The 119,648-nt window shown below is 38.5% G+C and overlaps 13 protein-coding genes and 1 pseudogene across 13 annotated transcripts; 7 read left to right on the plus strand and 7 right to left on the minus strand.

Moving 5' to 3' along the window:
- The first annotated feature begins 6,782 nt into the window (after nt 1-6,782).
- On the plus strand, nt 6,783-7,748 carry LOC103122852 (olfactory receptor 52A1-like). The gene has a single exon (XM_007533472.1). The coding sequence runs from the start codon at nt 6,783-6,785 to the stop codon at nt 7,746-7,748; it is 966 nt and encodes a 321-aa protein (XP_007533534.1).
- Nucleotides 7,749-14,183: 6,435 nt separating this feature from the next.
- LOC103122795 (olfactory receptor 52B2-like) lies at nt 14,184-15,128 on the minus strand. The gene has a single exon (XM_007533415.1). It carries the CDS (start codon nt 15,126-15,128, stop codon nt 14,184-14,186), a length of 945 nt encoding a protein of 314 aa, XP_007533477.1.
- A 14,805-nt stretch (nt 15,129-29,933) lies between these two features.
- LOC103122853 (olfactory receptor 52D1-like) lies at nt 29,934-30,878 on the minus strand. Its single transcript, XM_016192702.1, has one exon. It carries the CDS (start codon nt 30,876-30,878, stop codon nt 29,934-29,936), a length of 945 nt encoding a protein of 314 aa, XP_016048188.1.
- Nucleotides 30,879-38,017: 7,139 nt separating this feature from the next.
- On the plus strand, nt 38,018-41,253 carry LOC107523078 (olfactory receptor 52A5-like; annotated as a pseudogene).
- A 726-nt stretch (nt 41,254-41,979) lies between these two features.
- LOC107523079 (olfactory receptor 51L1-like) lies at nt 41,980-42,924 on the plus strand. The gene has a single exon (XM_016192703.2). The coding sequence runs from the start codon at nt 41,980-41,982 to the stop codon at nt 42,922-42,924; it is 945 nt and encodes a 314-aa protein (XP_016048189.2).
- An 8,451-nt stretch (nt 42,925-51,375) lies between these two features.
- Nucleotides 51,376-52,434, plus strand: LOC107523080 (olfactory receptor 51I2-like). The gene has a single exon (XM_016192704.2). The coding sequence runs from the start codon at nt 51,376-51,378 to the stop codon at nt 52,363-52,365; it is 990 nt and encodes a 329-aa protein (XP_016048190.2). The 3' UTR covers nt 52,366-52,434.
- Nucleotides 52,435-56,100: 3,666 nt separating this feature from the next.
- LOC107523081 (olfactory receptor 51G2-like) lies at nt 56,101-57,060 on the plus strand. Its single transcript, XM_016192705.2, has one exon. It carries the CDS (start codon nt 56,101-56,103, stop codon nt 57,058-57,060), a length of 960 nt encoding a protein of 319 aa, XP_016048191.2.
- Nucleotides 57,061-61,499: 4,439 nt separating this feature from the next.
- LOC107523082 (olfactory receptor 51G2-like) lies at nt 61,500-67,639 on the plus strand. Its single transcript, XM_060175812.1, has 2 exons — nt 61,500-61,553; nt 66,653-67,639. The coding sequence occupies exons 1-2, from the start codon at nt 61,500-61,502 to the stop codon at nt 67,637-67,639; spliced, it is 1,041 nt and encodes a 346-aa protein (XP_060031795.1).
- Nucleotides 67,640-72,651: 5,012 nt separating this feature from the next.
- LOC107523083 (olfactory receptor 51G2-like) lies at nt 72,652-73,611 on the plus strand. The gene has a single exon (XM_016192707.2). It carries the CDS (start codon nt 72,652-72,654, stop codon nt 73,609-73,611), a length of 960 nt encoding a protein of 319 aa, XP_016048193.1.
- Nucleotides 73,612-81,285: 7,674 nt separating this feature from the next.
- Nucleotides 81,286-82,524, minus strand: LOC107523084 (olfactory receptor 52Z1P-like). The gene has a single exon (XM_016192708.2). The coding sequence runs from the start codon at nt 82,297-82,299 to the stop codon at nt 81,286-81,288; it is 1,014 nt and encodes a 337-aa protein (XP_016048194.2). The 5' UTR covers nt 82,300-82,524.
- Nucleotides 82,525-86,347: 3,823 nt separating this feature from the next.
- On the minus strand, nt 86,348-87,280 carry LOC103122855 (olfactory receptor 51L1-like). Its single transcript, XM_007533474.2, has one exon. It carries the CDS (start codon nt 87,278-87,280, stop codon nt 86,348-86,350), a length of 933 nt encoding a protein of 310 aa, XP_007533536.1.
- Nucleotides 87,281-99,967: 12,687 nt separating this feature from the next.
- LOC103122856 (olfactory receptor 51G2-like) lies at nt 99,968-100,936 on the minus strand. Its single transcript, XM_007533475.2, has one exon. It carries the CDS (start codon nt 100,925-100,927, stop codon nt 99,968-99,970), a length of 960 nt encoding a protein of 319 aa, XP_007533537.2. The 5' UTR covers nt 100,928-100,936.
- A 6,342-nt stretch (nt 100,937-107,278) lies between these two features.
- On the minus strand, nt 107,279-108,217 carry LOC103122796 (olfactory receptor 51G2-like). Its single transcript, XM_007533416.1, has one exon. The coding sequence runs from the start codon at nt 108,215-108,217 to the stop codon at nt 107,279-107,281; it is 939 nt and encodes a 312-aa protein (XP_007533478.1).
- A 7,289-nt stretch (nt 108,218-115,506) lies between these two features.
- On the minus strand, nt 115,507-116,460 carry LOC103122857 (olfactory receptor 51G2-like). Its single transcript, XM_007533476.1, has one exon. It carries the CDS (start codon nt 116,458-116,460, stop codon nt 115,507-115,509), a length of 954 nt encoding a protein of 317 aa, XP_007533538.1.
- Nucleotides 116,461-119,648: the final 3,188 nt, after the last annotated feature.

Consider the following 119,648-nt stretch of genomic DNA (forward strand, 5'->3'; position numbering starts at 1 on the left):
CACATGAGTTTTGGGGTCTCCATTTTAAGTAGGTCTGTTTACTTAGTTACATATCCCCCTCCCCATTTTTTTAATCATTGCTGGGGCTCCCCTACTCTGACTGATTTTTTTTTTTTTAGATAGAAAAAAGGAGGTGTGTAAAGAGAGTGAAAAGGAAAAACCTCACAGCACAGGCTAGACTCAAGCCTGGGTCAAATGAATGGCTCCCAGGTGAGCTATCTTTCAGGTAATGTATTTCACCTGTTGACACTGGATTTTCTATCTTCTTCAATTAAAATAAGATTAACATTTTCAGTGATTTCGTGCTGATAATGTGCACTGTCTTATTTTTAGATAATTAAATATTTGATAATGTTTTAATTACCATCCAGTAGACAATTTGAAGTCTTCTTTGGAAAAATAGTTTTTCAGACTTTTTTGTTCATTTTAATTGAATTCTTAGGTTGTTTTTTTTTTTTTTTTGCTCTTGAGAGACATGCATTTTTAAAAATGTATTTTATATCTCTTTCTATTTCTTTCTTTTCTATCAGAATTATCACAGGGGCTCAGTTACTGTATAGAAATCCACGTGTGCAACCATTTCTTTCCTTTTTTTTTTTTTAATTTGATAGGACAGGGAAGTTGAGAGAGGCGGGGGAGATAGAGAAGAAAAGAGAATGCTAGAATCTGCAGACCTGCCTCAGCTCCTGTGAACTGTGCGTCCTGCAGGTGGGGAGCTGGGCTCCTACCTGAGTCCTTGTGCATGGTAGCATGTTCACTTAACCAAGTGCACGAACCACTCATCCCCCCTCCCCAAAATAAATTTTATAATTTTACTGTATGAGATATACAGTACATAAGCTTTTTAGTTTAATGAAAAACTGTTTTTGTTCTTCTTCCTTTTTTTTGGTGTAAATTACAAGAAGACAAAAATCATTGCTCATAGATGACTATGTCAAGGCAGTTTCCCCTGTATTTTATTTTATGTATTTTATGGTTTAATGTATTTTATTAAATCTTTATATTTATGTGAAATATAAGATAATTTTCAAATCAATCATTTTGCATATGGACTTCAAGAATCTCCAATACCAGTTATAAAGAGACTAGAGTATCCTTTTTTTAATTATTTTTTTTCCTTCTGGGTTATCGCTGGGGCTCAGTGCCAGCACTACAAATCCATAGCTCATGGTGACCTTTTTTTCCTTTTTAAAATTCTGTTTTATTGGGTAGGGCAGAGAGAAATTGAGACGGAAGTGGAAGGGAGATAGAGAGAGAAAGATTGACACTTGCAGGCCTGCTTTACCAATTTTGAAGATATTTAAAATATTCCCTGATACAGGTGAGGAGCTGAGTTTTGAACACAGTTCCTTGTAAGGGTCCTTGTGCTTAGTGCTTACTACTAGGTGAGCATAACCAGATACACCACTGCTCAGTCCCCAAGACTATCCTTCTCTCTCTCTCCCTACACACACACACACACACACACACACACACACACACACACACACACACACAATCTTTACAAAAGTTAATTGACTGAGGGTGGGGGAGTTAGCATAACAGTTATGTTGCTGGATTCTCAGGCAGAGACAGGACACACTGAGGCTTTACTGTAGGAAGCCATGTTTATTATGCCAGCAGACCCAGAAAAACTTCTGACCATATAAGACAGGGCCTTGAGCACCAAGAGAACCAAGATCTCTTTACTAGAATTCAGTGGTTCTAAAGTTTGTTTTTTTTTAGTATTTTGCTTGTTTATTTATTTAGACTCAGAGAGAAATTTAGTTGTAAAGATAGAGAAAGAGAGAGAAAAAGAGAAAAATATAGATAGATAGATAGATGATAGATAGACAGATAGATAGATAGATAATAGATAAATAGAGAAAGAGACATAGCTGCTTCATTGCTTGAAAAGCTTCCCCCTCAAGGTGGGAACTGGGAGCTTGAGCCCGAATCCCTGATATAATACGTGGGCTCAGCCAGGTGCATCACCACACACCTGATACTACAGCCTTTTTTAAAAAAAAAAGAAAACAGGAAATAGTTCCACAACACATTAACCAATAAATTGCTTTCATTTTATTTACAGTTGATATTAAGTATGCCAGATGCATATTTTCCTGAAATATAGTCGTATCTTCCTTATATAACCCGAAATCGGGTTTACAGAGTCAGTGAATGAGATAATACCTGATGACTTGAGTTAGGAAATATTTTTAGGCCTAATTCAAAACCTTTCTTTTTTAACCTTATATTCATTCCCCTTTAGAGAAGTATAATTGACAAATAAAACTATAATATGTTTAATGTGTACAACATTATGATTTGATATATTTATAATCTGTGGCAGGTTTTTTTCTCATCAAATTATTGCTATTTAGCAGATTTATTTATATGTAGTCCCTTTTTTTGCCCTTGTTGTTTTTTTACTGTTGTTGTTATTGATGTTGTTCACAGGTGGTGAAGCAGGTCTGCGGATGTCTATCTTTTTCTCTTCTCCTCTGTCTTCCCCTCCTCTCTCCATTTCTCTCTGTCCTATTCAACAACAACGACAACAACAATAGCTACAACAATAAAAACAAGGGCAACAAAAAGGAAAAATAAATAGATAAACATTAAAAATAATTAAATAAATAAAACAAATAGAATACTTAAAAAAAGAATTTGTTTAAAAAATATTGAACTATTATGCAAGCTTCTTTGCAATTCATAACCTGGATATACTGAGTTAAGATACCGTTGTCCCTTTCTTATTGCCATCACTGGGGATTCACTAGTCCAGGCTGACATCTTCAGATAGAATGAGGGGAAAACATAGAAAGCATAGAACTGAAAGCTTCTCCAACATGGGGTTCCAGCCTGGGTGAGGTGCATGCCCAAACTACTGTGTACTCCCCAGGTGAGCTATCTTGCCTGCCCCAGTAAGCTATTCTCATATTTGAGTCACAGAAGTAGTTACTGAAATCTGCCATTAACATTGCTAATTAAGGGGGTGAAAAGCCATGTCAGATTGGAATAATGACAATAATGATAAATTCTCAAATTTGCCTAAGTAGAGGTATATTGGGGTGGGGGGGGGTTGACTGGCCAAGTTTGTTTCCTCAACATTTTAAAGTGTGTCATGCATAATCTCAACAAAGAATTGAGGAGAAAGTATGATGTTCAGGAATTTTAAACATTATTCAAGAAAAGTAAGATCATTCACATGTTAGGCTGAGAGAGAGAGAAAGAGAGAGAGAGAGAGGACAAGAAAGACACACAAAGAGAAGCTTCCTTACTTACGTCTCAATGGGCATGCTCACCTAACAGAAAGAAAAAGAAAAAAAGCCCCTCGGAAATTTTACTCACATAGTGACCTAGGCAGAGAGAGAGAGAGAGAGAGAGAGAGAGAGAGAGAGAGAGAGGGGAAGCTTTCCTATTCTTTATCCCTCTGGGAGTATGGACCCAAGGTCATTGTGGGATGCAGAAGGTGAAAGGTCTGACTTCTATAGTTGTACCTATGGTTTTGTTAATGTCTCCTTTTTTAAATAAATAAAAAACCACAGAAAGAAAGAAAGAAAGAAAGAAAGAAAGAAAGAAAGAAAGAAAGAAAGAAAGAAAGAAAGAAAAAGAAAGGCAAGAAAGAGAGCAAAAGAAGCCCCTTAGAGCTCTTATTTACATACTCACTTAGGCAGAGAGAGCAAGAAATGCCCACAGGTTTAGCATGTAACACCCAAGCCCAGCCTTCACCTTTCTAAGCCACACCTGTCACCACTCCCATTTCCTGGGTGGTAGTTTCTTTACCCCAGGCACTTACTTCTTGTGCCTCAACAGAGAAAAAAATCAGCATTATCTTTCCTGACAATAAGGGGATAAAATATGTTTATCATTTGCATTTGCTTGCTTTTAAAACCACAAAGTTTTATATGGTTTTAACCCATTTATTTTATTAATAGTAGTAGTAACAATAGTATTAGTGGTTGTTGTAGCTATAAATTTCAACTTTGGAAGCATTATATTTGTAAATAGAAAGATCTTTTGTCTTTTTATTTATGCCCAAATCTACCCAAATTACTGTAGGACAGGAAGTTTAATAATTACTGTTTTTCCATCTCTCCAGTTTATAATTGATTTATTTCTAGATTTTTTTTTCATTCCTCTTGTAATGCTCTCAGATTCACCATGTTCTGAAAGAACTTTCAGACTTCCTGGTTCTTATACCTTCTCAAGTCAGTGGGTGATTCACCTTTGGGCTTCCCTGAAGGGTGCATATTTCTTCTAAAACAGAACCTGCTTTCAACAGTTTCATAATCTCTCTAGGGTCAGGTCTGAAAATTGCCCTGTGATCTCAGCTCAGCAAGAGACTAAAGTCAGATTGTTAACAGATCTTCTGTTATTTATTCTTGCATAAATATGAAGCCTAGCAGGGAAGAGCAGTCTCTGAGCATTCTAATTAGTTGTCTGTTTCATAGGTGAGTTTCTTCCCCATAAAGTGGAACCTGTATGTTGCTCAGTCTTTCTATTCATAGCACATTGAAAGAGAATGTGTAACAGTAGTGAATTGCTTTGGACCCATATTGCTCTGGACTCAACTTTATGTAAAAAATAGATGAAAAACTGACTAGATTCATGCTATTTAAAGGTAACATGAAGGCAGTCTAGAAGCATTTTCTTAATTCCAAATGAAAAAATAATTAACTGATACAGTCTTGTGGTGAGATAAATTCAGTGCAGGATTTTGTTTCAATACAGACGTACAAAATAGTTCTTAACATTTTTCATTATTCTAAAAATGAAGAGGTAATTAATCTTTGGTTTGGAAATCTCTTTGTGTGTGTGTGTGTGTGTGTGTGTGTGTATTTTTGCAATTTGTTTAGGAGAGTTACAGTTGCTAATTGTAGAAAAAAGTTCAAAGACAAGAGAATCCTGTTGCCTTTAACAGCATTGACAACTGATTTCACAGCCACAACAGCACAATTCTTACCTTAGCTTTTCTGTGTCTGGAACTTTAAAACCTTGCATCTTTGTTTCTTGTTTATTACACTTTACACGTATCCTATTTATAATATCTTTTGGTACCTGCTAACAGACAAACAGCTTCATGGTTCTGCAGAAGGTGTTTATGCCTGAGGATCTGAAGGTTCACATTAAACCCTGGCTACTACAGTAACCAGCGCTGATCAGCACTTGGGAAACACAAAACAAACAAACAAAATTAACTTTGCTATCCCTTGCTTCTCTCATTTAGAAATCAGAAATGAACATTTTTCTCTTCTGATTATGAAAAAAAAGATAAATTGAATAAAATATATCTTTCTTGTTGTAGAAATCACTTAGACTACACTCTTAGAAAACTGTTTTCCAATTCATATTTTTCCATCTATCTGCTAAGACATTAACAGAAAATATAATGATTTCTCAGATAAAGTAGTTAAATCAATTCGATTAAATTAAATTAATGGCACAATACAATAAATATATCAGAGATGAATGTCACTGGCAATTGGTAACAGTAAAATGATAGAAAATATGCTAGGTGGTCAGGAAGTGGTATACTTGGCTGAGCATTCACATTAGAGTGCTCAAAGATCTGGGTTCGAGCACCTGGTCTCCACCTGCAGGGGGGAAGCTTCAGGAGTGGTGAAGCAGTGCTGAAGATCTCTCTCTTTCTTTCTTTCTTTCTTTTTTTCTTTCTTTCTTTCTTTCTTTCTTTCTTTCTTTCTTTCTTTCTTCCTATATTGATCTAGCATCTATCTATCATCTATCTACCAATCATCTTATCTATATATCTATCTCTACTTACCATCTATCTATCTCTACCTATCTACCACCTATCTATCTATCTATCTATCTGTCTGTCTGTCTGTCTGTCTATCTACCTACCTATATATTGATATATCATCTTCCCCTCTCTCAATTCCCCCAAAATAAATAAGTAAATAATAAGTAAATTTAAAAACAAAACCAGTTATTTTGGGTTCTGTTATAAGTGGTAAGTTGGTTCAGAGCCAAACCTGTCCTTTGGCATCTGAAACACAGTACTATCACTCAAATACATAATCTGGTGAGGTTATCCAATGGAAAACTTAGAAAACTTACTATCCTATCCTAATGTACCTGGTCTGTTTTGCAATTGACTTTCTAACGTCTTGAATATGCTTCCTCTAAGAACTGGACGTACTTATATCATCTTTAGCCAACCTTCAGCTTACACATCTACTTTTGAGAATTGCTGGTTCAGAATTATCTAAGTGTGTCTAAAATGCTCCATCACTGCTAATAAAAGAAAATCTCTTCTACTTCACTCCCAAGAACATGATGGTTTTGTTGCAAGAACAGATTTCCTCATTCCTTCATCTAACAAGCCATGACTTAGCTATGTGGAAGGTGTTTTAAAACAGAGAAAACGGAGAGATTGGTAAAGTCTTCTGCTATCTAGAAATTCCAAGCCTTGAACAAATTGGCTATAGCTTATTGATGGAGGAGTTCTACTATGTCATTGAAGAATTTTACCAATCTGAAAGATTTCTAGAGCTTTCAAGATCAATGTGTTTACATCATAATTTTCACCTCTACAATTTCTACATGATGATAACTCCTCATACACATCTTATCTCCCTCATCCACAAACCCTCTGTTTCTTCTCATTACTTACTGTTGCCATTTTGAAACTGACTCATTGATTACTAGGGATTCAAAGACACATAATCACATTCCTTTTGTCATTTTCCATATTCTAAAATTTCATTCTTTTTTTCCATCTATACTTTTTTTTTGAAAGAGTGATCAGAATCTCCTTTGAGGAAAGGCTTTAGCAGCCAATGGGATCCTCTAATATGACATATCTGAACCCAAGGACAGTAACCCTGATTGGGATTCCTGGACTTGAGCACATACAGTTTTGGATTGGGTTTCCCTTCTTTGTTGTCTGTATGGTGGCCTTACTGGGAAACATCTTCTTGATAATCATCATCCCTACAGAACGCAGCCTGCACCAGCCCATGTACATCTTCCTGGCTGTCCTGGCAGTCACAGACCTTGGTCTCTGTTTAGCGATTGCTCCTAAGATGTTGGCCATTTTCTGGTTTGGGTCCTATTCCATGGCCTTTGATGCTTGCTTGGCCCAGCTCTTCTTCATCCATGCACTGCAGGGCATGGAATCAGGCATTTTGTTGGCCATGGCCTTTGACCGTTATGTCGCTATCTGTGATCCTCTGAGGCACACCTCCATCCTTACGCCATTCTTTCTAGTTCGGTTAGTACTAATGGTGGCAATCCGTGCAATAGTGCTTGTTGGGATTCTACCCATTCTGCTCAAACGCCTGCATTTTTTCCGCTCTGTGGTTATCGTTCATTCATACTGTGAGCACATGGCGGTGGTGAAACTTGCTGCTGAAGATGTGCGTGTTAATAAGTCCTTTGGACTCTTTGTGGCTTTTGCTATCCTAGGTTTTGACATGATCTTCGTCTTCATCTCCTACATTCTGATTTTTCGGGCTGTCTTTCGACTTTCCCAGAAGGAGGCACGGCTCAAAGCATTTAACACTTGTACTGCTCACATTGTTGTCTTCCTGGAGTTTTATATCCTTGCCTTTTTTTCTTTCTTCAGTCACCGCTTTGGTCATGTATCCCCCTATACCCACATACTCTTATCTACCATCTATCTGCTTGTGCCCCCTGCCCTCAACCCTATTGTGTATGGTGTAAAAACCAAGGAGATTCGTCTACGCATTGCTCAGATCTGTATTCTGAAGCCTGACATTCATACAGCAGTGCGCCAAAGCTAAAATGACATAGAAAGAAAAAATTAAGTGATTTAGGGTGGGCGTTCCTGGTGCTGTGTCTAGCTTGGTGAGACTTTTTGACATTTGAATTATTTCCATAAATCATGTATAATTCCTTTAGTAAGAGCAACCAGGAGTTGAGATAAGCCTGATGAAAAGTACATATATATGCATACATGTATATATTATATATTACATTGTATTGTATGTTATACCACAAACTATTAAAATCTCTCTTTTTTCATGCTGAATTTTTATATATTTCCATTTTTCCTGATTTCAACATAATTTCAAGATTTTAAAAGCTCTACTGTCATAAGAATTTACAGTGATGTAGAAAAATACAAAGAGGACCTCTTAGGACACTTCACTGATAATTAAGTCATCTGTCTCACCTCTGCTTATCTAGATCATTATGAAGTATGAAATTCTAGGTTAATATCATAGTTATCTGACACTTTTTTCTAACTATACAAATACAATCATTTTATTTTTCATCACCAGGCTTCACAACCTCAGACTGACTTTTTCATATAGACAGAGAGATAAGAAATGGTGAAAAGACCACCTCATTGAAGCTTCCTCCAGTGTGTTGGGGGTCAGAAAGCACTATCCAGGTGAACTATTTTGCCAATCCTTAATATAATCTTTTTTATTAGCCAAGTAAACACTTGATATGTTGAGATTTGTCACTGATTAACATTTCCAGTAATGACCTTAAAAGGAATTCAATGTATTTATTTTTATTTTGTTGTTGTCGTTCTATTTATTGCCTCCAGGGTTATCATCGGGACTTGGTTCCTGCACTACAAATCCACTATGGCTATTTTTCCCCCTTTTGTGTTTATTTAACAGGACAGAGGGAAATTAGAGGGGGGGATTAGCGAGAGAAAGAGAGACACGCTGACATGCTATAGCACTCAGGAAGCATCCCTACAGAAGGTGGGAGGGGGCTTGAACCTGGGTGCTTGTGCATGGTAGTATGTGTGCTTAACCAGGTGCACTGCTACCAGCCCTCTCATTTTCTATGTACTGTTGTTGTTGACGATGGAGTAGCAGTTCCCCCTAGAAAGCCAGTATTATATTTGAGAGTCAACTTTTTCAGTTGAGCCAATTCTCTCATGAGAGGCATTATAAACATTCCTTTTTTCTTCCTTCTTCTATTCCTCCCTCCCTCCCTTCCTTCTTTCCTTCCTTCCTTCCTTCCTTCCTTCCTTCCTTCCTACCTTTCTTCTTTTCTTTACCAGAGCACAGATCAGCTCTGGTTTAAGGTGGTATGGGGAACTGAACCTGGGACCTTTGAGCCTCAGGAACAAGAGTCTCTTTGCATAACCATTATGTTATCTACCCCTACCTCACCCATTCCTTTTATTTTTTTATAGCTGAAAGAGACTTGCAAGCTAATGAAGAAAATGTAAAGACTGAAGTTTCGTACATTATCGTTTGCACGACAAATTTTCAGCCACAGGCCTTCTACTTCATGACTCGACATGAAACCATTCCCCACTTCTTCTAACAGAAAATGCTATTGTTTCTATAACTTGGTTGCCATTATAAATTTAAAATTCAGAATTCCTGACTTTGGTCCTATTGGCAGACAAGAGCCCCTGTCAACCTCACTCATGGTCTAGTATAGTACTCTGAGCTGTAACTCACCGGGGCCCAAGTGCTCTCAAATAGCTTGGAGTGATGTTTGGTTCTGCACTGGTCTGTCAGCTGGAACACTGCTATAATAGTATCTTTTCTTTCTGCTGGTAAATACAATGATTTCTTCAGTTACTTAGATTGTGAAATGAAGTCAGTTCCTAGGCAGACATTTTTGTGGTAAAAGGATTTCCATTTTGTTTGTAGATATGATTTTTTAAAATTGTCTTTGTTATCTTTATTTATTTATTGAATAGAGACAGACAGAAATTGAGAGGATGAGGGAGATAGAGAAGGAGAGAGACATAGAGACACTGCTTCACCACTCACAAAGCTTTCCCCCTACAGGTGGGGATCAGGGCCTCGAACCCGGGTGCTTGTGCATTGTAATATGTGCACTCAACCAGGTGCGCCACCACCGGGACCCTGTAGATATGATTCTTATCTTCACCAGGAATAATAAGTCAATTTATCATTCTAGACTAGAGTAACTTTTGCTCTTTTTATTTATTTTTTATTTTTTGCCTCCAGGGTTATTGCTGGGGCTCAGTGTCTGCACTGAAAATCCACTGCTCCTGGACGCTGTTTTTCCTAATTTTTTATTGCCCTTATTACTTTTATTATTGTTGTAATAACTGTTGGATAGGACAGAGAGAAATGGAGAAAGGAGGGGGGAAGACAGAGAGGGTGAGAGAAAGATAGACACCTGCAGACCTACTTCACAACTTGTGAAGTGATCCCCCTGCATATGGGGAGCTGGGGACTTACACTGGAATCCTTATGTGGGTCACACTTGCACCATATGCACTTAACCCTCTGTGCTACCGCCCAACCCCTTACAGTAACTTTTGTAAAAATATCATGCTATATCTTTTTGTGGGACTAGAGTTCTCTCCAAGCATTTTTTTCTGTCAATCTTGAGGTCTTACACATACATGATTTCACCACTCTAGGGCCTACTTTATTTTTATTTTTTTCTATCCATCTATCTATCATCTATCTATCTATCTATCTATCTATCTATCTATCTATCTATCTACCTATCTATCTATCTATCTATCTATCTATCTATCTATCTATCTATCATCTATCTATCTATCTATTCCCTTTTGTTGCTCTTGTTGTTTTATTGTTCTAGTTATTATTGTTGTTATTATTGATGTCGTCGTTGTTTGACAGGACAGAGAGAAATGGAGAGAGGAGGGGAAGACAGAGAGGGGGAGGGAAAGACAGATACCTGCAGACCTGCTTCACCACCTGTGAAGCGACTCCCCTGCAGGTGGGGAGCCAGGGGCTGTAACCAGGATCCTTAAGCTGGTCTTTGTGCTTTGTTCCACATGAGCTTAACCCACTGTGCTACCACCCGACTCCCCAGGGCCTACTTTATAATTCTTTTTATTTCAGATATATAGAAAGAGACAGGGAGAAAAAAGGTAAGGTATGTATTTGTATCTGCTTATGTAAAATAAAAGTTTTCTGTGTGGCATTGGTGCAGACAGAACTGGAGAAATCTAAACTATGAACATTATATATGGGAGGATGGGTATGATTTCCAAATCCAAGTTTCTTGGATTATGAGTTGATTTTTAATAACTTTATTTATTTTTGCCTCTAGGGTTATCACTGGGGCTTAATTCTGGCACTATGCAGCTGCTCCCAGCAGCCATATGTTTTCCGTTTTTCTTTCTTTTTTTTTTTTACATTTTATTTGATAAGACAGAGGGAAGAAATTGAGAGGGGAGGGGGAGATAGACACCTGCAGGGAGTTGGGTGGTAGTTAATTGCATGTGGCGCAAATCACAAGGACTGGCATAAGGATCCCGGTTCGAGCCCCAGCTCCCCACCTGCAGAGGAGTCGCTTCACAAGCGATGAAGCAGGTCTGCAGGTGTCTGTCTTTCTCTTCCCCTCTCTGTCTTCTCCTTCTCTCTTCATTTCTATCTGTCCTATCCAGCAATGACGACATCATGTTGAATAAAATTTTCTATAAAAAAAAAGAAAAAAAGACACCTGCAGACCTGTTTCTCCACTTGTGAAGCTACCACCCTGCAGGTGGGGATCTGGGGCTCAAACATGGATCCTTGTAGGGGTCCTTGTGCTTAGTACTATGTGCACTTAGCTGGGTTTGCCACCACCCTGCCTCCCTTTAGTATAATATTTATTTATTTATTTATTTATTTATTTATTTCCCTTTTGTTGTCCTTTTTGTTTTACTGTTGTTGTGATTATTATTGTTGTTCTTGATGTTGTAGTTGTTGGATAAGACAGAGAAATCAAGGGAGGAGGAGAAGACAGAGAGAGGGAGAGAAGGATAAACACCTGCAGACCTGCTTCACCACTTGTGAAGCAACTCCTCTGCAGGTGGGGAGCCGGGGGCTTGAACTGGGATCCTTAAGCTGGTCCTTGCACTTTGCACCATGTGCAATTAACACTTTGCACCACCACCCTTGAATATAATTTTTTTTAACCCGTTAAACATGGGTTTAGAGTCTGCTTGTCTCTAGTGCAAATTCAGTTTGTGGGCGTGTCTTCTGCCTTAAGGAAATGTCAGTGTGAGAGCAGTGACACAAAATGCAATATATATATATATGCAATATATATATTGCACAATATATCTGACTTATTAGGACAGAGCAGAAACACATGGATGTCAAAGAAATTTAAAATGTTTGCCAGCACACAGCACGAGTCATTGATTTTTCTGTGAGGACAAGCATTAGGAAGAGAAAACAAAAGTAATTTTTTCTTGGGGTGAGAGGGTATTGATGAAAAATCACTAAAAGGAAAATGCTTCTGGTGGTTGGAATTGTGTGGGGTTGTACCTCTCTTTCCTATTGTTGAGTCAATTTTTCCTTTTTCTAAATGACTAAATAAATAAATAAATAAGAATAGAGGAAACCAGAGCCTCCCTCTGGCACATGTAATACCAGGCATTGAACTCAGGACATCATGCAGTTGAAATCAACATTCTAGCCACTGTGCTACTTCTTAGACAGCAGCACAGAGTTTAAAAGTTATGAGCGTGCATGGTGAATCATGGAAACAAACATAGAAACTATAGTGGTTAGTTGAAATACAATTAGGGAGTCGGGCTATAGCGCTGCGGGTTAAGCGCAGGTGGCGCAAAGCACAAGGACCAGCATAAGGATCCCAGTTCGAACCCAGGCTCCCCACCTGCAGGGGAGTCGCTTCACAGGCGGTGAAGCAGGTCTTCAGGTGTCTATCTTTCTCTCCTCCTCTCTGTCTTCTCCTCCTCTCTCCATTTCTCTCTGTCCTATCCAACAACAACGACATCAATAACAACAACAATAAACAACAAGGGCAACAAAAGGGAATAAATAAATAAAATAAAATATTTTTTAAAAAAGAAATTCAATTAAATAATTTCATGGGTTTAAATATATGTATATACTTACAAGTCTAAATGAAAAGGACTTAAGTATTTAGGTTAGACTAGCTTGAATCTAAGTATCTATTGAAAAAAGCAAGATAGTGGGGCCAGAGGTGACACACCTGAATGAGTGCACATGTAACAATGTCCCAGTCCCCACCTGCAGGGGGAAAGCTTTGTGGTGGTGAAGCTTGCAGATGCCTCTCTGTCTCTCTCCCTCTCTGTTAGCCCTTCTCTCTTGATTTCTAGCCACTCTCTATCCAATAAATAAATAAAGATAACACACACAAAATTAAAAGAACAGATCAGAAAAATAAAAGATATCTCACATCTAAGGGGGCCTGCTTTGCCATTCTGAAGACGTAGGTTTGAGTCCAAGGCCTGCTTTCACTAGGGGGAACTTTGGTGCTGTGGTGTCTTGACCTCTCTGCGCCTCTATCTCTTTCTATCTGAAAAAGTTGACCCAGAGTGGTGAAACCCTGGTGGCAAGAACAACGACAACAACATAATTTAATCAACTAAATTAATGCAAACAAGTCTCACAATAGTGCTAAAATGAGCTTTTTGGAAACAGACATTATAGGGTTTAAGATATTCATTTGTTCATCTTGAATTTGTGAAATGCTTTGTGCCAGGAACATTGGAAGGAAAATGTTAAATTAGAGCAAAACCAGCTTCTTTACTTCCTTTAAATTTTCATCTGTAAAAGACTTTCCTTTTGTGTTCATATTTTGACATTAGTGTCGATTATCTAATGGCAAGTCTTTATTCATTAATACCCTTCAGAAAGAAGTTGATACGAACATGTATTTTTATTAAGATTATTTTTTCATTGGTTAGATTTGTGAGAATAAAATATCTGAAACGTAAATGTGGATGAAAGGAGTCCCTAAATCAGAATTCGGTATTGGACTTTTCCCCCAGAAAATACATACCTATGCTTATTTTTTCTTCATTTGAAAAAAAAAAAGCGGTGCTTCCAATTTATGTGATATGATTAGGTAAGCTATAAATTGTGTGAGGATGAGATGGTATAATGGTTATGCAAAAAAAGACGCTCAAGCCTGAGGCTCTGAGGTCCCAAATTCAATCGCTACACAACCATAAGCCAGAGTTGAGTTGAGAAGTCCTGGGTAAAATAAATAAAAATAAAGTAAGATAAGTAATAAAATGGCCTCCAGTTTAATTTCTTGCATTACGGCTGTGGGAAGGTTCTGGTTGTATCGACTTCAAAACAACTATATTGATGAAAAATACACATTACAGTTATGTTCTCTCACTAAGTTTTTTTTTTTCTTATCATGATAATTTTCTTTCCCTGAAAGCATCGGAGAGAAGGTCTACCTCCAACCTAACATAAATTCCAACGCCATGCGCTCAGGTGTGTTCACTTCAGTTAACAACTTCAGTCTCTGCGACAGTGGAGAATCTTTACCACCCACTCTCGCATCTGCTTGGTTCGAGCTGCATAAATCAAGGGGTTGGCCATGGGAGGTATCAGGAAGTAGAGATTGTCAACGATGATCTGTAGATGCGGAGCCATCTGGTAACCTAGAACCTGGGCCAGGACAGAGAAGACAACGGGAGAATAAAAGAGAGCAATAACACACAGATGAGAACTACATGTGCTGAGAGCTTTGCTCCGTGCTTCCCAAGAGGGAATCCCAAAGACAGCACGGAGAATCAATCCATATGAGAGTATGATAAAGAAAAGGTCAAATCCCACAGATGTTACAATAACCATGAGGCCATAGACAATGTGATCTGAGATGTCGCTGCAAGCTATCTTCACTACAGCCATGTAGGCACAATAGGAGTACGGAATGATGTGGGTTCGGAAGCTTTCCAGTCTTTTTGTCAGGATAGGTGCTGGGGTAAGTACTGCCACTGCCCTTGCCAGGACAGCCAGTGCCATCTTCACAAGCATGTTGTTATCCAGGATGGTTGTGTATCTCAGAGGGTACCAGATAGCTATGAATCTGTCAAAAGCCATGGCAAGGAGGATCCCAGATTCCATTACATAAAAGGAAGGGATGAAAAACATCTGTGTGAGGCAGGCATTGAAGCTTATTTCTTTGGCATTCGCCCAGAAGATACCCAACATGCGGGGCACAGTAACACCGACCAGGGACAGGTCTACCACGGATAACATGGCCAAGAGGAGAAACATAGGTTCATGAAGACTGTTCTCTATTCGAATGATGTATAAGACTGTGACATTGCCAATGACTGTAATGACAAACACCAAGAGAAAAGGCAGAGAAAACCAGCCATGGGAAGATTCCAGCCCAGGAATTCCAGCCAGGACAAATATCAAAGGCTGAGGAATAGAGTTGTTGCAAGAGGACATCATTAACCTGAACTCCTGAAGATATGGTTCCTAAGGAGAAGAAGAAGGAAGGAAGGAAGGAAGGAAGGAAGGAAGGAAGGAAGGAAGGAAGGAAGGAAGGAAGGGAGAAAGGAAGGGAAGGAGGAAGGAAGGAAAGAAAGAAATTAGAGAGAAAGAAAAGAAGAAAGAATGAAAAGGAAAAGAAGGAAGAGAGAGAAAGGAAGGAAGAAAAAGACAGAAAGGAAGGAAGGATGGAAGAAAGTTAGAGAAAGAAAGGAGAAAGGAAGGAAGAAAGAGAATGAAAGAAAATGAAAAGTTAAAATTGTTGATGAATTGGCACATAAAATGCATTATTATAATATAAAATAGTAGGTTATAGGACAATACAGTAGCTTATGGTGATAATCATGATTATATTATGTAAACTAAAGTCAAATTAATAGTTCAGCCATTTGTGACGAGGAGGGAGATATTAGGCTTTCTCTATAAGACGGAGGATTAGTATGAGGGACTTAAATCCTCAGTAAAGACAAACACACTTCATTGAAGTTTAGATTTTTTTCCTTTGACTCTGAATCTGTTTGATACTCGATCTGTGCAATTCCATAGAATTGTTTTCTTGTTAACAGGACCTGGAGGAGAACAATATGTTTAATGTTACATGCGGGGTGAGGTTGGTATAAACAAGTCAGAAAACATGGTTTTCACTCAGAAGAAGGTTGAATTTTGTCATCTAAGGACCCTCAGTTCCTGATGGCCTTACATGATTTGGGCATTCTCTTGGGACACTTGTTGATTTCATCAAAGAACCTAGGAAATTAACTGATTTCACATATGAAAAGCATTTTGATACTCTAGAGAAATAACATATTTTGGATGAGAAAAGTAAAATCCAAAATTGACTCAATAAAGAAAACTTTAGTGACAATATTTTAATAATAAGAAAGTATGATTGGGAAGTGACAAGACTAAATTAATGGTTTTTTGTATGTACTTTTGTATGAGGAGCATAGTTGAAAGGTTAACAGTAATATATTTCTACGGAAGTAAGACTGCCATACTTTTAAATATGTCAAACTTTATAACTATTTGTAATGAAATACATCTTGATAAATACACACACAGATTGTTAGCTAAAAGGCATTGGTTAAATATACTCATTCTGCATCTTAATTATTAATTTTTTGCTGTCTCAGAGGTATGGTTTCTAACTGCCCCAAAATATATTGACACACCTCGCCCACCACCAAAGTGCCATTTCTATCTTAGTTGCTGATGACCTTAGACTTTCAACCTTCCTTCCTTCCTTCCTTCCTCCCTCCCTCCCTTCCTTCCTTTCTTCCTTTTTTTCTTCCTTTCTCTCTTTTCTTTCTTTCTTTCTTTCTTTCTTTCTTTCTTTCTTTCTTTCTTTCTTTCTTTCTTTGTTTTTGCATTTTTATTTATTTATTTTGGGTAGAGAGGGAGATAAGTTGAGAAGGGAGAGGGAAACTAAGAAGGGGGGAGAAAAAGAGACACCTGCAGCACTGTTTCGCTGCTTGTGAAGCTTCCCTTATTCAAATCTAAGTATCTAATTTACATCAACTGTATTTTGTGTCTGGTTCACCCTAGCTGAATGATGTGTAAGTCTTATGAAAGGTGAGTTGATATCATGAAAATAACAAGGTCTGTGTGACAACACGGTCTAGGATAGTGTCTCAGACCTATCATTTATTTCATGTGAATTGATGTGAGTTGTTCAAAGTTAAAAACTCATTTCAAAAATGGGATGAATCTTATTTTCAATGCAAGAATTCTTATGGTCATTAAATTCTAATATTATTTAAAATGCACAGTATTCTTGGCATCACTCATTTAATACATTAGTGTCCTAGAAATGTAACTTTTCTTCTGTGAAGTTTGAGTGAGACATCTGTCAAAGATGTGATCTTTTTTGTTTGTTTTCTGGAAAGAACTATAGCCACAGAAATGAGCCTTGAAGTGATGTCGGAAGAAGGAATAGTTGATGGCAATGGTGATTGTATTCTCTAATAGTTTTATTTCATATGTTTTTTCTTTGTTTTTCTTTTCTTCAGATTGTTTTATAGTCATTACATACTAGAGAGAAACAAACTGTTAAGTGTCATCAGAGATAGACATCTTCATATACAGGATAAGAAAAAAATTAAATGTACATTTTATTCATCTAGATGAAAGAAACCTACCACAAACTCAAAAATAAGCGACAGTTTTATGAAACTAGAACCTCCTGATAACTGAAAGCTTTCAGGTGTAAATTGACTGATATGCAGTTATGAAAATTTTCCTTGGGGTAGAAACTTCAGAATATTAAGAAAAATTTCAACAATATGGTAAAGTTTTGTCTGAGATACCAGACAAGTTTATTTATTTTGTAAACTATTAGTTTGTTTACTAAAGTTGTTACTGGTAGTAGTGGCAATGTTAAGATGATAAGCAATGATACTATCAATGTAAGTATGAAAATTAGAAAAATACTTAATAGTTCTTAAAGAATGTCACTGGGCATGCTCAAGGTTTTGCATTCCAGTCGTGACCTTTCAAAGAATGGTGACTATGGCATTTGGGTGAAAAGACTTGAATTTTGTACATGACTTTTTGCATCCCAAGATTGCCAACTTTCTTCCCATTTCACTTTTTCTCCCATTTCCCAGAGGAATACCTGTAGATGATGCTGTGTCCAGTCACATGAGTCTGTGACCAGCAAAGCAGCTGGAGGTCTGAGGTGGATTTGTGTGTGTCCAGAGTAAGATGTGCTGTTTAGAGGCAGATTTATACTGGTGAATGTTGAGTCTCTAAAGACTTTTGTGCAAAGTGATTAGGTTTATGGTTTATGGCTTAAAAGCTCTAGAGAGACTAATAGAGACTGGGGAATTATTTAGGGTGAAATTAAAGAGTGCTTGGAGAAACAGAAGGTAGAGCAGCATGTAGTTGTGATTATATGCAAAGCATAATATTTTGGTCCCTTGGATAGTGTGCATGACTTTGTACTGTGCAGGACCCAAGTTGGATACCAGTCCCCAGTTCACTGGAGGAAACTTGGGTGCAGTGGTCTTTCCTTCTCTGTCCCTCTCTGAAAAGGTCTATTTAGAGCAGTGAAGCCCCCGGGACAACAACAACAAAAAGCAAAAATTTGTTCTAAAGATCAATAGTTGAAATCATTTTTAATTGCACAGAACTTGGGCCCTCCATACGCAAAATTAAAACTCATGTTTGGAATCTCTATTTCCTAAATGTAATTAGAATCTACCAAAAGCAAGACTTCTTTTTTAAAATTTTTAAATATTTATGTATTTTCCTTTGTGTTGCCCTTGTTGTTTTATTGTTGTCACTGATGTCATCATTGTTGGATAAGACAGAGAGAAATGGAGAGAGAAGGGGAAGACAAAGATGGGGAGAGAAAGATAGACACCTGCAGATCTGCCTCACCACTTGTGAAGCAACTCCCCTGCAGGTGGGGAGCCAGGGGCTTGAATTGGTATTCTTAAGCCTGTCCTTGTGCTTTGCGCCAAGTGCACTTAACCTGCCACGCTACTGCCCAATTCCCCAAAACAAGACTTCTTCACTCAAATTGATGTAATTTAATTAGTCAGTGGACACTTGAACGCTTGATTCACCAGGCCAGGTCAAGTCTCATTCTATGTGTGCATGTAGAAACCCATGTTTCTCCTTGGTGGTACATTCATGAAAGATTCTGCTTCCTCTGTCTTTCTCTCTCTTTCTTTCTTTTTTTTTTTTTTAGGTCATCTACCTTCATATCCTTGAATTTCTTTTTTTAAATTTTTTATTATCTTTATTTATTGGATAGAGACAGCTAGAAATTGAGAGGAGGAGGGAAGCTAGAGAGGGAGAGAGACAGAGAGATACCTGCAGACCTGCTTCACCACTTGCAAAGCGTTCCCCCTGCAGGTGGGGATAAGGGGCTCGAACCCGGGTCCTTGTGCACTGTAGCATGTGCACTCAACTAGGTGTGTCACCACCTGGCCCCTTTTTCTCTCTTTCTTTATTTTCTTTAGTTATCTTTTATTTACTTATTGGATAGAGACAGCCAGAAATTGAGAAGAGGAGGGAGATAGAGAGAAACAGAGAGACACCTGCAGCCCTACTTCATTACCTATGAAGCTTTCCCCCTGAATTTGGGGACTGGGGGCTTGAACCTAGATCCTTGTACATTGTAACATATGCCCTCAACCAGGTGTGCCACCACCCTTCCCCAAGGCTCTCTTTTCTCCATTGGGTGTTTTGGACCTCCTTGTTAAATATTAGTCTATATATGTGGGAACTGTAGACAAATAAATCTTATGATTTCCAGTTTACTGATTGTGAAAACAAAACTCATGAAAACAAGACTCAATAAGAAGGTGGGATAGAAAGGAGCAATGAAAACGAACTCACGACCACGTGAAGTGATTTATTGTTTAAACAAAGGTGTGTCGGTTGTACAATAATGGTAAAGAAAGACTGAGGAGATAGTTCAGTGATTATGAATCAATTTTTTCACAACCGACTCAGAGGCCCCAGGTTCAATCCCTGCCCCAGACATAAGCCAGAGTTTAGCACTGTTTTGTTCCCTCATTAAAGTAAATCATTAAAATCTGCCAAAGAGAATGGTAGAAGAAATGAATTAAAAGTTTTTTTTTCTTTTTTAAATTTCTTTATTGGGGAATTAATGGTTTACCGTTAACAGCAAAATACAATAGTTTACACATGTATAACATTTCCACATAATAATACAACCCCTATGTCCTCCTCTGCCATCATGTTCCAGGACCTGAGCCCTCCCTCCCCCACCCCAGAGTCTTTTACTTTGGTGCAATACACAAATTCAGTCCAAGTTCTGCTTAGTGTTTTCCCTTCTGATCTTGTTTTTCAACTTCTGTCTATGAGTGAGATCATCCCATATTCATCTTTCACTTTCTGGCTAATCTTAATATGATTCCTTCAAGCTCCATCCAAGATGAGGTGAAGAAGGTAGATTCACCATTTTTAATAGCTGAGTAGCATTCCATTGTATATATACCACAACCTTCTCAGCCACTCATCTGTTGTTGGACATCTGGGTTGCTTCCAAGTTTTGGCTATTACAAATTGTGCTACTATGAGCATCGTTATAAACAGATCTTTTTGGATAGGTGTTTTTTGGTTCCTTAGGACATATCCCAAGGAGAAGAATTGCAGGATCATAGGGTAGGTCCATTCTAGCCTTCTGAGAGTTCTCCAGACTGCTCTCCACAGGGATTGGATCAATTTACATTCCCACCAGCAGTGCAGAAGAGTTCTTTTGTTCCCAGAACCTCTCCAGCACTTGTTGCTGCTACCTTTTCTGATATATGACATTCTTTCTTTTAAAAATATGCATGTCTTTGTTAATGAGAGAACTAAAGAGAAAGAACCAAAGCATCACTGTGGCACATATGATGCCGGGAGTTGAGCTCAGAACCTGATGCCTATAAGTTGATGTCCTATCCATTACACCATCTCCCAAGTCACTTTGTTAGTTTTCAAGATAATATTTAAGACAATGGTGTATATACTGCACTGGGCAAAGTAATTTTTTAAATTAATGTTTCGAAAGTGTAGTAGTCATCTTGGAAAATGATAAAAACTTGAATGAGTGACAAAAAGTTGTGAAATTTGATTTTATTCAATAGTGTCAATGAAAGAGCAATGACCTAGATATTTATCTCTCAGTAACTGCTACATTTAAATAGAAAGAAAATCATGAATAAAAAATTAAAAAGCTATTAAGTACTTTAGAAGTACCAGAACAAAGAATTCACTTATTCAGCATTCATTTTTTTTTTTTTTTTAAATTTTTAATTTAAGAAAGGATTAGTGAACAAAAGCATAAGGTAGGAGGGGTACAACTCCACACAATTCCCACCACCCAATCCCCATAACCCACCCTCTCCCATGATAGCCTTCCCATTCTCTAGCCCTCTGGGAGCATGGACCCAGGGTCGTTGAGGGTTGCAGAAGGTAGAGGGTCTGGCTTCTGTAATTGCTTCCCCGCTGAACATGGGCGTTGACTGGTCGGTCCATACTCCCAGTCTGCCTCTCTCTTTCCCTAGTAAGGTGTGTCTCTGGGGAAGCTGAGCTCCAGGACACATTGGTGGGGTCTTCAATCCAGGGAAGCCTAGCCAGCATCCTGGTGGCATCTGGAACCTGGTGATTGAAAAGAGAGTTAACATACAAAGCCAAACAATTTGTTGAGCAAACATGGATCCCAAGATTGGAATAGTGGAGAGGAAGTGTTGGGGAGGTACTCACTGCAAACTCTAGTGTAATCCTGCTTTCAGGTATATATTTTGCAGTAGTTTATGGATACGTGTGCGCATACGCTCTCTCTCACAGAAACTGGTGTATGTCTAGGTTATGGGACTTTGTTAGAAAGTGAACTACCTGAGATGAAATTAGAGTGTACTATAAAAGGAAAGGTCTCACCCGAGTAATGAAGCTGAAGGGTTGTCATTCCACACGTGAAGTCTCTGGATACACTCTGAGGTGAAGCATGTTGAGATGGCAATCGTTGCTTTGGTTAGGTTGTGATCGGCGGATGCAATATTATTTGGTATGGATTGGGAGAAGCATACGGGAAAGTGAGCCCTATCCATGGGTGCCAGGACTGGGGGAAGTAGGGGCTCTATAGTGAAGATGTGAGGTTCCTGCTGTCTTAGGGTTCAAAAAGACAATCAATAGTTAATATTATCATCACATTATTTGTTAATTGGGTTAACTTTGAAAAGTCCCTTTGTTATGGTTTGCTGTACAGTACCCAGTATCTTGTATATAGCTGTGCTATTGGAAGCCTCCAATCTACTTGGTCTAGGCTTTTGAGAGAGTCCGCATATCAAATACGTAGCCTATCTATTAAAAAGATTCAGTTTGTCTCCTGAGAACCTTTGAGACATACAATTGATTTCCCCCTCTCATATTAATTAACTACTGATTTATATGTCTACATTTTGCTAGGAGTGTACATAAACACCATTCCCATCACCAAAGGACCGTGACCCATCCCTCCCGCCCATTCCCACCCCCCACTGGCCCAGAAAGCTACATGTCTACCCCTCACCACTGGGTTTTTTCTTTGGTGCCCTACTTACAATTTGATCAGGTCCTGCTTTTAGTTTCCCTTTCAGATCTTCTAAGTCAGCTTCTGTTGATGAGTGGGATCATCCCATACTCATCTTTAACTTTCTGACTCAGTTCACTTAACATAATTCCTTCTAGCTCTGTCCAAGATGGGTCAGAGAAGGTGGGTTCATTGTTCTTGATAGCTGCATAGTATTCCATTGTGTATATATACCACAGCTTTCTCAGCCATTCATCTGTTGTTGGGCACCTGGGTTGCTTCCAGGTTTTAGCTATTATGAATTGTGCTGCTATGAACATAGGAGTACACACCTCTTTTTGGTTGGGTGTTATGGAGTCCTTGGGGTATAACCCCAGGAGAGGAATTATTGGGTCATATGGAAGGTCCATGTCTAGCCTTCTGAGGGTTTTCCAGACTGCTCTCCACAGAGGCTGTACCAATTTACATTCCCACCAGCAATGTAAAAGGGTTCCTCTGTCCCCACATCCTCTCCAGCATTTGTTGCTGCTGTCCTTTTTGATGTATGCCATTCTTACAGGAGTGAGGTGGTATCTTAGTGTTGTCTTAATTTGCATTTCTCTGACAATCAGTGACCTAGAGCAGTTTTTCATATGTTTGTTAGCCTTTTGGATCTCCTCTGTGGTGAGTGTTTTGTTCATTTCCTCTGCCCATTTTTGGATGGGGTCATTTGCTTTTTTGCGGCTAAGTTTGCTGAGCTCTTTATATATTTTGGTGATTAGTTTCTTGTCTGATGTCTGGCATGTGAAGATCTTCTCCCATTCTGTGAGGGGTCTCTCTGTTTGTTTAATTGTTTCTTTGGATGTGCAGAAGCTTTTCAATTTGATGTAGTCCCATTGGTTTGTTTCTACTTTGGTCTTCCTTGCAATTGGGTTTGATTCATCAAAGATATCCTTGAGGTGTAGATGGGAAAGTGTTTTACCAATGTTTTCCTCTAAGTATTTGATTGTTTCTGGTCTGACATCTAGGTCTTTGATCCATTTGGAGTTGATTTTTGTTTCTGGTGAGATAAAGTGGTTCAATTTCATTCTTCTGCATGTTTCAACCCAGTTTTCCCAGCACCATTTATTGAAGAGAGCCTCCTTCTTCCATTTAATCCTTTGGGCCCCCTTATCAAAGATTAGATGCCCATAGGTGTTGGGATTTACTTCTGGGCTTTCAATTCTGTTCCACTGGTCTGTGTGCCTATTTTTGTTCCAGTACCATGCTGTTTTGATGATGATGGCTTTATAATATAGTTTAAGATCTGGGAGTGTGATGCCTCCATTTCTGTTTCTTTTCCTCAAGATGGTTTTGGCAATTCTAGGTGTTTTCAGGTTCCAGATAAATGATTGTAGTGTTTGTTCTATTCTCTTAAAGAAGCTTGGTGGAACTTTGATGGGTATTGCATTAAATTTGTATATGGCTCTGGGGAGAATGTTCATTTTGATGATATTTATTCTTCCAATCCATGAGCATGGGATATCTTTCCATTTCTTGGTATCAGTTTCTATCTCCTTGAGTAGCGACTCATAGTTTTCAGCATACAAGTCTTTCACTTCTTTGGTCAACTTTATTCCTAGGTATTTGATTGATTTTGCTGAAACAGTGAATGGGAGTGATTTCTGGATGTCTTCTTCTTCAGATTTAGTGTTTGCATAAAGAAATGCCACTGATTTTTGTACATTGATTTTGTAGCCTGATACCTTGCTATATTGCCTAACAACTTCCAGTAATTTTCTACTGGATTCTTTAGGTCTTTCTATGTATACTATCATATCATCTGCAAATAGTGAGAGCTTGACTTCTTCCCTTCCAATCTGTATCCCTTTGATTTCTTTCTCTTGCCTGATTGCTATGGCAAGAACTTCCAATACTATGTTGAAGAGTAACGGTGACAGTGGGCAGCCCTGTCTAGTCCCTGATCTGAGGGGGAATGCTTTCAGCTTCTCTCCATTGAGTATGATGTTGGCTGTAGGTTTGCTATATATAGACTCCACTATCTTGAGGAATTTCCCATCTATTCCCATTTTTTGTAGAGTTTTGAGCATGAATGGGTGTTGGATTTTGTCAAAGGCTTTCTCTGCATCTATTGAGATAATCATGTGGTTTTTGGCTTTGCTTTTATTGATGTGATGAATGACATTGATTGATTTACGGATGTTGAACCAGCCTTGCATTCCTGGGATGAATCCCACTTGGTCATGATGAACAATCTTTTTGATGTGTTGCTGTATCCGGTTGGCCAAGATCTTGTTTAATATTTTGGCATCTATGTTCATCAGAGATATTGGTCTGTAGTTTTCCTTTTTTGTTCTGTCCCTATCAGCTTTTGGTATCAGGGTGATGTTGGCTTCATAAAAGGTGGAAGGGAGTATTCCTGTTTCTTCAATCTTATGGAATAGCTTAAGAAGTATGGGTATTAACTGTTTCCTGAAAGTTTTGTAGAATTCGTTTGTGAAGCCATCTGGTCCAGGACTTTTGTTGTTGGGGAGATTCTTAATAACGGTTTCAATTTCTTTGTCTGTGATTGGTGCATTTAGATTTTGTAGTTCTTCTTGGTTCAGTTTTGGAAGTGCATAGGTTTCTAGGAATTGTTCCATTTCTTCCAGATTCTCTAGCTTGGTGGCATATAGTTCTTTATAGAAGTTTCGCAGAATTCTCTGGATTTCTGTGGTGTCAGTTGTGATATCTCCTGTATCGTTGACAATTCTATTAATTTGAGTCTTCTCTCTTTTTTGTTTGGTGAGTCTGGCTAGGGGTTTGTCAATTTTGTTTAATCTTTCAAAGAACCAACATTTGGCTTCATTGATCTTTTGTATGGTTCTTTTATTTTCGATGTTGTTTATTTCTGCTCTAACTTTAGTGATTTCTGTCCTTCTGGTTGCTTTAGGGTTCCTTTGTTCCTCTTCCTCTAAGTCCTTGAGGTGTGTAGTAAGTTCGTTCATTTGGGCTTCTTCTTGGTGTTTAATATGTGATTGTATAGCTATAAGTTTCCCTCTCAGTACTGCTTTCGCTGTGTCCCAAATATTTTGATAGGTTGTGTCTTCATTTTCATTAGTTTCCAGGAACATTTGAATTTCCTGTTTGAGTGAGTGTCTGACCCAGTGGTTCTTAAGGAGCATGTTGTTTAGTTTCCAAATTCTATGTCTTTTAATAATTTTCTGTTTGTTGTTAAAAGTTAGTTTTACTCCACTGTGGTCTGAGAAGACACTTGGGATGATTTCAATGCTCTTGAATTTATTGATGCTGTCTTTGTGACCTAACATGTGGTCTATCCTTGAGTATGTGTTGTGTGGATTTGAAAAGAAGGTGTATTCCAGTTTTTTGGGGTGGAAGAGTCTGAAAATGTCCAAGAGGTCTAGTCTGTCAATCTCTTCATTCAATTCTCTTATATCTTTATTGGTTCTCTTCTTTGTTGATCTGTCTAAGTGTGAGAGTGGGGTATTGAAGTCTCCCACTATTATTGTATTACTATTGATGTATTTTTGAAATTCTTTCAATAGGTGTTTAATGTATTTAGATGGTCCCTCGTTGGGTGCATAGATGTTAATAATTGTTAAGTCTTCTTGGCTGATTGATCCTCTTATCATTATGTAATGTCCTTGCCTATCTTTTATTACTTTATTTAATTTAAAATCTATCGTGTCTGAGATGAGAATGGCTGTTCCTGCCCTTTTTTGTGGACCGTTAGCCTGTATGATAGTTTTCCATCCTTTCACTTTAAGTCTGTGTTTATCTTGTTGTGACAGATGGGATTCTTGCAAGCAGCATATGGTTGGGTTATGTTTTCTGATCCATCCCCCCACCCTGTGCCTTTTGATGGGTGAGTTTAAGCCATTGACATTTATTGATATTATGGATTTAATGTATTGTAGTGCCATTGTTCTAAAAAACAATTTGTTTGCTCTGATATATTACAAGTATTATAGTGATGTTCTTGTTTATAAGAGGTCTTTTAATACCTCTTTCAGGGCTGGCTTGGTGATAGTTGCCTCCTTTAACTGTTGTTTGTCTAAGAAGGTTTTGATCCCTCCATCTAGCTTGAATGAAAGTCTAGCAGGATATATAATCCTTGGTTGAAACCCTTTTTCATTCAGGGCTCGATAGATATCTTGCCACTCCCTTCTGGCTTTTAGAGTTTGAGTTGAAAAATCTGCAGAAAGTCTTATGGGTTTTCCCCTGTATGTGACTTTTTGTTTCTCTCTTGCAGCCTTTAGGATCCTTTCTTTATCCTTACTTCTTCTCATTGTGACTATGATGTGTCTTGGTGTTTTCAGGTCTGGGTTGATTCTGTTTGGTACTCTCTGGGCCTCTTGCACCTTGATATCCTTTCTGTTATTCAGGTCTGGGAAATTTTCTTGTATTATTTCCTCTAGGATGTTTGCTTCCCCTTCCTCTCTTTCTTCCTCTGGCAGGCCAATTATACGAATGTTACTTCTTTTGAGATCATCCCATATGTCTCTGTTGTTGTTTTCAGTGTCTCTCAATCTCTTTTTAAGCTCTTTCACCTCTTTCTTAGTTTTCTCTAACTCATCCTCTGTCTGACTAATTCTGTTTTCTGCTTCTGTTAGTCTGCTTTCCCTTGCCTCAGCTTCTTTCTTCATTACAGCTATTTCAGCTTTCAGTTCTCTAATTGTCTCAAGATAATCAGTATTTTCCTTGGGGGTCTCAACTGTTGTTTCCCTAATACTGCCATTTCTTTCCTCCAATGTTGTTTTCATTTCTGTGATTAATAAGTTTATTATTGCTTGCATACTTTTCTTATCTATGGTTACTTCTGACTGATTTGTGGTTTCTTCTGGGCTCTTGTCTTCATTCATTGGGGTAGCAGTTTTATTTGTTTTTAATCTACCCATTTTTTTTTAATTTATGTGTTTCTCTTTTTTTTTTTTTTTTAAATGTTCTGTTGTTCCTCAGTTGTTGTGTTTTGAGCACAAGTAACACTGTACTAAATACCTTTATGACAATTGCACTCACCAACCTCCGGAATAACCGTAGCAACTGAAGTAAGTATTGAAGGAGTTTAATCGTTACCAGTTAGCCAAACAATTTCTCCAGTCCGTGAAAAAATAGTAACCAAATCCCAGTGAAGAAAGAGAAAAGGAAGAGAGGATAGCAAGAATAGACAGTTATGCAAATTTACTATCCAGTGTATATTCTAAGGGTAACAAGAGTGTAAAGGGAACTAGAGCAGAGATACACACATAGAGAGTCCACTCTGGGTCAGATTTCTTCCCCAAAGTAATTCACAAATTCAGAAAGTCAAAGAAGAAAGAAGTGTATGACAAGATTAAAAAAAAAAAAAAAAAAAAAAGAGAGAGAGATTGAGAGAGATAAGAGAGAGAAAAGGGAGAAGATAGGAAGAAGAGTTGTAATTAAAGAGCAGTGCGAGGAACTTCCCAAATGTGTATCAGTGAATTAACAAAAAAAAAAAAAAAAAAAAAAAAAAAAAAAAAAAAAAAAACCCTGTTTGGTGGTATGGGGTATCCTGCTAGTAGCTGGTCCCAGGCACTGCTTATGGGGGGAGGGGGGGCGGCGGGAAGGATGTATGCTTGAAAATTAAAAGGAAGAAAAAAGAATTTTTTCCCCCTACTCTAATTCTTAACCCAAATTAAATTATAGAAACATCCTTGGTATGACCGTTATGGCCCCTTATTGGATGGCCTGCTAAAGGCAGAAAATCCTATTGTTTACACGAGATGTGTCCGGAGCTCAAAGGCTGGCCGCTTCTGCTTCTCCGGGCGCCATTTTCCGGGAAACCCCGCCCTCCAGACTTTTTTAAAGGATTTCTCAAAAATGAAAACTAGCTCCAAGTCCTTTGATCCAATGAGAGCTATACTCAAGAAGTCTTTGGATCCACCCTCAGGGTCGCGGTGGACCCTGGCAACTCCCAAGAGGCAGCCCCCGAGCTAAAGTGCTCTCTCCGGGTCCTCTGCCTGCCGTGCTCTGCAACCGGCGGAGGAGCCGCCTTCCCGGGCGGGCGGAGGACAATGCCCGGCGCACTCGCCTTGCCTGGCGCCGCCTGGGAATTCTGGCGCCCCGCTAGTCCGTGTCACTTTTGCTCTAATTGTTAACCCAAATTAAACTGTAATAACTTCTTTGGTGCCCCCCCCCTTATTGACTGGCCTGCTAAAGGCAGAAAATCCTACCTTTGCCGACGATGCTATCAGAGCACTCGCTGTTAGCGACTTCTCAGGCCGTCGCTATATTACCTCCTCCCTCAGCATTCATTTTTAAGCATCGTCTGAATCATCTGCATATTGTATAAATCAGGAAGTGGAGTATGGAGTCATACAAATGTATGTATTGTATTGTATTACATTACATTATATATATTGCCTCTAGGGTTATCTCTGGGGCTTGGTACCTGCACTATGAATCCCCTGCTTCTGGTTGCCATTTTTTTCCATTTTATTGGATGGGACAGAGAGAAATTGAGAGAGAGAGGAGAGACAGAGATGGAGAGAGAAAGATAGACACCTGCAGACTTGCTTTACCACTGTAAAATGTCCACTCTGCAGGTGAGGAGCCAGGGGCTTGAACTTGCATCTTTGTGTGGATCCCTGCTCTTAGTACTATGCGTGCTTAACCATGAAATCGTATTTTAAAGGAGAAACAGCTCAGGTTTTATTGTATTACAATGTTTTTATTGTCAACAACTTCACTGCCAATATCACAACAGCATATTTACTCGCTGACTTATTTATAATGTTTGGTTCATTTCTTTAACACTTGACCATTGTATCTGAATATAACTCAGTGGAACTGCTTTTATCTGGACAGACTACCAAGCATGTAGCATCAAGCACAATAGTTCATTTGTTGTCAGGTGACTGATGAAAGTGTCAAGAGAACCCTGTTACTTCAAGTAATAAAGCATAGGACCGGACCAAGTTATTTGTAGAATGAGAATATCTTATGGCCAACACAGTATGTTTAAAGAACTGCACACTTGATTCTTACCATGCTGAACTTTTCCACATTTCTGCTTCACAACCTGTCTTATTTTTCAGCTTTGTGAATATCACACACAATCATTTTATGCTTCAGGTTGATATGTAACCATTCATACTGCCTCTCTTATAGAATATTGACAGTGATCAATTTTTTTTAATTCTTTTTTAAATTTTTTATTATCTTTATTTATTGGATAGAGACAGCCAGAAATCAAGAAGGAAGGGGGAGATAGCAAGGGAGAAACATAGAGAGACACCTATAGACCTGTTTCACCACTCGTGAAGCTTTCCCCGCAGGTGGGGGGCCAGGGGATCAAACCCAGGTCCTTGCACATTGTAATAAGTGCGCTCAACCAGGTGCACCACCACCTGGCCCCAATCATTTTTTTTTTAATTTGTAAGTACTCTGTGTGGAAATTTTGAAGCCTTTTTGTGTTTATTCCCCCCATTTTTAGCACTTTTTTTTTCACTTTCCCCAAGGATGCTCATTTGTGGCTGCAACATTTCCCATTCATGAACTTCTTAGTCGGCTACCCCAAATCCAGGCACACACAAGAAAACAGTATGCCTACCAGTTTCATCAGAACTGGAACACTTCTATGATGTGAGGGTCACACTTCCCCATGAAAATCCAACAGACTTTCTGATTTCAGTGGGAGAACCTTCCTCCCGATAAATTACTGTTATGAGAAAGGGGTCAGTCGTTTGCTTCTTTCCCTTCTTACTCTGCAACCGTGGCTGCAAATAATTTCAGAACCCTCAGGGAACCTTCACCTTTAAAAAACTAAGAACGTATTCTCGAATTTTCTTGGTCCTAATACCATAAACAATGGGGTTAAGGAATGGCGGTACCAGAAGGTACATATTGGCGATGAAGATGTGAATTCGGGGAGCAACATTGTGGCCAAAGCGGTGAGTGAGGAAGGTAAAGACAGCTGTGGAGTAGAAAACCAGGATGACACAGACATGGGAGCCACACGTGCCTAGAGCTTTGAGACTTGCTTCCCGTGAGGGAAGACGAAAGACCACACGCAGGATTAGGACATAGGAGACTGCAATGAGAAAGCCATCACAGGAACCAATGACAGAGGCCACGCTGAGACTGTATTGCTTGGTGGCTCCTGTGTCCACACACGCCAGCTTTACCACAGCCATGAACTCACAGTAGGTGTGGGCGATAACGCGGGTTCTACAGTAAGGCAGCTGCTTGAGCAAGACCGGGTGTGGGGAAAAGAAAGCCACACCCCGGAATACCACAGAGGCTCCCATTTTAGCAATTCGAGCATTGGTGAGAATGGTGGTGTGGCGCAGTGGATGACAAATGGCCACGTAACGGTCAATCGCCATGGCCAGGAAGAAGCCTGACTCCATGGCAGTAAAGCTGTGGATGAAGAACATCTGGGTCAGGCAGGCATCAAAGAGAATGTCCTGAGCATCGAACCAGAAGAGGCAGAGCATGCGGGGCAGCGTGGACGTGGAGAGGACCAGGTCAGTGACTGACAGCATGCACAGAAAGAGGAACATGGGCTCATGGAGGCTTCGCTCTGCCCTCACCACCGCCAGGATGGTCACGTTTCCCACCACGGCCACCACGTACATGGAGCAGAAGGGAATCCCTATCCAGCCATGCAGGTGCTCTAGTCCCGGGATTCCCATCAGCAGGAAGGTGTCTGGTGACGTTTGAGATTGATTGGTTACTTCCATTGTGCTACTGCATTCGGTCTCTTGTCAATGGAATATTTGTTTTTTTAAGGCAGATGAATATACCAAGGTCATCACAAACAAATCTGAATAAAAAATCCCAGAAAATAATGTTAGAAGACATTACAGTATTAAAGAGGTCAGTGGTGGTACACAAGCTAGACCACACAAGTAACCAAACATGAAGATCCAGGTTAAAGATCTTGATCCCTACCTATAAGAGGTGACGTTTCATGAGTAGTGGATTCATGCTACAGTCCTTTCCCTCTCTCTCTCTCTCCCTCTCTCTACTTATTTATTTATTTTCCTTTTGTTGCCCTTGTTTTTTATTGTTGTTGTAGTTATTATTGTTGTTCTTGATGTCGTTCATTGTTGGATAAGACAGAGAGAAATGGAGAGAGGAGGGGAAGACAGAGAGGGGGAGAGAAAGATAGACACCTGCAGACCTGCTTCACTGCTTGTGAAGCGACTCCCCTACAGGTGGGGAGCTGGGGGCTCAAACCGGAATCCTTATGTTGGCCCTTGCACTTCATGCCACGTGTGCAGTTGTCTCTTTTATGAAAAAGTTTTTAAAAATATTAATTTATTTATTTATTGGATAAGGACAACAGAAAAGTAGAAGTAAGGGGATGATAGAGAGGGAGGGAGAGAGAGGGGCCAGGTGGTGGCGTACCTGATTGAGCATGTATGTTACAATATAGAAGGACCCAGGTTTGAGGCCATGCTCCCCTCCTGCAGGTGAAAAGCTTTGCAAATGGTGATGTAGTGCTGCAGGTGTCTCTCTGCCTCCCCTTCTCTATCTCCCCCTTCCTTATCTCCCCCTTGCCTCTCAATTTCTGACTGTTTCTATCTGAAAAAAAAAATTGAAAAGAAAGAGAGGGAGAGAGACAGAGAGACACCTGAAACATTATTTTACCTGTTGCATAGCTTTTCCCTTCCAGGTGGGGACTGGGGACTTGACTCCGGGTACTTGCAGAATATCACATGTGCATTCAACCAGGTATGTCACCACCAACCCCCTCTTTCTCTTGTCTCATCCATATCTTGGAATTGTTTAGGTGCAAGACACTGGAGGCAAATAAACAAACACTGTCATGTGTTCCTTTTACCCATTTTTATGTATTTATAAGTACTCATAGCCTAACTTTAACAAACTATAAAAGGTGATCCCTGATAGTCTCCATACCCTACGTTTCATTTGCTGGTTTTAAGAGTATTATGCATCTACAGTGAAGCAATAACAAATCATTTTGTAATAGTTGCAGACCAAGAACAGAATGACCTTATCATCTTTGAAAATTGTTTTTACTCCTCTAACAAATGCTAATTCTCCATCCGACCTGGAATTTCATAAATAGTTCACTAGCTTGAGCAGATAAACAAATTGCCCGGCTGGTTTATGATCTGAGGTTCCTGGCTAGATTCCCCAATGCTACGTGTACTGGAGTTGTCCTCTGGCTTCACACTTCCATATGAAATAATTAAAGTAAATCTCTGAAAAAAAATAAATGAATAAATATACATAACACTATAACTTGGTTTACATGGTTTATTTCATACTGATTTTTACCTTTCTCTACCAGCGCTACATCTAAAAAGTAAATTAAACAGGGCTGGGGAGATGGCATAGTGTTTATGCAAAAATAATGATTATGCCATACTTAACAGGCTTCCAATAAGGTATAAGTCCAACATAACACTTGCGTTGTAGTTGGCAAAAACAAATCATTCTGCTATTCTTTTCAGCAGGTTCCTATACCCTTGAGGAGTAATAGCAACCTTTGGATACTTGTTCAAATATGCCAGACTTCTGTGAAGTTGTACCTTTTATCACATAATCAATTCTTTGATTGCAATGTTCCTTTCCTTATTCTTTCCTTTTGGTAACTACTGCTCTTCTTGTAGTGTACAGGTAAAAAACGCAATGCTATCCATAGGATTTGCTCCATAATTTCAGACATATATCTGCAGGTTATTTTCAGTGTTCTCACTGCATTTGACAATGCTTCATATGTATTTATTCCCGGTGTATTTTTATCAAATTGTTACATTTATCACTATGACACTGATTTCCTTATAGATTAGCTATCCTCAGTCTAGAGAGCTTGGCTGGAGGTTCTAGTAGAGAAGTGCAAAGACCGGAGACCTATTCAGACAAAGTTGTCCTCTTCGACCAAGTACATAGCTTCTGGGGGAACTCACATGGAGCGGTGAGGGAGGAAGGGGACACCCACCTAGCCAGCCAGATCAGCTGAATCAACTCTGGTGATCAATGGAGTGACAGATGTCGCAGCCAGATCGCCCTCACATTTCTTCCGTCTAGAAGTAGGATCTAGTTAAGCATCACCATGGCTCAACTCAAAGACTAACACTGGATAATGCTTGTTAATAAGAATGACACAAGTAATTACAACTAGACTCCAAAGCCATGTTTTAACTGCAACTCTGAGTCCTTCCTAATACTTGCTTAACTGCAGCTTTATTCCTAATGTTCACAAGAAATCTACACGAGCTGGCTAGATAGCAAAATTGAGAACAGGCAAGTGTCCCTTTCTCGTCCGCTTAAAGTGAAATAAAAGGATTTCTGGTCTCGTTTGGGGAATCAGCAGTAGTTCTGCCTGGAATACTTAAAAACCTTAGTTTTGACTCCCAGAAACACCTGAAAGCATAAACAGGCAAGCTGGATTTTCTGGGGGCTGGAGCAGTGTCAGGTGTCCTTTCTTATAAAAACAAAATGAATCAGGTCAGTGAGGTGACTTAAAGGTCAGACACAGGAGTGAGTCTCTGAGGTCAAGACACAGCAAAACAAAAGCAAAATTAAGTAAAAGAGTTTCCTCTGTTTTGTAGATATTTGTTACAGCTTTGCTCTGAGGTGATTAAAAGGCTGCCCTGCAGGCACAGGGTGACAAAGCAATTGTTGGGTGGTAAGGTTCAAGTCAATTACTGTTTTGCCTGAGGGCCTGAAGATGTCTGTTACCTGGCTCACTACTTGGAGAGAAACATAATCATTCTAATTTCCCAGTTGATGACCACAGTTAGAAATGAACATATTTGTTGAAAGAAGACCTAGATGATGTCTGTGCTCATATATATCTAAAGAATCAAAAACATCTGGAATTTTCTCATGTATTGTCATAATTACTGTTTTATATATCCGTAAGTACATGCACACAGAGATTCTTTAATTTTTTCAAACACTATGTAAACTTTCTGACAAGCAAGTCATAGTGATACTTAAATACATACTTTCAAATATGTGGGAATGATTGGAATGGTTTTACATAAGCTTTATATTGAGAAGAAAAATCACTGTGTTAAACTTATTAAAGCATTGAATTTGTTTGAATGCTATATATATATATATATATATATATATATATATACACATTAGGCAATCAACATTTATATCAGTTAGAAAAGAACAGGCTCATTTCCTTTTCTGTGTGTATTTTATGACTATACATTTTATCCTTAAGTTTACTAAGTACATCTGAAGAGGTAAACATTACCTTTCTGTGTATCATAATTCTCTAACTTCCTGTCTACTTTCCTGCTTTGTATCTACATTTTCACTTACCCAAACTGAAGGCTGAGAGTCTTTCAGAGACTCAGATTCTATACCAGGCAGGTGGTAGTAAGAACCATATTTAGCTTGAACTAGAATTAAACCCAGCTTGAAATCACGCTGGGTTTAATGGTACGGTGTAGGCATTAGGGGAATCAGTGGTCCACTGGGATAACAGGCTTTTTGCCAAACTATAAAATCTAAATTACATTAAGTTATAATATATACTGATTATCCCTTAAGATAATAAGTAAGGGCATTATTACTTCCCAAGTTTGGCTAAGAGCTTTGATATGGAAACTACTTTCTAAATATGCCAGGAAAAATTATTATGTCTAAATAGTAAAAGGTCATTAACTTAAAGTTCCCAAGCTTAGCACTTAAAATACTTTCACTCGGGAGTCAGGTGGGTAGCACAGCGGGTTAAGCGCATGTGGCGCAAAGCACAAGGACGGGTGTAAAGATCCTGGTTTGAGTCCCCAGCTCCCCACCTGCAGGGGAGTCGCTTCACAGGCGGTAAAGCAGGTCTGCAGGTGTCTATCTTTCTTTCCCCTCTCTGTCTTCCCCTCCTCTCTCAATTTCTCTCTGTCCTATCCAACAACGATGACATCAATAATTAACTACAACAATAAAACAACAAGGACAACAAAAAGGAATAAATAAATAAATAAATATAAAAAAATTTTAAAAATACTTTCACTCTTTGATGTTCAAAACAATCTTTAGAAACAGAAGAATCGCCATTAATAAATGAAGAAATAAAACACTATGGATTAGATTAACTTTTACAGGTAATAAAAGATGACACTAACATAATTATCTTTTGGAGTAAATATGTAAACAATGTTCATTTTGAAAACTGTGTATTCAAGGTTTAAAGCAAAGTCTTTTTTTTTTTGCTGTTGTTGTTGATATTGTCCTGATTTTAAATGCGGGATGCAATGAAAATGTGAATGTAAGGAGACAGCTATTCAGGTGAGATTATCTCATCAATAAGCAGTCCTGACTTGAGACACAGGGTCCATGGGCTCTGGCGTTGTTATGTTTGATCAAAGTTACGTATTTATCATCGGTAAGAAGAGTTACATTAGTTTATTTCATTAAAAAAAGCTTGTTTTATTGACTTAGTAATGATTTACAAGGTTATGAGATTACAGGAATATGATTCTTTTTTTTCTTTTTTTTAAATATTTATCCCCTTCTGTTGTCCTTGCTGTTTTATTGTTTCAGTTATTGTTGTTACTGATGTCGTCATTGTTGGATAATCCAGAGAGAAATGGAGAGAAGAGGGGAAATCCTTGGTTTACAAAAGAGTACAAAGAAGGACTAGAGATTAAATTTAGTAGCCATGGATGTGATCCAATGGGTAGAGCACAGTTGTGCTTGTGTGAGGTCCTGAGTTTTATCCCTGGCATTGTGTTCTGGATCCCTCTCTCTCTCCCTCTCTCTCTCTCTCTCTCTCTCTCTCTCTCACACACACACACACACACACAGACACAGTAAATATTTTTTTCTTTTTTATTTAATAAAGGATTAATTAACAAAACCATAGGGTAGGAGGGGTACAATTCCCGCCACCCAATCTCCATTTACCACCCCCTCCCCTGATAGCTTTCCCATTCTCTATCCCTCTGGGAGCATGGACCCTGGGTCATTGTGGGTTGCAGAAGGTAGAAGGTCTGGCTTCTGTAATTGCTTCCCCGCTGAACATGGGCGCTGACTGGTCTGTCCATACTCCCAGTCTGCCTCTCTCTTTCCCTAGTAGGGTGGGTATATGGGGAAGCGGAGCTCCAGGACACATTGGTGGGGTCTTCAGTCTAGGGAAGCCTGGCCGGCATCCTGATGGCATCTGGAACCTGGTGACTGAAAAGAGAGTTAACATACGAAGCCAAACAAATTGTTGAGCAATCATGGACCCAAAGCTTGGAATAGTGAAGAGGAAGTGTTGACAATAACCTTTAATACATGTTATCTGAGGGTTTTGAATGAATTGACCTGACCTGTTAAAGAAAATATCAGGGCATCATTTTACAAGCAGTGAGACAGGCTTAGAGCTCCCTCTCTCGCTCTCTCTCTCTCTCTCTCCCTCTTAATTTCTCTCTGGCCTTCCCAATAAAATAGGGAAAAAATGAAAAAGAAACAACAATAACAAAAAAAACCTTCTTGCTTGTGGCACTAAAAAGTCAATTTCAAATCCTGGTACCAGCAGAAGCCAGGCAGAGTTCTCATAATAAATAATAAACCAGGGATTGATACTTGGTTGAATTCACATATTATAATGCAGAAAGGCTTGGATTCAAGCCCCCCTACTTCTCAGCTTCAAGAGTGGTGAAGCAATGCTACAGGTGTCTCTTCCCTCTCTCTCTCTCTACTCCTTCCTTTTTGATCTCTCTTTCTCTCTCTCTCTCTCTCTCCCCCATCTCTATTCAATAAAAAATTTAAAAAATAGTCAATTCTGTTCAAAAGATAATGAAAAATCATCAAACGTCTCAACTACCAGGGAAAGTTTCGAGGATGCTGTCTTTGAAGCTAAAAAGTACAATGATAACACTAGTCAAAAGGACTAGCATTCATTGTAGTATGGGGAATAGGAGGAGAAGAAATACAGTATAAATATTAGTGGGAAAAAGAGGAGATTTCATAAGTTTATTCTGTTTTTTAAATTTTTTTAGCAGTCATATCTAATGTGCTGCCTCATTTCAATTTTTCCTGATAATTTAGCATGGAAAAATATTACTCTTCTCTACTTGCAGGGAGAAATTTTCTTTTTAAATATTGTATTCAATTGTTATTGGATAGAGACAGAGAAAAATTGAGAGGGTAGGAGGAGATAGATAAGGAGGGAGACAGAGAGACACCTACAGCCTTGCTTCACCACTCGTGAAGTGAAGCTTTCCCCCTGCAGGTGGGGCCAGGGCCTTGACACTGGGTCATTGTGCACTGTAATGTGAGCACTTAACCAAATGTGCCACAGTCTGGCCCCATAGGGAAAAGTCTTCATAGTGCTACATGTCTCTCTGTCTCTGTCTTTCTCTCTCCCTTCCCCACCCTTTCAGTTTCTCTGTGTATCTATCCAATAAATCATGCATACATAAAAATTAAAAGATGAATATTAAAATACTGAATCACTTCTCTGTTCATCTTTAGATCCAGTAAAGGTTTCTTTGGATAGTTTGTTATTGCTATTCCATTGTATAGTATAGAAATTCCACATAATCTGGCTAAATTGTCATCCATTCACTTACTTCTTAATGCTCAGTTGTATAAATGATAGTAAGGTATGTGTCCTTTTTTAATTCTTTATTATCTTTATTTATTGATTGGATAGAGACAGTCAGAAATCAAGAGGGAAGGGAGAGACAGAGAGGGTGAAAGACAGAGAGACCCCTGCAGCAATGTTTCACAATTTGTGAAGCTTTTCCCCTGCAGGTGGGGACTTGGGGCTCAGACCAGGTCCTTGCACATTGTAACATGTGGGCTCAACCAGGTGCGCCACCACCTGGCTTCCAGTATGTGTCCTTTTATCATTCAAATCACTTTCTGTATGTATGAGTACAAGCGCTGAAAAGAGGTAATAACTTCAATGGCTTCCAGTAAAATATCATATCTGGACTGGAAAATAGTCATTGTAATTGGCATCCCTGGATTAGAACATGTACACTTCTGGATTGAGTTTCCTTTCTTTGCGGTGTGCCTGGTGGCTCTTCTGGCAAACATCACTTTACTGATCATCACCCCTACAGAACGCAGCCTGGACCAGCCCATGTACATCTTCCTGGCTGTCCTGGCCACCACTGATGTAGGACTCTATGCAGCCATTGCTCCTAGAATGTTGGCCATTTTCTGGTTTGCTTGCTTGGCCCAGCCATTCTTCATCTATGCATTTCAGGGAATGGAATCAGCATTTTGTCAGACATGACCTTTGACCGTTACATTGCCATCTGTGACCCTTTGAGGCACACATCCATCCTCACACCTTCCATCCTAGGTCACATGATGGGGGGGTGGCCATCTGGGCTATAATGCTGGTTGGTCTGCTATCCATTCTAATCAAGAGATTGCACCATTTCCATTCCGTCATCATTGCCCACTCTTACTGCGAGCACATGGCTGTGGTCAAGCTAGCTGCAGAGGACATCAGAGTCCGTAAAGCCTGTGGACTTTTTGTAGGTTTTACAATTCTGGGCTCTGACATGGTCTTCATCCTCATATCCTACAGACTTATTTTGCAGGGCTGTTTTTCTTCTATTACAAAAAGAGGCACAGCTCAAAGCATTCCATGTGTGTACAGCACACATTTTTATTTTACTTGAGTTTTATATTCTTGTCTTCTTTTTCAGCTACTGTTTTGGGCATGTTGCCCCCTGTACCCACATTCTGCTGTCTACTATCTACCTCCTTGTGCCACCTGCGCTCAACCCCATTGTCTATGGGGTGAACAGCAAGGAAACTCATCAGCATGTGACACAGATGTTTTATCTTGAATCACTGATTTCAGTGGTAATCTACAAAACATATATAAATAAAAAGCTATTCAGAGAGGATAGTTTGACTTCCTAGAGTTGGAGGCAAATTGAACTGTCATTGTTGCAAACTTCAACATGCTCACATTTAATGATAATTATTTCACAAACTACAACTAGGATAAAATAAAATTTATTCACTTGGACTGATATTAATTCTATTTCCTTCTAATGTTATCTTTCTCACAGTAATTAGAGGTCTATTTCCACACTTATGTTTATAACAACAGTATTCATAATACCCAAAACATGGAATCAACTTACAAGTACATTAACAGATAACTGGATAAAGAAGTCATGAAATGTATACTCAATAGTTTCAGGTTCAGTCCCAAGAGCCACCTTGAGTCAGAGGTTTGGTCTTTCTTTGTGTTGTGACCCCAACAGGAGTTTGAGACTATTAGCACACGAATAACATCAGCCTGAGGCTGGACACACAGAGAAGGGAATGTATAAAAAGCATGGGGTTGGAGCAGGTCCCTCTCTTTGGCTGCTGCTTCTTCTCCTGGTCAGAAGCATCTCAACGGAGGTGTTCTAGGTATCCACCATGGCTACTTCTCCTGGGAACTGAACACATGTGACTCTGCTAGCCGGTAAACTCTTTAAGACTCCTCTATAGCCAGGAGCAATCTATACCTCAGCTGATAATTGTTTATCTTATGGGACTAAACTTTTGATAACTATACTCAGACTTTATGGACCTAGTGTACTCTTAACCCCTGATAATTGCTTATTTTGTTTATCTAAATATATGTCCCATGCTTTTGTAATGCCCTAGTAAATCTTGTATTGTTTAAACCCATTCCCAGCTCCCCACTGTGAATCCTTTTAAGTGCCTCAGCAGCAACTCCTACACACTTTTTAAGATAATAAAGCAATATCTTTGTATGTTTCTCTGTATCTTTCTCATTAAAACATAGATATAATAAGTATATATATATATATGGGAGGTTGAGCTGTGGTACACCTTGATTCAAGCCTCTGCTCCTCACTTGCAAGGGTGGGAAGCAGTGAGCTGAGAAGCAGTGCTGCAGGTATCTCTCCCCTTCTCTCCCCCTTCTCAATTTCTCTTCTATCAATATAGAAGCAAGAAAAAAAAACAGGAAATAATAGCCACCAGGAGTGGTGGATTTGTAATGCAGGTACCAAGTTTCAGTGATAACCCTGTGTGGAAAAAAATATCTCTGTGTATATGAGATAATATAGTAAATGTTCTAATCAGAAATTGAGTATCAGTCCTTCTAGAGCATAAACTTTCCACGTGGGAAATACATTTCAGATTGTTACTTGAAATGTAGGGTTGGGGACTTTAATGATATTAGTTGGTTAATTGCCTTGATTCCTTTGTGACATTCTGGTCTTAGGAGATTCTGCTAGAAGAGGTGACAGACTTCCTTGACTATATAATGCATAAAGCTTCCTCCCACACACACTACACATGCCTCATTAAGATATACTAACACATAAAGTTCTTGCCACTAATTTTAAAATAATTTAAAATTAAAAAAATGAATTATTTAGAAGTGAACCCACCATACTATCTTTAGCCCTTTTTTTTTTTTTGTCATACATCAAACACACATGGAATATTACACTGCTTAAGGTATTTTCGATTTTCTTTAAACTGTCCTCTTAAGGTAGATGAGGCCACAACCTTTAACAATTTTGTGTCAAATTACACAGAAGTACCTTTTGAATGTGAGTATATATACCTTTTGAATATATATATATATGTATGTTATTATCATGGTCAAAATGATAGTTAAAATGTTTATTATGAATAAACTACAGATTTCTTTATTGCTTCAGTTGTAATAAATTGTGATTTTTTTCTTTTAATATAGAATCAATAATTTGGCCAAAGATGATTGTGATATAACTGATTATCATATGACTTGGCATCTTACCTTTTTTTTTAAGACTTTATTTATTCATGAGAAAGATAGGAGGAGAGAAAGAAAGAACCAGACATCACTCTGGTACATGTGCTGCCGGGAACTGAACTAAGGACCTCATGTTTGATAATCCAATGCTTTATCCACTGCACCATCTCCTGGACCACTTGGCATCTTAGGAGCACCCAGCTCTAAAATTTCTTTCAGTAGATTGTTGATGTTCAAGTTAGCAACAAGGACAAAAATTTTATAGGTCTTTCACTTGTCATTAATTATATTCCAAAATGTATATTTTAATTTTTGCTTTTGATGTTTAATTTTTCTCTAAATCAAAAATTCACTTTACAGATGGTGTAAGCAGACTATTAGATTTGTCAAATGTTGTTGATAGATAATGTTTTACTATCATTTATTGTCTATATCACTTGGTTATTATGTTCCTTTTATCATGTATGAACTTATTATACAATTTTAAATTATAAATGAATTATCTGCCATATCTGATTACAGTTGGATATAAGAATAACTAATCTGTTGCACCTGTTCCGCTAATGTCTGGTTCAGGGTTTCATTATTTTACTTTTTTAAATTTCTTTATTGGGGAATTAATGTTTTGCATTCGACAGTAAATACAATAGTTTGTACATTCATAAGGAGTGAAGGAAGGAAAAGAAAGAAAAAGAAAAAGGAAAAAAGAAAGAAAAAGGCCTTTGTGAGAGAGTTGGATTCATAGTATAGGTACAAAAGCCACAGAGACAGCTCTAGTGTCAATAAGAAAGAAAAGAAGTGGGATATGTAGTACAGTGCATTTCAAATATGCAACATTATAACATGTGTTTAGTTAGAAGTCTGTCATATCTCAAACAAAATTGGGATGTGTGCTTTTATTTATTCAACATTTCTAAAACCAGTGCTTGTTTCTAAAGTCAAGTGAATGTTTGATAGATCATATAGGGTTAATTATAAATTAATTTTATATATATGCATGCATATGAAATTAAAGGAATTAGAACAAGTGGCATGGAGGTAAAGTTGTTTTATGATGATTATTTTAAATCAAAAGCCTATCATTTATCTTTGTCATTTTAAGGATGAAGATATAGGATTCAAACACATCTATTATGAGGCATGTCAACAGCAGTGATTTTCAGCCTTTGCTACTTTCTGGTTTTCCTGGCTTGGAACTTTATCATCCTCAGATTTCAATCCTCTTCTGTGTCTTGTATCTTATTGCGATGATGGGCAACAGCACCATCATCATAGTGATCTGGGCGGAAAAGTCACTCCATGAACCTATGTACTTCTTTCTTTCCATGTTGGCAGTCAGTGACCTGGGCCTCTGCGCTTCCACCTTGCCTACAATGCTTAGGCTATTTTGGTTTAATGTGCGTGAGATACACTTTGATGCATGTCTTGTTCAGATGTACTTTATCCACATCTTCTCCATGATGGAGTCAGGTATCCTATTGTCTATGGCTTTTGATCGCTATGTGGCCATATCCAATCCTCTCAGATACGCTGCCATCCTAAACAGTTCCACCATTGTGAAAATATCAGTAGGGCTTCTACTGCGGGCCATCCTTCTTCTTCTTCCAGCCCCCATCCTCATTAAGCAACTCAACTTTTGTGAGGCCAATGTGCTTTCCCACTCCTACTGTCTACATCCAGACATTATTAAGCTCTCCTGTTCTGATCACCATATTAACAGCTTCTTAGGACTTACTGTAGTTATCGTTACATTTGGTCTTGATTCTGTGCTCATCCTGTTCTCCTATGTGAAGATCTTGGCCACCGTTCTGGGTATTGCCTCCCAGGAAGAACGACTCAAAGCTCTTAATACCTGTGTTTCCCACATCTGTGCTGTTCTGTTGGTCTATGTCCCTATGTTGGGAGTGTCTGTCATTCACCGCTTTGGAAATCATCTCCCAGCAGTGGCTCATGTCATCATGGGCTATGTCTATTTGTTGGTTCCTCCTGTGCTCAACCCAGTTGTCTACTGCATCAAGACCCATGAGATACGGATTCACCTTCTGAATATTTTCAAGAAGTTATCAAAACATGGATAATAATTAGAATTTATATTTATCCATCATTAATTTTGAGATCTACCACAAATATACAGTATCTCTACTAAATAATAAGTAGAGAGGTGTTCAGGTTGATCAAATAAAACAATCAAATGATCTAGACAACTGAAGAGGGAAAATTTAATGGTTAAAAGAATAATGTCTAAGAGAATGTACTCAGTGCTATTTTTCTAATTTTTCTTTTAACTAGCATTTGATCCAAAGCCTATTTAGAATGATGTTATTGCTTTTCAAATATTAGAAGAGAATTTTCAAAGGCAATTGCTATTGCATATCATAACTTTAATTTAATATCCCCAATTTGTCCAGACCAATTGGCATTATCTATCTAATCAGAAATACACACATGTGCATATGCATGTACATATATATACAATGGCACTGTAATATGTAAAGAATGGAAGGATAGGGGCTGGGCAGTGGCACACAGGGTTAGTCACACATAATGCTGGCACAAGGATCCTGGTTCAAGCCTCTGTATCCCCACCTACAAGGGGGAAGGTCACTTCACAAGTGGCAAAGCAGGTCTGCAGGTATCTTTCTCCTTCTCTCTGTCCCCCCCTCCTCTCTCAATTTCTCTCTTTCCTATCCAACAACAGCAGCAGCAACAACAACAACAATGGAAAAAAGGTGGCCTCCAGGAGCAGTGGATTCATAGTTCAGGCACAGAGCCCCAGTGATAACTCTGGAGGCAAAAATAAGAAAAAAATGAATGGAAGGATAATTCTGAAATTGTATTTGAATATATATTGTGACAAATCTAGTCAGCAGTAAATAACTTTAGTTACACCTGCTCTAATTCTTTTTACAAGGGAAGAAATAAAGATTTCTGAGCAGAATATAGTGCCAAGTCCTTGGGATTATTCTCCTATTTCACACAGTGCTTTTCATTGGGAACATATTCGGTTAAAAAAAAGTGGTTGAGCTCAAACTTATGGATGGAAGCTGTGGTGTTATAGTTTTTCACCCTTTCTGATTCTGTCTGCATCTAAAACAAACAAAAATGAGTTTGCAGACATGCCTCTTAAAATAAATTATTTTCAATTTATAGCCATTTTAATGGTATATATATATATATATATATATATATATCCCCTTTTGTTGCCCTTGTTTTTTATTGTTGTAGTAGTTGTTATTGTTGTTGTTGCTGTCGTTGTTATTGGACAGGACAGAGAGAAATGGAGAGAGGAGGGGAAGACAGAGAGGGGGAGAGAAAGATAGATACCTGCAGACCTGCTTCACCGCTTGTGAAGCGACTCCCCTGCAGGTGGGGCCTCTGACCGGGATCCTTATGCAGGTCCTTGGGCTTCACACCATGTATGCTTAACCCACTGAGCTACCGCCTGATTTCTTGCATATATTTTTTAACTCGGCTGAGTAGAATTCCCATGATAAAGTATGCAGCAATAAAATATTATGATGTCACATTCTCATATTATGAGTATATCATTATTTATATATATATATATTTATTTATATTTAAGTATATCATTATTTATGTTCCACAACTGAGTTAATTATTTTAAATTCCTGGCTATACATGCTGTTTCTAATATTGCTCTAACTAAAGGCAAATCAATTCTTTTTTTTTAAATATTTATTTATTTCCTTTTGTTGCCTTTGTTGTTTTATTGTTGTAGTTATTATTATTGTTGTTATTGATGTTGTTGTATAGGACAGAGAGAAATGGAGAGAGGAGTGGAAGACAGAGAGGGGGAGAGAAAGACAAACACCTGCAGACCTGCTTCACCACCTGTGAAGTGACTCCCCTGCAGTTGTGGAGCCAGGGGCTCGAACTGGGATCCTTACTGGGCCATGTGCTTTGTGCCACGTGCGCTTAACCTGCTGCGCTACCTCCCAAGACAAATCAATTCTATATGTAAATATGACTCCTTTTTGTGCACCATAGACAACAAATTTTTATTTTTTTATTTTACTAGATTTATTTATTATCTTTATTTGTAAGGCATAGAAATCCAAAAAAAACCGAGAGAGCAAGGGGAGATAGAGAGGGAGAAATAGAGACACTTGCAGACCTGATTTCCCCTGCAGCTGGGACTGGGGGCTTGATAATGGACCTTTGTGCACTGTAACGTGTGCTCAAGCAGGTGCACCAACACTTGGCCCCTACAAAATTTTATTTTATTTTATTTTATTTTACATTCCAAATTCTTGCCTCTACTCAGTAAATCAGCAGATGCATTTCTCTTTTATTTGTACTAGATAGGTAATAAATAATCTAGGGAATGACTAGATTAAAACAGATCAAGTTCAGGAGTCGGGTGGTAGCGCAGTGGGTTAAGTGCATGTGGTGTAAAGCGCAAGGACTGCTTTAAGGATCCTGGTTCGAGTCCCGGGCTCCCCACTGCAGGGGAGTCACTTCACAAGTGGTGAAGCAGTTCTGCAGGTGTCTATCTCCCCCACTTCCCTTCCCCTCTCCATTTCTCTCTGTCCTATCCAAAAAGGACATCAATAATAACTACAACAATAAAACAACAAGGGCAACAAAAGGAAATGAATAAATATTTTTAAAAATAAATAAAACGGATGAGGTCCGTGTTGTAGAGGGAGTAGTCAACAATAACCAAATTAAAACAAAAACAGAAAATAAGTAAGCAAACTAAAACCAAAACTTATTCTTTATTGTTAACTTTATAGAGACCAACTCGATGGAGAAAGTTAGGGGAAGATGATTAGGAAGAACTTCATGAACAGTAACATTTAAAATGAGACCTGGGTTATAAAAATCAGCTAGTCCAGAGCATTACCTGACCAGGGAAACATAGAAACGGCCTGGTGGTATAGATAGATCTGCCAGTGTCCATGTCCAGTGGAGAAGCAGTTACAGAAGCCAGAACTTCCACCTTCTGCACCTCATGAAGAATTTTGGACCATACCCCCAGAGGGATAAAGATAGGGAAGCTTCCAGTGGAAGGGGTGGGACATGGAAGTCAGTGGTGGGAACTGTATGGAATTGTCCTCCTGTTATCTTACCACTTTGTAAATCATTATTAAATCACTAATATTTTTAAATCACACATAATAAATTATATTCACATGAAAAAAATTAACTAGTCATTCCAGAAGTGGAAGAAGATTGCAAGAAAAAGTATTAGGCCACTATATACAAAATCTATGGAAAGAATTCTTGCTAGGTATTGAGAAGGGGGGAAAATAAAAGAGGCATGTTTGAAGTAATGTGGGATATTTTATTGCCAGACAGTTGCATATATTTTAAGCCTGTTATCAGAAATGAAGTCCCAAAGAAGGGAAGTATATCTCTAATTTGGTACAATTGACAGTGATATAATGTGTGATTATAAGCAGTAAAATAATTTCTATAAACCCGCCAGACTTCAAACTCCCTTAAGCATCTTATGCCCCTTTGGAAATTTCTGATCTAATCAGAATCCCATGGGTAACTACTTCCTCTGATGTATTAATGGCTATGGTTCCCTCAGGCTTCCAGAAACTTGATATATGTAGAAAAAATACAGAAATATTATTGTTTTGCAGCCATATAGAAACCTTCAGTCTCCCTTATGAAATTCTATGTTGGTTTGAGCGTTACAGCTATGAGCAAAGAAGCAAAGCTATGAATTATTTTTTAAATTTATTTATTTAAAAAAGGAAACATTAACAAAACCATAGGATAAGAGGGGTACAACACCACACAATTCCCACCACCAGATCTCTGTATCCCATCCTCTCCCCTGATAGCTTTCCTATTCTTTAACCCTCTGGGAGTAAGGACCCATGGTCATTGTGGGATGCAGAAGGTGCAAGGTCTGGCTTCTGGAATTGCTTCCCCACTGTGAATTCTAATTAAGAGATGGTGAAACTGAAGGGGCAGACAAACTTCAGTAAGTATGTTTGGGGTTGGAGGGGATAATTGAGAGGGACAAGAGGCACCAATTTGTACATGAATTTGGGAGGAAACTGGGAGTCAAAAAGTTGGCTTTGCATTGACAGGGAAATTTGAGGGAAGTGCAAACAGTAAATTTTGTCAAGATAAATGTGAGATATGTTACAGAAACAGGACATGAGATGTGTTTGGATATTTTAGTAAGTGAGCTTACTTCTCTTGTGCCTCTCCCATGTAATGGTGGGTCTCCAACTTGGCTCATGTGTATGAATTATTTATTTAATATAGTTTGGATATTTAAGTAAGAATGTTTGAATAGAGGGGTGTGGATAAGACTGGCATCCTTATTCTACTAACACAAAGAAGGGAAGTATATCTCTAATTAGGTAAACAAGGGTGACAGTGATATGATTTGTAATTAGAAGTAGTAAATTTGTCTGAAAGAGTAATATAGAGGATTTGAGCATGAGAAATATATATATATATATATATAGAGAGAGAGAGAGAGAGAGAAATGGCAGTGAGGCCAAAGTAATCAAAACTACTTTTTTCCCCTAAACACTGAGAAAGGAGTATTTTATAAGTGTCGCTAATAATGTTCCTTTCATTCTGAGAGTAACAACACATTTTAAACACAGGAAGGACTTGGTATGCTTTTTTTGTTGAAGTATTTACTACCCTTTAAAAAGAAATCTGATTTAGGAGGCATGCTAATAGAAATGATGTTAAGAAGTTAATAAAATAGTTTAGAAATCATAATACTGGTAGAGAAAATGTAAGTAAACTACAGACTTTGGTCATCAAAATAAGAGGACTAGTGATTGAATGAGGGTAAAAATGTTTGGAAAGTCTAGGATGATGGTTAGTTTTCATACTTGATAAACTGTAACAGCAAGTGTCACATTTACTATAATGGATGTATCAAGACAATTATCAAGAATTATGTATTGACCATGTGTCTGTTAGGTACAAAAACACAAAAATTCAGGACACTGTTTTATATGATATACTGATCTCCAGATGAGTAGAGATCAATAATGGAGGGATATAGTGCAGTTACCAATGTGTAGTCATGAGTTCCAATGACAACAACTAGGAGGATACAGGATAAACAGGGTTTAATACAAGTCAAGAAACAATTATATCTGTGGAAAAATAATAACTATGTTCTTAAGTAAAGCTTAAGGAATTCATTGCAGTATAGACACACATAAGTGAACCTTGGTAGAGAAAATATTATTTCAGTTACCCGAGTAAATGAGGAAAGTGTTTTAAGAGCTCTTTATCTTGGCATTCTGTAAAAATTTCTGATTCTTGCTTTAAAGCAATTTGACCATTAATTATTTTCCTCAGATTTATAATCTTATCAATGCATACATAAAGTTTTTGAGGGCCCCATGTATCTCATACTACTATATTACTTAATCTTGTGGAAGAAAACTATCTTCATACATTTGTTGTCTTTGCTTTTTCTGATATTCATTTAAAAGTATTCCTATGGATTGTCCCTTTCAGAAGAAAATAAACACTTTTGCTTTTGTTTTTGTGGAGTCTGGGCCTAACACACACACACACACACACACACACACACACACACACACACACTTGATTTTATCCTATTGACCACTTTCCTATTCATAAAATAGGTATATGATAGATAGATGGTAGATAGATAGGTAGATAGATTGATTGATTGATAGATAAATAGGTGGTAGAGCTAGACCACAGCACTAGAGCAATAGAGCCTTCTCTTATGCATAGCCCCTTTCATGTAATTAATAGTGGGTCTTGAACTTATGTCATGTGTACTATTTATTTAATATAGTGTTGTTTTTGAGGTGAACTAGGTTTACAAGACTATGCTTTGGAAGTTTCTTTCTTTTCAAAATGTATTGTCACACCTCGTCCCTATCAAAGCACTAATACTCTACCACCAAAGCCCACTGGATCCATCCTACCCTTGTTAAGTATTCCCTTAGTCTCTTTAATAGCCTCAGGTCTGAAGTCCAAAATTAAAGTATTATCTTCATTTGCCTCACTTGTTGCTTTGTTTTGCTTCCTTGCTTACTCCGTATAAGATGGATTATTCAGTATTTTCATTTTATAAGTGTCCCTTTAACATTTCTTTTCAGGCTGGTTTCGTGTTTGTGATCTTTAACTGTTCTTTGTCTGAAAAACCCTTCAACTCCTCTTTAAGTCTGATTGATGTCATGCCTGGATAAGTTATTCTTTGCTGTAGGTCTTTGAGGAAGACATGCGGATGACTATATTCTGCCAGTGGTATCTACCCTTTAGATTTTATGTTTGAAAATCAGGGGATAGTCTTCAGGGATATAGATGACACTATCTTTAACTTATTTCTTTTCCTCTCATTTTTAATATTTGTGATTCCACTAAATCTACTGGACCTTTCCCTCCTCTTTTAATCAGAGATAGAACCAGAGCAGGAGAGAGAGGAGAGGAAGGAGAGGAGAGACACTATAGCCCTGGCCCACCTCTTGAGAAGCTTCCCTTGTGCATGATGTTTTCATGTAGTGACTGAGGCTGGAACTTGTTTCTTTATGTGTGGTGAAGTGTGTGCTCTGGTCAACAATCCCTTGCCCCCAAATGTGGTTGCTTTCAATAGACTCTCTTTATCTTTAATCTTAGTCATTTTAACTATAATTCACCTTGGTGGATATAGGTTTGAATTTATTGATTGACTGATTGGTGGTTTTAAAACTTCCTCAATCTGATATTTTATCTCTTTGTCCAATTTGAGAAAATTTTTAACTAATTTATTTAAATGAGCTTTCTGTTTTCTTCTGGCACCCTATGGTGTGAATGTTATTTTTGTTTGTTTTACCATAACTCTCTTATATTTATCTTCATTTAACATTGTTTTTGTCTCATCTATCTGTTCTGGAAGTTTCACATTATTAAGTGAATAATGATACATGATTTAATACACACACACACAAACACACAAACACACACACCACAACATCTGCTTATGTATTAGTTTTTATTTTAATTTCTCAGATAGTGCTAGGGTTAAAACCCAAGATCTCATGAATGTGAGAAATGAATTTTAACACATAACCACCTCCCCAGTTCAATATTTTTTTATTGTGGTGGAGTTAATGGTTTACAGTACAGTTATTCACATATTGGTGAAAAATTTCATCTCATTCATAATCAGTGTCTGCAAAATACTCTCATCCCCATCCTAGGTCGCTTTCCATTACCATGCACTAGACCCCCCCAATTCTTCCCCAATCCCTTATTTCATCTCCTTTTTCAAAGTCCTCTGCTTTGCTATTTTGGCTTGAGAGATGGCTTCATCTACTCTGTTCTCCAGCTCACTGCTTCAACCTATAGCTTCTGTCTTTCTGCAGGTGTTCTCCTTTATTGTGTTTTTAAAATTCAGTTCTGTATAAGACCTCTGCTTTTTATTATTATTTCTTCTCTTCTACTTTCTCTGGATTTCTTGAAATTTTCTCTCAATAAAAATTTCATTTTAGCGAGCAGTCTTGGGACTTTGAAATCTTCTTTAGGAAGTTTATATACAGTTGTATTGAATTGGGGTTTCCTTCAAGCTTCAATGTTTATCTATTACTATTGTCTTCCCATCATATTTAGTGCTCCATGATAACAGAGCCAGAAAATCTGTATTTGAGAGGGACTTGTCAGTATATAGGGATTTTCAGTACTGAAGTATTGTCAGGATAATGCCCAGAAGTTTGGTTGCAGGTGCACACAAATCTGACTGAGATCTGACTCCAGGAGATCACACACAGTAAATGGAGTATTTATCCCAGACTCTGTCCTAAAGGTAAGTGTTTATGTTCAATAGTGTTGCCTTCCAGCTTTTGTAGTTGTGGGAAAAGTGCCATTGCCATTACCATGCAGATTTCATCTTTTATTTTACAATTCCTTCCATTGTACTTTTTTCTTTAAATAAAGACAGAGAAGCAAGAGACACAGAACAATAGTGAAAGAGACCATAGAAATGAAGCTTCCTTCAATGCAGTGGGTCTTGAACCTGGGTTATGCACATGGTATAAGCAGTACACTCACTATCTGAGTGAGCCATTTTGGTATTGCAAACTAATGGACAATAAAATGTACCGGAATTAGACTACTTGCACCATGTGTGTCTGTATATCATGGGTCTCTTTCTAATTGTGTTATACATTGCAGGGTTTTTGTTCTTGTTGTTTTTTTTTTACCATTAATGGGGTTGTTTCTGTGGGTATTCACTACATAGACATGAATTTATGCACCTTCCTGTGGAAGCTTGTCTAAGATCTGGCCTGTCTTCCATGTGTTTTGTGATTTTATTGTTGTTGCTGAGGTGAAGGGAAACAGACATATCAATTGACCATCTTTGTCCTGCCTCCCCACAAATTATTTACAGAATTAAACAATCATATATTAAGAAGAGGGTGATATTGAGTATTCAAAACAATTTACCTACAATTCACATAAATAAAAAAGAACACTAGTAGAGAAACACAAGATACAATATATTTAATGCTGTATGTCTTTCTTCTTTCTAGGAGTCCACCTTCATTAGTTAGAAAATGGCTACCTGGGGCAGCCTCACTATGGGCTATAACTCCAATATTGGACATTCTGTTTCATTCTACCTAACTGGGATTCCTGGCCATGAAAGTGCTCACCAATTTATTTCAATCCCCTTCTGTGTATTATACTTCATTGGCATAGTAGGAAACAGCACAATTCTTTACATCATACACACGGACAGGAGTCTCCATGAACCCATGTACTACTTCCTGTCCATGCTGTCCCTCACTGACATGGGGATGTCTTTCTCCACCCTTCCCACAGTGCTGAAAGTCTTCTGGTTCGATGCAAGGGAGATTGAGTTGAATGCCTGTGTAGTTCAGATGTATTTTATTCATACATTTTCTCTGATAGAGTCATCTGTGCTGCTAGCCATGGCTTTTGACAGATATGTTGCTATATGTGATCCTCTAAGATATTCCAGCAAACTTACCCCACGACGCATTGTCTACATAGGGATATTGATTGTAATCAGATGCTCTATTGTCCTTCCTGTCATTTTTGTTCGTATCCCTACATTTTCTTTCTGCCACTCCCACGTTCTTTCCCACTCTTTCTGTTTACATCAGGATGTCATCCGTTTGGCCTGTGCTGACATTTCCTTCAATGTTCTGTATGGCTTGTTTGTTATTGCAGCTTATTGGGGTGTAGATTCCCTAGGAATCTTTATATCTTATGTTTTCATCCTCCACTCTGTTCTAGGCATTGCATCCCAGGGAGGGAAGCTCAAAGCCCTTAATACATGTGCCTCCCATATCTGTGCTATCCTCATTCTGTATGTACCAATGATAGGGATATCTATAGTACATCGCTATGCAAAACATTCTTCACCCATCCTACACATAGCCATGGCCAATATTTACTTGTTAGTCCCACCAGTACTCAACCCGATTATTTATAGCATCAAAACAAAGCAGATTTGTCAGGGTTTGTTAAGAATATTTTCATCCCACAGGGTCAGGCTTGCTCACACTTTGAAAGCATAAATTCTCAATTACTTTTACCTTATCATCCTCTTTGTTTTCCTAATGATAACGTGTCTAGTTTTTTTTTTTTTTTTTCATAGCACAGCTCAGCTCTGGGAATTCAAAGTCTCAGGCATAGAGGTATTTTGATAACCATTATGCTATTTCCCCAGCCTAATAGCAGGTTTAGAACTTGGATAGATTTAATACATAGTGTCCCATAGTAAATAGTAACCTTTGTGTGTACAATCAAGGAAAATACTCTAGTTGTTCCTATCTTACTTCCTAGATTTTTAAAACATTTCAGAATCTTGTCAAATAATTTAGAATATGATTTTTGATTTGAATTATTTATGGAAATATGTTTCCATAAGATGGAAAATAAATAAAGTTATTCAGATTATAGCTGAGTCTTGGATAAGTTACCCTTTGGAGGGTTACAGTGATCTACCAAGTAATAGTAGTTGACATTAATAAATGTATTTTCCTTTTAGGCAAAATTGACCTCATTCTTCAGATATTGAGCTAAATCAAAATCAAATGCATCTTGGACTCATAGGTGGCACAGACAAAAGAATGCATTTTTATTGTTTCCTTCAGTTTAACTGAAATAAGTATGAGAAACACCTTAGGAATAAATGTATAGAGAAAATCCACAAAACAAAGTGAAATTCCACCCCAGAAGAGTTTGACACTCAGCATGAAAATGTGATAAAATGCATATCAGGACTGCTTGCTTGTGTATACTACTATTAGGTGGAATGCCTCAGGTGAAAGACTTTAAAATGCAATAAAGAGATGCTGCGATAATACAATGTTTTTGTTTTTGTTTTTGTTTTCCTGGATGAATAGTCTGTCCTTTACATAGATCCATACGTTTATTGGTGCAAACTCAAGATACTTTAGTTGGCTGTGCTAGAAACACACTTTGACAAGCTGACTTAAACAACTTTCTTGTTTTCTCTGAGTATCATGTACATGACCTTCCTTAATCAGTTTGTTTATTCCTCGATTTGAGACTTCATGGTAAGTTTTACCCTCACATGAGGAATACTCCAGTGGTGCTGCTGTGTAGAGGAACTGGGATGCATTGAATCGACCTTCTCGTGGTGCATCCTGTGAGTACCCATTCATTGGGGAAACTGACGATCCTTCCTAGCCAACTGAATCCACATGGATCCCAGTCACTTTCAAAGCCAGCAACAAGCAGCTCCTGACAGCTTTCAACCTGATGCTGTTGACTGGCTACGGAAGAAGGGCAAATGCTAGAAGAAGAAGAAGAGGAACTGTGATAGGTTGCTATCTAGCCTTGGCTGTTGAACCCTCCATGACAGAAGTTCTAGATGTAGTATGGATACTTGGGGGCTGGCTGATAGCACCTAGAATGTGTACCTTACAGTGTGCAAGACCCTGGGATTCAGGTCATTCACTACATAGGAGTATCTTGAACAGCACTAAGAGAGCCCCATGAATGGCAGAACACTGCCGAGATGTCTCCCTACACAGACATACAGTTATGTCTATATACAATAAGTAGATAAATACTAGAGCTGTTTGTTAAGCGTTATAAGTAAACCAGCACTACCAAGATTAAACCCAGAGTTGGAAAAATTCACAATAGGGGTCGGGCGGTGGTGCACCTGGTTGAGTGCATGTAATACAATGGACAGGGTCCTGGGTTCAAGCCCACAGTCCCCACCTGCAGGGGGAAAGCTTTATGAGTGGTGAAGCAGGGCTACAAGTGTCTCTCTGTCTCTCTCCCTCTCTATCATCCCCTCCATCTTGATTTCTGGCTATCTCTATCCAATAAATAAAGATAATAATAAAAAAAGAAATAAACTGTTTTAAAAATAAGAAAGGTTCACAACAGATCAGTTTTTATTGAGTGTTAATGGTTTATAAAGTATTAATTGACACATGGGTACAGATTCGTTATGCACCAAGACCCCAAAGCTCTCTTCCACCTCATCCTTCCCCCTCCTTCTCCAGAGTTTTTTGCTTTGATGCAACCACGTTTGTTTTATGACATGCTTCCTAGAACTCTCCTGGGAGTACTGTGGCACTGAGGGATGTTTTGGTGCTATGGTATTTCTCTTTTTCTCCATTTCTCTTTCTATCTGAAAAAGAGTTGGCATAGTATAGTGCAGTTCCAGCAATGACCAAAAAATAGGTAAATAAAAAATAATAATAAAGCAATCACTGTACTAAATGTAGTCAACATTACAACTGAAAATTCCATCCCTCAAGGGAATTCTTAGGATTCACAACTTTACATGCTGATGTTTTGGCATGAATCAATCAGTCAAAATGTACTGAAGTCATTATTGTTAGCAAGCACAGAGAGAGTTCTACTCATTCAGCAGTAGTTCCTGTTTCTAAAGAGGCAAATTCATGGCACTGTAAAGAAAGCATCAAAATACAAACATGGGACATTGTTGGTATTGTGATAATATTGCAGGAATAAACTTAACCAATGGTGAAGCAGTATTATAGGTATCTCTCCTCTCCATTTCTCTCTTTCTCCCTCTTTCTCTCTCCATATTTCTCTTGGGCTCTATAAGAAAAACAAAGATATAACTATGAGGAATAGTGCATCATTGTGCACACACCTAGCTCCAGGAATAGCTCTATGGTAAAGAAGAAAAGAATATATATATCCCACTGTCAAGATTGAGTATTTTCCTCTTCTTCTGTACTATCAAGGAAGTAAACAATACAAGACAGTCTTGTTTTTATCCACTCTGCAAGTATGAAACTAAATTAGAATCACTGCTAACTCTTATGTTATAGATTCTATATCCACTCACAATTTAAGTTCCTCTCTTTGGTTATGCAGCAAATACAATTCAATATGTTTCTATATAACTGGATGCAAGTCTCATCTTATTCCACTACAAATTGTACTTATGGACTTGTAAAAAGTGAAAATACACACATTTAATAAGCCCCAATGATTCCCTTCCCTTATTCACAAACTATAGCAACTGGCTACAATATGAATGTTAGAGGGAAAATCTGGGACAGCACTATTAAGAGAACTAGTAGCATTAACAGGTATGGTACTGTTGTGCATGTGTCCTGGAGACTCATATCTCTAAGGACTGGAAGACTACATATTAACTCATCCTTGCTGCTCTGAGCATTAAAATGGTTCTTGATGAGAAAAGGAACTGCTCTACCAAGTGTGTGAGACCTGAGAAAAATAATGTGGGTGGAAACAGGAAAATACAGAGTGGAGCTGGAGACACAAAAGAGAAGGATAGAAATACAAAGTCTGGGGAGGAAGACAGAGAGACTGAATGAGAAGAGAGAGTTTCAGTCCATCAAGGGGAATCTTTTTCTCCACTGTCGTTTTATTGTTAATGACCCTGCAAATATTATGCAAGTCAAATCCAGACTTTTCAGAATGCATTTGGTTTGGGTGTTCGCGAATTTCATGGCATATGATTATTTCTATGCACAGGTGATATAGTTGAACATACTATTAGGATATACTCCATCTTAGAGAATGTTGAGAGTTCTGCATTTAGATATGGAAAGGTTGATGAAGTTATAGAATGGGTTTTGTAGTTAACTGACAAATTTCAATGAGATGGAGAAAGTCAAAGAAAATGTAGGTGGTAATTTGGGGATAATTATAAGAAACCACTGAAATCTTGTATCATTTTGTTTGTAGGTCTTGATGCAGATGCTGACCTTAATATTGCCTTCTTCACTGAAGACTGACTGTGAGATTGGATTGTAGTTTGTAGCCCCATGTCAGTCTCAAACTCCAGCAGCACTTTGTCCTCCACTTTCTATCTCACTGGCATCCCCGGATATGAGAAATATCACCACTGGATTTCCATCCCATTCTGTCTTCTCTACCTTGTGGGAATCACAGGGAACTGCACCATCCTGCATATAGTGAGAACAGACCGCAGGCTGCATGAGCCCATGTACTACTTCCTGGCCATGCTTTCCCTCACTGACATGGGTATGTCCCTGCCCACAATAATCACACTCTTCCGCGTGTTGTGGTCCATCTCCAGGGAGATCCAGTTCAATGTCTGTGTGATCCAAATGTTTTTCATTCACACTTTCTCCTTCACTGAATCTTCTGTGCTGCTGGCCATGGCCCTCGACAGGTATGTGGCCATCTGTCACCCTTTGAGATATGCTACCATCCTCACACCAAGACTTATCTCTAAAATTGGAATTGCATCCCTGCTCCGGAGTGCTTTTGCCATGATCCCACTTTTGGCTAGGCTGGCCTTCTTTTCTTTCTGCCATTCCCATGTCCTTTCTCACTCCTATTGTCTGCACCAGGACATGATTCGTCTTGCATGTGCTGACATCAAGTTTAATGTAATATATGGGTTAGTTCTAATCACTGTACTCTGGGGCATGGATTCTCTGGGTATTTTTGTGTCCTATGTGTTCATACTTCACTCAGTATTGAAAATTTCATCCCGTGAGGGGAGGCTTAAGGCTCTCAACACATGTGCATCCCACATCTGTGCTGTACTTATTCTATATGTCCCAATGATTGGACTCTCTATAGTCCATCGCTTTGCAAAACACTCCTCCCCACTTATCCACATCTTCATGGCTCATATCTACTTACTAGTTCCTCCTGTACTCAACCCAATCATCTACAGTGTGAAGACCAAGCAGATCCGCCAAGGAATGCTCCACCTCTTTCTCCCAAAAAATACTGGTTCTACTGTGGAATAGGTATTTCCTCAAGGAAATGGCAGTCATTTTAATGATGTGAATATAGTGATTTATTTTCTCTAGATGTGTCAACAATATTGTTGCCAACAAAACTGTAGAAACAGAGATTAGGACATCGTCTCATTTTCTAGAGGAGAGAGTAGGCTTTTACTGGAACTGTACAGTGTGAATGAGCCTGCAGTTCTTAAATCTACTCTAGCTGTGGAGATACAGGGGTAGAGTGTGAAAGAAGTAATGACATTTATTCTCTCCCACTGCTATCATGAATCCTTGTATAAACCCATTGATCTGTTCTCCCCCTTTCTTTGTTTCATGATAACCTATATTTTCCAAGCAGCTTTTTATTATCTCAATATTAAGTAAATATTACAGTTTTTCTTATTCTAGTTTCCTTAATGGTAGAACACAAATTTTATCTAGAGATAAGTTCTTAGCAAAGGAGAACTGCCAGTCTTTATTGGGTATCAACATTATATAAGATACTGTACCTAGCCTGCCCACTCTCACGTTCCATTTCAGAGTAAATAAAAAAAAATGACAGTCTTCATGTCTCTTTTCTTTTACTGAATTGTATATAGATATATATCTTGTGAAAGCTATAGATTGCATGTAGACTGCATTCATAGATTGGCATGTGAAATCAGTCAGTTTGACCTCTTGTTAAATGTGTTTTAATAATAATTTAGTTTAATCAGGGAAGATAGCATAATGGTTATTCAAAGAGGCTCTCATGTCTGAGGCTCCAAAATCCCAGGTTTTTTTTTGTTTTTTTTTAAACTTTTTTTTATATTTATTTACTCTCTTTCGTTGCCCTTGTTGTTTTATTGTTGTAGATGTCATTGCTGTTAGTGAGGTCATCATTGTTGGATAGGACAGAGAGAAATGGACAGAGGAGGGGAAGACAGAGAGGGGGAGAGAAAGATAGACACCTGCAGACCTGCTTCACCACCTGTGAAGCGACTCCCCTGCAGGTGGGAAGCCAGGGGCTCCAACCGGGATCCTTAAGCCAGTCCTTGTGCTTTGCGCCAACTGTGCTTTAACCCGCTGCATTACTGCCTGACTCCCCCAAATCCCAGGTTTAATCCCCTGCATCTCCATAAACCAGAGATGATAAGTGTTCTGGTAAGAAAATAATAAAAATAATAATAATACTTTAATTGAAGCTATTTTTAAATGAAAAAACAGTGTAATTTCTAGAGTTGCAGTTATTTATAACTTTGCGCTAGCAGAAGACAGAAACTATAGATTTTACCTGGTGGACTGTCTATCTAGTTGAAGGATTACTTCTTTCCTAATCTTACTCTGGTTTCTCTTCAGATCATATAAACCTTTCACCGTTGACTTCTTTCCTAGTCTTGTTTTTTCTTTTGGGAGCTATGAACACACATTTGATATTTAATGCTAAGGGTTTTACATATGCTCCCCATTCTTTCAGGCATTTTCCATCCATTTCCCTCCTGATTTTAATAGACTTTCTACAATTTTAAATTTATGCATACTGTCAATTTGTTCCCAAATCTGAATTATGATCCTATTGAATTATTAATTTTGTTTTTATATATTTACTTATAAAAATCCCATGTTATCATTTTCTGTGAAATTCTTCATTTTATTATATAGTTTAGTCATGATTAACAACATGTGTTTTAATTTTTATGCCCAACGAATTTAATATCTGAGTGAAAAAGAAGAAAGTATAGATTAATCCTTACATGAAATTCTTTTCAGAATACAGACTTTTTCTTTTGACTGAAATAATTTAATTTTCTCAGTTTGTGCAAACACATTTAAAAAGTATGAAGGGAAAAATAAAAGACATTAAGTATACTTTACAGCTCCTACCTTTTGTTCTTAATACTAAGATATCTACTTTTATATATATTATTTCATTTGATTACTTGTTATTGTTCCCTAGTGGGGTAGGGTTTTGGGGAGGTGGGACTCCAGGACACTTTGGTGGGGTCATCTGCCCAGGGAATTCAGGTTGGCATCATGATACTGTCTGGAACCTGGTGGCTGAAAAAGAGTTCAGATAAAAGGCAGAACAAATAGTCATGAACCTAAAGACAGGAATATTGAAGATGAAGATTTGGCATATCTGTTTTGGAAGAAGCTAGTAGATCTGTTTTAGGTATATTCTAAGGAGCCCATGATCCTACTAATTTCTGTCTGAGCTTGACATCCAACATGCAGGTGACCTAAGTTATTGATTGGAGAGATGGTGTCATAGTTGGAAAAAGGGGCTAGAAATCTGGATCAGGAAAGAGAGTAACTCCCAAATATTAGAAATGTATATAAATATTGTTAACTGTAAACCCCATAGGTTTAATCTGAGGCCCATATTCAGCACAGGAGTCAATGTAACCTCTGCATACCTGTAGGTCTGATCTGGTATTCTGTGGTCATGGCTAGGAACATTCAAGGCTTCACTAACATTTCAGGACCCATCATCCTCAGGTGATAGGCAGAGTGTATTGTCCAACCTCACTTTGGAGAATGGAACATTCCCTTCCCTTGTTTATCCACATTGAGGGCAAGGTCCTATAGGGGCCCACAAAGGGGTCCATTATGTTGTTCCTGATGGAGATGACCAGTGATGGTAGTAGGATGGATCCACTAGAGGTCTAGGCCCACCATGTCTGTGTGGGAATCCCAGGACTCCTTGACCAGGACCCCAGGTGATGGGATGGCCTGATAGTGACTAAAGAGTCATTATTAAAGTATGCCAGTTTCTTGCCCTTATTCAGCTTTTGTAGTCCTTATTTGGTATGATAAGTTTAGCTTTGGAGTGACTGAGGGACGTGGAATAGGAGGTAGGTAAGGAGGATACCTAGGTTTAAGTAGAAACTATTTCATTAGGTAATCTATGGTGTCTTTAGGTCTTTCTGCTTGCTTGCTACATTTATTGAATCACTGCACACTATTGTGCACCTCCACCCAGAGGTAGATGTTTCCCCCTAACTCATGGATACATGTACGTATGCCCTATCGCAAAGGCCCTGGTCTATATCTAGGTTTTGAGGCTTGTTATGGAGTGTGCCACCTTAAATGGAAATTAAGGAGTTCTACAAGCTAGGAAAGATCTCACCAGCATAGTGAAGCTAAAGAATTGAAATTCCACACCTGTTGTCTCTGGATGCAGTCGTAGTGAAACATGTTGATGTGGTACTGGTTACACTGATTGGGATCAGCAGGTGCAGTGTCAATTGGCATGTATTGGGAGAAGCATCCAAGAAGGTGAACCCTTCCCTAGAGGTTTCAGGACTGGGAGATGCATGGGCTTTCTAGAGAAAGGGGAAGGTTCCTGCTGTCTTGGGGTTTAAGAAGGCAATAGGTATCTATAGCTATAACCAGATTATTTGGCAATTGGGTTGATTTTTTCAAATCCCACTGTTAGGATTTACTATGGCATACAAGAATTCACCATAATTTATGTCCATTTATGCTATATACATATATTTGTATCTTACAAAGAAGCATCACCAACTGCTTCTGTTATCTCTGGTCTAAGCTTTTAGGAGATTTAATATTTTAAAAGAACCAGTCATTATTAGAAGTGCACTAGCAATTTGAACCCACTGTTAAAGTTCAACCTGATTGCCAATTTCAAGTCTTAAGTGCTTAGATTGAAGGGACATATATTCAAAGCTATGGTCTATGCATCAAAAAGTTTGATACATTTGATTCATTTTCCCCTATTATATTAATTTAATAGTAATTTGTGAGACTATAAGTTAGTAGGGGTGTATGTTAATACCATTCCTACCACCAAATGTCTGTGTCCCACTCCCCCATCCCAACCCCACCCCCTTGAAGTTGAACAATACACCTTCACCCTCCACCCAAAGATTCTTACTTTTACTTTGGTGCCATACTCCAAAGTCAGCCAGATTATTCTCTGAGCTGCAGTTGTCTATCTTTCTCTTCCCACTTTCTCTATAGTCCTTCAATTTCTCTCTGTCCTATCATAAATAAATAAATAAATAAATGAATAAATATTCTCAAGAGCAGTGGATTCATAGTTCAGGCACTGAGCCCCAGAAATAACCCAGGAGGTAAAAAAAAAAAAAAAAAGAAAAAAGAAAAAATACACAAATTTTAGGTAAATAATTGAAACCTATCTTGTTTGCACAGGGATTTATAAATTTGAGATATTCAACTCCCTACTTGCTTGAAAATGTCATAGGCATACACTCCAAACAGTGTCTCAAACTGTAACAATATTGTATTGATTCCAAACAGAGACGTTCAGACATTTGAAAATGTTTATAGCCTATGTCCTCCTGTATTCTTGCATTGAGATATCCCACTTCAAGGATATTGGTCAATGTAGAAGCTTAGGAATGGTTTCATACCCAGATGACCTCACCAATGTGTCCTAGAATCGAACCTCTCCAGAGCCATGCCCTACAAGGGATAGATAGAAACAGGGTGGAGGTATGGATCTACCTGCCAACACAGGTGGATGCATACCTGAGAGTGCCAGCAGAGAAGTAATTATAGAATCCAGAATTCCCACCTTCTGCATCCCATAAAGAATTTTGGTCCATATTCCCAGAGGGGTAAATGTTAGGTGAAGATAATGGAGGTCTCTGATCTACCAATCTATCAGGACTGGGAGAGAGAAGAGAAAAAAAAGGAAAGACACTCAGAAATAGTAGGTATCCCTTAGAAAGGAAAGAAAGGAAGGATCGTAAGGAAAAAAAGGCAAATATATGTAAATATAGATAAATAGTTATATAAATAATAATCAGTTCATATCTGTGATATTGGGAGAACTAGTGGCAGTTTCCAGTGGAAGAAATGAGGACACAGAAATCTGGTGGTGGGAAAGGTGTAGAATAATACTCCTGCTATCTTATAATTTTATAATTCAATATTAAATCACTAACAAAAATTAATGATATTTAAAAAAAGAATGCCCCTAAAAAGAATAGTGGCATTGACAGGGTTACAGATACTGCCCTGCCTGGAGCCCGGCGAGTATTGTCTCTAAGGATGCAAAGAACACATATTAACTCATTCTAGGTGCTCTGACACTTAGAATGGTCTTTCATGACAAGAGGAACAATTCTACCAAGTATATGTGCACTAGAGTGACAGGTGAGATGAAACTATTGAAGGAGACTTGACTGGGAATTGAGAAGAGGACTGAAATTCAACATGTGGGGAGGAAGATGGGGAGACTGAGTTTGAAGCAGGAGGTTCTCAGTCCATCACTGGACATAAATTTCCGAGTACTAACTATATTGTTTATGACTATGCTCCTATCATACATGTCATTTTTTTTCAGACAGGAGTGCTTAGGAGTAGTTTTTTTTTTTTTTTTATCACAGCATGTTTACACAGGGTGAAGAACTGTTTTCAGACAAAAAAGAAGAGAAATTCAGGAAAAAAGGTTAATATCAGGTCTCCTTCATCTTTCTTTCTTTCTCTCTGCCTTCCTTTTTTTCTCTCTTTCTTTCTTTCTGTCTGTCTTTCTTTCTTTCTTTCTTTCTTTCTTACTTCCTCCCTCCTTTCTTATCATAGCACTACTCAGCTCTGGTTTATGATAGTGCCAGGGATTGAACCTCGGTTTTAGGGCCTTGTACATAGCTATTGTGTTATCTTCTTGACCTTGAGTCCCTTCCAATATCAAGTATCGGTGATTTTTAATATGACATTAATTTTGCCTAACACACTTCACAAGTCCTTCTAATTATGAGTCTACAAATTGCCTCACCTTCCTGTGGAGGGAGGCATAAGAAAGGCATCATGAGATTGTGGGAATGGGTTTGAAATGATAATGTAAGAAATTGCAGAAATCTGGACTATCAGAATCATCCTACAATGTGTAGGTTTGTGGAATAATAGATGGATGAGATGTTACTAACTATATAACAATTATAGTAAATATATTTGCAAATATATTGACAATTTAGTAGGCTCATGTGACTCTTCAATCATCCCATTGAAATTCTTTCCTCCCTCCCTTCCTTCCTTTCTTCCCCATATCTCTCCCTCCATTTCTTTCTTTCTTTCTTTCCTTCTTTCTTTCTTTCTTTCTTTCTTTCTTTCTTTCTTTCTTTCTTTCTTTCTTTCTTTCTGTTTTTCTTCATTTCTTTCTGTTTTTCTTACTTTCTTTCTGTTTTTATTCCTTCCTTCCTTCCTTCCTTCCTTCCTTCCTTTATTTATTTATTTATTTATTTCTTCTCTTTTCAGTTTATTTCTCAGCTCTGACTTTAGGTAGTGTGGGGGACTGAACCTGGAACTTCTGAGCTTAAGGCATGAAAGCCTGCCGCGGACCACCACAGTGGATGAGCAGCAGGAGGGTCAGGGGTCTCAAAGGCAACCTCCCCGGTGGGTCAGGAGTCGGCGCGAGGGAGAACAGACAGACACCACACTCTATTGGAGGGTGAATCTGGACTCATTTTAATAGTGAAACTGCATTAGCTTTTATACTTTTTTTCAGGTTATATTCAGGGTGCCTAAGCAACTAGCTCATAAAGAAGTAGCAATAAACATCATAGTCTTGTGGCTTTGGCAGGCTACATGTTACGCCCCTATCTCTGTAAAGAGTGGTACAATACCTAGTATCGCCCTGTTCTCAGGGGAGGTCATACCCAGAATTGTTTTTGACTTTTGCTGAGGGCTATTTCTATCATTAATTTTCTATGGGGGGGGGTCTATGGATCTTTGCCTAGTCGTGGACCACTGCTCATCTAGGTCTGGTACAGTTTAACTATTACTCTTTCTTTGTTTCAATATGTCAATTTGTACCTGGGAGGCCTCAATCTCTGCATTCTTTCTTTGAGGGGCAGGTCATAACATGACTTGTTTTGTCCGTCTATGTTGACCCACCTTCCCCACTTTCATAATGTAACTTTCAAATATGCCCCTGTGTAAGGGAGAGGGGGTGCTTCTGACTCTCCATTCCCACCAGGCACTGCCAAAGCATTATTAATCAATTGTGACAGTATAATTATTTGTAGCAATAATGGGGGGAGAATGCGTCGACCCATTCTCGTCCTCCTGCCCAGCATTCACTGTCAGGCTCCCTGGCGTTCATGACGGGGCGCCGCAAGAGCCTCTTTGCATAAGCATTATGCTATCTACCCCCATTCAATTTCATTGAATCTCTTGTTTTTGAACATCAACCCTCCTATTTTATCCAGAATTTTGTATATTTTCCCCAAGTTAGAGTAAGTAGAAATGATGGTATATAGGTAGGGTAATTTATATTAGAAAAGTTTTGGATACAGAATAAGATTAAGAAAAAAATTCTACCTCCAGTTACAATAACTTTTCACTGAAAGAAAGGGATATTAAACTGATACCATCCTCTTCTCAGTCATCGGTGTACACAGGCTACTTATGTAGTGGGGTAACTTTTGGTAATTTCCTCTGTAGGAGAACACTGCATGGATACCATAGCTCTATAGGGTACTAAGGTAATATCTCTGTCCACATATGCTCCTCAAAGAATTATTGTTGTTAGTGCAACATCCTTGGCATCATCATCATCAATATTTTATAGTAACTATATTTAAGACTTTATGGTAAATGTGTTATTCTTTTTATCTTCCCTAAATTTCAGCATGTTCTATAAAATTATTATCAGAGATTATAAAGTAAGCAGTTGTGAAACAAATGACAAAATGTCATCAGTCCCAAAGTTACATAAAAGAGCATGCATTCAGCTAGAATATTACCGACTTTGATTTTATAGCAGAACCAGAGAACCAGAATGTGAACCAGAGAGGTGTTGCAACTGCAGTCTCATTGAAATTCAATAGTAGTCCAGAGGAGATGACACTGTCAGGCTCCCTGGCGTTCATGACGGGGCGCCGCAAGAGCCTCTTTGCATAAGCATTATGCTATCTACCCCCATTCAATTTCATTGAATCTCTTGTTTTTGAACATCAACCCTCCTATTTTATCCAGAATTTTGTATATTTTCCCCAAGTTAGAGTAAGTAGAAATGATGGTATATAAGGTAGGGTAATTTATATTAGAAAAGTTTTGGATACAGAATAAGATTAAGAAAAAAATTCTACCTCCAGTTACAATAACTTTTCACTGAAAGAAAGGGATATTAAACTGATACCATCCTCTTCTCAGTCATCGGTGTACACAGGCTACTTATGTAGTGGGGTAACTTTTGGTAATTTCCTCTGTAGGAGAACACTGCATGGATACCATAGCTCTATAGGGTACTAAGGTAATATCTCTGTCCACATATGCTCCTCAAAGAATTATTGTTGTTAGTGCAACATCCTTGGCATCATCATCATCAATATTTTATAGTAACTATATTTAAGACTTTATGGTAAATGTGTTATTCTTTTTATCTTCCCTAAATTTCAGCATGTTCTATAAAATTATTATCAGAGATTATAAAGTAAGCAGTTGTGAAACAAATGACAAAATGTCATCAGTCCCAAAGTTACATAAAAGAGCATGCATTCAGCTAGAATATTACCGACTTTGATTTTATAGCAGAACCAGAGAACCAGAATGTGAACCAGAGAGGTGTTGCAACTGCAGTCTCATTGAAATTCAATAGTAGTCTCTAATGTGACTTCAGACTAAGATATAGAGAAAGTATATTCTACTTTTTATAAAATAACTTAATTTTTCCTTTTTTCCTGATTGTGGAAAGAGAGGTTGTAAAATTAGGCAATGATCAGAAGTGACTAAGAAATTAAGTGAAAAGAAGACAGATTTCTTGTTTGAGTTATGGAAATATGTTGTAGAATAATTCATACAATGATGGGAGATAGAGAAAAAAATGTTTGAATTAAAGGGAAGATGAAATAGAAGAATAGAAATGAATGCTGGATCCTAGAGAAATAAAAATTAGTTGGTGGATGCCAGAGTGAAGAAAAGAATAGACACAAAATGTCATGTTTATAATATGTTGATAGAATTAGGTAATTAGTCATAAAGACTACACTTAACTTTGGGTTTGACTTGTATGATTTCTTAAGACTGTCATGTAGGAACAGTGTAGATAGATTATGCTATACAAGAAAAGGTACTTTAAAAAAAATTCCTTACTGGGGTATTAATGTTTTACAATCGACAGTAAATACAATGGTTTGTACATGCATAATATTTCTCAGTTTTCCACATAACAATACAACCCCCTACTTTTTTTGCCACTAAGTATTTATCTGTGACTATGTAACTGCACTATTCCATCACCTACAGAGGATTCTTTCTTTTTAGATAGAGGGTGTAGGAAAAGAAGAGAGAGTGAGAAACAGAAGTGAAATGATAGCATCATTCTACCGTTCATGAAGCTTTCCTCAAACAGGTACTCCCACATGGTGTGAATATTTTAATAAACTGACCACACTCAGAAATTAAAACAAAAAATAAAAAGGTAAAATAAAAAATGAAGAATGAAATGTCAGTGTGATCATGGATTGGAGGTGAACACAAATGTTCACAGCAATTTATTATTATCATTATTAATTATTCTCACTACTTTCTAACATAGATGCGGATATTCTCATTGCCTTTGCCACCATAGAGTTATAATCTGGGGTCAAGGAAGAAGACTATCAGAATTAAATAGCAAACTTCATTGAGAACACATGAGTCAAAGCAAATTGAAATGGTAAACTCCAGCAGTACTTTTTCCTCCACTTTCTATCTCACTGGCATCCCCGGATATGAGAAATATCACCACTGGATTTCCATCCCATTCTGTCTTCTCTACCTTGTGGGAATCACAGGGAACTGCACCATCCTGCATATAGTGAGAACAGACCGCAGGCTGCATGAGCCCATGTACTACTTCCTGGCCATGCTTTCCCTCACTGACATGGGTATGTCCCTGCCCACAATGATCACACTCTTCCGCGTGTTGTGGTCCATCTCCAGGGAGATCCAGTTCAGTGTCTGTGTGATCCAAATGTTTTTTATTCACACTTTCTCCCTCACTGAATCTTCTGTGCTGCTGGCCATGGCCCTAGACAGGTATGTGGCCATCTGTCACCCTTTGAGATATGCTACCATCCTCACACCAAGACTTATCTCTAAAATTGGAATTGCATCCCTGCTCCGGAGTGCTTTTGCCATGATCCCACTTTTGGCTAGGCTGGCCTTCTTTTCTTTCTGCCATTCCCATGTCCTTTCTCACTCCTATTGTCTGCACCAGGACATGATGCGACTTGCATGTGCTGATATCACCTTTAATGTAATGTATGGATTATTTCTGATCATTGTGCTGTGGGGCATGGACTCTCTGGGTATTTTTGTGTCCTATGTGTTCATACTTCACTCAGTATTGAAAATTTCATCCCGTGAGGGGAGGTTTAAGGCTCTCAACACATGTGCATCCCACATCTGTGCTGTACTCATCCTGTATGTTCCTATGGTTGGGCTATCCATTGTTCACCGTTTTGCAAGACATTCCTCTCCTCTCCTCCACATCTTCATGGCTCATATCTATTTACTAGTTCCTCCTGTACTCAACCCAGTCATCTACAGTGTGAAGACCAAGCAGATCCGCCAAGGAATACTCCACCTGTTTCTCCCCACCAAACATAATCAGTTCTCTGGTGATTTAGGCATGTCTTTAAGGCAATGATGGAATCAGTCTTTAATAATGTCAATAGTGATTTTTTTTCCATTAGTTATATATACTTGTGTCAATGTGGCCAACAATATACTAATGAAATATCAGATGCAGATTCAGGAGAGGATCATAGTAAGCTCTAGGAGAGTGTGTTAATGTCCACTAGAAGTGTATAGAATAACTTAAAATGTATCTCATAAGGTGAAAAAAAAACAAAGCAAGAAAACTGTTTCTAAGACTTGTGAGAACTATAGTGGTTGTCTTTGGGAGGTGGGAGTGTGGGATACAGAACTCTGGTGAAGGGTGTAGTTTGGACTGTCATCTTATAATCTTGGAACCTTCTATTAATTACAAATAAAAAATAAAATTAAAAAGCATGAGTCAAAAAACAAAGGTCTGTTTTGTTGCTGTTAATAAAACATATTTCATAAATGTTCTTTAGCTAAGGTTGTGTTTGATCAGAGTTTGTTGGAAGTGATTTCTGTCTCTTCTTACACATTTCTAATCACAACCCTTAATCGGGTTATCTATTCATGATATTCTCTTAATATATTGCCCCCATATTTCTTTGATTCTTTTTTTTTCACTTTTTTGTAATTGGAGGATTAGTGTTTTATACTTGACAGTAAATATAATAGCTTGTGCATGCATAGCATTTCCCAGTTTATCACATAACAATACAAGCCCCACTTGTTCCTTTGTCAGGACATGAACCCTAGCCTCTGCCCACCCCAGAGTCTTTTACTTTGGTGCAACACACCAACTCTAGTTCAGGTTCTACTTTTGTTTTCTCTTCTGATCTTGTTTTTCAACTTCTGCCTGAGAGTGAAATCATCCCATATTCATCCTTCTGTTTCTGACTTATTTCACTTAACATGATTTCTTCAAGCTCCATCCAAGATGGGATGAAAATGGTGACGTCACCATTTTTAATAGCTGAGTAGTATTCCACTGTATACATAGACCACAACTTTCTCAGCCACTCATGTGTTGTTGGACACCTGGGTAGCTTCCAGGTTTTGCCTATTACAAATTATGCTTCTATGGACATAAGTATATACAAATCTTTTTGGATGGTTGGATTTGTTTCTTAGGAATATCCCCAGGAGACAATTGCAGGGTCAAAGGGTAGGTCCATTTCTAGCCTTCTAAGAGTTTTCCAGACTATTCTCCACAGGTGTTGGACAAATTTATATTCCTACCAGCAGTTCAGGAGGGTTCCTTTGTCCCCACAGTCTCTCCAACATTTGTTGCTGCTACCTTTTCTGATGTATGACATTCTCACAGGAGTGAAATGGTATATGAAATTCTCTTAATATATTGCCACATTATTTCTTTGATTCTTGATATTGTGTATTTGTCAGGAAAAATTACATTACTGTCTTTCTATAATTATTTGTATATACTTTTATTATACTATTTTTTAATTTAATTAAATAATAATTATATAATTATTAATATAATTATATGTTATATATAACTATCATATGATTATATTATTATTAATTATAATTATTATTATTTGCTAGTATTAAAAAACCAAGAAGAATTATCACTATTACTTGTATCCTGGAATTAAAATTTACATACTTATAAAGCTATTTTGAATGGATACTGACATAAATGGCCCAATATTTGAGCTAGCAAATTATTAATTACTAGTATCATGATACTAAAAGTTATACTTATAGAGTATGTATGGTAGCAAACCTGGTTGAGAACATAACTTAATCATGATTCCATAAATCAAGAGAAATATCACCCTTATTTGCTAACAGAAATAGATCTAAACCACTGTATAATATGTTTAAATTTCATTCAATAAAAATATTATATGGGGTGGTCCAGGAGGTGGTTCAGTGGATAAACCATTGGACTCTCAAGCATGAGGTCCTGAGTTCAATTCCTGGCAATACATGTACCATAATGGTGTCTACTTCTTTCTCTCTCTTCTCCTTTCTCATTAATAAATAAAATATTTAAAATATATATATATATATTATATGGGATTTATTATATAGGATGACTTTTGAATTAACATTTTTTCTGCTATACTAGGTCCTGGGATTTATGATTAGAGTTTTTATATTTATAAATATATTTCATAAAATTTAGAAATCACAGGAGGGCTGGGCAGTAGTGCAGCAGGTTAAGCGCACATGGTGTGAAGGACCAGCATAAGGATCCTGGTTTGAGCCCCCGGCTCCCTACCTGCAGGGTGATTGCTTCACAGGTGGTGAAGCAGGTCTGCAGGTGTTTATCTTTCTCTCCCCCTCTCTGTCTCTCTGATACAGAGGTGTCTATCTTTCTCTTCCTCTCTCTGTCCCCTCCTCTCTTGATTTCTCTCCGTCCTATCCAAAAACAACAACAGCAATAACAATAATAACAATAACAAGGGCAACAAAAATGGAATGGAATGACCACTAGGAGCAGAGCATTCATAGTGCAGGCACCAAGCCCCCGCTATAACCCTGAAGGCAAAAAAAAAAAATTGGAAATCACATATTCTGAAAATTCACATAACTCTACCTACCCTAGAACATGCAACTAGAAATAATGAGTGACTGACTAAGAAACAATGAATAAGTGGGAGGTCAGTTACATTACAAGTTCCGAACTGAAGCATTATGTTCTTACTGAAATCTGATCAGTAAGTGTTACTGAAACAAGAACGCTCTCTTTTCCAAACTCAAATTATAATACCATGGTAACCTATAACTCATGTCCACATGGTCATATAAATAGAACTCTCTTACTCTACCTTGTTTGACAAAGCCATGTATGTGTATATACCCTAGTGTCATCTCATGCAACACCAGGTCATGTGTGCATTCATTGATGACACACATGTGATCATAAGTCTCTGTTCTTTCACTAGAGTATTTGGCCACAAAATAGATGGGGTAAGAGGTGGCTTAAAAGGGCCATAAGCAGGAATAGTGGCACTGAAAGGGTTACAGACACTTGACTGCATGTAACCAAAGGATTCATGTCCCTAAGGATGCAAAGAACACATATTAACTAGTTCTCTTGCTTTGGAGATTAGTACTGTCTCTCTTGACAAGAGGAGCCATCTATCAAGTATGTGAGAACTGGACAAAATACATGTGGGGAAATGGGAAAATACAGAGGGGAGGGGCTTGAAAGGGACATGAGAGGAGGCTTGACATTAAATATGGAAGGAAGAAAAAGAGATTGGCTGATAAGGGGGAGTTTCACTGTCCATCAAAGGACACTTTTCTCCCAATTAGGCTTATAGTCCTTACTCATGCTCATGCCATACAACTCAGTGTTTGAATTTTCAACATCATTTACCTAAAATGCCATAGAGTCATCTCTGTGTATGGTATGATGCTCTTACAGAAAGGAAAAACAGTTTTTAGACAAAGTAAAAACAGGATTCTAGCATAGAGTTGGAATTACAACACAAACTCCCAGATCCCTTTCTTTGTGAGATATCAGTGATATTTAGTTATTATTATTTTTTGACTCCAGGGTTCTTACTGGGGCTTGGTGCCTGTACACATCCACTGCTCCTGGAGGCTGTTTTTTTCCCCATTTTTGTTGCCCTTGTTGTTATTATTGTCATTGTTGTTATTGCTGCTGTTGTTGTTGGATAGGACAGAGAGAAATGGAAAGAGGAGGGGAAGACATAGAGGGGGAGAGAAAGATAGACACCTGCAGACCTGCTTCACTGCTTGTGAAGCAAACCCACCTGCAGGTGAGGAGTCAGGGACTCAAACCGGGATCCTTACTCCGGTCCTTGCACTTCGTGCCATGTGAGCTTAACCCGAGGAATTACCACTGGCCCCCAATAATATGTATTTTTAAGGTGACTCTGGGGACTCACCATTTCCTGGTCAAATATTTCACTCTTTTTTCTTATACAGAGATGATATCTATATCTACAGAGAGATTAGATAGATAGATAGATAGATAGATAGATAGATAGATAGATAGATAGAGAGAGAGATAAGATAGTTAAATAGATAGGGAACACTTCACCGGTAGTAGAGCTTTGGATCTGGTTGCGCCTTCATATTGTACAAATCCAAACCAGCACCTCTCACACTTACAAGGTACACAACCTATTTGATGAGCTATCTTCCAGCCTTTTCAGTTATTTTTAAGATAATATCTATTCTTTTAAAGATAAAGATAGACAACTGCAGACCGGGGGTGGGTGGAGAGAAAGGAATTGAAGTTGGTTCATTGCAGAAGTCCTGCACATAGTATTTTGTGTACTAAACTAGACCAAAAAAATTTTTTTAGGGAGCCAGGTACATAATATTATGCAAAAAAAGCATTTTATGGAAGACACTTTATAGTTAGTATTTTAAAAAGGGCTAATACAAATTTGGTTAGTAAATAGCCAAGGAAGTATCCAATGAAAATTATAAATAGAGGGGCCAAGTCGTGGTGCACCTGGTTGAGAACAAATGTTACAGCATCCGCCTCACCTGGGCTGACATCAGGTTTAATTTTACATATGGTTAATAGTGATTCAAGGCCTCTGCCCCAACCTATAGGGGGAAAGCTTTGATAGTAGTGAAGCAGAGCTGCAGGTGTCTCCCTTTCTCCCTTCCTATCACCTGCTACCCTCTCGATTTCTGGCTGTCTCTCAATTTCTGACTCTCTCGATTTCTGGCTGTCTCTATACAATAAGTAAAGATAATATTTAAAACAAGAAAAGGAATTTGTAAATAGACAAATGTTCTCTCGAAGATTCTGTGTGTAATTTACAATGCATTGTCTCCAAAAGATATCCTTGTATAGAGATTGTTATTATGTTTGACCACAAAAGTAGAAAAATAAAGGGTTCCTATTTATAATGGGACTATTTTTGAATTATGGCTAAAATTCACAATGGAACAAAAAGAAGAAAAGAACAACATGGGAATGAATTTAGGTAAGTTGAGTTGAGAACTGAAGTCTTCTTTTTGTTACACAGATGCTGATCGTATCTTGGCTTCCCTCCTTGGCATGTAGCTGTGAAGTTGAGCCCTGGTATATCACTAAGCCCCATGGCAGCCTTAAACTCCAGCAGTGCTTTGTCCTCCACTTTCTATCTCACTGGCATCCCCGGATATGAGAAATATCACCACTGGATTTCCATCCCATTCTGTCTTCTCTACTTTGTGGGAATCACAGGGAACTGCACCATCCTGCATATAGTGAGAACAGACCGCAGGCTGCATGAGCCCATGTACTACTTCCTGGCCATGCTTTCCCTCACTGACATGAGTATGTCCATGCCACCAATGATCACACTCTTCCGTGTGTTGTGGTCCATCTCCAGGGAGATCCAGTTCAATGTCTGTGTGGTCCAAATGTTTTTCATTCATGCTTTCTCCTTCACTGAATCTTCTGTGCTCTTGGCTATGGCCCTAGACAGGTATATAGCCATCTGTCACCCTCTGAGATATGCTACCATCCTCACCCCAAGACTTATCTCTAAAATTGGAATTGCTGGCCTGCTTAGGAGTTCCTTACCCCTAATTCCACTCATGATCCGGTTGTCCTTCTTTCCCTTCTGCCGTTCCCATGTTCTTTCTCACTCTTATTGTCTGCACCAAGACATCATCCGTCTAGCCTGTGCTGATATCCGGTTTAATTTTACCTACGGTCTAATGGTGGTCATTATGTTATGGGGTTTGGACTGCCTGGGTATTTTTGTGTCTTATGTCTTTATACTTCACTCAGTATTAAAAATGTCATCCCATGAGGGGAGGTTTAAGGCCCTCAACACATGTGCATCCCACATCTGTGCTGTACTCATTCTGTATGTGCCTATGATTGGCCTTTCTATGATCCATCGTTTTGCCAAACACTCCTCCCCACTCATCCACATTTTCATGGCACATATCTACTTACTAGTTCCTCCTGTACTCAACCCAATCATCTACAGTGTGAAGACCAAGCAGATCCGCCAAGGAATGCTCCTCCTTTTTCTCCCAAGAAACACTGGTTCTTCTGTGATGTAGGTATTTCTCTAAGATAATACTAATACTCCTAATGATGTGAATATATAGTGAAACCATTACTCAAGGTGCGTTGGCATCAGTGTTGCAACAAAAGCGTACTAAAGGAGCAGACATAGAATTATCAGAAGCTTGTGTTCTGGAGGAGATAATTGTTATTCAGTGGAGCTACACCCTCTCACTTTATATGTTCTTCATGAGCAAATACTATGAATGTAGTTAAGTAGAGTATGCTGGAAGTAACCCCACTTTCCCCATTTCTAATCCCAACTTTTAGTCAACATCACTTGTCCTTGAAAATTAACTTAGATATATTGAACCATTCTTCTTTGCTTCTTAACAAACTTAATTTGTCAAGGGGTTTTACATCATCTTTTTCATATAAAAAGGTGTTGGCATTGTGCTTGCTTCAAGTACCTATAATCAGAAAAACATTTTATCTCAATATGAAATTAGTTTAATGCTCAAGCAAAAGTTATTAATCTTCATGATGTGTCAACATCATGTAAAATGCTTGTTCACATTGACAATTCTGAAATTTAGTTTTCTCAGAACTAAACAGAATTTGCCTCCATTGATTTTTTTTTTCAATCTTAGAAATAACTTTAATGATAAAGAAGCCTAACCTGATAACTTTGGAATATTATTATATATAGACCACTATTGTGATATATCAGCTTAATAAGTAAGAAAGCAAGTATACTCCTTATTTAATGTATGAAATCTAACTTAATAAGTTATACCTACTTACAGTTTGTGTTAGAGGAGGTCATTTTATGTAGATATTTTGAAATAGCTAAAATATATTTTGTTATCACTCAGATTATTTTGAACCTGGCTGTGTACTATGTCATTAAAACAATGCATTTTAATAACAGTTTCTTATTGATACTTGTTCATTTGAATATTCATTACTTGAGTACAAATCTAAATATTTCAGGAAAACTTTAAGTATGATTTATAACTCTCAATATTTGTATAAGTTGTATGTTTTCACATATCTTAATCTACCCCTTATAGGAACTGTGCTTCAAACAGCTGCTATCTGTAAGATTATGTCCTGTTGTGGAATAAGAGTGACGCTTATTATTATTTAATGTATTACACTGCAATAGAGAACGATTCATTAAATAAATACTGTCTGACTTGGATACTAAAATATTAGCAGCGTCCTGTTGTGAGTTCAGATTTCATATAATAAAAACCAGCATAACCCTAGGTCTTAAATCAGTGGATTAAAATGTGATGCTAATAATCATTGTTATTAAAATGTTATGGCATAACATTTTACTAACATAAAATTAGAATTTCAGATTTCAACCGTATAAACTATCAAATTTATATAAAATAATTACTGTTCTTTGATTTTTTATCTCCACAATACCTGTTCTTTCTTCTCATTAATCTATTTATTATTATGCTACTAATTATCCTTCAGAACCTTCAACTTGAGCAAAGCATTATCAACTAAATAAATACATGGTCTACATAACATCAGGAACAGTGAAACAGGCTGCGTATGTCTTCTTTTTTTCTCTCACCCTCTTTCCCTTCTCTTATCTTATTTCTCTCTATCTCTATCATCATCATCATCATCATCATCATCAAGAAACTAAGCAAATATTACTGAATAGCTTTTCGACCAAGGAAGAAATCAAGGGTAACAGAAATAATTCTCTGACTGGGGAGACAGCATAATGGTTAATGCAAAAGACTTCCATGCATAAGACTCCATGGTCTCAGGTTCAATCCCTAGCACCACCATAAGCAAGATATAGGCAGTACTTTGGTATTTCTCTTTGTGTCTTTCTCTCTGTACCTCTCTCATTTAAATAAAATAAATATAATATTAAGATAAATAAATAGTCGTCAAAAATATATGAAATACAGGGAGGAGTATTCAGGTCCTGAAACATGATGGTGGATGAGAATTTAGGCAGGGGGCTAGAGTGTTATGTGGAAAAATGAGAAATATTACATGTACAAACTACTGCGTATTACTGTTGACTGTAAACCAGTAATCTCCCTAATAAAAAATACAGAACAAATAAATGTGGATACAATAATCTAAGGACATATGGTAAACATCAAGTGCAGCACAGTAGGTATATTCAAAATAATAACACATATAGGGAAAAAAGAAAACTCTTAAATAAACCATCTAACTTCACGACTTGTGGAATAAGAGAACAAAAAAAATGAACTTATATACTAAGATATATTAACCCAAGACCTCACTCTATAGAGGATAAACAAAATTAACAAAGTCTTAGTATCACTAAGAAAATACTCAAAACAGAGAATGTCATACATCAGAAAAGGGAACAGCAGCAAATGCTGGAGAGGTTGTGGAATCAAAGGAACCCTCCTATAGGTGGGAATGTAAATTGGTCCAATCTCTGTGGAGAACAGTCTGCAGAACTCTCAGAAGGCTAGAAATGGACCTACCATATGATCCTGCAATTCCTCTCCTGGGGTTATATCCTAAGGAAACCAACACACCCATCCAAAAAGATCTGTGTACACATATGTTCTTAGTAGCACATTTTCAAAAACATTTTTATATGTATTTATTTATTTATTTTCCCTTTTGTTGCCCTTGTTGTTTAACATTGTTGTGGTTATTGATGTTGTTGTTGGATAGGACAGAGAGAAATGGAGAGGGGAGGGGAAGACAGAGAGGAGTAGAGAAAGACAGACACCTGCAGGCCTGCTTTATTGCTTGTGAAGCTACTCCCCTGCAGGTGGGGAGCCAGGGGGCTGGAACCAGGATCCTTAAGCCGGTCCTTGCACTATGTGCCTCATGCGCTTAACACGTTGCGCCACTGACCAAATCCCAGCAGCACAATTTTTAATAACCAAAACTTGGAAGCATCCCAGGTGTCCAACAACAGATGAGTGGCTGAGCAAGTTGTGGTATATCTACACAATGGAATACTACTCAGCTATAAAAAATGGTGACTTCATTTTCAGCCGATCTTGGATGGACCTTGAAAAATTCATATTAAGTGAAATAAGTCAGAAACAGAAGGATGAATATGGGACGATCTCACTTTCAGGCAGAAGTTGAAAAACACGGTCAGAAGAGAAAACACAAGTAGAACCTGAACTGGAATTGGCGTATTGCACCAAAGTAAAAGACTCTGGAGTGGGGGGGTACAGGTCCAAAAAGGATGACTGAGGACCTAGTGGGGGTTGTATTATTATATGAAAACTGGGAAATGTGTTATGCATCTACACACTATTGTATTTATGGTGGAATGTAAAACATTAATTCCCCAATAAAGAATTTTTTTTAAAAAGGGAGGGAATTGGATATGGATCTCTGGGGGTGGGCATTGTGTGGAAATGTACTCCTCTTATCCTATAGTCTTATCAATATCTCCACTTTATTTATTTATTTATTTATTTATTTATTTATTTATTTTTATTGTTGTCGTTGTTGGATAGGACAGAGAGAAATGGAGGGAGAAGGGGTAGACAGAGGGGGGAGAGAAAGACACCTGCAGACCCGCTTCACCGCCTGTGAAGAGACTCCCCTGCAGGTGGGGAGCCGGGGGCTCAAACCGGGATCTTTACGTCGGTCCTTGGCGCTTTGCACCACGTGCGCTTAACCCGCTGCGCTACCGCCCGACTCCCAGTATCTCCACTTTATAAATAAAAATTTTAAAAAGAAAATACAGAAAACATGGAAGTCACATGACACCAGGGAAGCTTCAGTGTTGTGATATCTCTCCCTCCTGCCTCTATCTGTTCCTCGTTCTGAAAGAGTCATCATGGAGCCATGAAGTCCCAGGAACACTCACATATGTGCACACGCGTGAGAGAGGTCTAATGAAGTGTGCTGGGTAAATATCGGAACCCTTGTGATAGAGTGATAGAGCTGGTGTGCCAAAAAGTAATTTGAAGAGGTACGCAATTATACTCCTTAAACATGCAAATATTACAAGCCACTGCTATTTTAATAAAGATAAAACAATATATAAAACGTTAGAAGTAAAGGAAGGTAGATTTTATTATCGTTTCTTCTGCTGCTTACAGAAATATATTTAGACAACAAAATTTTATACAGCTTTGAGTTTCTCATATTACTTAATAGATTCCAGGAGTATAACTATAGAGATAGTCTGATTTTTGAATGTACTTGTTATCTCCTAAACTAGGTCTTGGAAAACAAATTAAAGTCACATGATATCCATAAAATATATTTTTATAATAATAATTATTATTTTTAATATTTTATTTTATTTATTTATTCCCTTTTGTTGCCCTTGTTGTTTTATTGTTGTAGTTATTATTGTTGTTGTCGTCATTGTTGGATAGGACAGAGAGAAACGGAGAGAGGAGGGGAAGACAGAGGGGGAGAGAAAGATAGACACCTGCAGACCTGCTTCACCGCCTGTGAAGCCCTGCAGGTGGGAAGCCGGGGTTCGAACCGGGATCCTTATACTGGTCCTTGTGCTTTGCGCCACCTGCGCTTAACCCGCTGCGCTACAGCCCGACTCCCCATAAAATATATTTTAACAAAACATCTAGAACCTACATATTTTCAAAATTAAGATAATCCTTACTTGAATAAGTGGATATGTGAGTAGAACACAAATGATAGTACAAATTGAGACCAGAATTACTTTCTGGTTTGGAACCTTTAAAAAAGACTAGATTTCTGGGGCTAGGTGGTGTTGTACCTGGTTAAAACCTCACATTACAGAGTGCGAATAACCGGGCTTCAAGCCCCTGGTCTCTACCCGAAGGGGGAAAACTTCACAAGTGGTGCAGCTGGTCTTCAGGTGTCTCTGCCTCTCCCTCTTTATCTCACACTCCCCTCTCAATGTATCTGTCTCTATCCAGTAATAAATGAATACAAAATTTTATAAAAAGAAATGTAGAAAAAAACCTGAATTCCACTCTGACCAACACTAATACTCTTAAAACAAGTTCTCTAGTATCTAACTATAGCTACAGTAATATAATTGAAGTTTCTAGCTCATTGATGAAGTATAAATTGGGATAGTTTGTCATTACCTGGTTTGATAAATGTGTTAATATGTATTTATCTTCTGAAAACATCTTCTGTCTTCTGCTGCATAAAAGATATTCAGAGATTTAAGTAACAGTTTTTAAAAATTATAATCCCAATATTCCATTAATGGTAAAAATATAATGCATATATTATTAAATGAGAAATGCTATCAATTATTTTGTGTAGTAATCATTTCAATAATGCTATAGAAGCTTAATGAAAAGTGATGATGGTAAGAAAACATTGGCAGAGACAGTCACTGTATCCATCACCAACTAATTGTTCTTTTCTGTATAAATTTTCTGCATTTTGTATTTTGGCAAATACTTTATCCCATATAGCCATCTAAATATTCGATCTGATAACTATTCAAAAGGCAATCTTCTTTAAATAATACACTTTACATTTAAGTCTTAGGCATAAACTGTAGAAAGCTCTATCTGCACTTATAAAGAGTAAGATAACAATATAATAATATTTAAAGCACTCAGTCTGATATACCGAATCAGTAGGCATGCGTATGTTTATAGTATACTCCTATTGTACGTTTTGTTATTGGATTCCAGGTAAATAATTTAACTGTTAATCAAGAGGTGAATGTTTTCTAGTGGAGGACAGGGGCTACATTGCAGAAGTTATGGAAGTTAAGTTGACTGATGTCCAAACGCAATCCCGGCTACATAGACTGTAATAAGGAAGACCACTGGGTGTGAAGAGAGATAAACTAACACTGGGCAAGTTGGATATGCTTACGTGAAAGACTAAATGCACCCAGTGACCCTTATCCTGACCTTTTCTGATACATTTTTTTTTCATGACAATTTCCCTAACACTACTCGTTTCCATGAAATTAGAATATTAGGGAATGCAGAAGGCTGTTAAGAGTCAACAATACATTGGACTCAACATGATGAGTTCATTATATTGTTTATTCCATACCCATAGCAGCTGAGACAGGATAGAATCATTAAGTTAGTAAGGAAGAACATGCACTCTAGCAATTGAGGTCCTACAGTAAATATATATATATATATGTGTGTGTGTGTGTGTGTGTGTGTGTGTGTGTGTGTGTGTGTGTTTACATATATCCTTTCTGAATTATGGATATTCAAAGTGTCTTTGAATGTTATGACATAATACTAGTTCCAACTTATTAGTGGCAGACACTGTTTTTATTTGTTTAACCAAATTACATTCTGAATTTGTGTGCCCAGGAGAACCTTTATTACACTGAGATTCTAAATTTTACTTGAAAAGTGTTGATGGTAAGAAAAAAGTTTATGGGAGTTGGGCGGTAGTGCAGCAGGTTAAGTGCAGGTGGTGCAAAGCACAAGGACCGGCATAAGAATCCCGGTTCGAACCCCCAGCTCCCCATCTGCAAGGGAGTCGCTTCACAACAGATGAAGCATGTCTGCAGGTGTGTATCTTTATCTCTCCCTCTCTGTCTTCCCTTCTCTCGATTTCTCTCTGTCCTATCCAACAGCAAGGACATCAATAATAACTACAACAATAAAACAACAAGGGCAACAAAAAGTAATGAATAAATATTTTTTAAAAAGAAAGAAAAAATAAAAGAAGTTTATGTCAAGAAAAAAAAAAGTGATGATGGTAAGAAAACAGTTCATGTCAAGTTTATGTTATTCCTGGAAGATAAAGAAAGATTTTCAAGAGGGACAGGAAAAGAAGCGCTTACACAGGTTTTACACAATAAGGACATGTATGATGTAATGACATACCAGAGATCCTGCTACATAAAACACTAGCATTTATTACTTTACTAGTTCTTTATTTGTAAACACATATATTCTTTTCTAAATTGATTTTGCATCCTGTAGCTACAAGGGTGAGACTGAATCTGAAGTAACCCTTGGCCTTATGGGTTTTCTATTTATTTATTCATGTATTTATTGTTTAAAACAATTTATTTGGATACAGACAAGAAAATTGAGAGGAGTGAGAGCAATACAGAGAGGGAGAGAGACACGCCTGTAGCACTATTTCCTGACTCATGAAGCTGGGAACCAGGGTCTTGAACCAAGATCCTTGCACATTGTGAAGGGTGTGCTCAACCAGTATAACCACCACCTGCCCACCGGACTTCATGTTTAGTCCTGTGTGGAGCAAGTTGTCATATAAAAGGCATTAAGTATTACAAAAGTGTTGTCATGAAATTCCACTAGATTATACCTTGATATGCGGAGAGAGTTCATGGTGATTTAATTTAATTTATTTATTTGTAATATTAATTTATTTCCTTTTGTTGTCCTTGTTGTTTTATTGTTGTAGTTATTATTGTTGTTGTTGAATAGGACAGAGAGAAATGGAGAGAGGAGGGGAAGACAGAGATGGGGAGAGAAAGACACCTGCAGATCTGCCTCACCCCTTGTGAAGCGACTCCCCTGCAGGTGGGGAGCCGGGGGCTCGAACAGGGATCCTTACGCTCATCCTTTCGCTTTGAACCACCTGTGCTTAACCTGCTGCGCTACCGCCCAACTCCCCCCATGGTGATTTTAAAGAGTTCCTTGTTAGCATTTGGAAATATAACCAGAGCTTAGGTATTTCCGTGATTGATCAACCAGTCCATATGATTCAGATGTTCAACCTGGTCTTCAATCCTGAGCTTCCCTTGTCCTTGTTGCTTCATAACTCTTGGGTCACTTTTGTTGATGACAGCACCCTAGAACTCTCATCCTTATCTCTTTTGTCTTTACCCCATAAACAATGGGGTTCATGGTAGGTGGCACCAGTAAGTAGAGGTTTGCCAGGAGGATAAGGGTATGCCTGGGCACACGGTTTCCAAAGCGATGAGTAAAGAAGGAAAAGAAAGCCAGAGTATAAAATATCAAAATGACACATATATGGGGCCCACATGTCCCAAAGGCCTTTGTCCTGGCCTCTTTAGAAGGCAGTCGGAAGACTGTTCTCAGGATTAGCCAGTAGGACAGGGAGATGAAGACAAAGTCCAGGCCTGTCGTCAGAAGGGCGGCCGTGAGTCCGTAGATACTATTAAGGACAAAGCTATTGCAGGCCAGCTTGGCAATGCCCATGTTCTCACAGTAGGTGTGGTGGATGATGGTGCTTCTGCAGAAATGCAGTCGGAGAATAAGGAGGACTCCCGGTGTGACAACAGCCACACTTCTGGCCACCAGGGCGAGGCCCATCTTGCTAATGAGAGATCCTGTAAGGAGGGTTGCATAATGGAGGGGGGCACAGATAGCCACATAACGGTCAAAAGCCATGGCCAGTAGAACCGCAGACTCGGAAAGAAACAGGGCGTGAACAAAAAACATCTGTGTGAGACAGGCAGAAAACGACGATAGGGAAGGACCCTGCCAGAAAATGAGAAGCATTTTGGGCACGGTGACAGTACAAAGGAGGACATCATTAAATGCCAGCATGGCCAGGAAGAGATACATGGGTTCATGGAGGCTCCTGTCCCAGGCCACCACAGCGATAACTAAGCCATTGCCTATCACAGCCAAAAGGTACATGAAGCTGAAAGGGATGGATATCCAGATTTGGAAATCTTCCAATCCTGGGATACCAGTCAGTAGAAAGGCAGTGAAATGAGTGGATGTATTATTGGATGTTTTTATAGTGAGAAGACCCAAGTCTGTTTCATTAAAAAAAAAAAAAGAAAGAAAGAAAATAAAGTAAGAAGTAAGCATGACTTCACCACAGTTTGATGGAATGGAAGGAGAATAAAAGGATCTTTGGGAAATTACAGAATAACTTAATGAGTGTGACCACACCACATGCCACTAATGAAGTAGAAAAATAAATTCTGAACAGAAAACAATAACAGTTTATTTGTTTCTGCAATGCTGAATACTGTAATCAATTATAACAAGGGTATGTACACTTTTGACCTTCTGACAGTTATATGCATGTAATTTTTGTCTTTTAACAAATCTCCAAATGGAAAAATGTGTTTTTTTTCTCTTGATAACAGATAGTAGAAGATGCGAAGAATTCATATTGCTTACTCTTCTGGACAGAATGAATAGAAGGAGGTGAAACAGGTGGTCAGCTCAGAGACAATGGAACCAGAATTAAACCAATTTTTGTTTTCTATGTGCAGGTGTGAGATATGCTCACTTAGCCTATTATTTTTGTATAGTGAAGAGAGAAATTTTTGTTGATTTACCTCTCATCCAAATCTCTAAAGATAATAATCAGATTTAAGTGAAGCTTAAACTCCTTTACAAACATTGCTGTACTACTTTTACCCTAACAAACACTTGCTCTGAAAGATTGTAAAATGGAAGACAAGTAAAACAACAGTACTCACAATGTGTTAAACATGTTTCTAAAATTACTCTAAGCATTTCATATGAGTTATCTCATTGAAGGTCATAGATATTATATGGAACACTACTACCGATTCCTAATTTTATAGAGAATGGAACTAGAGTGTGGAAGAACTTTCCCAAGATCAGACTACCAATATATGTGTAAAGTCTGGCAGCAAATCCAGGCACCCTGCTTGCAGGATCTATAGTTCAACCACTAAACTACTGTAATCTATTTTTTTTGGATGCATGGTTTTTCTCAATAATTGAGAGCATGAAAGAGCAAGTATTGAAATTCCAAGGCAAACTAAAATATCATTTCTTTAGTTCTTTGTGTCTAACTAAACTCAGATAATAGATGATAGATATTTCATGACAAAATCTGAGGTCTTTGGAACTAATCTCAGAAGCATGATCAAGATAGTTTTTTCTTAATTATTATTATCTCTATCTGAATAATCTTCGATAAAGAAAATGATTATGAATCTAAGAAACCCACTTTTACATTATAAAAAAATAGAAATTTATAACAATTACAGAAATAGTGCCACAACAGTCTATGGGCATTTGACATTCCCTGGATCTCATCTGATAGTTTGTTACTGTTCAAAGATGAGACTGGTTCATACAATTTGATACACTCTTCCTATATATCCTTGAACTTTCACAAAAAATTCCTTTCCATTCAAGTCAGCACTATTCTTCAAAAACAGTTTGAGTCTGTGTCTGGGAAAGGCCACATGAAGATATTCATATGACCAATTCACAAAACCTATCTGTCTGTCCTACTTGCTAGAGTTTAACAATTCAGATTGTTTTCTCAATTTATTTGATCCTATATTTATCTGCATCTACACTCAATTAAACCTTCAAATATTTATAAATTAGTAATTTAAGAGAGAGAGATACCAGAGCACCACACTGCTGCAGAATATGTAACACTGAGTATCAAAATGGACTCTTAGACATGCAATGCATGCACTCCACCTGACATGTCACTCTCGCTTCGGTAAAATTCAGTGAATCCTTGTCTATCTCCTTACCTGACATCTCAAGGCAGCTTGATTGCAAGAAGCCTGCAGGAATAGCTTTAATATAATTATTATTATTGCCAAACCAGGGACACCTGAGACCAATTTGAGCTCCTTTATTATTCATGAATAACTGCCCAAGGGAACAAGACACTTCTGGGATTCCTCCTCACCTTCACCTACTTTGAAATGATTGACTTTCATCGACTTGATAGAAGTCCCTTAAGGATGACCCAGGCTAGTCTAAATGACTGCACAGAATAGATACTCAGCAAGCTTGAATTTCAACTCAGATCAAAAGTTATATGAAGATGACTTGTTTATGATTTGAAATTATGGCTATAGCATGTTTCAGAGTTTATTTCAGAAATCTTTGAATTTTCTTATCACAGATGTTTAACACATTACCCTTTCCTGTACTGAGATGAACATTTGAAATGTGACTGGGTGTATGTGGAGTCAACTGAAGCCCTATTCACTGCTTATGAATATCCCCCTGCAGGTGGGGACTAGGGGCTTGAACGGGGCCCCTACACGCTGTGTCATCAACCAGGTTCACTACCACCTGGCCCCAATAGTAAGATATCTCCAGTCAGCTTTTATTATTTATTTATTTATTTATTTATTTATTTATTTATTTATTTATTTATTTATTTAATATTTCACTGGAGATATTCCCACAGTCAGATTGATATTCATTGTTGAGGAATATTCATATCGGATTTCCGTAACTTTAGATTTACTATCTCAGTACCTGAAAGGTTCAATGTTCAGTCAACTATCTGCATATGCCTCAGATATTGATAAGGTCACTGAGAACAGCTCCTGTAGTCATACCTCCAGGACATCTAATGTTTTGACTTCTGGGGAGTCGGGCAGTAGCGCAGTGGGTTAAGCGCAAGTGGTGCAAAGTGCAAGGATCTTAATAAGGATCCTGGTTCGAGCCTCTGGCTCCCCACCTGCAGGGAAGTCACTTCAAAAGCAGTGAAGCAGGTCTCCAGGTGTCTATCTTTCTCTCCCCCTCTCTGTCTTCCCCTCCTCTCTCCATTTCTCTCTGTCCTATTCAATGACAATGACATCAATAACAACAACAATAACTACAACAATAAAACAAGGACAATAAAAGGGAATAAATGAATATTAAAAATCTTTAAATATATTTTAACTTCTGATACGGTAGAGGTCTAGTAGTAAACTATTGATTAGCAGCAGTCATTCATAGTCTGAGTTTAAACCTGCTATCTTTTCTTTTTTTTAAAATGTATTTATTTATTCCCTTTTGTTGCCCTTGTTGTTTTATTATTATAGTTATAATTGTTACTGATGTCATCATTGTTGGATAGGACAGAGAGAAATGGAGAGAGGAGGGGAAGACAGAGAGGGGGAGAGAAAGAAAGACACCTGCAGACCTGCTTCACCGCCTGTGAAGCGACTCCCCTGCAGGTGGGAGCCAGGGGCTCGAACCGGGATCCTTACACTGGTCCTAGCACTTTGTGCCACCTGCGCTTATCCTGCTGTGCTACCACCCAACTCCCACCTGCTGTCTTTTCTTATAATTTTTGTTTAATTTTATTTGTTTATTATTGGATAGATACAGAGAGAAATTGAGAGAGAAGTGAGAGGGAGAGAGAGAGAATGGAAAAGAGACAGAGAGACAATCTGAAGCTCAACTTCACCACTTGTGAAGCTTTCCCCCTACGGGTGGAGATCTGGGGCTTGAACCCAGGTCTTCTGTGCAGTGTCGAGAGTATGCTTAAGCAGGTGTGCCTTCGCCTGACCTTGTTATCTTTAAATTCAGTTACCATTCCCTGTGTTTTAAGCCAGGCAATCATTTACCCCACAGTTTGTTCTGATTCCCACGCAGACCTACTTCTTTGTATCTGCCCCTTTTATTTGAAATTCCTGGTGTGTTGTAACCCTTGTAAACAAACAAATAAGGTATTTATTTACAACAAGCCTCAGATTCGATTGATGACTAGCAGTGGGAATAGTCGGGGGTAACAATGGCAAAGTTGGTCATCTGTACATACTTCATTATCACCCCCAAGTCCAGTTTCCGTTCTTCACCTTCCATTGACCCACTTTGCCTTGACCAACTTTGCCTGCCTAGCTATCTGTCATCTGTCTGTTGTCAAACAAATACACAATTTCACTTTTCTGGGTCTCTCTTTTCCATTTACATAGAGAGCCAGAGATAGGTAGATATAGGGAGGATGTAGCCTCTTGTCACGGGAGCTACCCCAAGCATCAAAGAGCCTTGTATGTGGTGTATATGAGGATTGTGGAGACAGGAACCTACCTCAGTGGTGTATATTTATTTTCTCTGTCCAGATTAGAAGGTAATTTCATACAGACCATCCCAGCAATACTAATAGATTCTCAAGTTTTCTCTACTATGGCTTCAGTAGATTACCGAGGATACGGGTACGGATCTCCCGGGTTTTAATGCAGTATACAACAGGGTTGAGAACAGGGGGCACCAGGAGGTATACATAGCCCATGATAATATGCACCACAGGTGGGACATGCTTCCCGAAGCGATGGATAATGGATACCCCCAGCATAGGGACATAAACCAGCAGTACAGCACAGACATGGGAGACACAAGTGTTGAGGGCCTTGAATTGTTCTTCCCGGGAAGCAATGCCTAGCACGGTGATCAGAATCTTCAAGTAGGAGAGGAGAATGAGTACAGAGTCCAACCCGAAGGTGATGAGAATGATGATGAGGCCATAGATGCTATTGATGCGGTGGTCAGAACAGGAGAGCTTGATGATATCTGGGTGCAGGCAGTATGAGTGGGACAACACATTGGCCTTGCAAAATCTCAGTCTCTTAATGAGAAAAGGTCCTGGGAGGATGACAGCCACAGCTCGAAACAAAAGTCCCACTCCTATCTTGACAATGGTGGGATTCGTCAAAATGGTTGTATATCTGAGTGGGTTAGAGATGGCCACGTAACGGTCAAAAGCCATGCTGAGCAGGATGCCTGACTCCATGAGGGAGAACACATGGATGAAGAACATCTGAGTGAGGCAGGCATCAAAGTCTATTTCACGTGTGTGGAACCAGAAAAGCTTGAGCAGAGTGGGCAGGGTGGTGGCACAGAGTCCCAGGTCACTAGCGGCCAGCATGGAGAGAAAAAGATACATGGGTGTGTGAAGTGATGGCTCCACCCTGATAATCACCAAGATGGTGATGTTACCCATAATGGCAATGAGGTAGAGGACACAAAACAAAATGGAAATCAGTGGATGGGAGTTCTCCAGACCAGGGAAACCAGTTAGAAGAAAGGGTCTGTCAGTACTCTCATTGAGAAAGACCATGTCAGATTTGAAGGCCTGGAGTTAATAGTCTTGAATCTCTAGAAGAAGAAAGTAGAGATTAGCACACCATCACCATGATCCTTCTTTCATGAAGAGGTCGACATTTTAGACTTAATGCTGGTTGCTACATAAACCTCCTTCCCCATTTTTCAAAGTTAGACTCAGTGCGATACATGCAGGTGTTTTAATATGAGAAATCACAGTATGAAACTTATCTCAGAATTTAATTTCACCATGAAACACACTATTAACCAGAATGTGAAACAGCACATCTGAATTTCCTTCTGTGTTTTAAATACCAAGTACAGTATGGTTGGATTGGTAAGATAAGGAAAAAACAGACTAAACATTTCCATCAAGGGAAGAGGAAGAATGAGAATCATGTTAAGTGAGATAAGCTAGAAAGAGAAGGAAGGATATGGGTTGATTTCACTCATGGAAAGAAGTTGAGAAATAAGAACAGAAGTGGAAACACAAAGCAGAACTAAGACTGATATTGGTGAATTGCGCCAAAGCAAAGGACTATGAGATGGGGTGTCCAAGTCCTGATGTATTATGATGGAGGAGGACCTAGTCTGGGGGTGAAACTGTGTTGCAGAAAACATAAATTTTACACATGAACCAACAAGTGTATTTACTGTTGACTGCAAAGCATTAATTTCCCAAAGGAAAAAAAATAATTCAAGAGACATACTTCAAAATGAGAGAAAAGTATCTTGGTAAAGTTTATAGCATAAAAAAATGGAATGGGGGCCTTGAGAGACAGCATAATGGTTATATAAAAACTTTCATGCCTGAAGCTCTGAGATCCCAGTTTCAACCCTTATCACCACAAGAGTTGAGCAGTACCCTGGTCCCCCTCTCTGCTGTTCTCTCTTTCTTTCTGTATCTATCTCAGTAAAATAAATAAACATGTTTTAAAAAAGGAATAGGAAAAATGAAAAGGTAGTGACTTTTCAAAGTATTTTAATGGTGTGAGTTAAGTGTGCTACCATCTAATATTTCTTGTCATGAGTAGATAGTTTGTCAGATTTATACATTCATATTTAAAATTGTATATTTAAAATGATTATGTGCTTTCAAATCTGCTTGTTCTAGAAAAATCTTATCATTTATAAGAATTTTATGAGAATTAAATCGTATGCATCATCTAAATAATTTAAGTTCTACTGGTATATAGAACTTTCTTAGAAATATTAATGGACAATACTATTTCTTAACAGCATTACATGTTGTATTTAAAAACAGAATAGAGGGGCTGGGCAGTGGCATGCTCAGTTGAATACATATGTTACAGTGAGCAAGAACCTGGGTTCAAACCTCAGTTCTCAATTGCAAGGGAAAACTTCATGATCAGTGAAGCAAGTCCTCCTCTCTCTCTCTCTCTCTCTCTCTCTCTCTCTCTCTGTGTGTGTGTGTGTGTTTCTCTCTTCCCCTGTATATCTCCTTCTTCAGTCTTGATTTCTCTGTCTCTGTCCCATAAATTATATACATACACACAGAGAGAGAGAGAGAAAGGAGAGAGAGAGGGAGAGATGAAGGGAGAATAGGTCTGACTGCTGACAAATGCAGAAAAAAATGAGGATCATAACTTTTGTAAATAAGATTCTGGGCTGGGTTGTGGCATGACTGGTTGAACACACACATTAACATGTGCAAGGATCTGGGCTCAAGCCTCTGTTCTCTGGTCCCTGCATTTAGGGAGGAAAATTTACTAGTTGTGAAATAGTGCTACAACTATCTCTTTCTCTTTCCCAATCTACCTCCCCTCCCTCTCAGTCTCTCTCTGCACTATTCTATAAAAAAGACAGCAAAACAACCAAATAGATAAGTAAGGAAAGAAATGACTGCCAGGAGTAGTGAATTCATCATGCAGCCAGCCAAGCCCCAGACTTAATCTTGGTTGCACACAAAATAAAGGAAAATAATAATGAGAACCAAATAATTCTTCCTTCAGTGATGGTATTATATTCTGTATCTACTTACTTATTAACTGCTTGTATTTAGTATATCCAGTGTTCTGTTTAGAAATCTGATGAATTCGAGAGAGAAAAGTAGTTTTTTTTATTTCTTAAAGTTATAATGAACCAAAGAAAACAATATTGCACTGGCTTTAATCCAATTACCCAAACCGACTTTAAAAAAGAACATAAAATATAGGCAGGAGAACTACCTTTTAAAATGTCTGCTTTCCTGAAGTAACAGTTGGGAGCCAGAGTCACCATGTGTTCCACCAGATTAGATCCTTACAGAAGGACCATGAGTGTAAAGGAAATGTTCTTCAGCTCTTGACTCAGAGAGGACAGTTATTTATCTCTCGGCATATATGTGTTTGAACCAGCCTGGATGTGAATTCTGAGGTTTCCCGGGAGAATCATGTCCACTGAGTCAAAGTTATTGGGGATGGATGTTCCCCAGAGTCCATAGAACTGAGGTGACTATTTCTTCATCAGATCTATAAAGCATACTTTGATATTTTGCATTATTGTTTGCAATATGTATCTCTTCAACTCAGTTTCATTTACATTATTGATAATAAATTTTGTCCTATTAGTACCTCTAAGTTATGGATAGTATAATTAACTATATAGACTTGCTTAACTGCATTATTATACTAGTTACAGAGGACATGAGAAAAACGGTGTGGTTTTTATTTTTAACACATTAACATTAACAGAAAGGAAGGATATGTAACAGATTCTATAAGAAAAATAAAAAGGTGGCCTTGCAGCGGTGCGTTCGGTCAAGTGCATGTATTACCAACCTCAAGGACCCGAGTTTGAACCCCCAATACCCACCTACAGAGTGTCCTCTTCACAAGTGGTGAAACAGGTCTGCAGGTATCTTTGTCTTTATCTCCCTGCCCGCTTTCAATTTTGCTCTGTCCTATCAATAGATGAAAAAGAAAAATAGGAAAAAAAAAAAAGAAAGAAAAAATGGCCATCAGGAGTGGTGGATTTGTAGTGCCAGCATTGAGCCCCGGCAATAACCCTGGTGGCAGTAAATAAATAAATACTAAAATAAAGAAAAACAACTAGAGGTTTACATGTTGAGCAAATATGAGTTGAGCTTATTGCTGACTTGACGATGTTATATGTATTTAGGAAGAATGCCCTATTTCAAAACTTTAAATAATGTTGAGAAAAGTTTCAAGTGAGAAAACATCAGGCAATGATTGATGTTGTTAATAAGAGTGAATGTGCTGATGATCATCAAAATGGCAATATTTATAATGATTAGGAAGTATCTGGCAACAATTAAATTTTACCTCTCCTTGTGCTAAAAGAAGATGTATGTTGACTATTAATCTAGTGAATAAAAAATAATAAGAAAAAAAAAGGAAAACTAAGGGCTATAATATATATCCACTTCAAAACCAAGCTACTCAATTGAAAAGTCAAACAGGAGACATTTTTTTTTTAATTTTTTATTTAAGAAAGGATTAGTGAACAAAAGCATAAGGTAGGAGGGGTACAACTCCACACGATTCCCAACACCCAATCCCCATAACCCACCCCCTCCCATGGTAGCTTTCCCATTCTCTATCCCTCTGGGAGCATGGACCCAGGGTCGTTGAGGGTTGCAGAAGGTAGAAGGTCTGGCTTCTGTAATTGCTTCCCCGCTGAACATGGGCGTTGACTGGTCGGTCCATACCCCCAGTCTGCCTCTCTCTTTCCCTAGTAGGGTGTGACTCTGGGGAAGCTGAGCTCCAGGACACATTGGTGGGGTCTTCAATCCAGGGAAGCCTAGCCAGCATCCTGGTGGCATCTGGAACCTGGTGATTGAAAAGAGAGTTAACATATGAGGCCAAACAATTTGTTGAGCAATCAACAAATCCCAAGCTTGGAATAGTGGAGATTAAGTGTTAGGGAGGTACTCACTGCAAACTCTAGTGTAGTCCTGCTTTCAGGTATATATTTTGCAGTAGTTTATGGATACGTGTGCACATAAGCTCTCTCTCACAGAAACTGGTGTATGATAATATTAACTATTGATTGTCCTTTTGAACCCTAAGAAAGCAGGAACCTCACATCTTCACTATAGAGCCCCTACTTCCCCCAGTCCTGGAACCCTTGGATAGGGCCCACTTTCCCGTATGCATCTCCCAATCCAAACCAAATAACATTGCATCTGCCGATCACAACCTAACCAAAGCAACGATTGCTACCTCAACATGCTTCACCTCAGAATGTATCCAGAGACTTCACGTGTGGAATGACAACCCTTCAGCTTCATTACTCGGGTGAGACCTTTCCTTTAATAGTACACTCTAATTTCATCTCAGGTAGTTCACTTTCCAAGGAGACATTTTTAATGTTTTTCTTAGTGATTTAACTTTTTTTTCATTAACAAATTGTCATATTTGAGTGTCCTCCCCTCAAACTATGCGCCTCCTGCCCTGTATCCATTTTAGTTCTGACATTGCACAAGAAACAGCCGGGCCTTTTTTTCCATCTACTCGTCTATATTCCACCTGTGAGTGATACCTCCTTGAAGCTGAAGGACACATCTAGTTTGCTTTTATATACGTGAAATACTCAGACTGATGACTCTATAGAGACAGAACTTAGGTGCGTGCCTAAAATTGAGGAGGGTAGAGATGCATCTACAAATGGAGATCTCCCTTTGGGATTACCTGTCTCCTGTTTAGGATTCTCACAGTTTACATAAAGAAGGTTGTGATGATGGTTGCATGACCATAAAATATAATAACATGAGTGAAATCTATGGTGTATTAGTTTCAAAACATTTCATGAACTATAAAAACACGTTATTCTTTTTAAAAATATATATAAAATGGAAATATTGACAAATCCATAGGATAAGAGCGGTATAATTCCACACAATTCCTACTACCAGGACTCCGTATCCCATCCACTTCCTTGAAAGCTTTCCTATTCTTTATCCCTCGGGAGTATGGACCCAGGGTGATTATGGGATGTAGAAGGTAGAAGGTCTGGCTTCTGTAACTGCTTCTCCACTGAACATGGACATTGGCAAGTCAATCCATACTCCCATCCTGTTTCTATCTTTCCCTAGTGGGGCAGGGCTCTGGGGAAGCAGGGCTCTAGGATACATTGGTGAGGTCATCTGCCCAGGAAAGTCTAAGTGATATCATGGTAGCATCTGGAACCCTGTGACTGAAAAAGCATTAAGATACAAAGCAGAAAAAATTTTTTAATAATTGTGAACCTAAGACAAGAATATTGCAGATGAAATTTGGAGTCTCCATTTTGGAAGAAATTAGTAGGTCTATTTTAGGTATATTCCAAGGGGCCCATGACTTTTTTTTTAGCTTTTACCTGAGCCTGACAGCTAAACATGCAGTTGGACCCAAGGTATTATCTGGAGAGATGGTGTAATAGTTGGAAAAAGGACTAGAAATCTGGATCAGGGAAGAGAGTATGTCCCAAATATGGGAAAATTGTTCAAATATTGTTAACTATAAATCCCATCGATTCGATCTGGGTTCAAAGTCCAATAGGCACACACAGAGTACTGACTAAAGCCATAGTGTAACTGGGAAATTCGCAGAATTTAAAAAGTTCATGATTAACATATATGAACTGATTTGTAAAATCGACCAAGATAACTTCTTGAGTAATAAAACAGCAAGTGCAAAATCATACAGAAATGTTCTCTCTTAAAACACTATAAATTGGGAGTCAGGTGGTGGTGCAGTGGGTTAAGCACACCTTGCACAAAGCGCAAGGACCAGCTTAAGGATCCTAGTTCAAGCCCCCAGCTCCCCACCTGTAGGGGAGTCACTTCACAAGCTGTGAAGCAGGTCTGCAGGTGTCTGTCTTTCCCCCCTCTGTCTTCCCCTCCTCTCTCAATTTCTCTCTGTCCTATCCAACAACAATGACATCAATAACCGTAACAATGTTAAACAACAAAGGCAACAAAAGGGAAAATAAATATTAAAAAAAAATTAAAAAAAAACACTTCTTAAAAAAAACAGTATAAATTGTATGGGAAAGACAAAGAAAGCTGCAAATCCATGAGAGAATGGGCTTCATTTCCCCATTCATGTTCACTGTTATGGTCAGAATGTGTGTACACTGAAGCTCAAGGACCTGCACAAGGATCCGGGTTCGAGATCGGCTCCCCACCTACAGGGGAGTGAACCAGGTTGCAGGCATCTGTGTTTCTTTCCACCTCTCTGTCTTCCCCTCTTCTCTCAATTTATCTCTCTCCTGTCCTTTAAAAAAATGGCTTTCAGGAGCAGTGGACTTGTAGTGCTGGCACTGAGCCCCAGTGATAACCTTGAAGGCAAAAAGAAAAAAAAAATGCGCATACACCTCCAATATCCACAAATTGAATTTCTATTTTTTATGAAATTGCAAGTGATTTCTTAGTATTTATTTACTTTTGGTAGAACCAGAAATGGAGAGTGAAAGGGCAGATAGAACTGAAAAAGATTTTTTGCTATATTTTCTTTTTTTTTTTTAAGAAAGGATAAATTAACAAAACCATAGGGTAGGAGGAGTACAACTCCACACAATTCCCACAACCCAATCTCCATATTCCACACCCTCCCCTTATAGCTTTCCCATTCTCTATCCCTCTGGGAGCATGGACCCAGGTCATTGTGGGTTGTAGAAGGTGGAAGGTCTGGCTTCTGTAATTGCTTCCCCGCTGAACATGGGCATTGACTGGTCGGTCCATACTCCCAGTCTGCCTCTCTCTTTTTCTTTTCTTTTTCTTTTTCTTTTCTTTTCTTTTCTTTTTCTTTTATTTTCTTTTATTATTTTTATTGAGGGGGTTAATGCTTTAGAGTGTAGTCATTGTCCCTTAAGCATATAAGTTCATTATGTACCAGCCTCACCCTCCCCCAATTTCCTTCCTCTCCTCCCTTCCTCTCCTTCCCAGAATCCTTTGCTTTGGTACAATACACCATGTCCAGTCCATGCTTCACTTTGTGCTCTCCCTCCTCCTCCCTACTTTATTAAGTAGCTATGGAAAATTCCACAGGCAAACTCTTTGATCTGGATTGACTATCCATAGTAATACTTGCTCTAAAGGCCACTACTGCTGCTACTCTTCGTACTTTTGAACTATTTGAGCAAATTTTTATGTACACTACAAAAATGTTTTTGAAGGAACAACTATCCCTCTCCCTTATTCTTCTTTAAGACTCCAAGTGACAAAACATGTTCTTTCTCACGTCTTTATTTGTTTTCTAGGGTTTTAACCTTGTAGTAATCCTGCATCTTTCTTACCTTTAAATTCTTGAGCAACACAATACATGTTATTATTTTAACTGCAAATGATACATTAATTGTTCATACATCTGTTTTGAAGCTATGATTCCTTTCCCAGTTTCAATAGTCACTATCTAGTTAGTTGCCACAAAATTATTCTAATCCTTACAGAAATGCAATATTAAATATTACAGAATTGAATTCTATTTTTCTGTCTTCATTTATATTGCCAGGGAAATGTCCCATAGTTTTGCCAGTTGTAAAAAAGAAAAGAAAAAATCTTAATGATATAGATTTTGGAAGTAAGTATGTTCAACAGATGGACTTCATTTTAATTTAGCACATTTTTTTAAAGGAATGCATAGACACTTTAACAAAGCTTTTGTGCTTATAAAGGGATACTTTTCTAGAATACATCACTCAAAGAATGAAATTTTGTGGAATGACATTTCATTATGGGTTAAATTCATCATAATCAACTCTGATTATAATTTAAGTTGTAGTGTTATTACCATTTAAATAGTATAAAGTGATTTAATCCCTACCTGTTTAATTAATTAATTTTTATTTCTGTGAGATTTTAAAATATTGATTTTATTTAAATCCTATTGGGAGAGGGCCCAGAAGAACACTCTACTACATGTGGCCCTGTGGATTAGCCAGACATATCCGTCCTGTGTCTATGAGCTCAGTCATTTTTACAGATGTTCTGTTAGGTTTTATACTATTTTGTTGTAAGAAAATAATCAGTTTCTCTTTAGCTACACTTTGGATGGAACTTAAAGGTATCATGTTAAATGAAACAGACCAGATGTAGAAGGATGAATACCAATAACCTCATTCATATGTGGAACTTAAACAAGAAAAAGGGACATCTGCAATGTTCCAGCCTTTAGGTTCAGGCTTAGTCAACAATTTGTTCTGCTTTATATCTTAACTTTTTTTTCAGCCACTAGGTTCCAGATGCTACCATGATATCAATTGGACTTCCCCGGGCAGACAACCCCACCAGAGGTTGTCCCGGAGACCCAATTCCCCAGAGCCCTGCCCCACCATGGAAAGAGAGAGACAGGCTGGGACTATGGATCCACCTGTCAATGTCCATGTTCAGCAGGGAAGCAATTACAGAAGCCAGACCTTCCACCTTCTGCACCCACAATGACCTTGGGTCCATATTCCCAGAGGAATAAAGAATAGGAAAGCTGTCAGGGGAGGGGATGGGATACAGAGTTCTGGTGGTGGGAATTGTGTGGAGTTGTACCTCCTCTTAACCTGTGGTTTATCAGTGTTTCCTTTTCATAAATAGTTTTTTTAAAAAAAAAAAAAGGGAGAATACAGGGTGAATTTATACTAGCTGATATCTATTGCAACAGATGATGGAATCTAAAGAAGGAGGGTTGAAAGATGGTTGAAAGGGAGCTGGGAGGTGGTGCAGCGAGTTAAGTGCACATGGCGTGAAGAGCAACAAACGGTATAAGGATCCCGGTTCAAGCCCCTGGCTCCCCACCTGCAGGGGAGTCACTTCACAGGCGGTGAAGCAGGTCTGCAGGTCTTTCTCTGTCTTTCTCTCCCCTTTCTGTCTTCCCCTCCTCTCTCTATTTTTATCTATCCTATCCAACAACAATGACAGCAATAACAACTACAATGATGATAGACAAGGGAAAAATAAGGGAAAAATTTTAAAAAGTAAATAAATAAAAATTTATTGGAGGTGCAGTGTATTGACACCCATCATAGGAATTAGCATCTGTACACCTGTGGCAACATGATTCTTATAAGGAATTATTTCCCCCCAGATAAAGTGACTTAATTAAAAATTTTTTTCAGTACTGTTGAATATCTGTCTGGAATTGATATTTTCATTTTACTGATGCACCTCTATCAAATTTTCCTGTCTAATCTGCTCTGTAAGGAAGTCAAAGCAACATTTTATAAGGTGTATATAAAGAAATAGCTTTTCAAACCCCTGGCTCCCCACCTGCAGGAGTGACGCTTCACAGGCAGTGAAGCAGGTCTGCAGGTGTCTATCTTTCTCTCCCCTTCTCTGTCTTCCCCTCCTCTCTCCATTTCTCTCTGTCTTATCCAACAATGACAACATCAATAACAATAGCAATAATAACTACTACAACAACAATTAAAAAAAAGAAATAGCTTTTGCACTGTGTGAAGTCTATAATAATAATGAGTTCACATGTTTTTCTTTGTCAAACATGTTTTGTGTGTAGTTGTGGAACTATGTGGTAAAATCTAATGGGGACTTTATTTTAGTATTTATTTATTTATTTATTATTACCAGCTACACATCCCCAGGTTGACTTTTTTTTTAAGATACAGAGAAAGTGAGACAGAGAAAGGGAGAGACAAGGCAGTGCCAAGACTTCCTCCAGTGTGGTCAGAGGCAGCCAGTCCAGGGGAGCCTTTTTGTCATTTCCTACTGAGATTTAAAATTGAGCTCACAAACAATTTTTTTTTCTTCTTGACATTGTTTTCATTTCTGCTATCTAAGTTCATGTTTGGTCAAACTGTTGAAAGATACTTGCAGCTTAAGAAATGGACAGAGATCTTATGTAAATGTCAACCTTGTCAGAAAGCCTTCTGTAGCAGTGATATAGCTCTTTTAAAATTTGTCTAGTGACCTCAAATAAATCCCTCTTTCCTTTGTCACCGGTCATCTCTATCAGGAACAACACAATAGATCCCTTTGTGGGCCCCAATAGGACTTTTTCCTCAACTTGGATCAACAATAGTAGAGAATGTTCCATCCTCCCTTTGGATGGACAACATACTCGATACTACACATGAAGAAGATGGGTCAATATTGGGGCATCTTGGAACATTCCTACTCATGAACACAGAATGTGAGCTCAGATATACAGGTATGCAGAGGTCACTTAGGCTCCTAAGCTGAATATGGGCCCCAGATCACATCAAATTGATGGTGTTTACAGCCAACAATATTTATACCCCTTTGTCATATTAGGGAGCTACTCTCTTCCCTGATCCAACTTTCTGGTCCCTTTCCCAGCCATGACATCATATCCCCAGACAATAACTTGGATCCACCTGCATATCAGATTTCAGGCTCAGGGGCAAAAAGAAAAAGGAAAAAAAAAAAAAAACTATAGCCACAGGCCCTTTGGAATTTAACTAAAATATGCCTACTAGCTATCTACAAAATGGAGCCCCTCCCCCCAACTCTTCATCTGCACTATTCCAACCTTTAGGTCCATGATTGTTCAACAATTTGTTTGTCTTTGTAAGTTAACTCTCTTTTCAGCCATCAGGTTCCAGATGCTAGCAGGATGCGATCAGTCATCCCTGGACAGACAACCCCACCAATATGTCCTGGAGCTCCGCTTCCCCAGAGCCCTTCCCCACTAGGGAAAGAGAGAGGCAGGCTGGGAGTATAGATCCTCCTGTAAACATCCATGGAGAAGCCAGACCATCCACCTTCTGCATCCCACAATGACCTTGGGTCCATATTCCCAGAGGGTTAAAGAATAGAAAAGCTATCAGAGGAGGGGATGGAATACAGAGTTCTGGTGGTGGGAATTATGTGGAGTTGTACCCCTCTTATCCTATGGTTTTGTCAATGTTTCCTTTTTATAAATAAAAAAAATTTTTTAAAAGAATTTGTCTAGCATGTCTACTGGGAGCCCCCCCCCCCCAAGCAAGTTGTACTTAACAATAGATGACTGTATCTGGTGAAAAAAAACAAAGAAAGTCTTATGAAAAATAGAAGCCTTTCACTCATTGATTTCATTCAGTAAAGATATATGGAAAATGCTATATTGAGAAAAAGGAATGTCACATAAATCCAGAATTCTACGTACAGATACCCTTAGTGAGGTGCTGGGGAGATATAGCATAAAGGTTACACATGCTAACATGTGTGCTCAGGCAGGTGTGCTACCACCTGTCCTGCCATAACAGTTATATAAAAGACTGTCACACCTGAGGCTCTGAAGTCACAGGTTTAAGCTTCAGAATAACCATAAACCAGAGCTGAGCAGTGGTCTTGTCTGTGTCTATCATCATCATCATCATCATCATCATCATCATCATCATCATCATCATCATCATCATCTCTCTCTCATTACAAATAAACAAAATTTTAGAAAAATGTCCTCACGGGGATTGTTTAGTGAGGACTTTCCAAAATGCTACTGAAATTCAAACATGCCTGTCACTCACACACCAGAACATTTTTCTCTCTAATTTCACAAGCAAAACAAAATGCACACCTGAACAGCCTTTTCCAGTTCCTAGCCGTCTTGTAGAGCTCCTTTCTCACTTCCTTTCTGAAGAGGAATAGAGGTCTTTTTCAGAAGTTTTGCCTAGGAAAGAACCTTTCTGGTGGCAGGCGTTTGTGCGCCTGGTTAAGTGCTCACATTACAGTGCACCAGGACCTGAGTTCGAACTCCTAGTTCACACCTGTCAGGGGAAAAACTTCAGGAGTGGTGAAGCAGGTCTGCAGATGTCTTCTCCTTTTTTTCTCTCTCTTTCTTTCTCTCTCTTTCCCCCTTCTCTTTCAATTTCTGTCTCTATCCAATAATAAATAAATCAAAATATTTTTTAAAAAGAACCTTTCTTCTAAAATGAGTGCTGAATCTTAGCACCGCCTGTTGTATGCTTTTCTAGTTCTCCCCCTACCAGGAAAATTGGTTTAGACCTGCTGGTTTGGGCGGGCCACTTGTCCCCGCCCCAAGGAACCCCGAGAGAGTCTGAGAGTTTCAGAGTTCAAGAGAGAAAAGGAGTGCTTGGTGCCGCCGAGGGGAAAGGAGGCAGGAGAGTTCTGTTTGATTAGTTTGGTTTATGGTGCTGCTAGGGATTGAACCTGGGACCTCAAGGCCTCAGGCTTGAGAGTCTGTTTGATTAGTTTGGGTTAGTTTATGAATCGTTGTTCCTGAATAAAGAAATACAGCTTCCCTGCCCAGCCGTGTGTCTTTGAGTCTCTGTTACCTGCCGTGAAGCTAGCCCAGCCAGCTGGAGCCCCTGAATATTAACAACACCGCCCACCCAACTCCTCCTTCTTCTGTTTTCTAGATCAAAATAGTGTACTTAATCAGGTACTTTGGAATAAAGCATAGTTTGATGAAAAATAACTAAATAAGAATGTGGTCACGTTTTCCAGTGACATAGAAGATGACACTGTTAGCAAATACAGATACACTACAGGAGTGACTTCATATTAGGAGCTCTGGATTTTTCCCTTTTTCCTCTCTTTCTTGTAAAGTGAGGACTTTTGATCATGAACAATTTCGCCAGCCCTGAGCCTTTTTATTTATTTATTTTTTAATTCCTTCAGATACAGAAACAGAGAGCTAGGGAGAGAGACCATGTTACTGGAGCTTTCCTGATGCCAAGGTGCCTGGCTAGGCTGTGTCCTCTACCTCCTGAGCTGTCTCTCTAGCCCTGTTTCCGAAGCTCTTTTTAATAAAGATGGCTTAGGTCTCCTCTGCTTTTCCCCTCTAACAAAGACTTAATGACTCTGACTATCTCTTACACCCCTCGCACCGGGCCTGAAGAGGCGCATTATCCTCAGTCGGATCTGCTTGGTCTTAATAGTGTAAACCACAGGGTTGAGTACCGGGGGCGTGAGGAAATGCAGATAAGAGAGCAGCAGCCGGCTGTAAGGGGAAGCTCGCCTTCCAAACCGGTGGATCATGGACAGGCCGATCATGGGTATGTAGAAGAGCAGCACTGCGCAGATGTGGGAGACACAGGTGTTGAGGGCTTTCAGGCGCTCGGTCTTGGAGGCGATGGACAGCACGGTCCGGAGGATCAACCCATAGGAGAGCACAATGAGAACCGAGTCTGTCCCCAGCGTGGACAGCACGACAAAGAGACCATAGGCACTGTTGATCCGGGTGTCAGCACAGGCCAGCTTCATGACGTCTGGGTGCAGGCAGTAGGAGTGGGAAAGCTGTCCACGCCGGCAATAGGGCAGCTTCTTGAGCATGATGGGCGCTGGGATGTGCAGACTGACACTGCGAGCCACGATGGCCCCGCCCAAGCCAGCAATGCGTGGGCCGGTGAGGATGGTGCCATAGCGCAGGGGATTGCTGATGGCTACAAAACGATCAAAGGCCATGGTCAGCAGAACAGAAGACTCCATGATGGAGAAGGTGTGGATGAAGAAGAGCTGAGCCAAGCACACCTCCACTGCCACTTCCGTGATACCCAACGCGTAGATGGCGAGCATGGTGGGCAGGGTGGAAGCAGACAGGCCCAGGTCTGTCACGGCCAGCATGGACAGGAAATAGTACATGGGTTGATGTAAAGAGGGCTCTGATCTCACCACCCACAGGATCAGGCTGTTCCCTGCCACAGATGCCACATACATGGCACACAGAGGGACGGAGAGCCAGGCATACACAGCCTCCAGACCTGGGAGGCCTGCTAAGAAGAAGGAGGTACCCGTGTGGTTGGTGTGAGACATGGTCTCCTGCAGGGGCCGAGCTTTAGCAGAGGTGCCCTCACTGACCTTAGAAACACAGGTGACGCCAGTTATTTGCTAAGTCAAAATCTTCCTCGAAACCAACATCTTGCAAAGATTCAACCACCTGTTTCTTGCATAAACATGACTTTGGAGTTTGTCCAAGTATTTCTTCTATTTCAGAGATAATGTGCCCTTAGAAGAAGGTGAGTTTAAATTATGAGAGAAAGAATATATTAAATATATAGTGAGCATGGTTCTTGGGCAATAAAACAAAATTACCCCCCACTCCCCATACACCCTTCCTCCATGAACATTTCAAGCATGGCTCTTTAAAAGGGTTGAGAAAGTATTGGTTGCAATTATACTTTATAATATATTGGATGGCCATTATATGTTGGGAAATGGGCTCTTGGTTTCAGTGTAGTTTGATTGTCTGAACTAACAGAAGAATAAAGATGGCCTTGCTTCTGTCTCGGTCTCCTTCACACTGTCTTTAGGTAGTGAATTCCTCAGTATGGTGATTATAAGGATCTTGCTGACAGACATCTTTCATAATTAAAATAAATAAAAGTAACTCACCTAACATGCCATACCATCTGTGTACAAACACAAATACAAATTTAATGTAAATGAAATTCCATTTAATTTAATTTAAAATATCAGTATATGGTGAAAAATGCTAGACAAAATGCTGGATGAATATGATTCATTGCCCAATACAGCTATACGTATGCAATTGTAAATAGAATAACTAATTAATAGACCATGAGCAGATACTTTAAATTTAACTGTACCTATTCAGTATTATATTGAGCATATAGAAGCTAGAAAAACACATGTACCTGTTAAAACTCAGGACATCTTTGATCCATGCATCAAGAAAGTTCTGGTGAAATAGAAGAAACAGAGTAGATCTACCTTCTCTGTCTTTACATTGTTTGATTCTGGCTCTTATTTCTTTTCCTGAAATCTCAGCTACGTTCCTACATTTATTTTCAAAAAATACAGTAGAAAGCACACTCACTTTGAGAATGTTTCATCTTCCCTTCTAGTGATAAAGGAAGGACATTTTGAAATTCCACAGAGTAAAGAAAAAAAAAACATTACAGGATTATAAATTATAAGAATGATTTGATTTTGAATAAACTCATCTAATCATGTATTCAGAGTTTGCATCTTAATGAGAGTGATTTTCTTTGTATTTGACCTCCGACTATCTCACTCTAATATTCCTGTTTTTGAAAATTAGATCCATGTTATAAGGTCTCATGTCACTTCTGCAGATGGATATGGACAATAAGTAATGGTTGAGGACAATTACTACTAGTCTTGTTCATTCAGATTTAGTGCCTGAACAACCTGTATGAATTCCCCAAGCTAAAATCCCCTCTTCCCCCTTCAGCTTGAGAGAATCATGTTGAGTGAGATCATCCAGAAAGAGAAGGATGAATATGGGATGATCTCACTCATAGACAGAAGTTGTAAAACAAGATCAGAAGGGAAAACTCTAAGCAGAGCTTGAACTGGAGTGGGTGTGTTGCACCAAAGTAATAGACTCTGGGGTGCAGGGGAGGTTTCAAGGACTAGAATATGATGACAGAGGAGGACCTAGTGGGGGTTATATTGTTATGTGGAAAACTGATGAATGTTGCACATGTACAAACTATTATATCTTACTGTTGACTGTAAACTATTAATCTTCCAATAAAGAACTTTAAAAAATCCCCCCTATAATATTTTCCTCTCATTAGATATTGGAATCTTTGAAATTCACTTAACAGACTGAGTGTTATCCCCCTTTACATCAATTTCTAAAGCAGAGGTATAAGCACCAAGAATATTCATACTATGAGGGCTAAGACTTCTGGAGCTCATCTCACTCACGTCTCCTTCTAGAAAGGGAGGCACTGAATGCTCACACTTGTGTGACTTACTCTGTGCATTTTCAGCTAAGCTTGCTGCCTAGAAAAAATAAGCTTTCTGATTTTGTTCATGTTTCATGTGATTAATTCTATTGTTTTAATTTTTAAGCATTACTGACTATAGGGAATCAGAGATGAAAGTAGATGATAGTAATTGAAAAAAGTTCGGTACTTGTTCCTGGACCCAGCTTGATCACAAAACAGTAAATAAGTAAATGAATGGATGGATAAATCTAAAACAAAGAAGGAAAACCTTGCATTTATCTTTATCCATCACATATCTATCTATCTATCTATCTATCTATCTATCTATCTATCTATCTATATCATCTATCATCTATCTACCTACTATCTATCTATCTATCTATCTATCTATATCATCTATCTATATATATATATATTTCCTCCTCTCTCAGTTTCTCTCTGTCCTATAAAATAAAATAGAAGGAAAAAAGTGCGGGGGGTTAGGACTAGGATGTAGCACACCTGGTTGAGTGCACACATTACAGTGCACAAAGACCCAGGTTTGAGCCACAGTCGCCACTTGCAGGGGGTAAGTCTCTCTGTCTCTTCTCTCTCTCTCTCCCTCTCTCCTCCTTCCCTCTAGATTCCTGACTGTCTCTATCCAATAAAAAAACAAATATAATAATTTAAAAAGTAAGAAAAAGAAAAGAAAAATATCCCCTGGGAGCTTAGAGTTTGTAGGGCAGGTGCCAAGTCCCAGTGGTAACCCTGGTGGCAATGAAATATAATATAATATAATATAATATAATATAATATAATATAATAAAACTGTATTAGCAGGTTTTGCTATGAGACCTCTTCTTTTTGAGTTATAAGCAGATTCTATGTCAATTAAATATAAAAAAATTATATTTTTTATTTTAAAAAAACCTGTGTCCCCATGGAGTTGGCAAAGTGGAAGCCGGGTTGGACTTCCTGACACCAACGACCTCTTCTGGTGGAAGCCACATTAGACTCATATTTGCAGCACCAGCAGGCAATACTCTGCCATGGTGTTAATGAGAAATAATTGGAGGTTGGATATTATATCCATACGGGTGTCTCCTCTCTCCCAGGGTCACGATTTTATGTGAGGATAAACAAAAACGGTGGATGGGACAGTTTCTAGTATTATTTAAATTACATAGAGATTAGATAATAATCGCTAAGATTTGTCACTAAATAGTTCTTCAATGTACTTACCATGATGAAAATTCATGGAGACTAGATTCTTGAGTGACATAGAGACGATGCCAATCAGTCTCGGCTATCAGTGCATGTTATCATTCTCTTACCTTCCATAATGCCAGAAGAAGCAGATACTTTTCAAACTTTCTTCACAAGCCAAAAAATGCATACCATTCTGTTTCTCAAGCTTTTCTTTATCTCGCTTATCTCCCTAAAAGGATTATAAATGATCTACCTGGAAATTCAGGTACATCTATGTATGGCTATTAAAACAAGGAGAACTTTCAAATCTCTCTTAATTTTCCACATAACTCATTATATGTATTTCTTTTTGAGGAAAAAAAAAAGCCGTTTTTTCTTTTAGTGGGGGGGTAATGATTTACAGTATAGTTGTTGACACATGGTTAAAATTTCTCATTTCACCATGATAGGTGTCTGCAAAGCAGTCTCATTTAAAGAAATCTGCAGGAAATCAAGTCAAAAGTTTCCAAATGATATTCAAAGATGAAGAGTCTGTCTCCTATCTTGTTTTTTTATTTCACTAGTAATTTAAAATCAATTTATAAAATTATGAACTACCATGGGTATAATTCCACAGGGCTCCCAACACCACAGTTTGTGTCTCTGTTTCCTCTATTGGAAACTACAGTATGCTCTCCCAAAGTCACAGACATGGATAGCTTCTATAACTTACCTATCGAAATTTATATACACTTGCCTATTTTTCTAAGGTCCTGCCTTCCTTCTCTTCTTATCTTTAAATATTCACTAGTCAGTATTTTTTTTCCAGATTCAAAATAGTCTAATACTCTTCTTTAATGAGACCTACAAAAGACTGGAACAATAGACTCTATGCCTTTTCTTGACTAACTTATAGACTCACCAAGACTACAAGAGGTGAGAGGTTTTCTCACTCTCCTTCAAGGTGAACTGTTTATAATCCCTCCATCAACAACAAGCATCATGGGATTTGAAACAACTGCCTTTAACCATGGCGTTGCCAAAATTCCTTTGGAAAGGAATTTTGAAGAGATCCTGTCATGTCTGGTGATCTTTTAGATCTCCATCAAGTCTTTTTCACTCACTAAGCATCTTTATATTACAACTTAAAATTATTGGCAAATTGAGAGTACAGTCTCAGCGCCAGGAAGACCTGAGTTGAAGATGTCCCTTGGAAATCATTTATGTTTCACAAGCTCTTTGGCCATTATGACTGTAAAAGAGTAGCACCACTCCTTGGTAGCAGTGGCCATCTGGTTAATCACGATGGTCCCAAGGATAAAAAATGTGTGAGTGTAAATATTAACTCTAACTTCAGATCTCTGAATATTGAGATAGCTTATTTTATTTCCCACTTATTCAGTTTCATCATGTTTGAACTTGGAATAGTGAAAGACACTAATACATAGTGTTATGAGAGTGACATGGCACGAAGCAAAAGGACTGGTATAAGGATCCTGGTTCAAGCCCCCGGCTCCCCACCTGCAGGGGGATTGCTTCATAGGTGGTGAAGCAGGTCTGCAGGTGTCTATCTTTCTCTCCCCCTCTCTGTCTTCCCCTCCTCTCTCCATTCTCTCTGTCCTATCCAACAATGATGACATCAATAACAACAATGATGACTATAGCAATAAAACAACAAGGGCAACAAAAAGGAATAAATAAATATTAAAAAATAACTACAACAATAAAAACCAAGGGAACAAAAGGGAAAGTAAATAAATAAAAATTTAAAAATTAAAAAATAAAATAAATAAATTGAGAGAACTTGAGATACATTGCACTTTTATTTTAAAAAATTGGAATCATGGGGTTGGGCAGTGGTGTAGTCACCAAGCTCACAAACCTGTGTTCAAGCCCCACTGCCCAGCTGCAAGGGTGAAGCTTCATGAGTGGTAAAGCAGTGCTGCAGGTCTCTCTCTCTCTCTCTTTCTCTCCCTCTCTCTCTCTCTCTCCTTCCTCTCTAAATTTCTGTCTGTTCTATCAAGTAGATAAATTACAGTTAAAAATAAAATTAATAAAAATGAAAACTTGCCATACTGTGGTAATAGATGAGGACACAGAACATCTATCAGGAAACACGGAGAAGTGTTTTGATTTTATTCCAAGTGCTAGAGAATAGTGGAAGATCTCTCCGTATTGCATATAAAATGAAGCTTTATAAAAGACTGAATTGGGGTTGAAAGATGACAGTTTCTTTCATAGAGTGTCTACTTGACTGTATGCTACAAACCAAGTTTGAGCCTTGGTATCACCTGAGTAGCTCTTATTCCCCCTACCCCCATTTCATAAATACATGTATATCTATGTGTATATATAAGCGTACATGAAATAGAACAGAATGGGAATGTTGGCCTGGGAGTGGTGAGTCATATATAAACACAACTCAGCTCAAAAATGGTAACTATAGCCTATATTTCTTCAGCTTTATAATAATTTAAAATATTATAGTTGGTTTGCATTTTCATTCTTTTTCTTTTTTGGTTTACATCTTCTAATGTAATCCACATCTGTATTTACAATCCAACTTAAAGGAAAGACATTTTGATTTCTCACATGCCCTGAATTTACAAAAGTTGTAGTCAATTAAGGTCTCCTTGAGTGCAGTTTTATAATATTCCATGTATTAGGAAGTGATCTTAAGGGTTATTGAATCCAATTCTTCTAATCCACATTTATTTATTTACTTACTTATTTTTAGCTAGAGTCAGACAGAAATTGAGGGGAGGATAAATAAAGGGAAAGATAGAGAGACACCTGCAGCCCTGCTTCCCCACTCATGAAGCTTTCTCCTTGCATGTGAGAACCAGGTTCTTGAACCCAGTTCCTTGGGCACTGCAGTATGTGCACTTAACCAGGTGTGTCATTGCCTGCCCTCCCAATCCACTTGTTTTACAAGCACAAGATACCAACTCTTTCCCCTACAGTGCCATTTGAAGACTGAGTATTATTGTACTGTATGCGAAACAAGCTATTCCCATTAAGGATGGATTGTTCTAGTGGCTGGGGGAAACATCAATATGTTTTTTCATTGATTGATAGGTCAGATGAAAGTTGCACTCTGCCTCCTCTCTCTCATGGAAGGTTGGCTTTAATATCTGAGGATATAGCAAAATATGTCCAATACTTTGGGATAATTAATTGTTGATTAGATGGGAATACATATTGTCTCCTTTTTGATATATTTTAGCAAACAGAATGCCTATCACAAGTAATGTGTTATCCCTATAGCTCAGAGTGTTTAGGGGTGCAGCATTTTCAGGACACGCACACGAATCTCTTTGGTTTTGACACTGTAGACAATTGGGTTAAGCATAGGAGGCATGAGAAAGTGCAGGTAGGAGAGAACCATGTACAACTGAGCTGGAAGTTTCTTCTTACCGAATCGATGAATCATAGACAGGCTGACTAGTGGAGTATAAAATAATAGAACTGCACAAATGTGAGAAATGCAGGTGTTGAAGGCTTTGAGCCTCCCAGCATTGGAAGCAATACTCAGAACTGTCTTCAAAATTAACACATAGGAGAGGAGAATGAATACAACATCCATCCCCAGTGTAGACAGCATGACAAAGAGCCCCAAGCCACTGTTCACACGGGTACTGGAAGTGGCCAGTCTTAGCACATCAGGGTGAACACAGTAGGAGTGAGCCAGAACGTTTACAGAGTGGAATTGGAGTCTTCCAAGGAGCACAGGCAGGGGCAGATGGAGCCCAACACTACGGATGACAATGGCCATTCCGATGATACCAATCCTTCTGGCAGTGAGAATGGTGGCATAGTGTAAGGGCTTTCTGATAGCCACACAGCGGTCAAATGCCATGGCCAGCAACACAGCTGATTCAATGACTGAGAATGTGTGGATAAAGAATAGTTGTATAAAACAGACAGCGGCTCCCACCTTGCGTTGTTCCAAGAGAAAAACAGCTGCCATCGAAGGCAGTGTAGACACAGAGAGGCCCAAGTCAGCCATGGAAAGCATGGAGAGAAAGAGGTACATGGGTGTATGGAGGCTGGGCACAGTCTTGACAATGTACATGATGGTGATGTTACCCAGGAAGGAGAGGACATAGATGCAGCAGACAGGAATAGCAGTCCAGCAATGCGCAGTCTCCAAGCCTGGAAAATCCTTCAGCAGGAAGAAGAAGCTGCTGCCATTATTATTATTAGAACTTGCCATAACTTTGATAAGAAATCCTTTAAAAAAAGAAAGCAAATAAAGAAAATAAAACATTATTTTTTTTCTGTTTTCTCCAACTTCTCTTCCACAAGACTCCCATAAGTTGCACATGCAAAGAAATAGTGCACTTCTCAATTTGTAGTAGCCAAAACCTGGAAGCAACCCAGGTGTCCAATAACAGATACGTGGCTGAGTAAGTTGTGGTATATACATAATGGAATACTACTCAGCTGTTAAAATGGTGATTTCACCTATTTCACCCCATCTTGGATGGAACTTGAAGGAATCATGTTAAGTGAGATAAGTCAGAAACAGAAGGATGAATATGGAATGATCTCACTCATAGGCATATATTGAAAAATAAGATCAGAAGGGATAACACTAAGCATAACTTGGACAGGAGTTGGTGTATTGCACCAAAGTAAAAGACTTTGGGGTGGGTAAGGAGGAGGGTTCAAATCCTGGAACATGATGTTTGAGGAGGTCCTAGAGGGGGTTGTATTATTTGCGGAAAATTGGGGCATGTTATACATGTCCAAACTATCATACATTATTGTCAAGTGTGAACCATTAATCCCCAATTAAGAAATTTAAAAAACCCCACTGATAAATAGTTTAAAAAAAGAAATAGTACAATTCTCCTATACTAATCCACATTACTTTAGACTTTCCAGTGCCTTTTGATGTTGCCTCTTGTTCTTTAAAACAGAGCATTTCTTCTGCATTTGAAGTTGTTTCAGTAGTTGAAAAATGCAAAGCAAGGGACTTGAGGATAGCTCAGCTTGTTTGATAAAACTGGTTATGACTGGGAAAATAGCTAACTGGAATCATGTCTAGCTTCCCACTTGCTTGACCCATGCAAGGCTGGCCGAAACTGCATTAAAGGAAACTTGTGTATTTTGGTTTCTTTCAATTCTCCTACATCCCTCTGATTGACTGTCTCTGAAAAAGTTATCCTGGAGCAGTACAAATCCAGAGATCACTCTCCCTACTCACCTCCCCCACCTGCTACAAAGATAATACTGGAAAATAGGTAAGCATAAAGTCCCTTAAAGCTCTTAAGTTTAGAGTTAAAGGTAAGTTTCTCTCTTGTATCTGATTCTATCTAGAGAGAGGTCTCAGGGATCCCAGGGTCTATCCTCTGTACTTGCCATAATGCCAGAGCTGAGTGGTGCTCTAGTCTCTCTCATTTTGTATTCCCATAAAAATAAAGATAAATACAAATTATTCCAAAATGACAAAAGTTAATTTGCAGGTAATGAGCATGCAAGTAGAAAATGACATAGGAGAGACTCAGAAGATCTTGTTATAAATCAGCTTACTAATAAGGACCTGCCATCCTAAAGCTCTTAAGTTTAAACTTAGGGACTAAACTTCACTCCTGAATCTGTTTCCCTGTAGAGAGAGGTTTTCAGCTATGTAAAGATCCAGTTGCATCAAAACTGGCAGCTGCCATCTTTGAATGATCTTAAGGCTCAGGCAAAAACTAGTAAAGTCATAGGTCCCTTGGAATATACCTAAAATAGACCTACTAACATTTTTCAAAATGGAGACCCCCCAAATATCATCTGCTATATTCTTGTCTTTAGGTTTCAGATTATTGAACAATTTTGTTCTGCTTTCTATCTTACTGCTTTTTTCAGGCACCAAGTTGAAGATGCTACCATGATACCAGCCTCATTACCCCAGGCAGATGACCTCACCAATGAACCCTGGGACCCCATCTCTCCGGAGCCCTGCACCACTAGGGAAAGAGAGACAGGCTGGGAATATGGATCAACTTGTCAATTTCCATGTTCAGTGGAGAAGCAATTACAGAAGCCAGACCTTCCATCTTCTGCACCCCATAATGATCCTGGGTCCATACTCTCACAGAGATAAAGAATAGGAAAGCTTCCAGTGGAAGGGATGGGATACGGAACTCTGGTGGTGGGAAATGTGTGGAATTTTATCATTCTTATCCTATGGTTTTGTCAATATTTTATGTTTTTATTTTGTAAATAAATTAAATATTTTTTTAGAAAAGATTGGATAAAAGGAATTAGGCCAGTCAGATTATGGGGAGGTATCTGTCAGGAAAGCAAGAGAAAGAAAGCAGTAGTAAGCACTGCATTTTATGAATAGCATGAAACAACTCTTTTGAGATAGGCTATTGATTATCAGGTGTCAAGCAGACTGATGAACTTTGAAAGAAGCATCACTATTTATGTCACGATATTTATGCTACCATGGAGCCTAAGTGAACTTGATCATCAGTGATGAGAAGCTGTAGATTCTTAGAGTGTAGTCATGATTCTAAAAGATGTAATTAAGTAAAATAACGCCTTAACTGCCTATTTCTCCTGAGTTTCCCATCACTGAATGCTGTGGTCTGGGGGAGGGTTTGTCCATCCCAGATAAACGTTTGAAAACATATTTTGGTCACTAGATGAGTAGCAAAAAAAAAAGAATAAAAGATGAATGAATTTCAAAGTCTTCTTGCCAAGCTTCTACTATATACATTCTGTTTTTCTCTGAAAATAATCTTATACAAGTTTGTTCAGAAAGCAAAACCAATTCTATTCATTATATTTAAGTAACTAAGGAAATCAACCTGCTTGCATTACCCTGTGTGTATGCTGAAGATATGGACTAAATTCTCAGTTAAAGAATGAGTGTCTAGATTTTTACCTTCATTGAAGCATCCCAGCCTGCATTTTTCTCAGCTACAAAGTGCCAGTTGATATTTCCTTTACTTTCACTGCCTCAAAGGAGCCTTGTATGCCTAGTACACAGTGAAGAGTAGTTAATCCACTTTTGGTGCCTTTAGACATGACAGGAAAGGATGCAGATTTCAAAATGACTGGGTTGGTTCAGAAAGAAATGCTAAAATGGCAGAAGATAATAAGGAATGGAATAACACCCCTGAACAAAGACCAGTTTCCTGTGCAAGCAGTTATCTACCTCTCCTTTGGTAACCATGTTCTCGACCTTGTCTTTCCAAAGTTCTAACCATTAGAAACTGAACCCCAATCTTCATCTGTAATATTCCAGCCTTTAGGCTTTTGATAAGTCACAATTTATTTGGCTTTATATGTGAACTCCTTTTTCAGTCACGAGGTTCCAGATGCTACCATGATGCCAACCGGACTTCCCTGGGCTGACGACCCCACCAATGTGTCCTGGAGCTCCGATTCCCCAGAGCCCTGCCCCACTAGAGAAAGAAAAAGGCAGGCTGGGAGTATGGATCGACCTTCCAATGCCCATGTTCAGCGGGGAAGCAATTACAGAAGCCAGACCTTCCACCTTCTGCACCCCATAATGACCCTGGGTCCATACTCCCACCAGAGGGATAAAGAATAGGAAAGCTATCAGGGCAGGGGATGGGATAAGGAGTTCTGATGGTGGGAACTGTATAGAATTGCCAGTGTTTCTTTTTTATAAATAAAACTTTTTCTAAAAAGTAGAAAAACTGAAAAAAGATAAACTGAATGGTTACGATGTCTTTTTTTTAGGGAAACAGGTACTAACAATACTGTTAGTAGAAATTACTGTTAGCTGAAGTTTTTCTTTAAAAAACACAGTGCACTGGTAGGATATCCATATTACCATGCACAAGTACTCATTTCAAGCCCCTGGTCCCAGTCTATAGAGGAAACTATATTAGTGGTAAAGCAGTGCTGCAGGTGTCGCTCTCGCTCCCTTTCTATATCCCCCTTCCCTGTTGATTTCTTTCTGTCTCAGTGAAATACATGAATAAAATATTAAAACACACACACACACACACACAAACACACACACACACACACTGATGCATTTCCCATACCCTGGGTTGCTCTTTGGCCATGTAGATTAAAAAACTTATTAGTGATTTAATAATTGATTTACAAAATGACAAGATAATAAGGGGACAACTCCACACCATTCCCACCGTCGGAGTTATGAATCTCCAGTGCCTCCTTTTTAACCTACGGCAGCTCTCTTAAGGTTGAAGATAATCTGTCTTAACTATTATTTCTACAACTCTCTGTCTATATGTGCCCATTTTCTTATGGTCCCGTCTTCTTTTCCTTTCCAAATTGCATATACACCTGTTAACCTATTCAGATCTTAAAAGTGACTACAGCTCTGCTGACTAAATAGCTCCTCCTGTGCATAGCGCACTGCTGTACCAATCCCAATTCCACTGTATGGCAGTATACTTCACTACTATGACCTCTCTCTCCCCATTCCTCTCTCTCCTATTTTTCTCTATCTCTCTATAATTAGCAGAATAGCAAAACTCTAGCAAATATTGGTTTAAAAATATATTAACGTGGCACAAAGCACAAGGACAACCTAAGGATCCTGGTTTGAACCCCGGTTCCCACCTGCAGGGGAGTCGCTTCACAAGTGAAGAAGCAGGTCTGCAGGTGTCTGTCTTTCCCCCCCGCCCCGTCTTCCCTTCCTCTCTCCATTTCTTTCTGCTCTATCCAAAAACAATGACATTAATAACTATAACAATAAAACAACAAGGGCAACAAAAGGGAATAAGTAAATAAATAAATTTTAAAAAAAAATCTTAAAAATATCTGCTTTGTAAATGCTCCAGACTAGGAGACAGAAGCTTTAAAATATATATTCATGTTACTTCAAGAACCTGAAGCTGCAAAACTCAAGTCTTATTCACTGTTATGACACTAACACATATCTGTTTTTTCACATCATCAATGTAGATATAATGTGCTGTTTAAAAACCTTGCAGTCTATAATCATGGTGATAGCAATGGTAGTACAAATGTCCAGGACTTGAAGGCTCCTGCTTCAAACCCAGCACTACCATAAGCTAGAGCTAATAAGTGGTCTGAACTCTCTCACATTACAATAAAATCTTTTCTCAAAAACCTATCATGGGGAGGTGAGAAATCTCATCTCTATTTCCTCATTGTCCTGTAAGCTATTAACCCTCAATAAAATGATAAAAAGAGGAGAAAAGGACAATTAAAGAGTGTCACTTAGCATTTTGTAGATACAATATTTTTAATTTATTTTTTACAACATTTGTTTTAAGCTGAGAAATCTACACAGCTCCTCATTCTTGAAACTCTATTGTTAAATAGTAGGTATTGCTTCTGTCTTCATGCTGTATGCGAAAAAAGAGTCATACGTCAGTGTCCTTTCCTTCTTTCCTAATGTGTTATCTTTCTTTCATTATTTTTTTAAAGATTTTATTTATTTATTAATGAGAAAGATAGGAGGAGAGAGAGAGAGAGAGAAAGAACCAGACATCACTATAGTACATATGCTGCCGGGGATTGAACTCAGGACCTCATGCTTGAGAGTCTGATGCTTTATCCGTTGCGCCACCTCCAGTACCACGCTTTCATTATTTGTTATTAATTAACATACGTATTACAAAATTTGACTTGGAGTTGATCTTCAACTCAAGGGGGTAAATCTGTAGTTGTTCTAAGTTTGGAAAGAACAGTCAGAGATTGGTTTCCAAACCTATACAATTATTTCATAAGAGGATTAAGAAAGTGTTATCTCCAAAAAAAAAAAAAAAATGCCATTCTAGCCATAAAAATAGTCATGTAGTTTGACATCTTATCTCGGAGAGCCTATGATTTTTTGGAACTTCCTTCCTAAGTAAGCATTTCTACTAATGTAGCCTCCAGGCTTCTGTTACTCACCAGACCCCAGGGCAGCAAGACAGAAACTGTGGCTATCATACAGGTGGGGCCTTCTGAGGCCCCGTCCTTGAACAGAGTTCTTACTGGACAGGCTAATAAAGCACCACTTGTATTTCTCCGGGAGATCCCTGCAGTATAAGTCCTCAGAGAAAATCAATGTGCATGTTCAAAACAACACTAGCTACTGCTAATCCTATGGGACGCTATCAGTTTTCCAGCCAATACTTGACATAATCTTAGACACTTAAATCGATTCTGCTTGAATTATTTTCTTAGAGCACTCCCATCCCCAGTTCCTTCTTATTGCACTTAAAAAAAAATCTCTACTGGGAATCAGGCGGTAGTGCAGTGGGTTAGGAGGCTCAAGGACTGGTGGAAGGATCCCAGTTTGAGCCCCTGACTCCCCACCTGCAGGGGAGTCGCCTCACAAGGTGATGCCAGTCTTCCCCTCCTCTTTCCATTTCTCTCTGTCCTGTCCAACAACAATGCCATCAATATTAACTACAATAATAAAACAATAAGGACAACAAAAGGGAATAAATCAGTAAATACTTTTACAAATCTGTATTACACTGTTCCAGAAATGTCTTGTATGTTATTTAGATGTCTAGGGTATGTATTCATCCAACCCTCCTCATGGAAATCCACTTTATTTTTGTCAAATTGTAAATGTCTGGGGACTGAGATTAGAATATATAGAGAATATTGGAGTCTCTGTCCACACTGCACACAAAATAAAGCTGACGATGACTGACTTGGGACGGGCTGACAGTTCAGTCCATAGGGTGCCTGCCTTAAAGTGTGAGCAGATATGGGTTTGAGTCCTGGCACCACAGAAGTACTACAGCACTAGGGTAGACTTGGTGTTAACTCTCTATCTTGTCTTCTCTCCCTTGATACATAAATTAACTCTCTCTCTCTCTCATACACATTTATAAAATAAAAGAAAAAAATGTTGAAATGTTTCCTGAGAGAGTTGAAATAAAATATGATCTAAACCCTGATGCAGCCAGGGAAAAGAAGAGGGAGAGAGAAAGAGAGAGAGAAAGAGAGAGAAAGTGTAGGTTGAAAGTTGCTTAATACTTGTGTTATGACATAGTTTATTACAGTAATTGGGATATTTATTTATTTAAATGCATGACTATTTACTGTATTTTATTTGGTGTATATGTTCCAATAAAATGCACACAGAAAGTCATTAAGTTAATAAGAAGTAAAACATTTTTTAATTTCACAGAGATTCTGGATTTCCAAAAGATGCAATCAATGAAGGTTATTTTCAGTATGGTCTTGTAGGATTCTAATTTCATAGTTTAAATTGATTTCAGAGGTCAATGATTCCAACTCTTCTGCTTGTTTTACATGGGAAAGGCACTGTCTGCCTTCTCTACAAACATCTGAGTCTTTTGCAGACTGATATTTCTTGTTGTGAATGAAGAATGGGACTCTCCCATTGAAGAATATCTATTCTGATATCTGGGTACATAGTGTGTGCTCAGTGCTTCTGAATATTTAGCTATTTGATCAATAAGATAGAAGCTACATTTTCATTTCCTCTCTAATAAAATTTTAGTTAACGAAATTCTTACCACAAGTAATGTTTTACTTGTGGTAAAGTTTTACTTGTGGTAAAATGTTTTACCACAAGAGTGTTTTGGGGTGCAGCATTTTCAGGACACGCACACGAATCTCTTTGGTTTTGACACTGTAGACAATTGGGTTAAGCATAGGAGGCATGAGAAAGTGCAGGTAGGAGAGAACCATGTACAACTGAGCTGGAAGATTCTTCTTACCAAATCGATGAATCATAGACAGGCTGACTGTAGGTGTATAAAATAATAGAACAGCACAAATGTGAGAAATGCAGGTGTTGAAGGCTTTGAGCCTCTCAGCATTGGAAGCAATACTCAGAACTGTCTTCAAAATTAACACATAGGAGAGGAGAATGAGTACAACATCCATCCCCAGGGTAGACAATACCACAAAGAGCCCCAAGCCACTGTTCACACGGGTACTGGAGGTGGCCAGTCTTAGCACATCAGGGTGAACACAGTAGGAGTGAGCCAGAAAGTTTACAGAGTGGAATTGGAGTCTTCCAAGGAGCACAGGCAGGGGCAGATGGAGCCCAACACTACGGATGACAATGGCCATTCCGATGATACCAATCCTTCTGGCAGTGAGAATGGTGGCATAGTGTAAGGGCTTTCTGATAGCCACACAGCGGTCAAATGCCATGGCCAGCAACACAGCTGATTCAATGACTGCAAACGTGTGGATAAAGAATAGCTGTGTAAAACAGACAGCAGCGTTCACTTTTCTCTGCCCCAGGAGATAGACAGCTGCCATCGAAGGCAGTGTAGACACAGAGAGGCCCAAGTCAGCCATGGAAAGCATGGAGAGAAAGAGGTACATGGGTGTATGGAGGCTGGGCACAGTCTTGACAATGTACATGATGGTGATGTTACCCAGGAAGGAGAGGACATAGATGCAGCAGACAGGAATAGCAGTCCAGCAGTGCGCAGTCTCCAAGCCTGGAAAATCCTTCAGCAGGAAGAAGAAGCTGCTGCCATTATTGTTGCTAGAATTTGCCATAACTTTGTAAAGGTTTCCCTTATGAAAAAAAATATGAAGAAAGTTCAAAGTTACTTTTTTCAAAGAATTTCCTGGATATCTCATTCTGTCTGACTAATGATCTGTATATGTAGAGAAATGGTACAATTTTCCCATGGCTTAGCTCCGTTTGTCTAGATATCCCAGAAGGCACAATGCTGTCTATCTTTTTAGTGATGAGTCCTTGCTCCAAAACATATTTGATCTTTAAGCTACTACTACTACTAGCGTTTGCCCTTCTTCCGTAGCCAGTTAGCAGCGTCAGGTTGAGCCTGATGTAAAGTTTCGAGACCTCCTTTGAATTTGGAGAGGTGGCAGCTAGAGAAAGTTCACTCCGCATCTAAAGTTGTTTTGGGAGCTGGGGCAACATATTTTGCTAATGGAGGGAAACTGGCTGAAATGAGTGCAGCCTAGAATATTCCCAGCTATGATTATGAAATGGGAACTCAGACTGACAGGGATGCAAAGGTTACACAGGGTGCTGTGTTGAATATGAATAGACATAGGCCCTAGGTCAGAACTATGGGGTTACAGTTAATGGTATTTATATACTTGTCCCCTATTTGTAAGCTACTCTCTTCCCTGATCTAGCTTTCTAGTGTTGTTCTCAACTCTGACACCATCTTCCCAGATAATCCCTTTAGACCACCTGCATGCTAGATAGATATCTCGCTCAGGCAAAAATTAGTAGAGTCATGGTCTCTGACAGATGAGACTCCAAATCTCATCTGTCATATTCTTAACTCTTTGTTCTACCTTTCTATCTTAATGCTTTTTCAGCCACCAAGTTGCAGATGATACTGTGATGCCATCCTGACTTACCTGGGCAGAGGGCCTCACCAATGTATCCTAGAGCCCTATGTCCCCAGAATCCTCCCCCACTAGAGAAAGATAAAAACCGGCTTGGGATATGGATCAGCTGTCTATGCCCATGACCAGAAGAAAAGAAATTACAGAATGCAGACTTCCCACCTTCTACACCCAATGAAGATTTTTGGTCTATACTTCCAGAGGGATAAAGAATAGGGAAGCTTCCAATGGAGGGGATGGGATAAGAAACTCTGTTGATGGGAATTGTATGGAATTGTATCCCTTTAATACCGTAATACTGTCAATCATTATTAAATCACTAATAATAATTTAAAAAGAAAAAGAAAAATGAGAGAAAAAAAGAAAAGAGAGAGACAAGGAGATAGCCCAATCTGTTTGTTTACCACTTTTCCAACTTGCGAACCAAGAGACAGCAGGCTTCATCCCCAACACCACTGTCTGCAAGATTTGAGTGGTTATTCCCTGGCATCTCCCTGATCTCTCTTTCTCTTAATTTAATTTTTAAATGTTTTTATTTATTTATTGTTGAATAGAAACAGAGAGAAATTGAGAGGGTAGTGGGAGAAAGTGAGGGAAAGACACAGACACTTGCATCCCACTTATGAAGCTATCCCCCTTCAGTTGGGGACCAGGGGTTCCTTGAGCACTGTAATTCCTAACTAGATGCAGCATGACTGGCCTGGCCCCTCTAATTTCTCATATAAATAAATATTTATTAAAATAAAAATTCAAATAGAGACTGTGTTTATAGAGTGTAGGTTATATCCACAGCCTAGATTAATTTATGTACTATAGAAAGTTCCAAGGAATGCCAAATAAGATCAGTTATAAATTATTTCTGCTGGGAATTTAGAAAACAGAACATCTGATTGTAAATACTGGCTTGCTGCTCTTGATATTATTTAGATTTTGTTTGTGAAAAGGAACTAGGACATCAAAAGTAATACCTGTGAGTCTGGCCTAGTGACTTTAATTGAGTGACCTTTACTATTTCTTGTTAGAGCTTTCTAAAATCCATTGTTTCGACTACTAAAAATGCATGAGAGACACGTGTTTGTAATTATGTATACAATATATTATCATTTAATGAACCATTCCAATATATTCAATTTAAGTGACAGAATGATAGTCTATTGTCTATATCTTTGAAGGTGTAAAACGCATTATTTATATAGAACAGAGTGTCTCCTCCCTCGTCAGACCCAGAAACTGAGAACAACCCAATGGACTTGGAGTTGATTTTAGACTGTCTCTGCAAAATTATCATTGTTCTGAGTGTGGGAAGAAGAGTCAGACTTTTCCCAAAATCTGTAAAATGTATTTTATGAGAGAATAAACATGTTGTTTTTATTAGTTTTTGCCTCTAGGATATTGCTAGTGCTCAGTGCCCATCACTATGAGTTCAGTGCTCCCAATGGCCTTTTTTCCCCTTAGGTTTTTTTTTTTTTTTTTTTTTTTTTTGTATCTTTCTGTTTTATTTCATGGGGCTGAGAGAAGTTCAGGAATGGGTATAGAGAGGGAGAGAAAGAAAGACACCTGCAGACCTGCTTCACCACTTGTGAAGCATTTCCCATGCAGGGGCTTAACCCCCCGTCCTTCTGCATAGTTTAATATGTGTGCTTAATAAGATGTGCCAGCACCCACTTCCCAAAATGCTGTATATCTCCAACAAATACAGAGTTTGAAGCCTTATCTAGGAAAGCCTGTAATTTCTTTTAGAACTTCCATTTTACGTACACATGCTTTGTACTAACCTAGCTCTAATGCTTCTATCACTCACCAGGCTTTGGAGCCGAGAGACAAGTTGTGTGACTGTGGTCCAGGTGGGGCCTCCTGAGGGCCCCCTCCTTGAGTAGGGTGTCTTGTGAGCAGGTTTATAAGGCACTGTCTGTGGTTCTCCTGGGGATCCACCAATCCTTGTGGTCTAAGTTCTCAGAGAGTGTGCATGTCCAACGCAAGACTGGCTACTTCTAATCCTTGTGGGACTCTATCAGCTTTCCAATTAGTTAATATAATCTTAGAACCTGAAGTTGGTTCAGCTTTAGAATTATTTTCTTCTGCCCTGGTTAAAGGCAACCCCCCAGATCCTTACTGATATTTCCTTAAAAACAAAAACAAACAAGAACCACCATTACTCTGATCTCAGACTTTCACCCAGCCCACCCCCTCCAATTTCACTTTTATTTTGCTAGGTTGCAAATATCTGGGGAGTAAGATTAAGATATCTAGAACACAAATTCCATAACTAATGAGATCAGGATGGACTTTTACTTTCAGTGATCTTTGGTACAATGATGCCCATATATGCCCCTTTATTGTCTCTTAACCTGTTCCTTGCT

This window comes from Erinaceus europaeus, chromosome 17 (genome assembly GCF_950295315.1).
Source record: "Erinaceus europaeus chromosome 17, mEriEur2.1, whole genome shotgun sequence".
Lineage (NCBI taxonomy): Eukaryota > Metazoa > Chordata > Mammalia > Eulipotyphla > Erinaceidae > Erinaceus > Erinaceus europaeus.

Excerpts from the sequence above, each read along its gene's own strand:
- LOC103122852 (XM_007533472.1), top strand. The coding sequence starts at position 6,783 with ATGGGATCCTCTAATATGACATATCTGAACCCAAGGACAGTAACCCTG.
- LOC103122795 (XM_007533415.1), bottom strand. The coding sequence starts at position 15,128 with ATGTCCTCTTGCAACAACTCTATTCCTCAGCCTTTGATATTTGTCCTG.
- LOC103122853 (XM_016192702.1), bottom strand. The coding sequence starts at position 30,878 with ATGGAAGTAACCAATCAATCTCAAACGTCACCAGACACCTTCCTGCTG.
- LOC107523079 (XM_016192703.2), top strand. The coding sequence starts at position 41,980 with ATGAGGCATGTCAACAGCAGTGATTTTCAGCCTTTGCTACTTTCTGGT.
- LOC107523080 (XM_016192704.2), top strand. The coding sequence starts at position 51,376 with ATGGCTACCTGGGGCAGCCTCACTATGGGCTATAACTCCAATATTGGA.
- LOC107523081 (XM_016192705.2), top strand. The coding sequence starts at position 56,101 with ATGTCAGTCTCAAACTCCAGCAGCACTTTGTCCTCCACTTTCTATCTC.
- LOC107523082 (XM_060175812.1), top strand. The coding sequence starts at position 61,500 with ATGGATCTACCTGCCAACACAGGTGGATGCATACCTGAGAGTGCCAGC. Across the intron at positions 61,554-66,652 it reads CTGAGAGTGCCAGCAGAGAA|CAAATTGAAATGGTAAACTC; the intron begins GTAATTATAGAA and ends CATGAGTCAAAG.
- LOC107523083 (XM_016192707.2), top strand. The coding sequence starts at position 72,652 with ATGGCAGCCTTAAACTCCAGCAGTGCTTTGTCCTCCACTTTCTATCTC.
- LOC107523084 (XM_016192708.2), bottom strand. The coding sequence starts at position 82,299 with ATGCTTACTTCTTACTTTATTTTCTTTCTTTCTTTTTTTTTTTTTAAT.
- LOC103122855 (XM_007533474.2), bottom strand. The coding sequence starts at position 87,280 with ATGGTCTTTCTCAATGAGAGTACTGACAGACCCTTTCTTCTAACTGGT.
- LOC103122856 (XM_007533475.2), bottom strand. The coding sequence starts at position 100,927 with ATGTCTCACACCAACCACACGGGTACCTCCTTCTTCTTAGCAGGCCTC.
- LOC103122796 (XM_007533416.1), bottom strand. The coding sequence starts at position 108,217 with ATGGCAAGTTCTAATAATAATAATGGCAGCAGCTTCTTCTTCCTGCTG.
- LOC103122857 (XM_007533476.1), bottom strand. The coding sequence starts at position 116,460 with ATGGCAAATTCTAGCAACAATAATGGCAGCAGCTTCTTCTTCCTGCTG.